General features: G+C 35.9%; 1 protein-coding gene and 1 long non-coding RNA gene across 7 annotated transcripts; both read right to left on the bottom strand.

Annotated features, from left to right (window-relative positions):
- Nucleotides 1–15538: 15538 nt before the first annotated feature.
- Nucleotides 15539–61221, bottom strand: LOC141491755 (uncharacterized). Of its 6 annotated transcripts, none has more exons than XR_012469751.1 (5): nt 60232–60403; nt 58620–58783; nt 55386–55415; nt 51227–51294; nt 15539–15770 (listed from the first exon to the last, which is right to left on the bottom strand). It is a non-coding gene; the product is annotated as an uncharacterized LOC141491755 (long non-coding RNA). The 6 variants fall into 6 exon arrangements; XR_012469752.1 differs by lacking the exon at nt 15539–15770 and adding an exon at nt 36609–36764; XR_012469750.1 differs by lacking the exons at nt 15539–15770; nt 60232–60403 and adding exons at nt 43322–43854; nt 61143–61221.
- Nucleotides 61222–77889: 16668 nt separating this feature from the next.
- Nucleotides 77890–118467, bottom strand: LOC141491139 (olfactomedin-4-like). The gene is made up of 6 exons (XM_074191768.1): nt 118297–118467; nt 116275–116433; nt 109758–109910; nt 97995–98207; nt 93924–94077; nt 77890–81035 (listed from the first exon to the last, which is right to left on the bottom strand). The coding sequence occupies exons 2-6, from the start codon at nt 116353–116355 to the stop codon at nt 80242–80244; spliced, it is 1395 nt and encodes a 464-aa protein (XP_074047869.1). The 5' UTR covers nt 116356–116433; nt 118297–118467; the 3' UTR covers nt 77890–80241.
- Between the last annotated feature and the right edge of the window lie 9508 nt (nt 118468–127975).

The following is a 127975-nucleotide window of genomic DNA, read 5'->3' as shown; positions in this document are numbered from 1 at the left end:
AATCTCCAACCTCCCTTACAGCTTTATTCCACTTTAGTCTCTTTCACATACCTCAATGGTAAGGAAAGGATTTATCCTTCAGGAAGTTCAAAAATGGCTGCAAGCATTGTTTTTGTTTGTGTGTTTTAGGTTTTTGCAAGGCAAATGGGGTTAAGTGGCTTGCCCAAGGCCACACAGCTAGATAATTATTAAATGTCTGAGACTGAATTTGAACCCAGGTACTCCTGACTCCAGGGCCAGTGCTTATCCACTATGCCACCTAGCAAGCCCCTGCAAGCATTGTTTATTCCAATTTTGAGATATAATACTATTTGTGTTTGTTTGTATAGTGGAACTATGTCTCATAAGGTTTTATCCATGGACCACATCTTCTAGAAGACCCTGAAGGTAAAGTATGCCATGAGTCATGAAAGTGATTTCCGAGAAGTCTTCTTACTCATGACAATTCACAGGCTAGATGTGAGTAGATATAGTTTTAACAAAAGCTAAGTGAAGAGATACAGGAAAGTGCCAGCTGGGAAGACAGAAGTATGTTGGACTACACTGGCCTTGAAGTACCATTCCCAGTGAAGGTAGAGCTTCAAGGACATATAAGTGCTTAAGCCCCAATGGAAGTGATGGTGTTAACCAACAATAGACTGAGTGAAAAAAGAACTCCGAGCTTCTAGCAAGGAAAGAAACAATGAATGGGAACTTATATGTTGCTTGCTAAACATTTTGTTCTCCAGATATTCATTGTTTTCTCAAGAAAACATTATGGAAATTTAATATTCTAGTATTCATTCTGACAAAAGTAACGAAACATTGGTTACTCAAATTATTAGGTTGTGGGGAAATGACCATTCTATCTTACTTAGGATTGATAAGGAAGACAAGTTTGGATATGGTCTGATTTGACTCCAGAAGATTGAAATTCAAATAGATCCCAGGAAAGATGGATAGGATGCTATGATACCATGGTAAAATGCCTTCAAGAATAAAATTCACATGGCACAAAAATAAGTTATTTTACTTACAAATAAATGGAGATTCTTAATAAAAGTAATTTGACTCTGAAAAGAACTAATTGGTCAATTCTCATTTTTTTAAAAGACATGGACAAAGGTGGCTAGGTGGGGCTGGATACAGAGCATTGCCCTAGAGTAAGGGAGGATCTGAGTTAAAATCCAATCTGATATTTACACTCTTAATGTCACTTAACTCCAATTGTCTCCTCTCCCTTATCCCCTCCTCCAAAAAAAAAACACCTGAAAAAAAACATGGAGGGGAAAGAGAAGGTTACTGAGTATTTATGAGCATTTACTATGTGAAAGACACTGTGATAAGTACTGGGAATATAAGTGAAGTAGAAACACAATCCTTGCCCTCAGAGAGTATATATTCTAATGAGGGAAGGAAGACAAAACATCCCCAAATTTGCTGGTCAGGGTGGAAGAAGATGATGGTAATAACAGGGAGCATTGTAGAAAGAGTCAAGAGAGACAGGAATGCAACCTGAAGAGAAATGAAGAGGTATTTGGCCTAGTCATCTCCCCCTAAAATGGAGATTTTTGGGAAAAATTAGCCAATGAGAGAGAGAGAGAGAGAGAGAGAGAGACTACAGAAAGTTACCATATTTCCCAATGTGTAATGACCTTCCCATGATAAGACTATTGCAATGATCTAGTAAATCAATCAACAAACATACTAAGTACCCACATAAGAAATGCAAGATGCTGTCCTAGGTTTTAAGACTATAATGGCACTGAATGAATACAATCTACTTACTAGCACTCACCATATTTCCCCATGTATAAGATACACCTTAATTTTGGGGCCCAGAATTTGAAAAAAAAAAGTAATACATATAGTTATTGAACTCAAGTTTTTATTCATCATGAAATTCAAGGACCTACTGCTCATAGCTTTCTGGCAACTTTTGGGCAAGTCTGGTGCATGGACTCATACTCAGTCCATTCCCCTTCATGAACCTGAAGCACCCATTGTGTCCTCCTTGGAAACTGGCAACTTCTTTTTCATCAACAATTCTTCTGGCCTCCTTCTGAACCATCTTTGTGAACACAGGAATTCCAATGGCCCTTTACTATTTCATCCATCTCTTCAATACCTCTCTAATTCAGGCTATTTGGATGACTTGCCTCTCATGGCCTTCTTCTGCCATGGTGTTTTCAGTGGGGTTTCTTCTTCCTGCAGCCAGTCTCTGATTGTTTTTCTCAGTTGGAGGAGGATCCATTCAGTTTTTTAAAAATTTTATTTATTTGTTTGTTTTTATCCATTTGTACATGCATATTTCCTAGTTACAAAGTTCCCTCCACCCTCCTTCCCACCTCCCTCCCCTCAGCAAGGAACAGTCAGCAGGGAAGTTAGCATTTTATATCATATTTCGCAATTTTACTTTTGCAAACTGGATCACTTTCAAATTGATTTCAGGCACTATATGAAAATATTTTCTGAGCCATTTGTGGGGAGAATAGTGGCAAAACATAAACTAATATACCTGTAACAAATGTAAAACAATGGGTACAAAGACAACAAGCATGGAAAAAGTGGGAAATGCAAGTTAAAAAATCTACAACCACTGTATGAGACACTCCCAGTTTTTAGACCCCAAATTTTTTTGAAAAAACGTGCTTCTTAAACATGGGGAAATATGATACTTACTTTTCCAAGTCAGCACTGCCTGAAATCTTTCTTCTAGTTTTTGGCTTCTTTATTTGGTTGGATGTTTGCTTGACTAGCTGTTTGATTAGTTATTTGATTGGTTCTTGGCTTGGTTGATTTTTTACAAATAGACAATAAAGCATAAGGCCAAGTCTCAATAATTAGAAACATTGTCATGAATATTACTCAGGAAGTATAGGTTGAAATTTAATGACATGCAAGATCATGGATTTTCATGGACATTTCCAGCAGCATGTATATTAAAGTAATCACTTCTAAAATTAAGTATATTATTTTTTCACAATAATCCTAAATACACAAGCACACAAGTATTTCTCTAAATTGTATATAATTAGGTAAGATAATGTCTTTTTGGTCCTCTATTAAAAGGAAGCAAGCTGACCAAAAAAATGAGATTCTGCCTTTGATGTTGATCCAAAAAAAAAAAGATCTGGGGCTGATGGTGGGTGTTTTCTGGTGCTTCTATACCTTCTACTCTGCCCTTCACCATAACTCTTAGAAAGAGGAAAAAAGCAGCAAAGGAGGAAAGAATGCATCTTCTCTATTTCTTTACATCATGTCCAAGGGCAGTCATGTAACCCAAAATTACCTTTCCTCCATTTAAAGTCTCCAGCTTTCCTCTTCAGCTACCCCCAGGGACTAGAGGCATCTGCTATCCAAGCTCTATGTCAGATGGTCTAATGATTATTTTACAGGAACAGGTAAGTTTTAGATCAAGAAAACCACCTAGTAACATGAAATTCACAATTTTGGGGTGTGAGTTTTTCATGTCTCAAGTATTCTTTGTACTTCCCTCCTCCCCACTCCCAAAGAGGGCATTTCCTTTTCCCATGTAGAAAACTACTAGGGGACTCAGAATGCTGACCCTCAAATATTTCCAACTGGGCTTTGGCATCTCTGAATGCTTACAGCGTGGCACTTAGACCCATAATATATTCAACCTGATTACTCAGCCTACCCACAGAACATGCCATCTTCCACCAAACCCGGATTTCAACTCCCTCTATACTTGCTCCTTAAATCATCTAATCTCTCATTGTTCTTGGCAACTCTAAAATTATAAATTGCACAGAAGATGCCAAATCTGCTTTAGTAAAGTGAGTTTCCACCACCTGGATTTCTTATACTAATGAAATCACTCTTGTAAATACAGTCCCTATTCCTATCCATCTTGATAGATTAATGACAACAGAAATTTCAGACAGAATCTAAATCCCCCCACATACCCACCCCTTTATGAACTATATTCTGTTTCTATTTTATTCTAGTTTTATTTATTTATGTCTTATCTCTTCTACTAGATTCCAAGCTACATGAGGGAAGGAGCCTAGTACCATACTTTGTATCTCTCAGTGCCCCAGCAAAACCTTGAACATAATAAGTACTTAGTAAATTTTATTACATAGCTATTTAGTTTGTATCTTTTGGTACTATTCTAAGCCACTTTTGTGCTGCTAAGAGGAAAATAAGTATTGCTTTGTGGTTCCTATTAATATTTTCTAAATAGCAAGGGAAAATGGAAAATCTTGATAATAAGCTTAGTTGTCTTTAGTTTTAAAGTCTCTTACATGCTTTAGGGAAAGTACACTGTTTTACCCTTGTCCTCATTTTTACCACAAGGGCCTGCTAAATATCCTAGTACCTAAAATGTCATAACTGACAATTTCTCTTTCCATCTTCCAATTTATGAAACCCAGTTTTCTTTTTATAGTGATGACGCTTAATGTTTGAGGAGAATGCTGTGTCATCATATTCATTGTTTAACCTTGATTTTCAATGATTTTCATTCCGGAATTACTTGACATTCTTAGCCTCAAAGGCAATTTGGGAGGGTTTTTCATCCTTAAAGAAAAAAAAAACTAATTGACCATTCTACTGTTGCCAAAACAAAACCATTTAAAAGTATCTGCATGCACTATTTCTGTTTGATATTTGACTTAAAACTTTGTTAGTATGTCATCCATTAATGCAAAGCATATTACTTTAATAGACACCATTAAAGGTTTTCATTGTATCTTTTAAAATGAAGTTGGCCAGTTTAACAGCAGCTTTTTCAGGATACGGAATTTTTGTGCTGTTCCATAGAATGTTAATCAAGTCCTTTACCTAGACAAAGCAACCGGTAAGGTCAAAGAGGTTAATGGTAGATGGCCACTTTTAACAATTGCAAACCCAGTCTGCTTTTTAATAAGCACCGTAGTCTAAGGTTGTAGCCACCTGATTCAGTCCTATTCAAATGGAATCCATTTCTTTCATAAAATTGAATAGGCAGCATGCCTCCTCCCAACCCAGTCTCAAATATCAGTAGATCTTTATTAACAATATCCTATTGCAGAATAGGATCTCCATCTATCCTGCTGGCTGTTCTTCTATCCCTGCTTTGTTTACTTCTCTGGCTTAAAGCATTGATAGTCTCTTTGAAATATATAAATGTTACTGGAGGTGAAGCAATACTTCCAATCCATTCTGCACCACTCCTAAAGCTCATGAAGATTTTCTGAACCACATCTTGCGGCTTTTGCCAATACTACACTTCTTGACTTCTCAGATGCATGTCATTCTGTTGATCAATTCTTCCTATTCAAATCTTTCATTGACTTCTGCAACATCACCCTCTTTTCTTTTCAACTCTAAAATTACCCATTTTCTGTCTCCTACACCAACTTTTTATCCATTTCCCAATACCTCAAGATGAGTGTTCCCCAAAGTTCTGCCTTTGATACCACAATCTCTATACTGTCTACTTTGATATTATCATTCACTCCCATGATTTCTACTATACTTAATCACTGGTGATTTCCAATGCTTCTAGTTGTGAAACCAGAAGAAAATCACTTCATATTTCTAGGATTAATTTTTTTCACCTGTAAAATGGGAATAACAATGTCACTTACTTAATTAGATTATGAACAAAGCATATAAAAAATGGGAGCCATTATTGCCCCCCCCCCAAGGAGGAGTAATGCTTCATGTTCCAGTACCATTATTCATATTGCCCCACCATTGTAACTTTGAGAATGCAAATAACAAAGTGCTAGGCAATATACTTATTTTAAAAATAAGGCAGAAAGTAGCTACAATAATTGATATAGCACAGCTTTTATCATCTTCCATTCTACATTCATGATTGTTGACAAATTCTATTGCAAATACTACACCACTCTAAGTATCTTACTTATTGATTCTCTTAAAATCACAATTCTCCAAGTTTAGAACATTCTATAGATAATCAAGCTAACTTATTTTCAAATAAGACAAATTGCTATAGCAGTTTCTAGAGTTCCCTTGGGGATTTTGAATAGAATATTTTTAATGTCCTTTTTTCTTTAAAAATTTGCATTCCATATCCTTGAGTGTTTTGAATGAATGAATTGGCATGCTAGAGTACCATTGTAATCTCTCTCAGCCCAAGTAAGAGAGTTATAATGTCAGAACTATTTTACAGATAATGTCGAGCATGCATTTGCTAATCTCTGTAAGAGCTTTATGCCTGGATATTATATCCCAGAGCTGACATTAGAAGCTACTTGTTTAATTTCTGTGACACATGGAGATACAGTCTCACTGACTAGGTTCTTTTCTTAGGTCAGTGCAAATGTCAAATTTGGTCCCGTCAAAGACAACATCAGAGAGCTTATTCACTCCACATATAAAGTGATTCTGCTTTATGTCATCTAAGAGTTCCTCAGAATTGCAGTGTTGAGACAGATGGTACAGTTCTGTAATGTAATGTAATGCCCTAATCAGAATGTTTATTTCTTTTGAAGAAGTTTTATCTTTGAAAAATGACTGTCTTAACAGGCTTTGTACTTAGTAGGGTTTATAAGGAGTGGTGAAAATGGAGGAAGAGTCTTTCTGGGATCCTTTATTTATATTGGGAATTCGGTCTTCAGAGGATATTTAAGTAAGAGTCTGCCAAGTCTGAGACCAAAAAGAGACCATGAATCATATAGAGATAGCATGGAAATTTAGATGTATGTGGACATAATTTCAGGGACCTGAACTAAGTTGATTCTAATTAAGGAAAATTCAGAGAATTAAAAAAAAAGGGATTAAATTTAGACACAAGTACATCATTTATAAATGGTGTTCAGATGGCAACTCTGAAATCCACTGTCATCCATTTTGTATGCTTATTTAGTTACCTGTTGTCTATCCTCAAGGGTTAATTAGATGGTAAATATTTGAGAGCATACAATCAGTTCTCAAAAAAAGGCTGGATATACATCTAAATTTTATTTGCATTACTAACAATTTAATTAACACTTTTCTTAAGGCTACATAATCATTTGCTAGTTTCTGGAAATTTTAAAATTGTCTACAGTCTACCCCTGTCTAATTTTTTTAAATTTATTTTTGGGGGAGTGTTTGTAAGGCAATGGGGTTAAGTGACTTGCCCAAGGTCACACAATTAGGTAATTATTAAATGTCTGAGGTCCAGATTTGAACTCATGTCCTCCTGACTCCAGGGTTGATGTTCTATCCACTGTGCCACCTAGCTGCCCCTACCCCCTGACTAATCTTACATCAAATTACTTGTCCCTCCCTGTCTGATACTCTATGATCCTCCATATCCTTTGATGACTGTGTTGGAGCCCAGATAAACAGATGGACCTGATGAGAGATATACTCTGAATCACCTCCCAAGTTTGTCATCTACTTTAGTCCATGGAAAGAATATCCAGAGATGTTCTAAAAGCAAATATTTGAGTACCATATAGTGTTTGGGGCACATTTTCACTCAAGATCCTCTATTTTGTTTGTTCCCAGACTGGAGCAAGTGCTTTACAAAACAACCCCAGGTTAACAGCAAAATGTCCTAAAATAGCCATTTTCATCACCAGTCGGCTGAAGTCCAAGGTGGAAGCCATTTTCAGCTATTTCCAAGACCACTTGAGAAAGGAGTTTCACTGCCTATGGCTGTCCAGCTTTAATAGGATACCATCCACACAGAGAGAGAATTAATGCTATGGTCACTTATTTCACTTATTAATAGTAGGAAAGGGCTGAAAAGACCTTCAACATGACAACTTTATTACTACAAAAATAGCTTCAGAATTACACACAAGTATAGAAACATAAAAGGCACAAAAATACTAAGGAATACAAAGGGAATAATAACTGATCCTATATCTATTTGTTCTTACAACAATTGCCCATGTCTAAAATGCACTTTCCCTTCTCTCTCCCTAAGAGATAGGGACTATTTTTAAATCCTCATCTTTTCTCAAAATTCATCTAAGGTATCTATCATATTCTTCTTAAAGTCTTCCCTGATAGAACCCTCCAGTTAAGCGAGATCTCTCTCTAGACAAATCTTCCTAAAACATTATCTAAATCTCTCTTTTGCCTATATCACATTTCATCTTACAGCATACTTATTTCTAACTATACCATATTCCCTCATGAACACAGATTCCCTTGGGAGTCTGCTTAAACCCATGATTCTCTTCTAATAATAATATTTTACATGCATAAAAGTGAAATACACAGGATTTCCAAGGAAATCATTTACATTTGTGATCAAGATGTAATTTTTTTTCCATCCAAATTCACAGATTTCTTGAAATCTTGAAATCTGCTGAGAATCTATGGTTCCCAAGCTAAGAACACCTACTCCAGTAGTTTTTAAGCTTCAGAAAGGGAAGGAGAGAGACAGGAATTGTGTTGGTTTTTAATCTTTGTATCACAAACACAACTAAATAGGATTGCATTTTCCCAAATGTTTAACCTTAGAGCAAAGGCATATATAGAGAAAAATTTTTCAGACTTCATTTTTATAAGACTATATAGTTGTAGAATTAGGGTAATTGCATCGGGTGAAAATGGCATTAAGGAGAAGGAAGAATGGTTACTGGTTTTAGAATCTGAACCTGAGTCTAACTGAATTTTGGTGACTGAAACCAATTGACAAGTAATGCCTTAGACTAGCTGAACCAAATTCTGTGGAGATGTGGAATGAGAAGACAAAGTGTAGATGTTGGCAAGAGCAGTTTTCATGAAACAATAGCATTTGAGTCTTAGAAGAACTTCTTACTCAAACTCATTAACAGAGGGGAGCAGGGAACATTAATAAGGTTTAAAAAAAAAGGAAATATTTACCTAGCTGTGTGACCCTGGGCAAGTCACTCTTAACCCCATTGCCTTAGATGAATTAAAAAAAGGAAATAGTTCTCAGGAAAGAATGCTGAATTTGGGAGGTAGAGGTTGTCATTGTTATTGTTCAATTAATGTCTGAACTTTGTGGCTGCATTTGGATTTTCTACATAGACATACTGAAGCCATTTGCCATTTCTTCCCCAGATCATTTTATGGAGGAAGAAACTGAGACATTCAGGGTTAAGGTGCCTTGCCCAAGGTCACACAGTCAGTACCTATCTGAGGTTAGATTTAAACTCAGATCTTCTGACTTCAGGTCAGAGTCTTTCCACTGTACCACCTAGCTGAGTTGAAAGCATTTATGTGACCTTGGGCACATCACTTAATTTCTCTGGTACTCAGTTTCTTCATCTATAAAATGCTAAAGGGTGACCTTGGTGACCTTCAAAATCTCTAGGGGCCTTATATATCTATGACCTTGGTTTATGAGATTTATTTCCTTGTTGCTTTAACACTTATATAACTAATAATTAAATGAATGATGGATTCAATGCTTACTTCTGTCTAGATCCTATATCTTCATCTATATGACTTTTATAAGTTCCCATTTTTTAAACTGGGGTTAGTCAGAAGAATCAGATAAGGTAAATTTTATTGAAAAATCCTTTTTCCCTTAATATTTAAATCTTAATTCTTACAACTGCATAGATGACTAGAATATCAACAGTCAGTACTTAGTGCAAAATCTTGCACATTTCAGATACCTAATCAAAAATTGTTGACTTTTAATTGAATTAACTTCAACATTGCAACAGCTGCTAATCTTTTTCTCACATACCATTCAGGTTACTAAGCTAGGAGTGGGTGAACAGGAAGAGAACCAGGTGCTTCCAACTCTCTGGACTTCAACCATGACTCAGTTACCTAGTCACTCTGGAACTTCCATTGTAATCTTGGTACTTCTCTCAATACAACATTTTTTTTTACCATACTAGGGTCCTTCCATTATGGTCATGATGCATCCCATTCATGGTTGTGCTTCTGTCTCCCCAAGACTTCCCAGACAAGCTTTCTCCCCTCACCCAGTGCTTTTCAGCTCTCTTTTATATACTGTTTCACTATTAAAATGTTAGTTTCTTAGTCTACTTTGTCAAAGATAACACAAAGCATGACTTCAGTTTGTTGCTCCTCCTGATTTCCCACTATGAGTTTCATGTTCTTTCAATCACTTTGCCTCTCTATGCTTTGAACTATTATAAGTATTTAAGAGAAATAGGACCATAGTTGTTTCAATTGTTCAGTCGTTTCAATTGTATCTAACTCTTTATGACTACATTTGGCATTTTCTTGGCAAAAGAAACAGAAGTGGTTTACCATTCTTTTTCTAGTTCATTTTCCAGAACTGGGGATCCAGGATCACACAGCTAGTAATTACCTAAGACTGGATTTGAATTCATCTTCACACTCCAGATTTTAGCACTCCTATCCACTGAACATCTAGTTGCCACAAAAGAAACCTTAGAGGTGCTTTAGTTGAGTACTCTAAATTTTTACTAATGAGAAAACTGAGTCTTCAATAAGTTAAGAGACTTGCTCAGAATCATATGATAATCAGTGGCAGAACAAGAATTGAAGTCCTCAAATTTTAGAGGCAAAGCGCTTTCAGTCATACTATATTCCCTCACTCCAAGTTCCCTGCTGCATCAGTTTGGCAACAGGCCGGAAGATGAAACATAGAACAAAGACGATCAGGGATCGGGTCACAGATAAGACAATGTGATATGGCGGGGCGGGGGGGGGGGTGGCATTCCTGGCTTTAGATTCAAGAAGACATAGGTTTAAGCCTAAGATAGTCCTTACTGCGGGCAAAGATAAACCTCCTACTGGTTTCTTGAGTTTGGGATACTGAGTTACTATGGGCTAACCAAACATCGTTCCCTGAGTATAGCACCGATTATGGTAAGCCCCCAACAGATGAGGCCACTAGGTTATCTAAAATAGGATGAAATGGAGTAAGTCCATTACTTATGAGAAGTAGGATCAAAAGGGTCCTTGAACTTTCACCCTGGATTAGATAGGTGGCCCAATATCAAACAGAATAACCACCATAATGATAGTTAATGACGATGATGGTAATAATAATAATTAATAATAATAATAATAATAATAATAATAATAATAATAATAATGCCAACAACAACAACTTGGATTTGGATTCTGACTTTTATGCTGGTGAGCTTCATGACCTTTGGTAAATTCTTGGAGCCCCTGTTTCCTCCCTGGCTCACAAGGTTGTTGTGGGGGTAGTGCTTTCCCTAAATCATAAATGGCTGCAAAAATGTGAATGTTCTGGGATGCTCTATTAGACCATGCCTCCCTTGCCTGAATTGATGGCACCACTTCTGCCAACTGAGCAATGTGCAGCAAGTACACAGATTCCTCCTTGACCTTAACAGAGAACTCTGCCTAGAGATTAAAAAAAACCACCTGAAAAATAAGTGGAGAAGAAATGGTGGCATTTTTCTTGGACTAGCTTTCCGGACATTTGAATTTATTGTCCTATATAGACTTACTCCAAACAAAAAGAGAATTACTAGTATATAGGGAGCTTTGTGGTACCACAAGTGGTCAGTGACCAAAAGAAAATTCATACTTCTGTGTTATTGCTTAAGAATGATGAACCCCTTTTCTGCTTCTCCTCTAAACTCCCAGAATCAATGATAAAGAATTGTAAAGAGGAAAAAAATACCCAATGCCCTTTGAAACAGTAGTGAGAGGGAGTAAGGCGGGTAATTAACTAACAGACTTTCAGATGGTTAAATAAGACTGAAGAATTCATTTAAGCCAATGTTCTGGATGCAAGTGGGAAATAGGAATCAGCAGATAACTCCAGACTTTGGAGGAATTCTGCCAAGAAGTACAGCTGTGCTTTTTGTCAGTTGTAGTTTGAACAGCAATGCCACAAACTGCTAAGGGTGGTAAAGAGGGAGGTCATATGAACTCAAAAAAGATGAGCCTTCAAGAATATAAAAATGTAATAAAATGATTATTCTCACATTGACGCGTTTACAGTGAAATCTGATGTCAAGATTTATGATTTCAATGGTATAGATCAGAAGTATCAAAATCATTTTATAACAGGATCCACCATACATAGGGATCTCTGTATGCTACATACTGACGTAGAAAGTCCCACATGTTTATTACACATTTTTTCATTTGTTTTATTATACATTTGTTTTCATCAGAGCATTAAAATCAGATAAGAATTATATTTTAATCTGGTTCTGGCTTCACTGGGGAGTATTATAAGCCCTGTTTGACATGTCTAGTGTACAGAACTCCTGTTGAAAAAAATTAATTCTATGAAATGCAAATCCATAACCTTGCTGCAATTTTAATTTTCAATGAATTTCCTAGAGTACTGGAGATTGAATAACTTGCCTTGGTTTACATATAATTATGTATCAGGAGCAGGACTTGAATTCATATCTTCTTGACTCCAAAAACTAACTCTCTTTCGATCATATTATGCTTCCTCAGAGATAGCTTTAGCTTTATAGATTAAATAGGTAGATTTTGATATGCATAATATATAGATCTATTTATCCAGTACAAAGGGAATGAAAGAATTCTAACTCCCATAAAGAAAGGTGTAAATAGAATCTTTTCTAATCAATCTTCTAAAGTAAAGTATGTGAATGTTTTTCTAGTCTACTGATTGATACATAATTCAAGTGTATTGACTTGTATATAATTAACAAACCTCTTTAATTAATCTACTGATTGGAAATGTCATCAATTTCATTCATGTTAATTTTTAATTCAAATATCATTATGAGTATTATGTTCAAGTAATTCATTTATTTAATCATAAAATTGACTCATGTTTTCAACATTAATAAATCATAAAATAGCTATTTTTTTCTTTTTAGAGAATGCTATAGATATCAGTGTGAAGTGATTTTTTTTAGTATTAAATTAAATGGTTCAAGGAATTTCTTCTGTCCTTTAAACTTTCTATTTGTATACACAGATGATTGGAGAAGATATATTGGCAGAAATTGAGGAAAGGTTTCTACACATTGGGGTAAATTCCTCCAGCAGTCCTTTTTTGAATGTTTATCATAAGCATTGAAATATGAAATGGCCAAGAATCCTGTAAAATTAAGGTTCTTTGGAAGGGAAAGGGGAAAGAATAAGTATTTATAAAAGATAAAGTGTAATTGAGCACTATATACTACATGCTTTATAGATATTTGATTTATAATAAGTATAGAGGAAAATAGAAATAGCAGTTATCCAGGATGGGCATATAGATGAGATATGGATATGAGATCTTGAGAAAGATATAAATATCTTCAGAGATTTCAGAAATCCTGAGTTCTAGTAAGGGCTCTACCAGGAACACGATGTGATTTCAGAAAATTATTTTTCTGGATCTCAGTTTCTTCATTTCTGAAAGGAATTCATTGGACTTTATCATCTTTAAGACCCCTTCCAGTTAATTATGTTCTGAATCTATCACCTTAAGAATTTTGCTTTTTGATAGCATTCCTGAATCTATGAATGAAAGTTCCTTAGCTTTTAGAAAAGTTACTTTATTCTTGAAGGCTCATCTTTATTTGCAGTTGGTTTCCTCAGATCTTGGCAAGGAAACACACTTCCTAAAATGCCTTCAATACTTCAATGACCATGAGATCTCATTATTACCTCTAACAATGTAGTTTACAATGTGTCCATACTTCCATAACTCTTATTCATATCTCCTATAAATATTCCACAGGGGATCCATCCAATACACTTCCTCTGATACTCTTGACATTGCTTAGATATCAACAGAACATGCATATTTTCTCTTGGTTATCTCTAGTTTTTGTTATATGAATGACTGGTGACATCCTTTATACTCTTCTCCTTTACAGTTCTATGTTTTTAATATTGTTTAAGCTATTCTTGATCACCATATACCTCTCCATTTTCATTAAGTAACCCATATTCATAACATATCAGTGGAGAATACATTTCATGATTTGCAGCTGTATAACATCACCAAAAAATTTATCATATGGGCTTTTATTTCAAAGAGAAACTTTGGTTCATTAATAGGCCATACAGATCATTTTCCTCTTTCCATTTCAACAGTTTTATGGATTGTCAATCTAATTCTGAATCATAGGACAATAAGGCATATTTAATCCACTTATTTTTCCTGGGTGAAAAACTTAAGTCAAACATTTTTCAGTGATTAAGTAAGGAGTCAGGATGATTTGCAGTATTCTAGAACTTGATATCATCAGTACAGAATCATGTGCAAACACTATCTCAATATTTAAGGCATTCTTTCTTCCATATGGGTTCTGTGTTAGACATCTACCATGAGAACAAAGATCTCATTTGTATAATATTGTTCCTATTATTCCTCTTTTGATGTAAATAAACAAAGTATCATCAAGAAATTTATCTATTTTGTTAACATTTTCAAGGTATCTTGTATGATAATACTTAAATGGGAGACACCTTGAAAGAAAAGAGTTACTAAACTAGCATTTTGTTCTACCACTGTGGTGTTCAATAATTTTTGTGCCACTGGACTCTTTGGAAGTTTGGTGAAGCATAAGGATAGACCTCAAAAATGTGTTTGCAATCAAATAGCCAGTATACATCAGAGGCAAATATTGAACCCAGGTCTTCTTAAATCTTAGACTAGTGCTTTGGCCTCTACATCAAGTTGTCTAGGTGTATATTGTGTATTGGACAACATATATATATATATATAATATATATATATATATATATATATATGTATATATGTATGTATGTATGCATGTATATATGTTTAATTTGCAAAAATCTAATTGTCATCTTCTTATAGCTTCACCAAAGATTTCCTCAATGAATATAGATTTTGAAGGGATGACAAAGTATGTTTATGTGACAATAATCATTGATATTTCTCATGCCTTTGTTTTTGGTAAAATAATATCTGATTTTTCTAAACATTTGGTTGTTTCTTCTCTTACAGACAGTTTAAAAATTGTCACCTCTAACACAGAGTTTCTCTTTATGTAGCACAACTGTTTTTTTCCATCATTTTTTATTATATTTATGCTTCTTTGGAAGTACATTGGGAATTTGGATGTTAAGGTCCTAAGATGATTGCTCCAATGCTACTAAAACAGTCCATATTTTGGCACAGTAGATTGACAGATAAACAAATATTTTCTATTTTTCTTTTCATTCTCTTCATGTTTCTTCCTTAAATGCTCTTGAGCTAATTGATTCTTTCACCAAGCTTTATATAAACATTTTTCCCTCCACTGTTTCTCTTTGTTTTATCCCACTAAGATAACAATCATCCTCCTTCCTCTCTTGAAAGATTTTTACAAATGAGGTTTATATTCTAGGTATATATTCCTTTTGTTGCTATTTTTCCTGGTCAGTGTTTTCTGGATGATGTCACTTCTAGATTCTTTTGATTTCCCAGATGTGGTCACTGTTTTATTTCATTTACATTTCCCTAGAAAATGACAATAGTCTGTTGATGTCTGATCCATTTTCCATTTTTGCCATTCATAACCTTCTTTGATTGGAGTTGCTGCAATTGTGTGCCAAGCCTTCTCCATTTTTAGTATTTCTTTGAATTTGGTACTTTTTAATCTTTTCCCTAGTGAATCAGTTCTTTAATTTAAGCAGGATCTCCTATGTCAGTCATTCCTTATTATAACATAAAGCAATTTCTTTTTTATTATTTGGTGCTTATTATGCACAGTAACTCAAATATTCTTCTTGAATAAGTACTCATTGTAGATAGAGTTGTCTTTTAGTCTACAAGTTTTGTCCTCTCATTTCTATTTCTGAAAAGTATTTTTGAATATATTTTTCACCATCATCTCCTATGTCCTTTTTGCATTGAAGTCACCAATGTGTTGGATCACTTTGAATGATCTTAACAAATTCTTCATAAAATTTCTCTACCTCTTTATCTTCTGCAGAAACATAAGTCAAAATAACATCTATTATGAATTTTTTTCACACATGATTGTCATAGAGATAGGAACTGGATCTATATGTGATTTCATTGTTACAAGGAATTCCTGGATAAAGAAACTCCTTAAAATGTATGTTGGTAACCTTCTCTACAACTTATAGTCTTTGAACATTGAGAGCTTAAATGACTTACCCAGAGTCAAAAATCCATTAATTGTCAGGCATATTTTGAACCAAGTTCTTCCTGGCTCTGAGGCTGCCTCCACTACTCCACACTGCTCTCTCTTATTGTTTTATCACAAACATCAAAAGATAAGATAACCAAATGCCCTATGAAATAATGTTTATCATTGTTTTTGGAGTTTGTGATAAAGTCATCTTTACCAATTTCTTGACTGGTCTCTTTAAAAAGCATTTAGGAGTCATCTTTCTATTTTGTTTCAACTTCTATTTATATTCTGGCTTAATTTGTGATGAGAATGTCAGCATTAATATGATTCAATTCCTCTAGGAGTATATGTAATCATAGTCTACTGAATGAAAATCACACATTTAAAGTACCAACAGCTAAATTAATGTTTATAGACAGTCTAAAGTGATTGTTAATGCCCTCTAGCCACTCTTTCTGACACTCTGCCACCAGCATAGGATTCAGGGCCATTTTGTATTTTTTCTTTTTTCATAAGTTGTTATAGCAACTAATAATTCATAACAAAGAATTCATCATTGAGTGGTCAGCCTACTAGAGCTTACATTCCATTGGCATAGGTTTTGAAAACCCAGAACCACAGTTCCACACCAAAAGAGTCTTTGGAATAGACATTTATAAAGATTTCATAAGAACAGCTACTGTAAAACCACTCAAATGACATTTACCAGAATTGAAAATTTGTAAATGGGTTCTGATTGCAATTTTTTTCAATCTATAGTGAGCCAGGATGAACAAATTCCTTAATTGCAAAGCATTGACCCATAGGAAATTAATTAACTCTTGAGTGCACTTAGGTTACTGATTAGTAATTATTTGCACACCTATACGATGTCCAGGCATCCTGACTTTCCATATATTCATTTAAGCATTTTATCTCAGAAAAAATGTTTTATCACTTGGTTTATCACAGGCCTTAGGTTGAATTCTATATTAAGAAACTAAAATAGTGCTTTATACATATTAGGTGTCAGTAATTATTTTTAATGAATTGACAATTTTTTTTTCAAGAGAAGAAAGCTTAGCCATAATATAGTCATTGCCCTTCATTGTCATAGCTATTTTGCAGGTGGCTGAACTGGAACAGGCACCTACCTTGAGGATAGAATCTATAACTTCTATCTCCAAGTGTGTTATAGTGAAAATACCAGATGTGAAGTCTAAGGATCTGAGTTTAAACACTGACCCTGCTATCTGTTTATCTCTACAGTCTTTATCATGTTTATTTACCTCTCTGGACCTTGATTTCCTTATAAGTAAAATTCAAGGATTTTCTAGATGAGCTCAAAAGATTTTTTGTACCTCAAGATATTTTATCCTAAATTAGAAGGGAGGTAGATAGAGAATTACCTCCTCTTTTCCTTCCTCTATCTTTTCATTGGCTTGAAATTCAGAAAATAAAGTTTACCCTTTAGCCAATTGTTACTCTGCGGACCCCATGAATTGTTTCAGGTCCAATTGTTTAAATCAAACAAAATGATGTGTTAACATCACTAAGATAATTCAGATTCTAGGAAAAGTAATTATTTTCAGGTTCATTGAATCATCAGTGTGAAAACTATTGGGTTCCTGACTCCTTTGCTCTCCTTAGCAATATCATAATTATCAATTGATATTCCATTACCTTCTATTCATTTTTCATGATGGTATTTCAATTGTTTACTATTCAGCTCGAGTCACACCAAAGAGGGTGACGATATGTAATGTGGTTGCCTTAAGCAGGTAGCTTTCTATTGTTAACAAGGTTGAACTCCTTTTTGATTCCTCTTTGATTCAAAGTTTCAACACTGCCCATTCACCCACATTCCTAGTAACCTTCAGAGGTATAGAACTGGAAATAAAGCAGATATAATTTTTTCCTCCAATATTTGAGTAGTTCTGAGGAACAGAACATGGAAAGAAAGAAATTAGATGATATAAGTAGAGCTGAAAGAGGTGAACCTAAGGACACATAGATCTTATATTTCTCTCCCTTCCCACATTTCTCTTTCTTCCCGGCAAGCTGAAAGGGTAATAGTTGGCAATAGCATAAATCTACTCTCCCTGGTTCTAAAAAAAGAACTTTGGTACCAGTTTTTCCTCATTCCTAGTATGTTCTCCCTCCTCACCTCCCACCTCTTGGAAAATCTGGTTTCCTCCAAGATATAACTCAAGTACCTTCTGCAAGAGATCTTTCCTAGTCTGCCCAGAGAATAGTGCCCTCTTCAACTTGAATCTGATTTTAATGTACCTGTATAGATCTTTCTATGGATCCTAGGCAATCCTTTCTCCATATCCTAACTGTACACATCTTTGTCTGTATCCTACAAGTTGCCTTCCTCATTAGAATTTTAAACTACTTGAGATCAAAGCTTAGCACAAGTAAATACTGATTGATCCAGTTCTGAAGGATGTTTGTGTACCTCTGCCTTTATAGTTGCTCTTAAAAATTATATATTTTTATTTATAATAGTTGTTTTTCATGATTTTTCATATTTGTACTAAGCTAAAAATTTCCCTGGAACTTCATAGCTTGCAAGTGCATATTAATCATCTCTTCATCTCTTCAGCACATTTTTTCTCCAGTGAAGTTCAGCCAGTGGGACACTTGGTGGCTTTTAGATCCCAAAAATGACTGACTGGGAAATGAAAGAAGAGAGATAAGTTGTACTCTTAAATCACGTTATTGATTAACTATGTTGTTTTCACTAGAGATACCCTAGTAAATTCAGAGAGAGAGAGAGAGAGAGAGAGAGAGAGAGAGAGAGAGAGAGAGAGAGAATATCTTCTCAAATAGCCACTTTATTTACCTTTAAGGTAAAAAGGCAGTTTCACTGATGTGGTCATTTCCTCAGTCAATTCATAGCACAACCACTCCAGATTTTAGCAAATAAATGTTCACAAGCAGTTCTTATAGGCATTTCTACTTCCTATTAGATCACATTGAGAACTTTCATGTCAAGGTCCAAATGCTGCTGATGAAGAAATGTTCTTTACAGCAATCTGAAGTAAATTTCAGCAGTTAACAACAGCCGGCCAATTTAGGTGGGTGCATCTTCAGAAGACAGTCCAATGATTCATCCTAAAGTCTGTTACAGCCATTCCATTGGTAAGACCTCTTAGAATATGTGCTCTGTTCAGTACAATCTTTAGAAACTTAGGGTCACCTCCATGCTATTATTGGAAAAAGTGTTTAGGGAAGACCTAGGGAAATCATGAAAGTAATAATAGCCAATTTCAAGGTAATAAAAGTCAAATCTAGTTTTGTGGGACATTTCCTATTCAAAGTGGTAAAAAAAATGATAGTTTTAGGTCTTGACCCATGATTATATGGAGTGGGACTTGAACCCTGATCTTTTGATTATGAAACCACCTCTCTCTTTATTCATTATCCTTTACTGTCCCTCGTCTAATTTTTTAGTATAGTGAAAATGTCACAGTTTTTCTGGACTTGAGGCATAAAAAGGAACTGGGAAAACACTTTTTCTGGACAAAGTTGATCTCATTCTGTCTGGCACATTGTTTTCATGATGATGATAGCTTCCTTTAACTTCACTGTGGAGACTATAGTTTATTTCTTTCAGCTCTAAATGTCTACTTATGACCATAAATGAGATTCTTGCTGAGGAGATGATGGCTTTTCCCCTCTCCCTAATGTCTGAGCTATGCTTTTGAAAAGCCTGGTGAGATCTTAGACAAGGCTAGGCAAGAGCAGAGACGCCTCATTGTCACTGCTGCTTAAAATAAATCCTGTTAATACATTTAAAGGACTGTGGGTTAAATATTTACCTTTTGAACCCTATCCTGAGGAAATAGTCTCTTGAAGCTTTGGGGTAATCTTTCCACAAATTGTCAAACTCAAAAACTCAGTTGCTTCTTAATGGAGATTTTTAACTGCACTATTGATTATAGTGCAGATAGGAACCATTCAGAGTCTTATCTTCATATGATTTAATTGACACCAAGAGGTATTTTAATTGAAATGTTAGACTTCCTCAGTAGAACTATCCCTTGGTTTTTTTGCAAGGCAATCTAGGTTTTATGCTTTTAATCGCCATCTGTTGTTCAATAAATGTCAAATTGCTCCTAATGGTCTCTCTAAGCATAGACTTGGGTTGTTGTTGTCGAGTTGTTTTTTTTTTATTTGCTTTTGTACTCTGTGTTCGTTATGGGCAAATGAGTTCTTCCCATATAAGACCCTCATTTCTCATGGTGACTCAGTTCAGTTAGAACGGAAAAGTGATTAGAAACAAAAAGACGGAGAAACGTTTTTTTTTTGTGGGTGTTTCTTTTTTAATTCTTCCAGGCAGCAGTGAGATTTAGAAAGTCTATAAAAATCTCAGCAGTACTGGTGATTTCAGTCCCACTCAAAGCATAAAAGGGAATAGAGACCTCCAGAAAGTCAGTAACAGTCATTTGGTTTTTCTGATCGTATTAGAAGCTGACAGATGAAAGAAAGCTAACCAACAAACCCACTGATACAGTCAGGTTCAAAGAGTGCTAGTGAGATCTTGACTTCAGGAGCTAAAAAGGATTGTCCTTTTTACCCACTGAGCATTTTGCTGGGGTAAGAGAGCAGCAATGAAGAAATCCATTACCCTCAGGACCCCAGGTGAATTCAGAACTGAATAGTCAAGAGCTAGAGGTGGGAGAAACAGTATATAATATTATATATATATATATATATATATGTAAAATGATTTTCATCTCTCCCTCCCTCCTCAGTGATGTCTCAGTACTTGGTTTTTATCACTGCTTTGCATTGTTTTAATTTATGAATACTATCAATTCCCCTACAAGAATGGAAGTTCTTTGTGGACAGAGACTCTATCATTCTTTATGCATAAAAGATGCTCAATGAATATTCCATTGAATCAAATTGAATTTCCAGTAGCAAGGGTGAAGCAAAAGAAATTGATTCTTGGGGAGCCATATTGTGACCACCCAAAAAGCTCCCTTTTTACTTCCTGACTCTGAACTTCATGAATGAAAGGTCACCTGCCAAGCTAAATCACTTGAATGGTATTGTTTTCCTGTAAAATGCTATAGGGTTTTTTTTTCCACAAGAACTATATTGTCTGTCACTAGGAAAAAAAGGAGATTTACCTTATAGATATTTATATGAGACAGGCAGCCAGATTTTCAACACACAAAAAAGGCATGTTTGATTGCTTGAATACAAGTCTGAAATATTCTTGAAGGTCTGGGAGAAGTATTTTCCAAGAGGTAATTAGAATTGGTTGAAATACAGTGCTATAAATGGTGGACTGGCACGGTTTTACAAGAAACAGATCATAACTCAACATCTTAATGACTTTTTCTTTGGAGAAGGTCAGCAAGGCTATTAACAAGGGAGGTGGGCTTGCAGAGTTGCCTGTCCCAGATGGTAACTGAACTTTGAGCAAAGTATCTCAGTGTTGTCCAGCCAGAATTCTGAATCTAATTATGTGAACTGGCTATGTTTTCTCATGAGCTAAGAGCTGAGAGGAGCTAAAATAGGTCTGCAAGTTCCTGGATGTCCTTTTGTAATAGATTCATAGAATCTCACTGCTAGAAGGATTTCTGAGACTACCTATATCTGATTGTGCATCCTCTCATCCCTTTTTCAATTTTCTTGACAGGTAATCACATAGCCTCTGTTTAAAGACCTGCAGTAATGGAGAACTCATTACCTACCAGGGCAGATTTTGGACAGCTCTAATTATGAGAACTTTTTTCCCTTTATATCCAGTCTAAATCTGCTTTTCGGCAGTTTCTACCCACTGCTCCCTTCTGCCCTCCAGGATTATATAACATAAGTCTGAGACCTCTTCTCAGACCTGTCAAGTCCTTCAAATATTTGAACATAGTAATTACATCACACCGACGTTTTTTTTCTTTTCCAAGTTAATTCCTCCCCCCTTTTCGTTCCCTCCAGCAATAGTAACCAAAAGCTTTAGGAAAATATATACTAATAAATTCATTTTTCTCCTAAGTCCTTTGTCCAAGGCAAACAAGAATGAATCCCCTTATTAATGTGTATATGCAAGAACTGATCTATTTGTAAAGATTAAAAACTGTGCCCAAATATAAAGAAAGGTCCAACTCTGGGTTTCTTCAAAACAAGTTATTGTTAGCATCTTTACTTTCCCCCTTAATGAGTTAATCAACAAATTTAAAAGTAACAAAATTAAACTTCAGGTGCTATCTAATTTCTTTCTATGTTCTCTTCTATCCCTTTCTCCAATATCCTCCAAGAACCCAGTGTCTTCAAACTTCTCTGACTGTTCAGTCTTATTCTGTACATAAATGTGCCCTTTCCCAAAATACTTTATGCTTCTCAATTATCTCTCAGTTCTTTCCACTCTAGTTCCATCAAAACTCCCATTTCTTGCTCTAAATAGCTATTGATTAGAAAAGTACAGATTAAAACAACTCTGACGTTCTATCTCACACCTATCAATTGGCTAATAAAACAAACAAGGAAAATGATGAATGTTGGAGGGATGTGGAAATGCTGGGAAACCAGTGCATTGTTGTGAACTGATCCAACCATTCTGAAGAGCAGTTTGGAACTATACCCAAAGGGCTATAAAAATGTGCATGCCCTTTGACACAGCAATACTACTACTACCACTACATCTGTACCCCACACAAGAAAGAATAGAAAAAGAAAAATAACCTATTTGTACAGAAATATTTATGTCAGCTCTTTTTGGTGGTGGGTTAAAAATTGGAAATCAGAGGGATGCCCATTAATCAGAGAATATCCAAAATTGCTGTGGTATATGATTGTAAGAGAATATTCTTTTTTTAAATTTATTTTTATTAAAGATATTATTTGAGTTTTACAATTCCCCCCATCTTACTTCCCTCCCTCCACCCCACCCCACTGAAAGCAATCTGTCAGTCTTTACTTTGTTTCCATGTTGTACATTGATCCAAACTAAACGTGATGAGAGAGAAATCATATCTTTAAGGAAGAGACAAAAAGTCTAAGAGATAACAAGATCAGACAATAGGATATCTGGTTTTCCCCCTTAAATTAAAGGGAATAGTCCTTGAACTTTGTTCAAACTCCCCGGCTCTTTATCTGGATACAGATGGCATCTCTCCTTTGCCAACAGCCCCAAATCCCTCCAGGCTTCCCTGAAATCCCATCCCTCCTGGTTTCTAATAGAACAATAGCGTTTCATGACATACATAAACCACAGTTTGCTAAGCCATTCCCCAGTTGAACAACATTTTATTTGATTTCCAATTCTTTGCCACTACAAACAGGGCTGCTATGAATATTTTCGTACAAGTGATGTTTTTACCCTTTTTCATCATCTCTTCAGGGTATAGACCCAGTAGTTGTATTGCTGGGTCAAAGGGTATGCTCATTTTTTGTTGCCCTTTGGGCAATAGTTCCAAATTAAGAGAATATTATTTTGTTATAAGAAATGACAAGCAAGATGATTTCAGGAAAATCTGGAAAGATTTACATACTGATGCAATGTGGAGTGAACAGAACCAGGAGAATATTGTACATGGTAACAGCAATATTGTTTGTCATCAAGAATTGAATGACTTGGCTATTCTCAGCAATAAAATGTCCCAAGACAATCCCAAAGGACTAATGATGAAACATACTATCTGCCTCCAGAGAAAGAACTGATATTGTTTGAATACATACTAAAGCATGCTGTTTTTCAAGTTCTTTCTTTCATTCATTTTCTTTTATTTACATCTTCTTGTACAGAATGACAAATATAGACAATATTTTTACATGATTGTATTTGTATAACCCACATCTGATTTAGTATCTCAAGGAGGAAGTAAGACAGAGAATTATAGAATTTGGAACTCAACATTTTAGAAAAGACTAATGTTAAAAAATTTAACATGCAATTTGGGGGAAATATAATATATTAAATCATAAAAACAAATTCCCATTTCTTCAATACATTTTTGTGGGTTAGGGATACAGTATGATTTTTAAAATGCATGCAGAGCAAGTGACTTCCTCCTCTAATCTTTAAGGGGGTAGGGTATGGGTGTTGTGTATGCTAAATGAAGACTTTCAGGTAAGACAACTTTTAAGGAGTAGAAAGGAATTAGGAAAATTCATTCTACCTCCACCCTCTTCTATAATTCCCTGCTGGAAATTATCCCTCCTCACATATGAGCTTCCTAACCTGTAATTCTAAGGCAATTTAGAAGCAGAAAGGATTTATGACTGCCCTGGTTATGACTAACCCTAATCCTCTCCTGCCTCCACAAATTACCAAATATGTACTTATTTGTTTATATATAGAAAAGAATGTCCTTGAAGGTTTGGACTTTTTAAAAGGAATCTTATCCCTATTATTTATTTTTATCACCTAGCATAGTGCCCTCCACATAGGAACTATCGCTTTAATTTTTTTTTAAGTTAAGGGGAGCCAGAATGGGCACAAATGTTGCTTTAACCTTCCTATTTCTTGTGTTCCTCCAAGCTCATTCTGTCAAATAGATGATTCTAGAGTAAGAAACTGAGGAAGCATACGCATATTTGACCCCATAGTCAAGCTCCTTTCTTCTCTCTCTAGTATCAGCTTCTTATCTCTAAGTGCAATTCCAAGGAGAACCAGATTTAAAGATGTTAAATAAACAAAATAAAATAAACAAACAGACTAGTATCTCTATTTAATTCAACAAACATCATTGAGCTTTTACCTTTTTGAAACTTACAATAAGAGGACATGACATATAGACTAGTGATGATAAAAAAAATAATCATCAGAAATATAGAGAAAAAGACAGAATTTTATGTTGAGAACAAGGTTGGGAGGGGGATCATTTGGGAGGAATAGTCATTACTGACTAGGAAAATCAGGAAGGTTTCATGAAAGTGATGGCATTTTAATTAAATTTCAAAGCAAAGATTCTTTTTGTGGGGTCCAGAAATTTGGAAGGGTGGGTGAGGTGCTTTAAAATGTACTTTTAAAATATTTATTTATGCATATTTAAATATATATATGGGTATATGTGTACATGTGTATATGTATGCATATATATACACTTAAAATTTCTCCCTATTACATATTAAAATATTTTCTTAATATTTCTTTTTTTTAAAGTTTTGAGTTCCAAATTCTATCTTTTCCTCCTTCCTCCCCTTCCTCAGGCAATTAGCAATCAAATATAGGATAGTTATATGCACTTATATAAAACATTTTGATATTAGCTATATTGTATAAGAAGGTTAGAATAAAAGAAAAAATGAAAGAAATAAAATGAATATCAGTTCTTTCTCTGGAGACAGATGGTATGCCTCACCATTATTTTATTTGGGATTGTTTTGGATTGTTGTATTGCTAAGACTATCTCATTCATTCACAATTCTTCACTGTACAATAATACTGTTACTTGGTAAAACATTCTCCTGGTTCAATTCCTTCACATTGCTTCAGTCCATGTTTTCTGGGTTTTTTTTAAATCAAATTGTTTGTCATTTTTATAGCAATTTGTGGGGGATTTTATTGTATTTTGGCAACTGTATTACAAGATAATTGATTCCCTTTATAATCACATGTATTTTATTTTGTATATTTAAAAGAATTCTCATAAGGAGTCTATAGGATTCTTCAAATTGTCTAAGGGATCCTTGTTGAAAAAAAGTTTAATAATTGCTGCTTTAAGGGATTGGTTAAAATTTATTATTATTATTATATTATTATTATTATTATTATAATTATTTTCCCCAACTACATGCAAAAATATAATTTTAACATTTATTTGAGGTACTTGAGGTACAAATTCTCTTCCTTTCTCCCACCCCATTCTTCCTCATTTAAAAAGCAAAGTTACTTGGTATGGATTTAAAATGTGTACTCATGAAAAACATTACTACAGTAGTCATGTTGTAAAATTAGATATAATCCCTCCCCCCATAAAGAAAAAAAGAGAAACTGCAAGGAAAATAAAGTGGGGAAAAAAGCATGCTTCAGTCTATTCAAACACTATCAGCTCTGCCTTTGGGATTCTTTATCGTAAGTCCTTCAGAGTTCTCTTAGGTCACAGCATTGCTGAGAAAAAAATAGGTAATTCAAAGCTGATCATCCTGCAATAATGCTGTTTCTTTGTATAAAGTACATTTCCTATCATATCTGTTCTTACATATATTTTTTACTGAGAGCATGCTGTTCATCATTTCCCATAAGAGAACAACATTTCATCTCAATCACATACCACAATTTGTTCAGTCATTCCTCAGTTGCTCAGCATTCCCTCAATCTCCAGCTCCCCGCCACCAGAAAAGGGCTGCTATCGATATCCCTATACATATAGATTCTTTTGTTCCCATATTTCATCTCTTCTAGAATATAGAACTAGCAACAGCACTGCTAGGTCAAAGTGTAGGGGCATTTCTTTTAGCCCTTTGGGTGTAGTTCCAAATTGCTCCTCAGAATTATTAAATCATTTCACAATTCCTCCAACAGTGCATCAACGTCTCAATTTCCCTACATCCCTTCCAACATTAGTCATTTTCTCCTTCTGTCCTATTAGCTAATTCAATAGGTATAAGGGTAGTATGTCAGAATCGTTCCAAATTGCACTTCTCCTCTCAATAATGAGTTAGGACATGTAAAAATATGTATATTTAAGTAACAATGATAACCTCATCTGAAAACTATTCATATCTTTTGGTCATTTATCAGTTAGGGTATGGTTCTTACTTTTAAAATTTGATTCAATTATCTATGTTTGTGAAATTTGATCTTTATCAGAGAAATTTGTGTTCAGTATTCCCCCCCACACAGTCATTGCTATCTGTATTTTCATCCATCCTATTCTCCCCACCCTCATTTATTTTATTGTCTCTCTTTCTCCTTCCACCCTACCCCTCCTCAAAGGTGTATTTACAGGGCAGCTAGGTGGTGCAGTGCATAGAGCACTAGAATTGGAATCAGGAGCACCTGAGTTCAAATTTGACCTCAGACACTTAATAATTACCTAACTGTATGACCTTGGACAAGTCACTTAACCCCATTGCCTTCAAAAAATTTAAAAAAGTGTATTGCATCTGACTACCCCCTCCCATTATGTTCCAACCTTCCATCACCTATACCCTGCTTCCCCTCCCACCCCACCCCCCACCACCACTTTCTTCCATCCCTTTCCTCTCCAATTTTCCTCTAGGATAAGATATATTTCTATTCTCAACTGAATATGCATGTTATTCCATCTCTGAGTCAATTCCCAATGAGAGTAAGGCTCACTCACTCCCCCACCATGTTCCCCCTCTTCTACTCCACTAAAAAAACTTTTTCTTGCTTCTTTTATGTGAAATAATTTACTCCATTCTACCTCTCCCTTTTATTTCTCCCAGTACATTCCTTTCTTCCTATTAACTCATCTTTTTAATATACTCTGCCTTCAAATTATACTTCCTCTTTGTGCTTTATCTGTGCATGCTCTTCTAATGTTCTAATATATGAGAGTTATCAATATCATCTTCCCATGCAGGAGTACAAGCAGTTCAACATCATTAGGTCCTTCATGGCTTGCCCTTCCCATACACCCTCTCTGTGTTTCACCCGAGTCCCATAATTGAAGATATAACTTTCTGTTCAGCTGTTGTTTCATCAGGAAATTTTGAAAGTTGCCCTGTTTCATTGAATATCTATCTTTTCCTCTTAAAGAGTATGTTCAGTTTTGCTGGATAGCTGATTTTCAGTTGTAATCCAAGATCTTTGCCTTCCAAAATACCATATTACAACTCCTACAACCCCTTAATGAAGACTCTGTTAAATCTTGTGCTAAATCCTGACTATAGTTTCATGGTATTTGAATTATTTCTTTCTGGCTGGCTTGCAATATTTTCTCCTTGACTTGGGAGTTTTGAAATTTGGTTATAATATTCTTGGCAGTTTTCATTTTGGGATCTTTCAGGAAGTGATCTGTGGATGCTTTTGATTTCTGTTTTACCTTCTGCTTCATGAATATCAAGGCCGTTTTCCTGAATAATTTCTTGAAAAATGATATCTAGGCTCATTTTTTGGTCATGACTTTCAGGTAGTCTAATAATTTTAAAATTATCTTTTTCCACATCTCTTTCCCAGGTGAGTTGTTTTTCCAATGAGACATTTCACATTTTCTTCTGGTTTTTCATTCTTTTTGTTTTGTTTTATTGTTTCTTAATTTCTCATCAGTTTTCCCCTTAGTTCTAGTCTATATTTTAAGGAATTATTTTCTTCAGAAAGCTTTTGTATCTCCTTTTCTATCAGGTAAATTCTGCTTTTGAAGGCATTCTTGTCCTCGTTGGCCTATTGGACAGGGTATTTGACCCTGTTTCTTCCAATTGACTGGTTTTTAAGATGCAATTTTCTTCAGTATTTTTTAGTAATCTCCTTCACTCATTTTTTCATGAATTTCCCACACCTCTCTCATTTTTCTTCCCAATTTTTGCTCCACTTCCCTTACTTGATTTTTAAAATCTTTCTGAGTTCTTCCATAGCCTGAGATCAATTCATATTTTTCTTAGAGGCTTTAGATACAGAAGCTTAGGCATTGTCATCTTCTTCTAAGTGTGTATTTTGATACTTTGATCAAAAGGGTCAAAGGATTTTGAAGCTTTGACCAAAGCAATTGTCTATGGTCAGATTTTTTTCTTCTGTTGTTTGCTCATTCCCCAATTTATGTCTTGAATTTTAACTCTTTGTTAAGGTGGGGCTCTGTTTCCAGGGTGGAAGGACACACTGTCCCAAGCTTTTGAGAGTTTTTGCAACTGTTTTCAGAAATACCTCCCAGGGACTTACAATTTGTTAATTCCTCCAAGGTCTTATGAGAGGTTCTAACTGCTCTTCTGGCCTGTGTCTGAGGGTACCACAAGCATTCTTTTCTGCCCTGGAACTATGAGGAGGGTCCTTGCTCTGCTGTGGTAGTAATCTGTTCTACTTCTGCTCTTTTTCCTGACTGTGGTCCTTGGATCTGAGTATGGCCAAAGCAACAGAGACCTATCTCAGGGATAATAAAGAGACTTCTGCAATCTGCCTCAATCTCCTGTCAGTGGACTGAGCACTCTAGAAGCAACTGCCTGGTTCCCAGGACTGGGTCTGCATTGAGGCTTGCCCTGGACTGGGCTCTGCCCTCACTTTTGTGCAGCAGTTATTTCGCTGACCTTCCAAACTGTCCTTGCAATCCCTGGGTTGAGATGTCTGGTAATCGCTACCACTGCTCTGGACCCAAGAGCCCTGTGATCTGTTCTTGGGAGGCTGGAGCTGATTCGCCCTGGCACCCAGGTTGTACTGCAGGCCCTTTCTAATCTGGGTATAAGAGACCCTTCCCGCAAATCTTCTAAGAAAATTGTTCCATTCAGTCTTTTTGTGGGTTTTGCCACTCTAGAATTTGAATAGAATTATTATTTAAAGGTATTTGTAGTAGTTTCAGGAAGGACTTGTGGGAATCCCTGCCTTTACTCAACCATCTTTGCTCCACCCCATGGGTTGAATTTCTAAGGTAATGCTGGAGGGAAAGGAGAGATTACAGACATTCCAGGCAAAGATGACAGTGTAAGGCAATGCAGTGGGAAGGCATAGAGACAGTGAGCAGTCCAATTTAGTTGTTCATTGTAAAGAGGAAGTTAAGATTACCTGGTTAAGGAGAAAACGATAAGGACATTGAACATATATGCATAGGCAATGGGGAGTCATGATTTTTGCACATTAAGGCCAGGGATAGAAAAATTATAGCTATCAATAAGTCAATCCCTGAACAAAATAGTGAATTCAAAACTCAAATTTAAGAAACATTAAATGTCAGCCATGTGCCAAAAACTATACATAGAATTGGAAATGCAAAAACAAAAGTAAATCAGTCACTCTCCTCATGGACTTTATATCCTAAAGGAAGTAAAAGAGAATAAGAGAAATTTGATTTTAAGATCTCCCATTTCAATTTATGGCTAATTGACAGGTAATTATTATGAGCCTCCCTAACGACTTTGAGTATCTAAATATCTGTCAGTTAATTTTTTATGATTGGTGTTTGACTCTAACACTATACTTAATAAGTCCATTTTCTATAGTTGTTCATGAAACATGGAATTTGTTCATGTCTTTAAGAAAAAAAGTTAGAATTCTGACTTGATCAACTGATGGATGAAGCTCCTCTCAGCAGTTCAGAGAACTAGGACAACCCAGGGAGACCTGTTATGGACAACATCATCTATATCCAGAGGGCTACTAAAAACACCCTAGAATCTAAATGTATAATATATTTACTTTTTTAAAAACTGCTCTTATATTTTTCTTTCCTACCCCATGTTTTTTCTCCTCCCTTATTCCTAATTCCTCATAAACAAAATGACTTATGTGTAAACCTATTAAACACAAATGTACATGTACAATTTTTACCAAGACTATTCATCACTAAGGGAAGCTGAGTGGGAAGGAAGAATGGTAGAAAAATGTGTAACTTATAAACATGCAAGTGAATGAATATTGAAAAACTGACATAGAATATAATTGGAAAAATAAATATAAATGAATAAATAAAAAGTTTGAGGTCAACATTAGAAGCCAAAACCCTCCAACCTTAAATTTAATAACTGAGCAATACATTTCCTGTGCAATACAGGATTTGTCTGAAAAAGGGTTGTATTCTGTGTCACCAGTCAAAAGGAAAAGGTTTACCTTAAAGTTGTTTACATGAAGTTAGTCATCAGTTTTCTAATACAGACATGATTGATCATCTAAACAGCGTAAAATAGTCTTTTAGGGGAAAATAACTAAATAGTAAAAAACAGCTTGTATGTCTATGATGTCTTAAGGTTTACAAAAATCCAGGATAATTGCTGCAAAAAGTAATATAATTACAACGTTATAGATCAGAAAACTGGTTCACTTCAATACTTGCCCAGTATCACACATTAACATATGTCAGATCCAGGATTTAAATCCTGGCATAGTGATTCCAAAATCAAGAGTCTTTCTATTCCATAGTACAGAAAAAATTTGAATAAGATATTTTTATACCCTTGGGCAAAATCTGACAATTATACTTCCATGCAGCTAAGGTTTTCTGGAGCTAGGTAGAACAGTTAATAGTGTTGGACTTAGGTCTGATTCTGTCTCAAAGACATACTAGATACATGATCTTGGACAAATAACTTCTGTCATGGCCTCAGTTTCTTCATCTGTAAAATAGGGATAATAATAATTTCTAAGTCATCATCTCATGCCTGGACTATTTCAATAGCCAGATTCAGTCACCCTAGTCTCTCCACAAGCCATTTTCCACCAAGCTTCCAAGGTACTTTTCCTGAAACACAAATGTAACCAACTTGTCTATCAAGTCAATCAATTCTAGAAGGTCCCTATGATGTCCAGGATCAAATATAAAATCTTGCTTTTAAAGCCCTTTCCAAGCTATTGCCTTCTTACATTTTTAACTTCTTGACACTTTTCTCTCTTTAACATAATCTATCCTTCACCAACATTAGCCTTTTTTCTCTTCCTCCCATACAACACTCCACTTACCCACTTCATGCCTTTTCCTAGCATTGCTATATGCCTGCAATGCTCTTCCTCCTCCTGGTTTCTCTGACTTCCTTCTAGACTAGAATAAAGCCCCAACTTCTGCAAGAGCCTTTCCTAGCTCCCCTCCAAGTTTCTGTTAGTGCCTTTCTTCATATTATTACCACTGCATTCTCTCTTTCTATATATCCATCTATCTAATTTTTCATATGTACATAATTGTATGTTGTCTTCTGCATTTGAATGTGATGAGAGAAACTTTTCATCATTTTCTATGTCCCAAATGTATATCACATAGTAGATACTTAATAAATGACTATTGAAAGGAGAGAAACAAATTTATACAATGTGTAGTGCTTTGTAATTATTAAAGCTCTATGTGAATGGTGAGTACTCACTGTATTGCATTACAATATGAATTATTACAAATTATATACTTTAAGTAAGAGTACTCTGGAAAGTAGAATTCTCTAGCATTAAATGGAATAGAATTTATGAAAAAAAATGATTTTAAAATATCTCTCATTTCAAGTTGTGCCTTAAGCAGGCAGCCATTTTGCCTACCCCAGTCACAGTCATGGATGTGTGAAGGTCCTTACAATTGTTTGACTTTCAGAGGCATAAATGAGGGTGCCTTTATGTATAACTAATCAAGGGATTCCTTCCCCTGCCCCAGCCTTGAAAACATGATTCTTCAGTTCTACTCATTTCCTATGTCAGCTGAAATTAGTTTATTTTCTGGTGATAGTTAACACTGGAAATGCATCCTTTGAACTGTGGAAGCTGCTATAGTTAGGGATGAAGTTGTAAAACCAGAGCAACAATTTGCTACTTCTGTTTCGAAGTCATTCACAGTGAGCAGACCCATGGACTCTGCAAGAGTCTTTCTAGCCCTCCTGCAGTTAGGGCTTCCAAAGGTGAAAGCTCCCAGTAAACTGTGATTAAAAAGAAACCAACTGAATAATTGCCTAATTACCTGCTATATTTAGCAAGGCAGTGAGCTCCAATGCTACCTGGCATTTCTGCCCTGAAGCTTTCCTCAGCCCCTCAGGACATCTCAAGTGCCATAACTCATAGTACTATTTGTACCAAATGCTGGGAGCTTGGCTATAGGGCCAAATATATGTATGTGTCTCTTATAATAAGGGGAGGTTGCTGGGGGGGAAATTAGATTTAAGTTATAATAAAAGGGTTGTCCAAGTTCTTTCAAGAGCCTCCTAATGGGTCTGGCTTCCTTCATCTAGTCTCTCATCTCTCCAATTCCTTCTCTAAACAACTGTCCCAGAGTTATTCCTAAAGCTCCATGTCACTCCCCTATTGCAAAAAAAAAAACTATTACCCCTAAGATCAAGTATCAATTCCCATGTTCATCATTTAAAACCCTTCACAACCCAGCTCTAACCTGCCTTCCCAGACGTATTTTACATTATTTCCTATTATCACATAATTTCCAATTCAAATTTTTCTTTCTCCTCCCCACACAGTGATCCATTCCATTTTCTGTGCCTTTGTAACAGGCTTCATCCCCATGACTGAAATGGATTCCTTCCTCAACTCCACCTCTTTGAATTCACTATTAGAATATACTGTATTTCCTCATGTATAAGATGCACCTTTTTTGAAAAATTTGGGGTCTAAAAACTGGGAGCATCTTATACAGCAGTTGTAGCTTTTATTTTTACTTGCATTTACTACCTTTTCAGCGCTTGTTCTCTTTGCACTCATTGTTTCGCCTTTATTATTGGTATATAAGTTTATGTTTTACCACGTTCTGCCCAGAAATGACTCAGAAAATATCTTTGTACAGTACTGAATTCAAGCTCAAAGTGATCCAGTTTGTAAAAGTGAATGGAATTCATGCCGCTGAATGTCAGATTGGTCTCTCTCCAACTGAGAAAACAATCCCTGACTGGCCACGGGAAGAAGAGACCCTACTGAAAATGCCAGGCCAGAAGAAGGCCATGAAAGGCAAGTCAGCCAAATGGCCTGATCTAGAGAGGGAACTGAAGAGATGGATTGAAGAGCAAAGGGCTATTGGAATTCCTGAGTCCACAAAAATGGTTCAGCAGGAAGCCAGAAGAAATGCTGATGAAAAAGAAGTGACTGTTTTCAAAGGAGAATATAATAGGTGCTTCAGGTTCATGAAAGGGAATGAACTAAGCATGCATCCACACACCAGACTTGCCCAAAAGATCCCAAAAAGGTATGAGCAGTAGGTCCTTGAATTTTATGATGAATAAAACTTGAGTTCAAAACCTTTTTGTAATAATTTTTTTTTTCAAATTTTGGGCCCCCAAATTAAGGTGCATCTTATACATTACCATAAGTGCCAGTAAGGATATTATTTCATGCAGTGCATTCATAGTCTTAGAACATAGGACAGCACCTTGCATTTCTTATAGTGGGTACTTAGTATTTGTTGATTGATTTACTGGATCATTGCAAGTTATAACTTTTTTATAATAAGATTTATTGTTTTCCTCTGTCTAATCTGTTCTTCTCTACTCCATCCTTTATCTTGGTATCAAAGTAATCTCCCTAATAGGTTAGAGTTAATTGTTTTCCTTCTCTGATGGATTCTAGTTAAGATTCTGTATGTTAAAAAAAAACTATATTGGAAGTTAATTTTAAAATTGAGTGACAGCATGGTATAGAGGATAGAGTCATTCTCAATGAGGAAGACCTGGATTCAGCTTCCTTTTCTGATTGTATGACATACTGACTGTAAGATTCCCTAGGCAAATCATTTAAATTCTCATCACCCCAGGCAACTAAGACTATCAAATTGCAGATCTGAGTACCTTAAACAAATTCTTTAGGAAAAGTTCTCTTAAACCAGTGAAATTATGTGTTATGTTAACAAGGGTCCAAAACATTAGGGTACCTTCCTGTAGGAAATATATCCCTGACCAAGTCCAGATATATATCAGATATAATGCACTCAAAGTTACATTCAAAAATGGGTAATGAGGGGTGGCTAGTTGGTGCAGTGGAGTCAGGAGGATCTGAGTTCAAATATGACCTCAGACACTTAATAATTACCTAGCTGTGTAACCTTGGGCAAGCCACTTAACCCCACTGCCTTGCAAAAAAATAAATAAATAAAAATGAATACTGGAAAGAGCAATTAAACTCAAAGGCTCTCCCTCCATCTGAGGAAGATGTGCCCACTCACAACAAAACTTACCAGGGGGGGTCAGTGAAGTACTCAGGAAGTCAGTTCTTTTATTTTTCTGTCACTCTTGAGAATGGGTTGTCTTTGTCTCTTGTTGTAGTCTAGAAGCCCCTAGATAGTGGAATGAGTAGAGCATTGGACCAGGAGTCAGGAATACCTGAATTCAAATCAAGCCTTAAGCATCACCTATCATGTGACCCGAGGCAAATCACTTAACTTCTGTCTGTCTCAGTTTTCTCAAATGTAAAACGGGGATTAAAAAAAAGCATCTATCTTCCAGGGTTGTTCTAAAGATCAAGTAAGATATTTATAAAACATTTAGTACAATGTCTGCTACATAAAGTTAATATTCCTCATTCAGGAAAACAATCACCTCTTAGTTCAATCAGCCTCTTAGTTCCAGCTGTTTTCTTAAGGCATTCATTTAGTTGCATCTCTGACACCATCGCCCCATTGATACACCAACAAGTATGAGGGGAGGGAATTTGTTTTTCTACAGGATATAAACAACCTTCATCTCTCAAATATGATATAGTGACTATAAGAAAAGGATAGATATCAACTTGCCCAAAAGGTCAACATCACTTCTCTATGTTTCTCCCTCTGCAACATCACCCATGTCTACATTTTTCTCCCTCATCCTCCCAGTACTGGAGACTCATGAGTAGAATTCACTGTTTTATACTTACTTAGATGGGTTGCAAAATGGGAGAAGTAACAACTGAGCTATCTACAAGTGATGTAGGTTGCCTTTTCAGGGACTTGAATTCTTCTTACTAGAAGTCTTCAAGGAAAGGTTAATGTTAATGACTATTTGTGAGATTTGGGGTGGAGTATTCTTATTCAAACAGTTGAAGTACATTGTCACTAAGGTCACTTTAATTTCTATCTCTTCTACATAGATTTTTTACTATAAAATATAAAGAGCTAGAGAAAAATAGTTAAGTAGGTCTTCCTTTCTTCAGGTTAAAATTATATTAATTTGGCATTCTCTAAAAGTTTTTCAATATCCTGATTGCCTTCCTTTGGATTATCTTCAGTCTCTTAATGCCCTTCCTAAAATATGGATTCCAAACCTGAGCACAAACCTTCAGTTGTGGTAAATTACACTATCATATCCATTCCGTAGTCTCAGACATGTTGTCTTTTCTTATGTAGCCTAAAAATTTGCTTTTGGAGATTTTGATATCCTAATTCTAACTAATGAGGAGCTTGTAGCTCCAAAAAGCCTGAAATATTTTTGTATGAACTTTTTGCCTACCATACCTTTCTAGTCTTATACTTATGAAGTTGATTGTTTAACCTCTGAGTAAGACTTTTCATTTATTCCTCTTCAATTTTCTTATTGCCTTTGGTCCAATTTAATCTTTCAAACAAGATTTTTTTGAATATTGGTTCTTTCATTCAATATGTTAGTGATCTCTCTCAGTTTTAAATCATCCACAGACTTGCTTTGTCTTCTATGCCCTTATCTAAGTTTTGATTAAAGTGCCATATGGCTAAGACACCCTTCTGGAAACTGAGTTGACATCAAAGCATTAATTTTTAATCTTTGATTAAGGCTATTCAACTGGATATGAATTCATTTGCTTGTATTTTCATTTAGTCCATCTCTCCCAATATTTTCAATATTAATTCCATGAGTCTTTGCTAAAAATCTAGCAAAGAATTTTATCTCTATAGAATTCCCCTGAATTAGAACCTGTCATATCCTAGTGTACCTCTGACATAAAGGGTTTCAACTTCCTCAATGCCTTCTCATAAATGTCAACTGTCCCCACTCAAAGGAACTGTTATGATTCCTGTCAAATGAGCACCATTTTAAGGAGTAATTATTTCTTGCGTTACAGAGAACTCTGAAATTATCTCTGCCCAAGCCCAGCAATACTAAAAAAAGGATAAATGAAAAAAAAGTTTAGAATCTGTGTATCCTGTTCTGTAGGAACAATGTATTCCAATACAAAATTCTTCAGTTTCTTGAAAAACTTCTTGATTGATTCAGCCCTGAACTGGTCATGAGTTTTCACTGTGCCTACCAGCTTGCTTCTCTTCAACTCTGGTTACCTGCAGACTGCAGACTCCAAGCTTGCCCAACCAAGTGAAAGGGTGATATAATGCTCTTTAGAAATACAACTAAAACTTCTGGTACCTAGATGGTAGAGAAGGAAATGAACCATTTTAAGTCCAGCAAATTCCTCACCAAACAACTTGCTTCAGAATTGATCTAGAAGTATGAAATGGAAGAGAGGGGACTGAAGAAAAGGAGGAGCTATTAAGGAAGGCAGTGTTCATAATTTAAACATTTGTGGAGAGGGAAAGGGGGGGAATAAATAAGAATAAGTGAAGAATAAATAAGGGAAAAATGGAGGGTTGGGAAATACAATTAATTATCATAATTATAAATATGAATGGGATGGACTTATTTATAAAAAAGAAACAGGTAGCATAATAAATTAAAAACCAGAATCTTACAATTTGTTTATAAGAAGCACATTTGAAGCAGATAGATATAGACAGGATAAACGTAAGGGGATGGAGAAAAATCTATTATGCTTTATCTAAAGCAAAAGAAGTGAGGGCAGCAATCATGATTTCAAAAAAACAAAAACAAAAATAGATCTAATTGAAAGAAAGAAATAAACTATAATTGACTGAAAAAGTATCATAGTCAATGAAATATTATCAATACTAAACACATATGCACCAAATGGTATAATATCAAATTTTTCAGAGTTGAATGAATTACAGAAGAAAATTAATAATATAGCTATACTAATGGGGGGACCTCAACGTTTCCTCTCTAAACAAAAAACAAACAAGAGGTTAAAGCTGTGAATAAAATTCTTGAAAAGTTAGAAATGTTAGATCTCCAGAGAAAATTGAATAGGACATAAAAATCTCAAAACTGAATGCAGAAAAAGCAGAAATAGAAAACCCATCCTTATCAGATATAATGCACTCAAAGTTGCATTCAAAAATGGATAATGAGGGGTGGCTAGTTGGTGCAGTGGAGTCAGGAGGATCTGAGTTCAAATCTGACCTCAGTCACTTAATAATTACCTAGCTGTGTAACCTTGGGCAAGCCACTTAACCCCACTGCCTTGCAAAAAATAAAATAAATAAATAAAAATGAATACTGGAAAGAGCAATTAAAATTAATTGAAAATTAAATAATCTAATTCTAAAAACAAGTAAAAAACGCAAAGAAACAAAAAATAGAAACAATCAATTTCATTAAAGTAAATTACAATGAGACAACATACCAAAATTTATGCAAGGAAATTTATTGGGAGAAAATTTATATCTTTAATTGCATATAGCAAGAAAAATAGAGAAAAAGCAGATCAATTAATTAGGCATGAAACTAAAAAAAACTAGAAAAAAGAATAAATTCAAAATTTGCAACTAAACACCAATTCTATTGGTGTTTATTATATTATTATATTATATTGGTGCAACTAAACACCAATTATATTGGTAAACACTAAATTAGAAATCCTGAAAATCAAAGGAGAGATAAATAAAATTAAAAATAATAAAATCATTGAACTAATAAATAAAGCTAGAAGCTGACTGCAATAAAAAAGCCCCAAATAGATAAAGTATTGGTTTATTTGATTTAAACAAGAAGAAAAATAAATGACATATCAAAAATGAGAGGTATGAATTCATACCAACAAAGATGAAATTAAGGCAATTATTAGATGCTATTTTACCCAATTATATGAAAATAAATTTTACAATCAAAATGAAATGGATCAATATCTACAAAAATATAAATCACCCAGATTTGTGGGAGAAATAAAATATTTAAATGGCTCACTTAGAAAAAAAATTGAACAAACCATCAATGAACTTGAAAGAAAAAATTCCCAGGATTGAGTTGATTCAAAAGCAAATTCTACCATGCATTTCTACTAGTAAAAATAATTAATCTCAAAATTATATAAACCATTTGGAAAAATGGACAAAGGAGTCCTTCCAAATACCATACAATTATGGTGTTGATACCCAAACAGGAAAAAGATTATAGACCAATTTTCCTAGTGAATGATGAAAAAACTTTTAAATAAACTAACAAAGAACTTACATCAATATGTCTCAAGGTTCTTACATGATAACCAGGTGAAATTTATTCCAGGAATGCAGTGTTGGTGCAATATTAAGAAATTAGCATATTTTAGCATAATTGCATATTAGTATAATTGGCCTTATCAATGAACAACAGAACAATCAACAACAAAAATCATATGATTATCTCAATAGAAGTAGAAAAAAATCTTTGACAAAAATAGCAACCATTCCTATTAAAAACACTAGATATCATAGGAATAAATGAAATTTACCTTAAAAAGTTAAGTAATATCTATCTAAAACCATTAGCAAGCATTATGTGTAATGGGGCTAAGTTGCAAGCCTTCCCAGTACAATCAGGAGTGAAGTAAGGATGCTTATCACCTCTATTATTAAATATTGTATGAAAAATGTTAGCTATAACAATCAGATAAGAACAAGAAATTAAAGGAATTACAATAGGCAATGAAAAATAAAACTATATCTCTTTCTGATGATATGCTGTTATACTTAAAAAAATCCTAGAGAATCAACTGAAAAACTACTTGAAATTATTAACAAGTTTAGCAAAGTTTCAGGATACAAAATTAACTTACATAAATTATCAGCGTTTCTATATATTACCAACAAAATCTAGTAGCAAGAAATGGAAAGAGAAATTCCATCTAAAATAACTGTAGATAGACAATATGAAATACTTAGGAATCTACCTGCCAAGACAAACTCAATAACTATAAGAACACAACTCTAAGATATTTTTTTCACACAATTAAAGTCATATCCTATCAACTGGAAAAATATTAATTATTCATGGATATGTCAAACATAATGAAAATTCTTATTTATTTATTCCATGCTATGCCAATTAAACTGTCAAAAAATTAACTTATAGAGCTAGAAAAAAAATAACAAAAATTTTCTGGAAGAACAGAAGTTCAAGAATATCAAGAAAATCAATGAAAGAAATGTGAAAGAAGATGGTCTAGCCATACCAGATATCAAACTGTATTATAAAGTGGTAGTTATCAAAACAATCCATTACTGACTAAGCAATAGAGTGGAGAATCAATTGAATAGATTAGGTACAAATTATCTTATAGCAAATAACCATCTATAATAATCTGATATATGATAAACCCAAATTCATTATTTGACCCAAAAAATGGAACAAAAATTCATTAATTGGCAAGAACTGCTGGAAAATTGGAAAACAGTATGGCAGAAACTAGGTACAAGCCAACCTCTCACATCTTATGGCAAGATAAGGTCAAAATGGGCACAAGATTTAGATATAAAGCAGTACCATAAGCAAATTAAATCTGTCAGATTTATGGATAAGGGAAGAATTTGGGACCAAGAAAGATATAGAGAGCATTACAAAATATATTATAGATAATTTTTATTATATAAAATTTACAAGTTTTTGCACAAACAAATCCAATGCAACCAAAATTATAAGGAACACAGAAAACTGGAGGGGGGAGAATTTTTCAACAAGTGTTTCTGACAAAGGTCTCATTTCTCAAATATATAGAGAAATGAGTCAAATTCATAAAATTGAAAGATATTCCCCAATTGAAAAATGGTTAAAGGATATGAACAGGCCATTTTTGGGGGGAGAAGAAATCAAAGCTATCTCTAGTCATATTTTGAAAAATTCTGAATCACTATTTGTTTGCTTTTTTCTAAATCACTGTTAATCAAGAAAGGCAAATTAAAACAACTCTAAGGTACCATCTCACACCTCTCAGAGTGGCTAATATAAGAAAAAAGGAAAATCTTAAATGATAGCATTGGGAAAACTCAGACATTAATACACTTGTGAGTTGATCCTACCATGCTAGAGAACAATTTGGAACTATGCCCAAAGGGCTACAAAACTGTGCATACCCCTTGATTTAGCAATACCACTATATTCCCAGAGACATCCCAAAAAAGGGGAAATGACCTGTTTTTATAGCAATATTTATAACAGCTCTTTTGTAGTAACTAGCAACTAGAAATTGAAAGGATACTCATCAATTGGAGAATGGCTAAACAAACCATGTTATATTGTTATAATGGAACATTATTATGTTATAATGGAATATTATTTTGCTATAAGAAATGACCAGAAGAATGATTTCAGAAAAACCTGGAAAGACTTAAATGAACTGATGCACATTGAACTGAACAGACCCAGGAGAATGCTGTATACAGCAACAGTAACATTGCTCAATGAAGAATTTTTAATGATTTAGCTATTCTCCACAATACAATGATCCAGGACAATCCCAATGATGCTATCTTCAGATAAAGAACTGATATTAATTGAATATTGACTAAAGCATACTATTTTTCACTTTCTTTTTTTCTCTTTTATTGAAATATTCTTGTAAAAATGACTTAAATGGAAATGTTTTACATAACTGTACATATATAATTTATATTTGTTTACTTACTGTCTGGGGGGAAGGCACAAAAGAAGGAAGGGATGAAATTTGGAACTCAAAGTAATATTAGCATTAAAATATTAGAAAAAGAAATCTATCTAAGTAACTTCTGTTTATTAGGAAAAGACTAGATCCCTAAAGAGGCTCTTTAGCAGCTAAGTGGCACAATAAATAAAGCATCAGGAAGAGTGATTTTCGTGAGTTCAAATCTAATCTCAGATGCTTATTAGTTTTGTGACCTTGGGCAAGTCACTTAACTCTGTTTACCTCAATTTCCTCATCTATCAAATGAACTGAAGAAGAAAATGACAAACCACTCCAGTATGTTTGCCAAGAAAATCCCAAATGGGGTCATGAGAAGTAAAACAGGACTGAAAGAATTGATCAACAACAATAGAATCCTAAATCAAAACTGTATTGAGAATTCTGGGTCTTGTTTCCCATTTAAGTTATAAATTTGCAATATATTCCATTATATTGAAATCAGTTTGGTTCTTTCTGTTTCTGCCTTTCTGTTATCTCTAAGAGACATTTTTGTTTGCATCATGCAGAGAACAAATATAAAGCTCCTCATTTAGAGAAATGGAATCTATTGTCTATTGTAATTAGTAGTGAGGATTGTATCAACTAAACAGTAGCATTAAGCCCAAAGCACAGATATTATCATTACAGAGCATTTAGAAGACCTCTTAAAAGTTTTCACTGACACAGAAAATCAAGGCACGATTTTTTTTTACTTTAAACAGTAAAGGGTCATGCTTAATGACTTAGTGACTCATTCTTTCTCACTTCTACTAGCTGAAATCCTTTTTTAAGAAGTAATTTAGGTGTCACCTTTTTGAAGTCATGATATGATTTAATCTCATTTAAAGAATTCTGACCTGGACATAAGCCAAGCAACCATCTAGTCCAAGCTCCTTCTTTTAAAAATGAGAAAACTGTGGCCCCAGACAACTTAACTACCTTTTTTTTTTTAACCAAAGACACATAGTTAATACATAGCAGAGAAAGGTTTGGAAATTCTAGATTCATTGACTTAAAAGTCAGAGCTTATTCTGCTTCACCAATTTGCCTCTCCTTCAGAATGCTATCACATTCTATTTTTTATAGTACAATAGCTTATAAGTTCCTTGAGGACAAGAACTGTGTCATTTTTCATTTTAATATCAATGGTACCCTGAACAGTGACTTGAATATAAAAGGTACTAAATAAGTCATAGAATGCAACATTCTAGAATCTTATAAAAGAGTCAGTAACAACTGCTCTCTATTCCTCCTCTCAAATTTACACAAAATCTTTATAACATTATCCATGAATGGAGAGCATACTCAAGTGCCTAGAACTGGAAGTCCAATTAGGAGGCTGTTGCAACTATCCAAGCAAATGATGATGAGGGATTGAACTATGTTGGTGGTCATATGAATGGAGAGAAGAGAATATAGGCAACACTATCAAAAGACTTGACAACTGATTCAATTTGAAGTGTGAGAAAGATAGAAGAGTCAAAGGTGTCTCTGAGGTTATGAACTGAGTAATTGTATTTATGGTTATACCCTCTACAGAAATAGAGAAATATAGAGAAGATGAATTTGGGAGTGAGGAATGAGCAGGGAGACATGGAAATAATGAGCTCTGAAAGAACAACTCAGAAAGAATCATAGCTAGCAGAAATGATATTTCTCTCTCTCTCTCTCTCTCTCTCTCTCTCTCTCTCTCTCTCTCTCTCTCCCTCCTTCATTATCTGTCTCTGTCTCTGTTTCTGTCTGTGTCTCACACTTTCTCTCATTTTCTGAATATCTGTCTGTCTCTGTCCCTCTCTCACTTCCTCTCTCATTCTCTATATATCTCTCTCTGTCTCTCCCCCCACCCCCCTCTACTTTGATTATTCAGAGGAGTTCAATTCATTGTTTTATTGCCCATTGCCTTAAACAATCACTAGTAAAAGATAGCATAAGATTAACAGGTTTGTGAAGAAAGTTGGGCAATATCTGTGTCACTTCTTCTGGAGAAATGCAGTCACAGAGTATTAAAAAGAATAGTGCTTATAATGCAGGGATTTTATTAGCAATGGGACTTTGCCTATTTTAAAATGAGCTGTGAGAGAGAGAGAGAGAGAGAGAGAGTAGGTCAAAGTAATTGTGTTCCAAATCAAATAAGAAGAGACAACAGCTTTTTATTCTTGGCTTTTATTTTCTTTGTTTTGCTCCATATTTTGGCATTGTTTTAGTTATGGTTTATAAAATGAATGTACTTGGTTGTTTAAATAGATATTTGTTTTTTTGACAACACAGATGTGATATTTTACTGCAGATTTCTTAGATGTCCAAGCTTAAAACAATAGAAAAAACAAAAGGTAGTACTGCTATCCCAAGAAACAGTCACTGAATCACCTTGTGGTACTGGACAGAACTTGAAACTTTCTATATATCACAAGATACATCATAGCATTCAAGCAGGGCAAACATTGTCCCAGTTTTCAAAAAGGGAGAAAAATAGTTTCCAAATTATAGGTCAGTAATCCTTGGGAAAAAATTCCAAAACAGATCATAAACAGATGGTTATAGAACCCAAACTATTTTCCAGGCAAATTGATAGGATTTGATATTCCTTATACCTTTCAAGCAATTGTAAAATTATATTGGCTGTGATTCGTCAAGGAAGTCTGCATGCTTCTTTCTCATAATTTCATTAAGGATGACCTTGATAGTTGTATAAGTTGCACTCAGAAAAAGCTTAAAAAGAGAAGAAAGTAGGTATATAGGTAGGTAGTAATTAGTGTTTACTTAATTGCCTTTTTTTTTGGTAGTAATACCATCAACAGTCTTCTAGGGTTACTTGGTATGACAGAATAGTGGCATCCCAAGAATAGAAGTTAATGGATCATCAAAAGGGCTGAAAGGCAGTTATTTGACTATAGTATCTTACCAACCCAGTACCACACCCAAAAAAACAATAAAGATTTCATCAAAGAGATTAAAGGAAGTAGGCAGTTAAATAGTGAGTGCAAAGAACATTGGCTATAGAGAAATTTCATATTACTTTGGTACCTATAAAATATTGATAGATCTAGATGGTGATTTCTACCACTCTATGTAGACTCTGGCACAGTATGGAGATTATTAGATCTGGAATCAAGAAGAATTGGGTTCAAATCTTGCCTGAGGCACAAGTTGTTTGATCCTGGGAAAATACTTTAACCTTTATCTGAATCAATATCTTCATTTGTAAAATGAGGATAAAATGAGTCCATATTTGTAAAGCACTTTGGAAACATTAAAACATCATAAAAATGCTAGCCAGCAATTCTTTCAAAATGTTGAACACAGGCCAAGTTGTGGATGTCCTGCAATACACATTACAGAAAGGAGTTACTACATCAGTGAGATCACAAATCTATCCAAACCTTGACATATATAACACAGATAGATTTGGCATTTCCCCTCCAAGATTGTTTTTTATTGAACTAAGTAAAGGCAATATAGTGTAGTGGAAAGTTCACAAGAACTATTATCAGAAGAGCTGAATTTAAACGTTTTGACATTATGGATTGTATGACTTTGAGCTAGTCATTTACTCTCTCCTAATTTGAATAAAAGGATCTGCTAGTTTATTAATCTCTCTGAACCTCAGTTTCTTCATCTGTTAAGCAAGAAAAGCAACGATAAAAATATCTTCCCTTTTCTTCTCACAGTATTGTTGAGATGAACAAATGATATAATATAGACAAACATCTTTTATAAAGAGCTGTGGAACAGAAAAAGCAATGGATTTTAAGTCTGAGGATGAGAGTTCAAATTAAATTCTGCTTCTTCATTTGTGTGACCTTGGAAAATCTCCTCTGTACTTTCATTTCCTCAAGTGTAAAAAAGAGTTTTGGACTAGATGATCTTTAAGATCTCTTCAACCTCTAAATCTATTATCCTATAAGTTTATAGTTAAATATGAGATATCATATATGATTCTAATTATTCTAAATTGTGGTAGAAGAAAGGGAAAAAAAAGTAGTGAGTAGATTCCTTGGCTTTATTTCCATTAACCTGAATTAACTCCCTGGGGACCTTGGACAAGTCACTTCCTATTTCTATTTCATTTAGGCATTAGTGAGGCAGGTGGTGATCTTTTTCTTGCTCAATAGGGTGCTATAAGACTTTGTTTGGTTATTTAAGGAGCTTTTGCTATTGCTGGAGAAATGGGTTCTCTATGAGTGCCAAATGTCAATAGCACCATGAAAAGGAAATGCATACAAGGGCAGCCTAGAGGGTAGAAGGCGTGCTTACTGCAGACTAGTTTGGACTTCATAATTAAGCTTAAAGATCCAGAGATGAAAAAGGAAATAGAAAAAGAATGGAAGATAAGGGCTGCTGCTTTCTCTTATATATATATGTATATATATATATATATATATATATATATATGTATATATACATATATATATATATCTCCAGTTGCATTTTATTTGGATTTTTGATTTTCCCTGATGTACTGGGTAACTGCTACACTTGTACAACTTGGTGAGAATCCTAAGATGAGTAGAGAGCCAGATGACTCCTGAAAAGTCAAATTTTTGCTCTTTGCAGTGGAAAAAGGGATGGGAAAGAGGGCTTCAGAATACATCCTACCTCAGAGATATTGGGTGTTGCAATGAGTCAGCTTTTAAGCCTAAGACACAACCTTTTTAACCAGCCTGGAAAATAGCCACCAACCTTTTGACCTTCACCAAAGCCATCAGAAAAATTAAATAATTTGTTAAAGGGCACCAATAACCTGAAATGAGATATTTAATAAATGAAGGGGAAAACCAATATTTATAAACCTGGGTCATAGTCACTGAGAGGCTAACCAGAAGTACTCAAATTTCCAGAGGAACTAGGCAAAGCTTTACCACAAAGCTTGAAGAGATCCTGGAGGTCATTGAACACAACTCTCTCATTTTACAAGTGAGAAAACTAAAACTGAGAGAGATTACTTACCCATACATAGATAATAAAAAATAAAAATATCAATAAAATTATTTAAATGAGAAGATGGGACAAAATGATGTTTAGAATTTCTTCTAGCTCTAAAATCCTACTAACTGGAATGTATGTCCTTAGCTTGTCATATTGGTGGTAAGTGGTGATACCAAGATTCAAACCAAGAACCTCTGATTCTAGATGCACTGTACCATTCTTGTCTGTGAGATCTTTTTTGATGGGTTAAGCCCATCATTGTCCTAAATGAACAAGCCCTAGTCAGGAAGCTGGGATTCTGATAGTGAGGTGGAAAAAATAAATTGACTGCAAATCACTCTTAAAATTATGAAATACTTTTAAAACATGAAGGATGTGATTATTAATAATAATAATTTCAATCCATCAAACCTCATTTGCTTCTGGCTCCTTGTAAGATCTCATTTAAGCCAAGATGTGTCCAGCAGTTACAGCCATGATTGCATCTTAGCATGAAGAAGAATAATTCTCCCTTTTAATTTAGTTATTGTCTGTGACAGCTCCTTGAGGGCAGGGACTCTTGACTTTATCTTTCTTTCTTCAGCAAATTGACTTGTGCATAGTAGGCACTTAATATTTTTTAAGTGAAGAAAGATTCAATATTCTTCCTTCTTTAATCTAGCCCATCAAATGTGATATTTAATAAACATTAATAATTAATGCTGATTAATTCACACACTCTAGGAGCTCATTCAATATTGCTTTCAACTAACTGTTAGATTTGACATTCCTTGAATGTGATCCCTCACAGTCAGAGAATAGTATGAATTCATGATCAGAATAGGCTTCTAATGAAGACAAGATGCAGGGCAATGTGTGTTAGTGAAAAGAGTTGTACATTTGGAATAAGAACACTGGCTTCCAAATCTGGCTCTGTGAGACCTTGGACAAGCCAGATAATTTCTCTGTACCTCTGTACCTTAGTTCCCTTAACTAAGAAATGAGAGAATTTAACTCAATGGATCACTAGCTCTAAAGCCTATGATCCTAAGGCAATATGGTTATAAATGACCAGTCCATTCATTTATGTTTACAGATGCTCATAGAGCACTACTCTGAATGAATCATTGATTTCTAGAGTTCAGTAGAGGCAGCACTTTATGCCTTCTAACTTTTACATGACCCTTATGTACTTTTGACCTTTTTAATATCATCATTCACCAATTAATCACATCCTTTTATAATTAGTATAGTTTTAAGTTCCATCAAGCCAAGAATTATGTTAGAACCTTATCTTTATAGCCTTCTACACATTGTGGGTACTGAATTTTTAAAAATAAAAATTTAATTGTAAATATTTGAAAAGAAGTTATGAATAGGAATGACGATCCATACCTATAGCCTCTCCTATCAGGAGACTGAAACTTGGATTCAGGAAACCTGAGCTGCAATAGGACTAAAACTGAGTCGGCATCTACACAAAGTTTGACACAGTGTGAAGAGGACCTAGGAAGAGGTCAGGCGCCAGAAACTCAAGGGGGGTGAATCAGCCCAGGTCAAAATATAGCAAGTCAAAGCTTTTCAATGGCAGCTGCAAAGTTGGAGATACTCAATCTCTCTCTCTCTCTCTCTCTCTCTCTCTCTATATATATATATATATATATATATATATATATGTATGTATATATATATTTTATATATATGTATGTATATATATTCCCTATATATACCTAAGCATATATATGTACACATATATGTGCATATATGTGTATGTGAATATATATGTACACACACACACACACACACACACACACACATATATATATATATATATATATATATATATATACACAGAGAGAGAGAGAGAGAGAGAGAGAGAGAGAGAGAGAGAGAGAGAGAGACTCTCTTCTTTTGGCTGTATCTTTAAATAGGGTTGCTATCCAAGGACTGCAGTTATGCCAGAGATATAGTCCTGTATAGACAGTGAACAGTGGACGAAATTAGCTGAGCCCTGAATAGTCTTTTCAGGACCTGGAACTCTAAAGGTCAAACAAAAATGAACAAGGCACATATAAGAGGATATTTTAAATGCCCTCAGATTAAACCTTTTCAAAGATTCCTAATCAAGCCAGTTTCGTTTATATTTTTTTCATATGTAGGCTCAAGGAGAGGTGATGGGGAGACTAACCTTTGATTATCCAGAAATGCTAGAGACTCACTTCTGTTTAAAAAAAAAAAAGATCAAAATTCTTAGGACAATAAGCAAGATCATATAGAATAACGAATTGCTTCTTTCTGGATTTTTTCCCTTTCCATAAAATAGATAGCCTTGGGAAACAGGAATAGAAAGGGTGAGAATTTGTTGGTCTCCAAACCCAGGATTTCAGCATTATTTTAGATGAAAGGCTCAATGTCATTGTTATACAATCAGCAATTTCACCTTCAGGATGAAGATTTAAGAGATAGGAAAAGGAAGAGAAAACTGCATTCCATTATTTACAATTAGCTAATTAAGTATATTAAGCTGTATTAAGCAATTAGCACCCAAACTAGTCAATGAAGTTTACAAGTAGATTACAAACAAATAGGATTGTGTTATTTCCACATCAGAATTAAATGAAAACAAGAAAGAACTGTCCATTATTTCCTGGCAGCTCAGAATTATCCTCTTGTGGCTAAAAAAAATTATTCTCAAGGGTAAATATGCCTCCGAAATATCTTGGACTGTTGAGTTCTGAGAAGCAGGAATTTGGCCCATAGCATTATCTTCTCCCTCTGGGCACCGACTGGCACCCTAGTGTAAATGATTTCTTCAAACCCTGTGAACCCCTTCCTGACAGAATCTCTTGCTCAGATTAGAACTGTACAGGTCTTCCCTTAAAAATATTTATCAAAACAGAAATATTTTTAATCAGAACCATTTGAAATGGGTGTTAGGCTCAGAAGAGGGTGGAGCCCCTGGATGTGTTTTGAGTTCTGACCTGTGACAGAACAAATCCAGGCAAGTGTTTTCTCCTCAACACCTCTTCTTTCCCCTGTCAATGCACAGATGCACAGTAACCTGATCTCTCTCTCTCTCTCTCTCTCTCTCTCTCTCTCTCTCTCTCGCTCTCGCTCTCGCTCTCGCTCTCGCTCTCGCTCTCGCTCTCGCTCTCTCCCCATCAGCCTTTCTGACTGTCTCTGTCTCTCTCCAACTCTGTCTCTGTCTCTATTCATCCAGTCAGCCATCCATCTTTCTATCTAGCTATCTATCACCTCCCCCCAATATCTCTGTGTGTTTCTCTTTCTAAAGTGCTATCTAAAGGAAATCAACGGGTCAAAATATCAGGGATCTCTGAGTGAATTTGTGAAATTAGATTTGGAAGTTGTTTTCTGGACGTGGTTTTCCTCCACAAGATTTATGTAGGAGGTTGGCAGTACATCGCTTCTTTCTTCTCTCCACCAATTGTCATTCAGCTCACATTGTAGCATGCATGAGAGTCAAGGCCAAAACACAGAGGCACAATAGAAACAGGCCAAAACACAACCTTTTTTTTCCTAAGGAATAATCCTATTTTTTCTCACTTTACCCATGGGCTGGTACCTTCTAGGAAAGAATGTCCCCATTTATCATCTCCTTCCCCAAGTGACTCCTCTGCTCTAGTGTGCCTTGTTTTTATGGATTTGTATCTTATATGTCAACCTGCCTGGCTGATTGAGTCCCTTTAACAGAGATTGAGTTGGACTGTACTCTGTACTTATTGTGAATGGGTCTATCCCAAGTGAAGTACATCTTGCAGATAATTCCAGAAGCCCCACACAAGCTAGCCAGCCAATATTGATTTATCAGCTTTGTCAAATATACCCATGCTCAAAGACTGGTTCATCAAGGAAAGTCTGAAGAAATTCAGAACCACAGATCATTCTTATCATTGTGATCAACATTCTGTACTAAAACTTTATTTCTTTCAAACTTTGGGGGTTCTTAATTACCTAATTTCATACTGGCTCGGGGGCGGCTAGGTGGCACAGTGGATAGAGCGCTGGCCCTGGAGTCAGGAGTACCTGAGTTCAAATTTGGCCTTAGACACTTAATAATTACCTAGCCATGTGGCCTTGGGCAAGCCACTTAACCCCATTGCCTTGCAAAAACTAAAAAAAAAAAAAATACTGGCTCTTCCCTCTCTTTCTCTGTTGATCTCTGTCTCTGTCTTTGACTCTCTGTCACTCTCCTTGTTGTATGTATCTATATATAACATATTTAAATAGGTGTGATGTGTATGTATGACTCAGGTTTCTAAACCTATAGAACTTTACCTGTTAGTATGTGGGTAGCAAATGATACTTGTGTATGACCCTAGTTTGATAGAAAGAATGTAGATACAGGGGAAGCTTGGTGGCATAGTGGATAGAGTACTGGACCTAGAGTCAGATAGACCTGAGTTCAAATTCAACCTCAGCTACATACTGTGTGACCCTGGACAAGTTATTTAACCTTCTTTGCCTCAGTTTCCTTATCTGTAAATGACCTGAAGAAGTAAAAAGCAAACCACTCCAGGATCTTTGCCAAGAAGACCCCAAGTGGGATCATTAAGCATCAAACACCATTGAAAAGACTGAACAACAATACAACAAATGGGTGAAGGGGAGAGTTCTCATACCAACTTTGGAAAGGAGGAAATATTCTTTATTCCTTCTTCAGAAGAGAGTATTTGTGGTTCTAGACTATATTTGAGACTGATTTTAGAGAGAAGAAATAGAAAGACTTTTTTTTCAGACATGTCAAGAAAGTCAATCCCTCAACATATTCCTGATGTGCCTCAATAGAGACTTTAAAAAATTTCCCCTCGGGTCAGATCAAAGCCTCTCTCTCTTGCTTCATCAAATTTTCAACTCACTCCTAACCAAATATCTAATTCACTCCTGTTTTTCTTTCCTGGTATATTCTGTTCTGTAGAACTCTGATTTCTGTTTACTTCTTGCTTTCACAAATAGGTTTTCTTGTTTTTCACTATTTGTAATGGTCTTTTCTATAACCAGTGTTTGGTAAGGGCCAGGACAGTGGATGAATTTGAAGTACCATCCCAAGCTAGGGTATAGAAAAGGAAAATTTCCTCTTGTTCTTAATTAATCATGTCCCTAGACAGCAATATATACAGTGAGGCAGAGAAGATATCATTCAAGTCCAATAACTTACTCTTGGAGAAGAAAAAGATGGCTAGGTCCTTCCTTCTGCTTCCCTCAAGTCAGGAACTGAAGTCTCCCCTGGAAAGGGTTGTGTAGAATTCCATATATCAATGATGCTCTATATCTCAGTGAGATGCTTATCTATATATATGGGTATGAGATATATAAATATATACATATATATCAGTAATATAGAGATACAGTTATATCACTATCTCCCTCAGTCACCTATCTATGCAGACATGCTTTCAAAAACAATATATATCTTACATCTACACATACACATCCATATATATGTATATATATATATATATATATATATATATATATATATATATATATAGTACAGTAGAGTAATGAAAATCACATCTAAATCATGTCTTAGGCACTTGTTGACTGCAAATCTCTTAAATTCACTAAGCCTTAGTTTCCTTCTCTGTAAAATGAGCACAATTATTACACCAACCTCACAGGATTTCTGTGAGGATAATACAAGATATTATACTTAATGTGCTTAAAAACCTTAAAGTGCTATATAAATGTTAGAACAAATATATTCATATATGTATATGTGAACAGATTTTTGTGCATATTTATGCATAATACATATGCGCCTGTGTTTTACCAGATCCATATTTCATCAGTATTGGAAACTCCTTATGAGAAGTTATATCAATGAAGGGTGGCAAATAATTGTCTTAGAAAGTTTGGGGAACTTTCCCAGGATCACACAGCCAGTATGAATAGAAGATATATGAACTCAGTTCTTATTTCTGGGCTAATTCTTTATTGACTATAGCATACTGCCTTTCATCAACACAAGAATGGGGATTAGGATAGGGACTTAACCTGTGTGTGATTTCATTGGTATAAGGAAAATATCATGAGAAAGTATAAGCATTTTTTCCCATTTGCCTCCTAACTGGTTCCCCAAAATTACAACAAAGGGGAAAAGAAGAAGTGAAATATGGAAAAGGTAAGAGAAGAGAATAAAAAGAGATGGGGGAAAAGGAAAGCAAAGATGAGGAGGGGATGCTGAGAAGCAACGTGGAAGGTGAAAAGAAGTGGAACACCCATCTTAAAGGGAACCAAGAAATGGGAGCTGACATTGGAGATGGATGCCTGTCGATCAGAACAGATATCTCTAGTGTAGCCAAGTAGAGTAAAACCCTGTTTGCTTTAATGTTGTAGTTTGGAGGAGAATAGGTACGGTGGGGGTAGGGGTAGTACAGGGAATCTGAGACTGCTTAACAATTCAATTTCCTACTTATTTATTCATTTATGTTTGTAAGTACTTTGAACTTGAGCTATAACTTATTTTGAAGATTTGGTAACCATATCTGTGTGGCTAAAAATCTAGTGATGTAATTCAGAAAAAAATGACTTTGATGCTCCTAGAAGACTGAGCAGAAGAAAATAGTATTCTTCAAGCATAGAGTTAAGGAAGATGAGAAGCTAAGACACAATCCTAATTTTGTTGTTGAAGATGAAATGGGATAGAGCCAAATAGAAAGAAATACATTAGTCTTTTACTTGGGAAATGGGGTGGAGCAGGGCTTTTAAGTTTTAAAATGTGCATTTGCAATTCAATCCTATAAATTTCAGGTCTTGTATTTTATCTACACTGGTACCTTTACTAGACTCCACAGTTTTGTTTTCAGTGTTCTGGGACTGACTCAGTTGACCTTTTTGCTGGCATTCAGGATTTTAGGCATACCTTTCAAATTGTCCATACCTAATGTCAATCTCCAGCATTTATTAACTAGCATTTTTATCAACACTGTGATCAGGCACATGAAAAGTGCTCCAACATTACCTTAAAATATATATGATTAACACAGATGGATTCCAAAAGAGAATAGCAAATCAGAGCAAATAAGAATAATCAGAGCAAACTGGAGACTTCATTTTCTGTTTTCATAGAGGACTCTTTCTGGATTTTAATATTTGAAAAAAAAACTGCATCACAAATTCAGATGCAAATTTATTTCAATTATGTGTATAAAATTCTTTGTAAATGTTAAATGTTATACAAGTTGAAGTGAAGTATGAATTTAAGTTCATATTGGAAATATTTCCCTCTTGTAAATACTGACATCTTTTCCCTTTTTTTGGTTAAAGTTCTTATCACTGAAACTAAAAAACTCAGAGATGCATAATGTAAAATAATAATGAAAAGTTTTGATTTTTTGATTGTCTCATGAAAACATTGCACATTCTAGTGAAATAAAATAGATCTAGTTTTAAGTTTTGAGTATCTTTTTCTTCCTTCAAGATACATGATTTTGATATATTTATATATATTGCATTATAAATTCATTTTGTTTATAATACCATAAAAAGAAAAAGATTTATTATAAATAGATCTGTTGCTTACTTAAAATATTTTATTCCTGATATCCATTGCATAGAAAATAGAAAATAAATATAAAGCCTAAACTTATATATATGTATGCATGTATATGTGTATGCATAACTTATTTATACTGTATTTTTTATTTTTACATAAGAATAATTTATTAAAATTGTGAAACATTAAAATGTTTTATGAAAAAGATTTTTTAAAGGTCAAGGACTGGAGGGCTGTGATTGTAAATGAAAGGAAAGGACAAGCTCTATCCCACTCATATCAAAGTAGAGGAGAAATGAAATTTCAGGAGAGGCAAAGATGTAAGCAAGAATTCTGAAGAGAAGATTTAAGGATCTGTAGCAGGGCAGCTAGGTAGCACAGTGGATAAAGCACTGGCCCTGGAGTCAGGAGTACCTGGGTTCAAATCCGACCTCAGACACTTAATAATTACCCAACTGTGTGGCCTTGGGCAAGCCACTTAACCCCATTGCCTTGAAAAATCTTAAAAAAAAAAAAGGATCTGTAGCAGTTCCTGGAGATCAACTATAACCCCTGCCAAAACACTATGTGGGCATGATGGCTTTTGTATTAGAAAAACTTTAGCATTGCCAAAAGAGGGGCAACACAGTCAGGGGTGCCACCTATACTTGCTATAGTTTGTGGGTTCACACAGACACAAACTAGGACAATGTGATCCTGGCTAAGTGTAAGCCGTGCTGAGCCCAAGCCTTGCGGAGCCCATGGTACCGTGGAACAGAATGCCAAGAATTTTACATTCCCCTTATCTACTTTTCCTCACCCTCTCTTTCTCTCTCTAGGGAGATATGAATCTGCTTCATCAGTTCTTTTTTGATAAAGTCTTATTATTTGTTTTGTTATATTATCAAAGAAATTGATTTCCATAAGTCATCATGGCTATTGACTTTATTATTAGTTAGTGTGTGCCCTTGCTGGTTAAATATAACTGATAGCAACACTAATAAGTGGTATTAACAACAGGGGGTCATGATCAGCCATGATGGACTTGTTCATTTCAGCAGAACAATAATCAAAGATAATTTTAAAAGATTTGTGATGGAAAATACCATCCTTATCCAGAGAAGGGTCTGTGGAGTTTAAATGAAGACCAAAGTTTATTATCTTCAATTTTTTAAAGTTGTCTTATGTATTATGTCTTTGTTTCTCTCTAATGTTTTCTTTCTTTTTGGATCTGATTATTCTCTCACAACATGTTCAATATAATCTATGTTTAGCATAGTGATAAATTTAGAGCCTATATCAGATTGCTTTCTATCAGAGGGAGGGGGGGAGGGAGAGAGAAAAATTGTAAAACTCAAAACCTTACAAAAATGATTGGTAAAAATTACTGTTGCATGTAATTGGAAAAAACAAATATTTTTTAAAATGGAGAATATGTGATGACGTACCCAGAAAAAAAAAGATTTTTTTCAAGAATAATTAGAAGGAATATTACTAGAATTAGGGCTCAAAGATAGAGTGAACAAATTTAATCAATTCATTTTTTATAACTTCCCAAACACAGAGAAATACCAAGTGAATACTGTCCAAAAGAAAGCCCAAGCATAACTAAGCCTTAGAGAGTCCCTGTAGGGGAAGGACTGAAGCTAGTGCTACTGAGTTTAGTGGCTTCGGGTAGGGCTCTATGTTTTTGTTCTTCTAGTGAAATGAAGAAAATCTTCATCCTCATCTTATTCCCCATACCTGAGAGAATTGATTTAAGAGAAAGTCACTCCTGGAGGGAGGAATTAAGAACGTATGTTTATGCAGACAAGAAGTGACCAATTTTTTTTCTACTCACCAATCCTTCATCTTCCACTCTAACACACTGCTAAAATTAAAGAAGAAAAAGAGAAGGGTTATAAAGAAGAAAGAAGGAGAAAAAGAGGAGGGTGAAGAGGTATAGGGCAATAAAAAAAAAATACTGTTCTCACCTGCTTCAATGTGTTCTTAGCAGTACCTAATTTACTATAATGGTTTTTTATAAATATTAGCCTGGAAGACCAAGGAAGACATCAAATATTACAAAGAAAATAGAGATCAAAGATTTAGAGTTAAAAGAGGCCTTTGAAATCTACTTTTCATTTTGCTTCTTCTCCAATAAGACTAATTCTTGGAAAAACTGTGAAATTGGCAAAATTTGTCCTGCCTGTCTCCCCTTTCTGTGTCCTTTATCCCGAATATCATAGTACCCCATCCTTCATCTTCCACCTCAGAATCTCAGTATCTTCAAGACCTCCTCATTAACCCATTACCCAAGCAAAAGTTTTCAGGAAATGCTCTAAATAAACATTTGCACAGGGATATAACTGATCAGGTTTAAGTTAAAGAGAATTTGCATTTCAGCAGATTGGGAGTAAAGGGAGAATTCTACATCTGGACTGAATTTCCTACAGTGTGATTTACATATTGCAGCATTAAGAAGGGTGTTCATATCCCTGTTCCCAGGTGAAAAGTATTTTACCCTCCAAATTTTATTTTATGTAAAAATAAAAATAAAATTATGTAGTGAGTTAGATCTGGATCTGAATTCTCCCTCTGATATTTACTTCCTATAGGTCTACAGATGAGTCAAATCCCTATTTTGGATCTCAGTTTGCTTAACTCTAAAATGAAGAGATAATCTTTAAGGACCCTTCCAATCAAAATCCTGATTCTAATTTTTTTGAAGCCTAATGTTTACTTGCAAAAATAGTTTCCATAATTGACTGAATCTCAGAATTTTATAACTTCCAGGCTGATCAAAATCAACTGCTGAGACTGTGTGATTAAGTAGAGGCACCATCCAAACCGATGCAGTCAGAGAAGCTAGGGGAAATAGCAGCTTTGGGGGGGGGGGGATGTCCCTGTGGAAGGCTACATGTGCCTCAGAATCTCCTTTCTCCTATTGAAAAAGAATGAAATTTTGTTCCCTCCAGGCAATGATGCTAGTATGCAAACTCCCTGCACACACACACTCTTTTCTGCCTGGTTGAATTTGCAGCCAAACTGAATGGAGCTACAGCACCCAGAGAGAACTTCCAGAGGTACATCTTAATTGGGCATGAGAATTCCAGAGAACGCTAATGGCCATTTAAAACACTAGCACCATTAGCTGCTTTGCTGCAGAACTACCTACCAGATGTGTAACAACCATAGTTACTGGTTGGTTTGCAGCTGGTTGTACCTTCCCTGGCTGATGCCCCATTCATTTAAATGGCTGCTCCCCCATTTGCTGAAATGAGAGAACCACGTTAAAACCACAGGACATGATGTCTGCTGCCTGTGCTTAGCTAACTCAATAAATATTTAGGAGGAAGAGGGGGGCAGAGGTCAAACAACAAGATTCATTCAGTTTTATTAAAAACAACATTTAAAGAAAACAATCATCCTATTGCTACTGGAATATTTTTTTTCTACTGGGAGAGTGAAAGCTCTCTGCATGTTTTATTCAGCAGCAACTAAAGCAAATTAGATCTTTTGTTTCCTAACTTAATTCTATGTTCCCATGCTGCCAGAAGTCCTTTTCACCATAATAGTCCCAACTTTCGTTCATCAACTCCTGAGCCCACACTAGGTAATAAGTGCCATCAAAAAGAGGGCTGCATATTTCAATAGGGTTAAGTCACATTCCATGTTCATAGACCTAACTTAGACCATGATCTTGTGTGATCTGTGAGACACCAGGACATACAAGAAAGACAATTTAGTCTTACCTTAAAATCCTTTGTTCCTGCATAATAAGTGAATCATCATGATACAGTGGAAAGGGCACTGGTTTTGGAGTCAGAGGACCTCAGATCAAATACTACCTGTGTGGCACTTTTCTGAACTGTCACCTAATCATTTATAAAATGAGGGAATTGTACTCTATGGCCTCCAATGTCCCTTCTAGATTTATGAGCTCTATATTTAGCACAAATCTAGATTGGCTGTATAATAGCATTGATATTGTTGAGAAAGGATCTCCAGAGGTCACATAGTTCATCCCACTGCTTTGAAGAAGAACTTCAAATGATTCATCCTGGTAGAATTGGCTTTAGAGAGGAGAGGGAGGATGGGAACATGTTCATTGTAAGAAGGCTGGTCAAGGGAACAAGATCATAAAGGAACTACATCCCACAGAAGGCGAGTAATGGGCCTAATTTTAGAAATAGCTGCTTGGTGGTGGAACAAAAGTGCAAATTTAATATGGGCCTTGTGGAGTTCATGGTCCCTTCCCTGTTGCCAGGATGTATAACAGTAGCTCTCCAATAACAAGTTCTTTTTTTTTGGACTGTTCTAAAACAGCTGTTTTGTTTCCATGATTCTGAAGTCTATTCATACCAAACATGCTGCCAAGGCAGATGCAAGTCTTAGAGACAAGTGGCAGGTCCAGAGTTACAGATATGATGCCTGGCAACTTCACCAACAGCTCAAATAATGTCTTGTGTCAACCAAGCTGGTTGACATATTTCACTGTATGGAGGTTTCAGATATGTGCCTGCATTTCTGTTTCTGACAGGTCAGATTTCATCTTTATCTTCACTGAATGAACTACCTGAATGTCAATCTGCCTCTTTGTAGTGATGGCTTTCTCTGCTAAGCTATTGCTCTTGGCCAGAATCCTTCTAAACCCCTTCTGGGAATGACTTAATGATTTACAGACCATCCCCCTGTATTTTTTATGGATTTCCCTTCCTGCAGAACATATGTATATCAAGCAAATAACAAGCCCATGCTTAAGGCCAGTAGGGGAAAAAAACTTGAGCAAACAGATATACAGATATGATAGTCAAGCTAAACATAAAAGCCACAACCTAGGGATGATTCTTCTTTGAAATCCTGCTGTCTTTAGAGAGGCTATAACAGAGTACTTAGGAAAACCTAAATGACTATTAGGTATTTTAGACATATCTAGAGAATGAGATGTGATCTAGCCTTTGTTCCATATTTCACTAGGCCAGAAGGAAAAGGAATCAGTCTCAATTTTGCTGCAACCGTATTGGAGTCAGAAAAAAAGAAACTGGAGGTAAGAGTTAGGATAAAACATAAGGCTCTAGAGTGAATACTCTACCTTTTGAACTCTGTTCCACCCAAATGGTAGCTCTTTCAAAGAATCACTGTGCTAGGTGTTCTTATAGAAGGAAGATTTAAACCCTTGTCTTGAGGCCTGTGTATCGGAAAGTCAACTTACTGCTCTTCCTAAACTTTGGATTCCTCACTGATGAAATGAAGATTCTAAAAAAGAACAACAAAGGTAATAAATAGTGCTATTTATTCCCCATCCAAAAGAAAGTGAAGATATTAGGCACATTGAAGATATCTGTGATGAAAATATTAGAGGAAATCAGAGAGAATTTTGATTATAATTTTTCATAACCAACCACACCTTCATAGTCACAAGATCTGACTGAAATGTGAGGGTTCAAGTAATCTGTCTTTATTAGCTGATCTTATGTCTGTGTCTCCTTCCTTTTACAAAAATGTTCTTGCCTATTATTTGTTTTTCTCTCCCACCTTAGCTCCTGCTCTTTAGATATCCTTTTAAACATCTTAAATTTTTAGTTTTTCTCCTATAATTCTTTTACTCCTGTGACTTAAATCTTCACCCTATTTCAGGCATCCACAGACAAAAATCATACTTTCTCAACCTGACATACAATCTCAACAGACAGTCTCAACCTTATCCATTACTATGCCATCTCTGATCTCTGAAGCTTTCCCTTTCTAACTATGATCTCCCATTCTATCTTACTCGGTGTATCATTGATCCTAAATCTGTTCTTTGCTTTCAATATATTCTCTTTTCACTTCATCCCTCCCCATTCTCTCAATTTTTCACCCCTATTCTGGTCTCACTTCTCTCTTTTCACAGTCTAATACCTATTATTAGCATCTACCACCATCTTTGACTTTCTTGACCCCTTGTACAAACAGCTCAACCCTCAAGTCTGCATCATTCCCACTATCTGCTCTCTATTCAAACTGCCAAGCTGCCATATATTATGATGGAAGAAATCATACTTTCAAGCCAACTGAATCTTCTAGAAAATCATGCTATCAGATGTCAATTGATCTCTTACTACTTCTTGGGAATTTTCTTATTCCATGATTGAATCTGTATGCCATTTCCCTTGGTGGGATACAAATCTTTTCTCTTTTCTTCACTTCAAAGCTTCTAATACCACCCCAATCTCTCTCTCTCTCTCTCTCTCTCTCTCTCTCTCTCTCTCTCTCTCTCTCTCTCTCTTTTGGTCTCAGTATCTGTGTGTGTGTGTGTGTGTGTGTGTGTGTGTCTTTGTATCTCTGTCTCTTTGTCTGTCTCTGTCTCTGTTGTCTCTCTCACTTTCATTTCTTTCCTCCTTTCCTCAGATTAAGAATATACATTATGAAATCCCTTTATCTCTCCTATTCCATATCTTTCTACCAGCTCCTCCTCCATCAACAAATATTCCCATATTTTTAAAAACCTCACTTCTTAAAAAAAATCTTTACTACTTCTAATCAACTCATTATCATCCCACATCTCTACTCTCTTTAACTTCCATAGTCATAGGAGGAATATTCTATACTCACTGCCTCACTGTCTCACCACCCTCAACACATTTCATCCCTCTCTTCAAATAACCCCACTCAGCCAGACTAAAGCTGCTACTGATAATTTTTTAGGTATTAAATTCACTGACTTTTCTCATTCTTCATTTTCCTTTTTAGTTTAAACACTGTTGATTATTCCCTTTTCCTAAACATTGTCTTCTTCCTTTCTTGGCTTCTCTGACAATACTATCTTTTGGTTGTATCCATTGCTGGATTATAATCCATCTCCCAAATCTGAATTATGAACAGTATCTTGGGGACTTGAAACTTCTCCTTTTCTCGATATACACTCTTTCCTTGGTGATCTCACCTGTTTCTATGGATTCAAGGATCATCTGCAATTATGACTCTCAAATCCATGTATCTAGTCTAATGTATGACTCTCAAATCTATGTACATATCTATATCTATCTTCTCAACTTCAGTCTCTACATCATCAGTTGCCTGGAATTCCCCCCATGGTGATAGAGACTTGATAATGTGATTTCTTTGGCATATTGATAAAACTCCCTTTATAAATGCAGATTGGAACTGGTTTTGTGTCTTAAAATCTCAGGGAACTACCTAGCATATCTAGAGAGATTTGCTCAGAGTCTTAGAGCTAGTAAAAGTCAGATGGAGGACTTGAAACCAAACCATCCTGATTTCAAGGACAACCAAATTCACCTTGTCTGAAAGAAAGGTTATTTCTAAATCTATCCCTTTCTCAAACTATTTTGTTTACTAAGGACACTACCAGTCCTTAAGTTACCCAGCTTCATTACTATAGAGTCCATAAATATGACTCTTTCTTTCTATCTCACTATCCATATCCAAAATTACCCCATCTCCACAATATCTCTGGCATCAATCCCTTAATCTCTATTCTTTTGGTTAATCACCCTGGTTTTGATCTTTATTGTGTCCCATTTGTATTATTATGCTATTGTCTTAATCTGCCTCCATGTTTCCACTTTCTCTTCTCCCCATCCATCCTGAGCACAACTATCAGAATAATCACCTTAAAATACTGTTCTGACCACAATATCATGTTGCTTCCCTGATGCCTGTCCTTCATTCTCAACAAGATTATGACATCAGGGAGCTGTTGCCAAGACAGGCAAGTAAACTGAATTGAGTGATGAGGTGCTGTGCCAAGGCACCAGTTTCACTTCCTCCTCCAGAGTCATCTGGATCCAATAGTCAGATATGAACCAGGATGAGTGAAGATGGTCCTGCATGCAAGGAAAGTGACTTACCCAAGGTCACACAGCTAGCACGTTTCAAGTGTCTGAGGTCAGCTTTGAATTTTGATTTCAGGGTGGGTAGCCTTTATACCACCGAGATGCCCAGTCACTTTCCTTATTCAAACACCTTTAGGACTCCCTAGTGCCATAAAGATAAAGCAAAAACTCTTCAGGCTGGTATTTGCAAACTTCTACAATGTGGTTCCAATTCTTCTTTTCTAGCCTTATTCCATAAATTTAATATTTCAGGAGCAGCTAGGTGGCACAGAGCACCAGCCCTGGAGTCAGGAGGACCTGAGCTCAAATCCAGCCTCAGACACTTAATAATTACCTAGCTGTGTGACCTTGAGTAAGTCACTTAACCCCATTGCCTTGCAAAATAAAATTGATATTCCAGTCAATTACTTCTGGCTATTCCCTGAATGTGACTCTCTATATTCTTTGCAGCTCTAATATTCACACAGACTAACCATCATGGAGTGTACTCCCTCCTCTTTCTATCTCTTATAACTTGCTCTCTGTTCAAGGCTCAGTTCAGTTACTATTTTCTACAATTCTATCCCCATTCCCTAATTGTTAGTGTCCTCTCACTCTTCAGTTTATTTCATATAATACTGATTCCATTATGAAAGATCCTGCCTACTAGAATCTAAACTCTTTGAGGGAAAATACTTCTATTTTTCCTTTATATTCTGTTTCTAAAGATTAATAAACATTTATTTAATTGATGGAATTGAATATACTGCTATCTCAATTATTTCATAGATATAAAAATTGAAACCTCTTTCTAAAAGTTGTTTCATAATATACACTGACATTAAAGAAGATTTTTAAGAATCCTTGATCAAAGCAACCACAAAAATAACTTTAACAATCCTATGATTATCTGTTTAATAGGTGATATTTATGAAGCACTTTAATATTTACAAAATGATTTACATATATTATTTAATTTGATCAAGTATGTCTTAAAATAGGGATAAATTTCTTACCTAATGTTTTCCCTATTGCTACAGTGTAGACTCTCCTATGCAGACTCCCAACTGAATCCCTGCACAAGGTTAAGATTCCGTAGATGTTCCTATTTGCAGATGACTATTGTTGGCTACATCAAGCCCTGGAATCCTGGAGGTACACAAAGACATCTACTCTCCCCTCAAAAAATATTATTCTAGCAATACACACAAGAAAAATCAATGCTGTTTCAAATGTGACAAACAATTGGAGTCCATTGAGTATATCAGTACTTATATTTGGGCAGGCACTCCAGAAGACTAATGAATGGGCCCACAGGAATAGAAGAAAGTGTTGTTGGGGGACTGGATTACGTTTGGGAAATTGTCCCTAATTTTCAAGGATTCCACATAACTCACAGTCTATTTTCTGATACAAAGGTCTATCTTTTTAAAACCAACATTCTCCCAGAACAAACCTGTAAAACATGCAATCCTATCTTAGAAATTATAAATGACTAATTGTGCATCAGAGAATCATGAGCTATCACTTTAATAGCCACTTAATTGAACTCCTTGCTGTCAGCCTCTATTCTCTTCATCCCATCCCTCATCATAGACTGCCAGCAATGTCTCATACCCAGCACGTGATGTAAAAGTTAGCAAGGACATATCTGTCCAGGGAAGGAATTGCCCAAGGAGAGATAGAGACAATATATGAACTGAGTATTTCACTGACATCCATAAAAAAAATTAAAATTCTAAGGAAAAGTTTCTAGGTGGTCCTTGTGAGATAACTTATGGATCTAATTAATCAATTAAACCATACAAAATATATTCGCTAAATAACTATTGTGTGTCAAACATTGTATTATTAGGTTCTGGGGATATAATCACAAAAAAACAATGAGCTTATACTTTGGGGGTAGATATGGAAAACATACACTGAGAAGTAAATTAAAATAAGAACAAACTAAAAACAAGATAATTTTGAGACTGAAGAAATACTAGCAGGTATAAGGAACAGGACAGGTCTCATTATGAGACAGCTTGATGAAGTACTGAATTGAGTTTTGAAATTCCAAAAGACAAATGTAAGAAAGAAGAACAATTCAGGAAGGAGGTCCTACAAAAACATAAATATAAATGACAGAATGGCTTACAAACAGAACAGTTTGTCTGGTTCAAAGGATGCATGGAAAGGAAGAGTATGGATTAGGGAGAAAATTTGGTGTAGGAAAAAGCAATGGCATTGACATTCATTTACTTCCTTTGTGAAAGAGACTTGAAGCTAATTAGAAAGCCATTGGAACAGTCCAAGCAAGGGACAACTGAGGGATTAAACTAGAGTGATGACCTTCTGCTGGAGAGAAGGGAATAACTATGAGAGATGCTGTAAGAGAAAGAATCAACTAGACTCAGTAACTGATTAAATCCATACACTGCAGGAAAGTGGAAAGTCAAGGATAACTGAGTTTGAGAAATTGAGTAACTGAAAAGATAATGAGGACCTCAATATAATTACAGAAGTTAAGAATAAAGGAGACTTTTGAAAGAAAGGCAGATAATTATGTCTTGGGCACATAAATTAGAAAAGTCTACCAAGATACATCCTAAAGAAAACTTTCAACATATGGGAACATGAGTAACAATTATATAAGATAAAACTTGAAGGAGTCAGAATTTGAAAGGAGGGAATATTCCTATTAAAGAGATCAAGTTAAGACATCTGTGGTGGCACAGTAGATAGAGAACAAAACTTAAAGTCAAGAAGGTCTGAGTTCAAATGTGACATTTACTAGATGTGTGAACTTGGGCAATTGTCTGCCTCAATTTCCAAACTACAAAATGGAAATAATAATAGCATCTACCTCCCAGGGTGGTTGCAAAGTTCAAATGAGGCAATATTTGTAAAGTGCCTAGAATGGTGCCTGGTTCATAACAGGCACTATAAAATATAATAACTAACACTAATATAGTACCTACTATGTACTTATGTCATTATTAAAATTAAAACTCAAATGATCGAGAATTGAAGCATAAAATGTGAATTCTAATACAGAAATAACAGTACATACTGTTTGTTACCCTGACCTACATAATTTCTCATTTTATAAGAAATAATAATAAGAAATTAGAAATAAGCAAAATCCATCACATTACTGCAAATCATTTATTGCAATACAACTCATTTGACTGATGGCTAAAGATACAAACCAGATGAGCTAAGATTGTTATTCCAATGTCAAGTTTTCATGAAACCAATTAGTGACACTGGGTAAGTCATATATAGGGCTTTGCAGTATAAGACCTCACAAGGAATGGGGAGGGGGTGGGGAAGGGAGAGGAGGCCTAGAGAATGAACCTTCAGGTTGTTGAAGACATTAGAGAGATATGTTTTCAGACTTTCTATGTTTATTCAAGAGGCCTCACCAGATTCCAGTGTTGGATAGCCTACTATGGAAAATTCTCATGCTGCCAGACCAGTAGGGAACATATCTAGGGATACAGAATGGCCATTATTCCAAGTTTTCTATCACCACCACTTCACTCCAAACAAGACATGAAACGCATATCACCCCCCACTAAAAATTCTCTAATTCATGTCAGTGTAGCTATTTGGCATTTAGAATTCAGGGGAGAATGGAGAAGGAATAACAAATTCAATTTAACATTGTTATTTATGAAGCTCCTACTAGGTGTAAGGACTGGCTACTGAGAATACAATTTTAAAATGCATACAACATGCATACAGTTAAGTAAATCCAAGCTAATCTTTGAGGAAGAGAACATGAACAATAAGGGGAAACATGAAATCTTTCTAGGAGCTAAAACTAGAAACAAAGACATAAAAGAAGGAAGGGACCCAAAGGGAGGAAGATGAGGTAGGAATGCATCCTAGGAATGGGAGACAGTCCATGCAAAGGCATAGAGATGGGACATAAAATTTCTAATTGAATAAAACCTTTGTCTCAGAGAAGAAATTAGACCTTGACATATTTGTGCCATTTGATCCCAGAAAGAATAAGCTTAAAAATGGAAGCAAAGGAAAAGATGTGATATTGTCTTCTCTGTAGTATGGAGTCCATAATTAGACAAAACTCCTGAGGCAAATTTAGCAATTGAATCAATAGAGGAAAGGAAGGTTATTATAGGATTAAAGAAAGGAGGGATTACAAGAAACAGTGGAGTGGATGATAATTTGTGCAATGGAAGAAGATTGACAGGAGAATTCTTGTGCACCTCCATGAGTGAGACTGGAAGATAAGCCACAGTATAACTGGGCTAGGGGGATCAGGATAACACACATACACACACACAAATAAACACATATGTACTTAATCACATATAAATATTTCCATCTTGGGACAGAGCATCTTTTTTTTTTTTATGTTAGCCCCTTCCTAGTTACAACTCTGTCAGAATTAAAGACTGGTATGCATGTTACCTGGGGAACTGCAGGTCTCAATGATCTCCAGGGTGATTCAAACCTAATGATTCCTTCTAAAAATGAAATGAAATTAACCTTGCACTCTGGTTCCCAACAATTCAACTGCAACAAAACAACATATGAGAGGTGTCGGGAGACAATATGACCAAACTAAAATGCTGGACTTGGATTGAGGAAGACTAGGTTCAAATTCCCTCTCATATATATAACTGAACTGTGTGAGCCTTAGGCAAGTTACTTAATGGAGCCCAGTGCACTCATCTATAAAATGAGTATATTAATAGCAGCTATCTCAGAAAGGATAAAATGAGATAATATATGCAAAAGTATTTCACAACCATTGAAGTACTAGATTAATATCAGTTATTGTGATTATCACAACTAGAGATGGAGATCTCTTAGTCAGCAAGCTTTTATTATGTGCCTACTGTATGACAGACATCATCATAGCAAGGGGGATAGAAGGAAAAGTGAACATAGTCCTTGCTTTTCAGGAGCTTGTAATGGAGGAGAGTAAATGCAAACAGTTAAGTGCATGCAAAATATATACAAAGTATATACGAAGGAGTTCTCTGAAGGAAGACATTAGCATTCAGATGGCCCTTTCTGCTAAGAAATTCTCTCCAAAAGCAACTAACTGGTGCTAAAAATCCAATGAAGAAGAGCTTCTTCAATGATCCTTCAGACACATGGCTACTGCTGCAGTTCTTTGTGTGGGTGTGTGAGTAAATGCATGAGGGGGTGGAATTTATCATCTCTCTTTGTCACCATTCGCCTATTCTTCTTAGATCAGATTGAGTTCTTAGTGGAAAAATTGTTTTAATTTCAGATTAAAACCAGCATCACAGTTTTTACCCTGGATTTCATAAAATGTTTATCTTTACATCAGTGACCTTTGAAGTCTATCCTCCATGTACCTATTTCTCATCACTGGAAAACTAGAGGCAAACCTTGCTTCCCATCATTAAATACTCTGGTTAATGTCTGCCTCAAAGTCCTTGGCACAGATACAGAAGGAAGTTGAGATAAGAATATTGGGTCATTATTTTTTTAGCATTTCCCTCTAGCTTTTTCTTATCTCTCTAGCTATATGTCATCTATCTCCTTTGTATATTATCTATTCTAAATTCATGTCTTCTCCTATTACTTATGACCTCCTGGAATGTCCTTACATCCTGACTAGTGTTTAGGGAAAAGTCATGTGGCTTCTGACCCATGTTAATGACTCTAATTGGAAGAAGACCAAAAGTCACACAAATACAGCAGAGGACTTAAAATAATTAATCTACTCATGCAAATGAGGACATGTGGCTACATTCTAAAAGAATAAAAACAGTCCTATAAGATATTCAGTTGCAGGAAAATGAAAATATTATTGAAAAATTAAAATAAAAATTTGACTAAAACATTTAAACCATTGAAATTATCTAATACAAAATTCAAGCTCAATTAATCAATTAGAATGATTTTATAGAGAGCCTTCTTTGTGCTAGACTGTGTGCTAGGGACCAGGAAATACAAAGACCAAATGCAAAGGTCCCTACCCTCAAAGAGCTGATATCCTTTTGGAAAAGAGGCCATATACACATGTAATAGATATTTGGTAAAATGGGAGACGAGTTCATTCATTTAATTATTTAAAATATTTACTCTACAATGTGCAAAGCATCATGCTAAGCATTTGGGGAAATGGAAAATTTAAAGATACAATTCCTGCCCTCATTTTAGTAGAGGGACAATATGGAGTCAGCAGCCATGCACATCATAAATGATACATGCATTAGAAAATTACATACAAAATACTAAGACCCAAAGTCATTACAAAGAAACGATCAGGAAAAGATTCATGGAGGAATAGGCTTTAATGCTTAGATAAGAAGAGGGAATGGAGAAGAATTTAGCAAAGAAATAAAGACACAACAGGTTTTGAAAATGTAGTAGAACAGCTAGGAATAGAGTAAAAAAAAACCTACTACTCATCAAGAGTAGTTACAGGAAATAAAAGTTACATTTGGAAATGTTGGACCATGATTGGTTCTTAAAGGTTTAAAATGGTAGACAAATGAGTTTGAACTGCATTTGAGAAGCAATAAAGATTTCTGAAGAGAAGCGTTGCATAACCAGATCTATGTATAGGAAAGATTCTGGGAGGAGTATGGAGAAGAAATTAAAATGGGATGTGAGTGGAATTAGTAAGATTCTTCAGAAGGCTATTACACAGTTTAGGGATTGATAATAAGGGACTTTTCCAAAGAACAGATGTTCATCTTTCATTTCAAAGAGGACCAATAGCATCATGGAGTGATGTCTTGATTTATACATGAAATGGATTTAAGTGAGACTAAGTTGCACAAATCATCAACTTTCCTTTCTCTTCCAAAGTCATTAAAGTTCAATGACAAGACAAAAGTCAAGATGATCAGTCATGGCCCAGGACACAGTAGATGGCCTTGGCATGTTCAATGTCTGACCTAGTTCTAAACTTTCCACAATTCCTGCTTCAGTCACCTTCATGGCCTTTAGAGCAAATTTTTCTCCTCTGCCCATTTCAGTTTTTATATACTTGGGGTAGACCCCAGCCACAACTTGATGTCAGGTTTGAGACCTGTCAATTGCCCTTAATCTGGTTTAGCCCACCTATTTTTTCTAACCCACCTATTTTTTTGTACTTTTAGGAGTATGGCCATTGTACATGCTACAGCTTTTTGGAGTCATAGAGCAAGTTAGGTGATAGATAGACACCAGATGTGGATAAGCAACCCTAGAAAGGACTCTGCATGTCCTCACATTAGAGGTGCTATTCTTGCACAAACATTCATCTTCTCATTGGAAGCAATAGTGGGATTCAGTCTCCTGCATGTCTGAGCAGCCTTTTAGGGATTATATTAATCATCATCTTGTTTGAGGAAGAGACTTTAAAAGGTGTCCTAAAAATTGTCTGCTAACCCAATCCTGGTCTGATTACTGTGGCAGGTGGGGATCCCACCCTATGGCCAAAACACACAAAAAATGTACAAAAACTTCTTCAAAAATGATTTCACTCAGGAAGGAGTATTTGCACATTCATAGACAATACAAAATCCAGCAGATCTGAAATATAAAGTTTTTACAGCAAGATATCTTAGGAGGAATCACATCCAAATAGTAGCCCTGAGTGAAATAAGACTAGAAAATGAAGACTAGTGTACTGAAAATGGAGTTAGATACATGGGGTCTTCCCCTTTTCTGGGGTGACCACAGTGAAGGGTAATGCTGTGAAGAAGAGTAGGTTTTTCAGTCAAAACTAACTAGAGAACAAGTAATAGCAAAAAGAAAAATAAGAAAGGATACCTTCAAGGTTTCTCTCCACCCTCTTTGGGTGATCTCATTAAGTCCTATGGATTAAATCATAATCCCAGTGAAAAGATATTTAGAAATCCAAACAACTATTTTTCTTTCTCTATAGCAGGTGCCATGGAGCATTAAGAGCTTGGTTAGATATCAAAGATGCCAAGGTCATTCACTGAATCTTGAGCCATCACCAGTCTCTTTGACTCTGTTCTGTTACTGGACTGTGATGACTCTCAAGGAGTGTACGAGGCCAATGACTTCATGCAACTCTGTCTCACTTAAATCCAATATCACAAATAAAAAGATATTGGCCATATCATTTTACCAGGCACAATGCCTGGAACTTAGTAGGTGCTTAATAAATGCTTATTGACTGACAGAAAATCTTACATTACCAATTAGACATCTTCAGTTGAATGAACTGTAGGCATCTCAAGTTCGACATTTATAAAATAGAATTAATTCTCAATCCTTCCCCCCTCAAATAATCCCTCCCCCAAACTTCCTAATACACATTGAAGGAACTATCATCCTAGACATTCAAATTCATAATCTTGTAGTCTTTTATGACTTTTCCTTTCTCCCTCACGCAACCTCCCCATATACAAGTAATGAACACTCAAATTCTATATATAGATACACTTAAACTCTAACTCCCTTTCTCTACTTACATAACTACCTCACTGGTCCAGATGCTTAACACCTCCTACCTGAATTAAATAGACTTCCTTTGAGAATATCTTCCATCACTTCTATATTTTATATTTTCTGGGTATATGGTCATTTCTATGTTGTCTCCCCTCTTGCAAAGTGAACTCCTTGAGAGCCATGATAGCATCTCTGACTTTCTTTGTATTTCCAGCTCTTAGCCTAGTGCCTAACCCATTAATAAATGCATAACAAATTATCATTTACTGATTCCTAGTTTCCAGCCTTTCCCTCTAACTAGTTCATCCTCACACAGCTGACAAAATAATCTTGTTAAAACCCAAATCTCAACAAGTCACTCCCCTACCCAATAACTTTCAGTTTTCCTCATGCAAAAATGCAAATTTCTCAGGTTTAAATGGAAAGTTCTTCAAAATCTGGATCCAATCTAACTTCCCACATTTATTTCACATTGACCCTCTTTAAGTACTCTACATTCCAGCCAAACTAACCAGGTAGGTCAGTTTTCTTGAACCTTACATTATAACTTTACCTGCTTTATTTCTACTTCTTAGAATACTGAATTTCATTCAAAATTCAGCTTATGGGGGGCTAGGTGGCACAGTGGATAGAGCACTTGAGTTCAAATTCAGCCTCAGACACTTGATAATCACCTAGCTGTGTGACCTTGGGCAAGCCACTTGACCCTATTGCCTTGCAAAAAAAAAAACCTAATTTTTTTTTAAATTCAGCTTATGCCTTATATCCTACTGGTGATGGGAAGGGAATAAGCATTGGTTAAATAGAGTACCAGGGAATCTACAAATATTATATCATTTAATCCTCATGAAAACCATAGGATGTATGTGGTATTATTATCTCCATTTTTAAAGTTGAGGAAAATGAAGCAGGTAGAGGTTAAGTGACATCCACAGGGTCAAACAGCTAATGAAACAGCTGAGACTGGCCTTTACAATTCTTTCTAGTTGTCAGTATACTCTGTCCTGAAATTACATTATATTTACATATCTTTTTTTAACCGATCCCTAACAGTTAAGTTCTTTGAGGGCAGGGACTATTTTTTCTATTGACTTTTTATTCCTAGTGCCCTATATAGAAAAGATTCAATAATTATTTGTTAGACTAAATGTTGCAGAGTTGGACACAACAGGAATTAGTAATTGATTCTGAGAAATAATTGGATGCTCCCCAAAGAACAAGTGGTCAAAGGCTATGAGTCAGTAATTCTCAGAAGATGAATTGAAAATCTTAAGAATCATATGAAAGATTGTTCCAACTCACTGAAAAGAGAAATGCAAATTAAAACAACTCTGAAGTTTTGCCTCACACCTAGCAAATTGGAAAAAATAACAAAAGATGAAAAGAGTTTGCATTGGATAGGCTATAGGAAACCAGGAAAACTAAGACAGTATCAGTGGAACTGTGAATTGGTCTAACCATTCTGAAAAACAATTTGGAATTGTGCAGAGAAAGGCAATTAAAATATCCATATTCAATCATCACTACTATACATGCTCAAGGAGTTCAAAGGCAGAAAGAACTGTCCCAATTATACCATAGTATTCATTGCAACATATTTCGTGATATAAACGATCTACAAACAAAATGGTACCTATTATTTAGTAAATGGGTGGACACACTGTGGTAATATGTATACAGGGTGAAAGATATGTTCAGGGAAGACTAGTACCTCTGGTGTGGCTTCAGAGCTCTTTTCAGGATTGCTTTCCACCTTTGATGTCCTGATCCACCTGTGGCTCACCTTTCTGTGACTCTAAGAAGTTGAAACAGCCACATCCCTGTAATGTAGATAGGCTAAATTAAGTTGAGAGTAACAGAGGGGTCTCAAACCTACTGATGAATTGTGGGGGGTGAATACCCCAAATCTGTGAAGACTTCCTTTGGTAGAACAGATAGAAGTGAACAATTTGTTGCAATGGTAATTAAGGTAGCTGAAGTAGGTGCTGTGAAGCACTTAGAGCTTGATTAGACATCAAAGAATCAAGGTCATCCACTGCATCTCAAGTCATCACCAGTCTCCTTGACTGTGTTCTACCACTGGACTATGATGACTCTGGAGGAGTGTATGAAGCCAATGACTACATGAAACTCTCACTTAAATCCAACATATACACAAACACATATCAGCCATATCATTTTACCATTTTACCCAACTGAAAGTCCTGTGAATAGGCAAGTGATGAAGCAGCAGGTAAAGATACACTGAGAGCTGTAGCCACAGGTGGACTAGGCAATAGGTTCAGCTTCTCACTGGAAGCAATAGTGGGATTCAGTCTCCTGCGTGTCTCAGAAGCCTTTTTAGGGATTATATTAATCATCATCTTGTTTGAGGAAGAGACTTTAAAAGGTGTCCTAAAATTGTCTGCTAACCTAATCCTGGTCTGATTACTGTGGCAGGTGGGGATCCCACCCTATGGCCAAAACACACAAAAAATGTACAAAAACTTCTTCACAAATGATTTCACTCAGGAAGGAGTATGTGCATATTCATAGACAATACAAAATCCAGCAGATCTGAAATATAAAGTTCTTGCAGCAAGATATCTTGGGAGGAATCACATCCAAATAGTAGCCCTGAGTGAAATAAGACTAGAAAATGAAGACTAGTGTACTAAAATTGGAGTTAAATACATGGAGTCTTCCCCTTTTTCTGGGGTGACCACAGTGAAGGGGAATGCTGTGAAGATGAGTAGGTTTTCCAGTCAAAACTAATCTAATCAACAAACTTTAATCCCTTTCAAAAGAAGTGAACTACAGGCTCATGACACTGGGATTGTCAACTGCAAAAAAATGTCATGCCACCATCATCAGTACCTATGCTCCCACCATGATGAACCCTGATGAAATCAAAGAAAAGTTTTATTAAGACCTAGAGCCCTTATCATCTATCCACCATAAGAGGACAAGCTTATAATTCTGGGTAATTTTAATGCTAGAGTAGGATCAGATTACCAGACATGGCAGGGAGTCCTTGAAAGAAATGGAGTTGGAAACAGATTTGTACATCTCAATTCTTTCTCATCACCATTGCTGTCTTGCTTTTATTTAACTGCAATAAAAATTCATATATGCACCCTTGTAGCAAACATTGGCATTTAATAGACTATATTATTGTAAGGAGAAGAGACAGAAAGGATATAAGAGAGAGAAGAAAGACAATGTGTAGCCCAGAGCACTAGGCTGATCATTGACATATCCTCTGCAAGCTATCTGCTTTCCACAAAAGCAGTGGTCCCAGGGAAAAATTACTACCAGAAGAATTAATGGTAGTTAATTAATTAAAACACATCTCTGATCTGTTAAGAACTGTTGTGTGTGGGATACCTTCATCACCTGGTGCTCTTGAGCAGAACATTTTTTTTTACTAAATTCCACAGGAGTGGGAGTGGATTAGGGACTGGTGAGGATATTTAAGTATTTGGTTCAGTAAATGGAGACCTTGGAGACCTTGATGTACAAAGGGAGAACTTTACTGCCTTGTCTCCCACCCCTCCAATGGGGAAAGGACAAGGGAGTCCAGAAAGAGACTCAACATATGACATCCAACCAGAGACTCAACACTGACCCAGAACAGTTTGTCACTAACTTGGAGGGAAAGGTAGAGCTAAAACACAGTTGGCAATAGTGGAGCAGAAAAGAAATGGGAAGTTTTCAGAAATTTGGTGCACAGCACTGCATTTGTTCATCTGGGTTCGAAGACTTGCAATGAAAATGTTGGGGGAAATTCAGAAGCTGGTACATGAAAAATGAGAACTCCTCTGGGTTTACTGGCAAGATTGTCCATTAATTTTTAAGAAGGCAGCATTTAAGTCCATCAAAAGTAAAGTATAAATAAGTTTTAGAGAGAAGCAGAATTCTTGTACAGTAAGAAGGCAGATGAATTCAAGTTTGATGCAGATAATAACAATCTAAAGCACTTTTATGAATCCAAAGCACTTTTATGATGCCCACAGATTATTTATGGTCATAAAAATATTTCTATCTCAACTATTTGGTATTGAGGATACATTCATTTATTGGCGATAAAGACAAGATCCTGGAGAAATGGGCTGAACACTTCTATAGCATTCTCTTCAGATCATCATCAATCAATACTGAATATGCTGACCATTTATTTCAGGTTGAAGTCAATCCCTTCCTAGCTGAAGTCCCAATTGAAGAAGAACTTTTGGATGCCATTAGGCTCCTTTTATATAGCAAAGTACCTGGTACTGATTCTGTTCCAATTGAGATTTACAGAGTCTATTGCTCTTATAAAAGTTGGCTGAAATTTTCTTGTTGTATGGCAAGAGGAGGTTATTATCCTACAGGAGTTCAAGGTTGCTTCCCTTTGTCCATCTCTATAAAGATAAAGGAAATAGATTTCCCTTTGACAGCTGCAAGAGGGTCTTTTTTTCAGTCCCAAGATTCTTGACAGAGTCCTCCTTAATAGGCCAATCCTTCACCTGGAAGATGGTCACCTCCCTGAGAGACAGTGTGGCTTCAGAAAGGACCAAGAAATGATTGATATGGTGTTTGCTGCCGATAACTCCAGAAGAAACACCAGGACCAGAACAGAGGTATGTATACAAAGTTTATAGACCTGACCAAGGCCGTTGATACTATCAGTCTCAAGGATTTATGGAAAATTATGTCAAAACCTGATATTTCAACAAGTTTATCAGTATTGTTCATCAATTTCAGTGTCATGCTTGCCTGGGTTTTGGACAATGAATGATGTTCTCATGCTTTTCAAATCACCAGTGGAGTGAAACAAGGCTATATACTTGCTTCCATTCTTTTCAGCATAAGGTTTTCAGCCATATTATCAAATGCTTTCAAAGAGGATGAACATGGCATCAAAATCACTTACCACATTGATGGTAAATTCATCAATTTGAAGATGCTACAAGCCAAGACAAGGAATTGATGGATGGTGCATAATTTTTTGTTTGCAGATGATTGTGCATGCAATGTAGCCTATGAAACTGAGATGCTTGTACTAATTTTGGCCTCATAATTAACATTAAGAAAACATAGGTGTAGAGCGGCTAGGTGGCATAGTGGATAAAGCACCTGCCTTGGAGTCAGGAGTACCTGGGTTCAAATCCAGTCTCAGACACTTAATAACTACCTAGCTGTGTGGCCTTGGGCAAGCCACTTAACCCCATTTGCCTTGCAAAAACCTAAAAAAAATGTTTTTATGGTCACCCTTCATTTTTAGATTACATTTTATCTGAACATATCGCCCCATCCTATCCATTGGTTAGTTGACTGTTCATATGGACTAGATGTGCCCGACCTCTGGTAAAGTATTCCAAATTTGTAATGCTCTTATAAGCCACAGTCAGACTTATCATAACTTAATTCTAACATGGTGATGTCATTTTGATCCTCTTTGTAAATGAAGAACAGTCAACTAACCAATATGTCAATAATGGATTATTGAACTGTAAAAATGAAGAAAAATATATACAGTTGTGTGTATATATGAAAAGACTTGACATAAGTACAATGGATAAAATCACAATGACTGTAACCATACAAATAAAAATGACTGTTGAAAACTATCTTTACATGTAATTGGAAACACAAATTAATTAAATATTTACAGAAAAATAAATTTAATAATAAAATTAAGACAACTGTGACACTATGACCCTGTATAATTAGTGGCTATTTTGCTTGAAATAGTTTTTAGAAGCATCTAGTCTATGGAATCCAACCCAGAGAAGAAGGACCCCAGGTACAAAGTATATGAGATAGGGAAATATTTAACGAAGAATGAGGCTTTAGCTTGTCCTTAGCTTGAGGTAAGGAAATAGGATATTAGGGTTTAGAACCAGAGTGGAAAATAAGTCTAGGAACAACATAGATTCAGTGAATAAAACCTTTGCCTTAAAGTCCCTGGTTCTATTGTCTGATTATAGTTTAGAATCAGAGTTCTTAGCATTATTGTATATTTTAGGCCTCTTTGGTAGTCTGGTGAATCTTATTGATCCATTCTCTGAAAAAAAATTTAAATGTATAAAATATATAGATTACAAAGGAAGTCAATTAAATTGCAATTCAGTTATCAATGTATTAGAAGGGGAAAATAAGTTTTTGAACCCCAAACTAAGAATCCTGGGACCCTGAAGTGATAATTTAAAAATATAGGTCAATCAGAAATGAAGATGATGGAGGGAAGGAGGCTGAGAACTTCCAGAAGTTATAATAACAAATATTAAATAATAAATACTTGTTGACTTGTATAGAGAAAGGTAAAAGGGCTTCAACCCAAAGGGGAGATAGATTGAGGGCCAGATGAGAAATCATGTTTTCTGTTAATGTTTTTTTTATGAGTAATTTATGGAACAAGAGCATTATAGTCACAAGTCTAAGGTCAAATAGACTAGGGGGAAAAAGGGGTACCATTCATTGTTTTAGGACAAAATGACAGAAGCCCATAGAAAACTTGTCAGCAATGTGAGCTAAAAATAACTACCAAAGACCCTAAGATCCCACGTCCATATCTAAAGAAAGATTGGGGAAAGTAACCAGTCATTAAACACAGGCTCTGGCAGATTTTAAATAGCCAAGACATTGCTATAAGTGTTTACCTTCTAGAGGAGAGGTAGTATGGCATAATTGACAAGACACTGGACATAGTCAGGAAAAACCAGATTTGATGACCACCTAAGATAGATACTAGCAATTCTGGGAAAATCTTAGTTTCCGTGTCATAAAAGGGGGGAAATAACGAGACGCAAGGGGCATAAGATAGAGATAGCCAGCAGTCAGAAGACCCAACATCTGACACATATTGCCTGTGTAACTGAAGTCAATTCACTTAACCCTACTGTGCCTTCAGGCAACTAAGTTCATGTTATCAGAGCAGGTTACCATCTACATTAACAGAGGAAGTTTCCTATCAATGAAATCAGAGGTGTCGTGCAAAAGAAAAAAATTACTATTATTCACTTCAAGTATTTTTGTGACCATAGATGAAATGATATATTCAAGGCACTTTTCAAACTGTAACAAAAGACATAAAGGTTGCTCTAGCATATCCAATATATATAGTCAATTCTTGTCCTCCATCAACTTCCAAAATGACTTTCCTAAAGTTTGCCTGACCACGTGACACTCTTCACACCCACCCCTACTCAATAGCCTTTAGTGGCTCCCTATTACCTCCAGGATCAAATATCAAAACTTGTTTGGCAATTATATACATTCACCACTTGACCCTTTTCCTTCTTTCCATTCTTTGTATACTCCATTCCCCTTAATACATTCTATTATCCAGTGACAACTAATCTCCTTGTTATTCCTCCATCTTCCAACTCCATGCTTTTTTGGAGTCTGTCCCTCATGCCTGGAATGTTCTCCTTCTTCCTGGTTTCCCTGGATTCTTTCTTTCCCACTGAGGTTACTTTCCATCTTCATTGTATATATATCTTGTAGGTACAATTTAGTTTTACATATTGTCTACTCCATTAAAATGGGAGTTCTTTGAGGGGAAATACCATGTTCTTCCCTTTATCTATAGCTTTAATGTTTAACACAGTACTTAGAATATACTGAGTTAATAAATATTTGTTGATTAACTAAATAAAAAATACTGAAAGTTAGAACTGAACTAAATTAAGAACAAGACGCACAGAAGAAGAGTCAAGTAAGGCCACATTCTCTGTAGTTGGCATATTGAGTCATCTTTCAGCCTCCTATATATTGTCAATCATACTCTTTTTAAAAAAAGGGTTGCTACCCTCCTTTCACATAGCAGGTGTTAATACTTTCCCCAAATGCTTGGTAATTACTTTTTAAATACTAAGGATTTCTTAGGGGTAAGGAAAGGGAGGAGAAGTTCAGAAAAACTCTGCCTGTTTCTTCTGAAGTGTCAGCTGGTTACTGGGAACCTAGTTCAAAGAGGGAAAGTGATTGATATTGTGAAACCTAAAGGGGGCTTTCAGTAAGCTCAGTCTTGGAACTTGCTGGTACTATAAAGTAATACCATCACTTAGTAGAGGGTAGCAGGAAGGTATGGGTGACCTCTTACCTCCCCACAATCCTGATGTTCAAAAATTTTCAAAACTGCATTTTTAATCATTTATTAAAAGAAACCTGAAGAATTATTGTCACATGCTAAGTCATCAGAGATAAATGGACAGATACAATATAAAAATACAACTATATGTGTGTGAATATACATATATATTTTATATGTATATATATACATATATATATGTATATATATATACAGTTCTGTATATCTTTTAGGTATCTCATTGATTGAAGAGTTATATACCACCTCTTTCCCCCATAACTTTTCCCATAAAACAAATATAAAATAAAAAAACAAGGAAAACCCATTTTAAAGCATTTTACATGTAAAATGGTTCACATTTAAATCCTCAAATACATTTCAAGTACATTATCACAATCGAAACTCATAGAAACAAAGTAGGCTACTATTATCATCAACCCTACGCCACCTTATGTCAGTCACACCATCACCCATGTGCCTATACACCTGGAACAAGTAAAAGTTTATGAAGAGCAAAAAATTTAATTGTATTCTTTTTATGTCTTGTGCCACAGAAAACAAAACAGAATGAGCTAGTGACTCTTTAGTTCTTATATTCAAAGCCGTCTTATAGGCAAAGAAAAGAGATAGGTGACTAGCATTAACCTCATTTTATTAATTGAGAATCAGGTCATATAAGAGTCAAGTGACTTGTCTGTAAATGAGACAAGGACTGGAACTGGACCTGTGATTACATTAGCATAAGGAACTTCCAGATGAAGAAAATTCTTTTACCAAGGCAGGTAAGTACCTTGTCTGTAACTTAAAGTCATAGAAAGTATCTAGAGTGATGAGAGATCAAGTGATTTGGTCTCAGTCACACAGAGAGGCAGAATATGGACTTAAATCTTATTGGTTCCAAGGTCAGAGCTGTACCCACTACAACAAACCACCTCTCACCTTCAAATAGCCAGGATTATTTCCAGCATTCTGTGTGACCTCCATAAATGCCTTTCCCTAAGAAGCTCAAAACAGTTTGTTGTTACAATACAGGGCATTGTCCCAGGTTCTATAGGGAATGACAAATGTCCCTCAAGAAGCTCACAGTTTTTGCATCCCAACATTTCTGTGAAACTTTTAGGAGGTTTCAGAATTATTCTGGAGAAGCAGGAGAAACAGTGTCTCCTGGCAGTGAGGGTCCCAAAACATAAAGAGCAGAGCATCTATCAAATACTCTTCTTTTTTGAGGCAATCAGGGTTAAGTCATTTACCAGGGTCATACAACTAGTATCTGAGATCAGGTTTTAATTCAGGTCTTTCTGACTGTGGAGTCAATACTCTATTCACTGTTCCACCTTGTTGCCCCATATCAGACACTCTTTAAGGAAATCCACCTTACTAAGGTCTAGAATTAAATTCTTTCTACTATAGAAGTTGAGTGGCTTCCTAGGTAACCCTACAAATCAAAGATGGAGTAAGAGAATTTAACCTAAATCTCTAGCACCGTATGTCTGCTTTTATTTAACCACATCACCTGTAACACTAAAGTGTTCTCAAAAGGAGGTGCACCACTTCATTCTTGGATAGTAGAGTAAAGGTGGATCCTTTCCCTAACAAGCACACCTCTTCAGTTTGTATCATTATTGCTTTTATTATCAGACATATACACAGAAAAATCTTGGCTTCAGCATGTTCCAAGATCCCTAGCATTCTGACTAAAGCACCCCAATGGGGAAGAAATAAGGTATGTATATTGAATAAAGGTATAAATGACTCTGAGTCTTTTCTTTCTTTCTCAATGTCAAAATGAAAAAAAGGTCTCTCGGGCCTGACTAGAATAAGCTATAGCTATGGAAGTAGAAGCATTGATATCATGCACCATTGATGGACATGACGTAAGTGTTATGAGTGTTTCATCCTTCAGAAATTCAATCTCTTGAATTAGTTAAAGCCTTTGCTAGGATTTATAGATTCATCTTTCCTTAGCTGTGCCAAGGAGATACAAGAAACATTTATATACAAAACACAGTTCAGTGGAGCACCCCCCAATATAGGGTTTTTGCAAATTTCACAATTGTTCATGTTCTCTATCTCTTGAAAATATTGTTGATTGCCTTGTATATATTTTATCTTTACTTATTTATGAATGTGTTGAAATCCTTTCAATAGAATATAAGCTCCTTGGGGACAAGGACTATTGATTTTCATCTTTTTTTTTACAACCAGCAACTAGCACAGTCTTTGATATACTTAACAAATACTTACTGAATTATAATAAGAATAAGATTCTACTACTATTCCAACCCCTAAAAATCTCTTAAGATGCAAAAATAATACAAATGTAATTAAGAAAACTCAACTTGGACTATAAGAGCATAAGCTACAGAGACATGGAAGCATTTCACTTTTTTAAGAAAAACTCCACTTAACTCTTTCCCTCCTATGTATCAAGGTCATTACTATTCCTTCTGAAAGAAAAGATCATAATTCAGGAGGTAACCATCATTGTAGACATATAGTTTTTGATCAAGGGGGTGGTAGTTGACACTCTGTATTCTCTCTAACATTTTATCCATGATGATGCTCAGTCTGCCCTCTACACCAGTGTTTGTATCATAATAGTAAAAAATCTCTTCCTTGATGGTATTCACAGGTCGAATGGCATATAGAACCCCACATACAATGAATGCGTTGGTGACAGCTGGCTTATACTGACGGGTTTGCCAAGTTTGTAGAACCTCAAGTGATGTGTCATTGAGTTTACTTATCACAATGTTACCAGTACTGGCTTCAGTTGCATAGATAACCCACAGTCCACTTTCATCCACAGCAAAGTCCATATCTTGCCAGTTGACACCGGCATAGGAAAAGCGGTTGTTATAGGTGGCATCGGGAAGAGTCCGTCTCAATGCAAGTGTGTTGGATTTTAAATCAAGTTTGCCAATGTCACGTGTTGTATAATAGTTGAAGTACATGAAGTTGTTGTAAACGACCATACCACTTCCATCTCCATTCTTGTATGTATATTGCAGACTATTTCGGTAGACCAGCAAGTCATCCATTGTGTTGTAAAGTCGATAAGTCTGTAGGTACCTATCTGAGTATAAGGGTGCCACCCAGTAGAGAGTTTTGTTTGGATCCTCTGGGCTGTAATCTTTTCCCCAGGCTCCATACCTATAGGAACTCCCTAGCCAATTTAGTTGAACAACAAGAGGTTTGCTGATGTTTGCCACACCGCCATGACCACAGCTTCCTATATCCAGGGAGAAAATAAAATGAATATTTTTAGAACTGAAGAAATAGAAGATCCAGATGTCATAAAATTCAAACAACCAAAAGAAGTCATAAATGATCTCCTCTAGAGACTTAATAATAGTGGGTCTAGAAGACAGACAAAAATCTCAGTTCTGTTTCAGCTTCTGAGGCTGACTTCCTACCACCCTTAAGCAAATTACTTAATCTTCCTTTAAATTAGTCTTCTGTGTTAGAAACAGGAGTAAAGACTAAACCTATAATTTATGCAAATAGGAAACTCTACCAAGTTTTAGAGCGCTGGGAAGTTAAATGACTTGCTCAAAATCATATCATGTGTAAGAAATAGGACTTGAACCCAGGTCTTCCTAGCATTGTTAAATTCTCTATGCTGAGCTGCCTCTGCATCGTTATGTAAATGGAGATCATTCAGATAGCTTTCCCAATGTTCTTTATTTCTTTAGAAGGTATTGTGCAACCCTTCTTCTGGGGGTATTTATGTTTGTTTGTTTGTTTGTTTGTAAATATAGGAACTAAGGCAGGAAAACATGCTAACTTGATATGATAGAGTACTTTACATACAGACAGGAAAACCTGGGTCCAAAGCCCTGCTCTGCCACTTAGCAGCTCTGTGATTATGGTCAAATCACTTAAAGAAGAGGAAGAAGAGGGCAAGAAGTATTTATTGACCAACTATCTGCTAGCTAAGCACTGTGCTAAGCACTTTATGTTCTTGGGATTTTTTTGTTTTGTTTTCTTTTTAGTTTTTGCAAGGCAATGGGGTTAAGTAGCTTGCCCAAGGCCATGCAGCTAGGTAATTATTAAGTGTCTGAGGTCAGATTTGAACTCAGGTCCTCCTGACTCCAGGGCCGGTGCTCTCTCTATTCACTGTGCCACCTAACTTCCCCCTGTGCTAAGCATTTTAAAGAAATTTTCTCATTTAGTTCTCAGAACCCTAAGAAGTAGTTGCCATTATTATCCCCATTTTACATTTGGGGAAATTGAGTCAAACAGAGGTTAAATGATATGCCTAGGGTCACACCTCTAGGAACAATCTGAGGCTGGATTAGAACTCGGGTGTTTCTAATTCTATCTGCCTCAAACTCACTACTCAATCTCAATGTTCTATCTATAAAAGACAAATACTGTTCACATCATGAACACTTTGAAACACTTTGAAAACCTAAAAGCTCAATGCAAATGTGACCCAATCCAAAAGAAAAATCCGGCAGTGAGAGTGTTGTCACCACTACTTTCCAAATTCCCATCCTGTCCCAAATAAGCTGTCAACTAATACTTAATAAGGTGTTTACTAATGACAATTTAAGGTTCCTCTCCATTCAGGAAGTATTACCCCCTAATGAGGGATCTTAAAAATTGAGGAAATTTAAGCTTTAATTCTGGCTTTTCTGGTACCCTTGAATAGTCAATGGAAAAGAGATATATTTACAAGAGCTAGCATTCACATAGTTCTTTAAAGTCTAAAACCATGCTATCTCTATTATATCATACTTGAGGTCCCCAATAATTCTATGAAGTAGTAAGGGTGACTATTATTGGTTCTATTTCACAGATTAGGAAATTGAGACTACTCAGAACAGAAACATGAAAGAGATACGACTGACACATAACAAGTGAATGTCAGAAAAAAGATTTGAACTCAGGTCCAGCACCTTAGCTATTATGTCACACTTCTCCTATTTTACTACAAGGCAGCCTGACATATCTTTCAAAGAGCTCCTGACATAACCACTGACTATATATTTTGGAAGGTCACCTTGCCATGAAAGAACCATGCTGCTCTTTTTGTTCCATTCTGACCCTGACAAAATGTATACACTACAGAAGACCCCCAAATCACTGATATAGCCAATCCATCGGAAAAATACCCTATCTGTAACATGAATAAATGATTCAAGATAGGTATCTGGCCCTCCTCATAGCTCTCATTCTGTAATGACTGTCAATCCAAATAGTTCATGAGCTATAAAGAGAACAGAGTTCTGCCACTATTTTTGAAATAACATTCCAAGTAGTTTACTACCCAATTTCTGAAAACCATTTCAGACTTTCTCTTAGAAAGAAAGGGGGGAAAACACCTAGTGAGGTGGCTTATCACAAAACACAGCAAATTCAATTTCAAAAACATTTTAGGTCATTCACCCTCTCTCTCTCTCTCTCTCTCTCTCTCTCTCTCTCTCTCTCTCTCTCTCTCTGTCTCTCTGTCTGTCTCTGTCTCTTTGTTTCTGTCTCTCTGTCTCTCTGTCTCTCTCTCTGTCTCTGGCTCTGTCTCTGTTTCTCTCTCTCTCTCCCTCCCTCCTTCTCTCTCTCTCTCTCTCTCTCTCTCTCTCTCTCTCTCTCTCTCTCTCTCTCTCTCTCTCTCTCTCTCTCTCTCTCTCTCTCTCTCTCTCCCCAAGCTGTTCAGAGTAAAGCAGGCGGGGGATAGAAGGGAAAAGAGCCAGAGTTACTCATTGTACATTGGCTTAAGTGCATGGGTAAGATCAGTGAAGCTTACCAAGTCCATAAGGAGAGTGGGAGCCAAGAGCAGAGATCCAATGACTTGCCTAAGATTAGTATTGTGTGGAGAAAAAAATCCAAGCTTTTGTCTCCGAATTACTGCCACTTACTGCAACAGAGGACAGTCCCACATTCTTGGTTTCTCAAGGACTGCTCAAAGGTGAAACTATTACAAGAAATCTTTCCTTTATTTTTCAAATGTGGCTGCATTTTTGTTTCAGAATTAAGTATGTGTCCCTTAAATGTTCCCATAAATCTGCAACTGGGTGAGAAAATCTACCAACCATTACAGCAGGTAGAGAAATGAAACCACTCTGTACCCAACCTCAAATAATTTTGCATATCATTAAGCTGAACACAGTCATGGGTTTATTTTAATAATGCATGTCCCATTTCATAAATAAAAAAGTGTGTTCAGCCAAGAGACTGCTTTCCACCAAAGAAATAATAAATAAAATTATAAATTATTATTTCTTCCCCTAAAAGTGATCTCTCAGATGAATGCTTGTTTGCTTTTGTTTATGAAACAATGCATGAATTATTAAAATAAAGTTAGCTGTGTGTTCAGTTTAATGATAACAGAAACTGTGTTAAGATTCCATGTGCTATAAACTGAGTTTCTTATTTGAAATTTTTTCCAGAGTATTTATTTATTTATTAAATTATGCTATACTGTGTAGTAGTGAGCAAGGGTTACTTTTTCTCTTCACCTGATCAAAAGAATTCACAATTATTTACTCAGCACCCAATTTTCCTGATGCAAACTTGGAAAGGAAATAAGGAACTATCCCAAATAAGTAAGTACCATGTCCTTTTTATAAAAAGTATATTAAGACATTCCTTATTCAGGCTCTCAGGTAATTCAGCTTTTATATGCCCAAATTCTAAACCGTGGCAGGCACAGTGTGTTTTTTGTTGGAAAACCACAACTAGTTTGGAAAGATTTCTCATTCTAAAATGAAGACATTTCACAAACAAGTCTCATACATGTATTATAATCACATACATGTAATATTCATTCACTTATTCAAGAGAATTTGTTAAGTAGCTATTATTTGTCAAACACTCTGTTAGGCCCTGGAGGAACAAAAAAAAGTAAGGGGACCCCTCAAGGAGCATACATTCTATATGGGGGGGGGGGGAGAATAATATCTAAGTTTCCATGAAGACAGTAAACGTAATTCAAATAAACATAATAGAAATTTAAGTTTCCAGAAACATAAATACAAAATCTCTACCAAGTAGATACAAAGTAATGTTAAGGAGATAGGGCACCAGTAACTGAGACAACATAGTTTTTTCATACTTACAATGTTCCTATGAGATGGACAGGATAGGAGGTTTTAACCTCCATGTATTTTATGAAGAAATTAAAATTTCCATAGGTAAATCACTTCCCCAAGGTTACACAGACCCAGAGATTAGACTAAAACCTTGTTCTCTGGTCTGGTGGTCTTTTTCACCACATTATAGTTATTTCTTAACTGACCTGGTATTATTGTCTTCTTCTTTAACCTACTTATTCCTCTATTCTCTTCTTTCATCACTTCTTCAATCTGACACAAGAATTGTGCCCTTGATTATACCTATAGTGGAGAGATGGAGAGTAGCTGCCTCACTGAGGACTCAACTGGTTATTTCCAGTTAGGTAACATAGCTCCCTCCTTCCTTTTTCCCTTCTTTTATTCCCTCTCTCCCTCCCTTTCTCCTTTCCTGCTCTATTCTCCCTCTCTCCTCTCTCTCCATCCACACAGAGAATGATACTTTTACTGTATAGGTGTTCTGCTCAAAGGAATATAAATTTTGATCTCTAAAACTCACATGATATCTTGGGTTTTATGGATGAGATTTCTTTCCTAAGATCAATAACTTAAATCTAAATAATTCTGATTCTCATTGATTGACCAAGCCTTAATTACTGAATGGCCATTGCCTCAAACTGAACCTGGGAAAAATTTTAGCTTAAAAAAAAAAAACCAAAGTCTCACAATGCATCGGGATCATTTCCAGTACTCTTGATCTACATCTTGCCCTTGGACCCAAACGTCAGAGGAGAAAATGAGACTGGTAATTTTGCATAGACCTCCCTCATTTGAATCCAATTCACTTGCATGTCACAGCATCACCTTCCTAATGTCACATGGTCCTCTTTGACAACAAAGGGCAAAAAATAACAATAACCCTAGTCTATGGTGAACAATAGAGGAGTTAGCCTACACTGCAGAAAGATCAATAATGATGAATAAGAGGAAGGAAGACCATATAGACCATACCAGATTGTCCTTGTCTTCTCAAAGAAATAATAGAAAACCCCAGGTCTGCTTTCCCAACTCAGATTTATTTTCACTTCCAACCTCACCCTCTACTCAGAGCTGCAGAAACATTTGTTCTCATTGCTCTGGATATTCGCACAAGCTTCAGTCAATTGTTTCTTTAATTCCAAAGTCTTAAAAACATCATTCCTCCTTCCTTCCTATTTCTCATTCCAACCCTCTTGACTTGTTCCACATTACCCTTCCTGTTTGAACAGAGGTCCATTCCTTTCTCATCTGTTATTCAACATCTGTCTCGAAGAAATGACCAACTTTGCATTGTTCCAATACAACAAAAAGAAACATTTGGCACCAACAAAAGCAAGTAGTCTTTGTAGGGGATCAGATAGGGTATCGAAGAACTAGCTCTCTGTTGGATCTAGATTGCTTGTGGCATAGTAGATAAGAATGCTGGACCTGGGTCAGGAAAACCTGAATTTGAATCTGGCCATAGATGTTTCCTAGTTTTGTGTAACTTTGGGCAAGGATAGTAACTTCTGCCTGCCTTAATTTCTTTAAGTATAAAGTGGGAATTTGGAATTTATATCACCTACTTCCCAGGGTTGTTGTAAAGATCCAATGGGATAATATTTATAAAGCATTTTAGAAATCTTAAAATGCTAAATAAATACTAGCTATTATTATTATTATTATTATTACTTTTTTCTCAAAAAGCAGCTATAAATACTTTCAAATTCACTCCCTAGCCTAGTTTTGTACAGTGGAAAGAATCTTTCTGTAGCGTCTGAAGCCAAGACTATGAATTTCTGACTTGTCTTACCTCGAGCAAATTGCCAACCTTAGTCTTGTTACCAGTTAAATAAGGGAATTGAACCAGGTGTTCTTTGGGATCCTCTCCAAACCTAAATCCTAATGATCCTTATGAACTCTGAGAAACTTTGGGAGAAATTCTTGTCTTCGATACAAGCAAAGGAAAATGAAAATTTTCTTCCCTATCCATTAGGAACAATTGAGAGACTAGTTCCATCCAGTCACCTGCATGACATAACATTGGATTTGGAATTAGAAGACCTGGGTTTGTATGTCTTATTTTCCTAATTTATTTCTTGTTACTTATGTGATCTTAGACAAGTCATTTAAATTCAAGAGGCCTTGATATCTTCATTTAGATACCTTCTGATATCTTATAAGATACCTTCTGGCTCTTAATAATCTTAATTCATAGGAGCAGTCATCTTGGTAGTTATGGTTAAGTTGTTTGGGGGTTTTGTTTTGGTTTTTTTTTTTTTGCATTTCTGAATTTGCTGGGCAGCTCCTCAGTACTCTTTAAATGAACTTGGGAAACCATAATTCAGAAATGATTCAAGCAAACTCCACTGTGACTATTTTAAAAGTGCTGTGGTTAATGGCATTTTCTAAAATGCCATTTTTAGATATCTTCAAAAAAGTATGCTCTAATCTTAGATCTACGATTAATGCTATAAGCTATTAATGCCATATAATACTAATACTATCCAGACCTCATAATAATCTCCCAAGGGCAGGTCACTTAACCTTATCTGAGTAAGAGGAGAATACTATTGACTTAGGATATCAACAAAATTTAATGGTCATAGCTATCAAATTCCAGCTAAAGGCTTAAAGAAATAGGACAGTTGAGTACACAGCTTCAGGCTGAATCCTTCACTAGTTTCTGAAAAATGCATTATTTCCCTTTCGCAGATTAACTTTACCTGTGTATCAATCAATCAGTATTCATTAAGTACCTCTAAAGTGTCTAACGCTGTGTTAAACATAGAATCATATAAAGATTTTGAGTTTAAAGAGACCTTAAAGGTCATTTCATTTACACATACTCCTCACAAATAAGCAAATCAACTTGCTGAGAAGTGACCTGTTATTCAAAGCCAAATCTTCTGATATTAAATCCAACACTCTCTCCACTAGATCACATTGCTTTCCCATGACCGAAATCTATCTCTAGAGCTTCTAATCTAGTCTCGCCTGGATGTAGTTACTTAGATGCAGCAATAGGAAGATATAGTCAGTTGGTTTTTTTGGGCAGGCAGAGAATTAATGGGGATAAGGCCAATTATCTTGGTTCAGAGGCTTCTGTGAAATGGAGCAGAAAAGAAGGATGCTGTTTGCAGCAAAAATAAATGATAGTATGCTTGGTATGATGCTGGAAATATATTGACTGAGTCTGAGTTCTGGATGGGACAAGAGCTGGAAATTTGTAGCTGCAGGGGAGGAAAAATGGAGCCCAGAATTCTTTTATAGCTGACACTTGCGAATAGGTTTCCTTACTTGGTTTCAGCTCTGCAGTGAAAAGTCAGACAGGCCAAATTTTAGAGTCCCATAATCGAGAGTAACTTTAATTAAAGTCTCCACAGGCTCACAACTTTGTGGTGCCTGGGGATTTTCCAAGCTCTCTCAATTCTGCATTATCAAGCAAACCAAACAGAAAGAGAGTGAGAGAAAGAAATTGATTTAAAAACATGACAAAAAGTCAGTTTAATATAAACATCATAAATATAATATGAACAAAACCTGGAGAGTAGCCAAGTGACTTGGCAGTAATTCAGGTCCATTCAAGGTTGTTGGGAAAGTGAAAGAAAATCTGGGATCAATTTGCTCAAACAACCCAGCTCAGCTTGGGGTGTCATACAAAGACTATGTGTGGGGACCCAAGAGAGAGCTCTTAAAAAACCTAATTGAGAAACTGACCGTGCTTTATTTCCTGCCTGACTATTAAGGAATACTTCTGGCTTCCTTTGATTCTTGAGTCACTAGCTCTTGATGACCTAGGGAAATAAGGAGTTGGTATGAGCCACTGAAGGGAGTCAGAAGACCTGATTTCTGATCCCTTCCTTGACTGTAATTAGCTGTGTAACCTTGAGCAAGTCACTCAGTCTCTCTGAATCTCAGCTTTCTTACTACAAAAAGAGACAAGTAGACTAAATTGTCTCTGAGGTTCACACAAACTCTAAAATGTTCTAAGTCTAAGGTTTTCTTAATAACTTCAAATGCTAAAATAATCTTTTCACTGGGGAGTTTTCCTGAAGTTAAGAGAGGGAAAAAATACCTTAGCATTTCCAAAAGCAAAGATCAATTCCTCTATTCACAGACTTGAATTTATCCCCATGGAAACCATAAGGAAATGTGAGGCATAAGTCTGTGCTGTAACTACTGGTAGACAAATATATGTATTTGGAGTCAAAGAATCTGGGCCTGAATTCAAGCTCTGCTCTTTTTAATGGACTAATTAAGCAACAAGCATCTATTACACATCTCATATATGCTGGGTGCCAAATGTGGGCAAGACACTTCATCATTCTGTGTCTCACTTTCCTCTTCCTGACAATGATAGAATGGAGACTATATGATATCAAGGTCCTTTCCAGTGCTATAGGCTATCGTCCGATGATCTTAATTAAAAGACAAGGGCATTTTACCTCCCTAACTAGGAAAAAATGTATCCTCAGTTTATTCCATAATTGAGGAAAAAAGACATTCTCCAATTCTCCCACTGCTGCATCACATCATGGTATCTAACCAGCTGTTAGAGGGGTTGGGAGCGATGTTAAGTGATGGTTCTACTTTGTAAAAAACTGAAAGGATTGTAACAATTGTAACTTTTTAGGTGACATCCTATAGAAGGCAGACACCTGGACATGTAGCACAAAGCAAGGGCTTTGAAAGAAAACTGACTGTAGGCAGTAGAAATCAATAAATATGGAAAGCACTGAGAAAGTCAATGCTATGATCCTGGCTGCTGTCAGATACTGCTTCCCTCTGTCATGGATATAGCTAGAAAGGATTGGTGACAGTGCTGCTAGCTCACACCATTTATTTAGCTTTAGAGGCTGCTTTGAGTGCACTGGAATCTTAGTCTGATTCACGGAAGGCTTTTTCATTTTATTCACTAGCTCAACAATTATAGACATATTTCTTTAAGCATAGACCAGATCTCATTCTTTCTCGTCACAAAAATTTCCAGTACTTTTCTACTAGCTACTAAACAAACTTCAAACCCCTTTGACTAGATAACTGTGGAACCATGTCTGTCACTTAAATGGTCCGAGCCTCAGTTTTCTTATCTATAAAATGGGGGTGATAACTTCCATTACAAATCCTCCTGAAAGCAAGATGGTTTAGAGGCTAGAGTCAAGCCTCAGAATCAAGATCTATGCTTAAGTTCCACCTCAAGCATTTCCAGTTTCTGTGATTTGGGGCAAGTCCACTCAATCTCTCAATTCTCTGGGTAGCTTTCTAACACTCCAATTGTGGAGAAGGTACAAACCTATATTGGGAGAGCAATTTTGCTCACCCAGGAGATCCATACAACAATCAAATACCAATCTAGTTCCTAACCCTATCACTCCATTGGGAGGGTCAAATGATAACATGTATGTAAACTCACTGTCAAACCTCAAGTAGTATATCTATGTCAGTTTTTGCTATTTCTTTCTATTGGCCAGTTGACAGCTCTGTTTCCCAGTTCTTCCTGTACTAGCCAACTTCGAGAACCTTTACCAAGGCACGTTTCCATACCTGCCTTGAGATTGTCCTCTTTACTAGTTGAATTTCCAATTTAAATCCATGGAGCCTTTCCTAATTCCCTTGGTGGCCAACAACCTCTTCTTTCTGGGAACTAGGCCAGCACTTTGTTTTGTCCTTTCTCTGATACATTTACAGCATTTTCTCTTGTATGTGCATTCACACTGTGTTTCCTTACCATGTAAACTTCAAGTCAGGGATCTCTTTATTTTACGGTGCTTTTCATATAATTGGTGCTCAATAAATGCATTGTTAATAAAATAAACTTTTAAATACCTACTCTTTGCCTAGTATTCTCTGTCCAGGGTCCTCTGAGATTTACAAAAACCAAAAGACTAGTTTCTGTCCTCCAAGAATGCATTTTTAAAAAATTAAAAGGTAAGATTTATAGCTATAATCCAAAATAGTAACAATCCAAGTTACCAAATAGTATGTGTTTTATGTGGAGTACAAAACCCCCCAAAACTCTAGGAATTCAGAAGGGTCAGAGAGTATTTCAGACTGGGGGTGATCATGAGAGTGATTGGATTTATGCTGAGTTTTGAAGGATAATTAGGATTTCAACAAGCAGAAATACAAGGGGAGGATATTCCAAGTGAGCAATTTAGTTCAGTTCATACTAACTGAATTTAAACCAGCATTTAAAAAAAATCTAATAAAAATGAAATCCAGATGGATCAAAAATAGTGATTTCCTAAAGTCTTGGTGGTGGATTTGAGGGATTGTTGTGGCTCAGGAAGCTGAACTGATATCATGTCCATCAGGACATAATTAACCCAGTAAGGAAGCTATTGCTTAGTCTCAGGAATGAATAACAGAATTCCAGTCCAAGTTAAAAGGGAAATTAGAAGCCATATAGTCTAACCTGGACCTAAACAAGTCATTACCTCAACAACATTCTGACAAGAGATCATCCAGCTTCTTCTTGAAGAACTCTAATGCTAGGGATCTTATTGTCCATGGAGGCAGCTCATTCCTTTAATTTTTAACAGCTCTACTTGTTGTGTTTTTTTCCTTGCTACATTAGAGTCTCTTTGCAACTTCTTCCCATTACTCCCATTTCTCCCTTCTGGGGATGAGGAGCTTAATCTCTCTTCCAGGTGACAATCCTTCAAACATTTGAAGTCAGTAATTATGCCCTTTTACCCCATCCCTCAAAATTTTCTCTTCTCTCAGCTATGTTCAGTTCCTTCAATTGTTCCTCACCAGGCATTGTCTATAATCCCCTCATCATTCTGGTTGTCCTTTCTGGACTTGTTCAAACTATCAATGACATTTCTTAGAGTGGTTCCTGAAACCTAAAGCAATACTACAAATGTAGTCTGATGAGGGCCAGTCTTTCCTTGCTTTCTTTATGATTACTGTCAATTATTTGTTACTAAATTCTTCTGATGATGTTTCTGTATGCTATTCTTTTATTCTTTGAAGGAATTTATTAAATGTATTCCTGTAGTCCTGGTATGTGGTCATAGGATGGTTAAAATCAGAGTGAGAGTGGGAATGGGAAAAGATGCTAAAATTGGACACAGAGTTTTGAAGGCAATAACAGAAAAAGAATAGAAGGGTATTGGTGATCAGGTAAAACAAATCTCTGAACCCAAGGAACAAGTTAGACTCAGAGACCAAGAATGTCATGAGTCTCAGAGATATGAAATTGAACTTAGAGCTCATCAGAGTTTATAATATGATAAAGTAAAAGAGTCTTAATTTCAACTAAAGGTCGCTTGGCTCAGCTTTGAGAAGTTGATGCCTAAGAAGCTAATTTAGTTCTCACTGCCTACAGCTTAGAATAACATCCTTAATAAGGATGCTTAGAATTAGGCAACATTTTAGACCTAAATTTTTAATTCCATGGTGATTCCTTTTCTAGCCATCCTTATCTATCTGTTTTTATCTCTGGATATTCTTCAATCTCCCAGCATCAATGTCAATATGGATTCACTTTTTTTTATCCAATGCAAGAGCCAAGCATAAACTGGGATATATGCTTCCTAACTGATCTCTCAGCTTCCAAATTCTACCCTTTCCAATCCAACCTCCATTCAGCTGCCAGAAAATTTCCCCAAAGCATAAATTTGAACATGTCATTCCCCTGCTCAAAATCCTTCAATGCTTCCATATTGTCTTATTTTGTTTGGACCCAGAAGACAATGGCTAGATACTGCGAAGAGGCAAATAGATGTTTAGTGTAAGGAAAAAAAAAATTTTAATTAGAACTATCTAATGCAAATTAAGCATCTTTTCTCAATTGTTATTCTTTTTCATTGCTATTTTTTCCTTTTGATCTCTTTCTTCTTCCACAACTGAGACTAATATGGATATATGTTCTACATTATAGCATATGTGTAAACTATATCAAACTACCTATCATTTTCAGAAGAAGGGAAGGGAGGGAGGGAAGGAAACAAATGAATAAATCAAAATCTCATAAAAATAAATGCAAAAATTTTTACTATATGAAATTTCACTAAATGAAAATGAAAACAATTTCACTATATGAAATTATTTAAATATTATAAAAATAAATTAGAGATATACAAAAGGTAACCTTGAACCTTGGGAGGCAGAAATTCTTCTTACCTTGAGGTTTTTAAGCAAAGGATAGATGACCACTTATGGTGAGATTTTTTTTTTAGTGGATTATTTAGAATTGGTGCTATCAGATCCTTTCCAGGTCTGAAATTCTGTGGTTCTTGGATAAAATACAGATTCTTCAGTCTGGCATATAAGTCTCTCCATTTGACTCCACTTTACCTTTCTAGTTAATTCTATATTATTCCATATTTACACACATGTTCCAGTAAACCTGAATTCTTACATGTTGCTCAAACTCGGTATCCTATCTCCTACCTCCAAGAATGCATCTAATCCATCTGCAGTACCCAGAATATACTCCCTCCTCATCTCTGTTTCTAAAATTTCTTAACTTACTCCAAGTTTCAGTCCAGTTGCCACCTCTTTCTTTAAGTTTTCCTAGGTGTTAGTACTATTTCCCAATAAACTTCTATTTATTTGTCTCTAGATGTGCTATATCTCCCCTTACCCAACAGAATATAAAGTCTCAGAGGACAAAAACTATTGTATTATCTTTCTAGCCCCAGTAAGGAGCATAGTGCCTTTCACACTGCAAAAGGAGCTTAATAAATGTGTGTTGTATCAAACTGTAGAAAATAAAACCAAACCAATGTGTTGGCACCTTTTACAGAAGAACCCTCAGGTGTGTATTATGTAGAACTATGTGAAAAGGAGATTTAAAATAATGAGAATAAATCCCTGTAGGAAACACTGGAGGAAGGTGAAATCCTATCCCTCTTTGACTTCAGCAATCCACTTTCTTATAACAAGAATGCAATTCAACAAGGTTTTTGAGTACTTTAGCAGAGCTAGAATCATATATTCATAATATATAGATACATATGTATGTATGTATGTATGTATATAGAGAGCCTTCTTGGTTCTTAAATATCAAAAACCTCCACATTCTCCCCTATTTCCATCCTCTTTGACCCTGATCAAGTGGTAAATCAAAGAATGCTTACCAGGTGGGATAACCGGTTCTGTATTGTTTTGACCTCTAAACTCTTCACACTCTTTGAGTTTATTCTTCAGGGTCACAATTTCCCGACGGATTGCAAGAATATTGTTTTTGTCAAGTGACTCCAACTCCTGCACCAGGAGAGTCATATTCCTGATCTGAGGAAATAAAAATTCAGAGTGACTTTATATTATTGGGCAATTTCTTTCATAAACATTCGGAGGATGAATTTGTCATTTAGTGAAACATTGCCAGAGAATACACCAGAGGGCTTGTGAATGGTTTCATTTGGAAGAATACATTTTATGGGTTAGCGTGAATGCCTGTCAGATTTCAGGCAGATGTGTGTGACAAGAAGAAAATGGCAAAGATTTTAACAGCTTTAATAATAGACTGCAGCCTCTTTCAGAACATCTACACATGTCCATTAAAGTTCATTTCTAATAACATGTCCCTGTAAATTCGTGCTTATTCATTCGTTCTTATAATTATGTTTCTAATGAATGTTAAGGTCCTCTGAACACTTCAAGTTCAAAAATGTATACTAAGAATTATGAATTTTTTCCATTGGTAATGCTTTTATTAGTGTATTTGTTAATATCCATTATTAGACTATGATATAATAAGGTAGTCTGTATTCAAAGACCAGAAATGGCTTCCCCAAAATGAACTCTCCAGGTATTATTTTGAAGGTGCTGGACAATGGTGGAGTGAAAAGTTACAAAAGGATCCAAAGGACAAAACCTTAATTTAAAAATAGTCCCAGATTTAGCTATCCTATGTTTTACCTCTCAAGCAAACATCGCCCAACAAACAAAAGAGTTCCTAGGCAAGGTTATAGATATTTGAGTCAAGATTAGAGAAAGCCTTCATGTGTTTGATTTGGCATGAGACTGAATAGTCTAAATATAGTTGGGACGTTTCCATTCTAAAAAAGGTAAAAGACTAATTTTATTCTGAAACCCTGTTGAAACTATCACAATGGCAACAACAATGATATCATTAATAATCAAAGACAATTGCTAATATCCATAGTTTTACAATCTTTATGTATCTTTACATATGTTCTCTCCTTCAGTTCACATAACAAACTGTGCTGTTGTTTTTAAGATAGATAGTATTAAACCTATTTTGCAGATGAGAAAACTGTGACTCAGAAAGGCTGCAGTCCAATTATTTTCCCATCACCCCATCAATTGATGTTTGATTCATGTGATCAACCTCACATTCAATTTAAATAGGCAAAAAACTTTCAAAGTCAGGATTCATGTAGTCAGTCTATTCAATAGGGATACAAGTCTTTTTTTCTTAAATTGAGTGAGAACTTGTGGAATCATATGGACTAACCAATGAATTATGAATAGGAAATAATATAGACAGGAAGTACATGGGACCTAACCTGGCTCAGGGTAGCAATGTTGGCAGAAAGTATGAAATACATTCAAGCAGAATTGAGTAAGAACAGGAAAGAGATTTGGCAACAAAGCAAGAACAACATGTAAATGAAGTGAAGAATTGGACATGATGTTCAAGAACATGTTAAAAGAACTATCCTTTCCTCGGTGGGTGTTCATTGATCAGTTCATTTATTTATTGGACAAATTTTGGTAGAGATGCTACTAGGTAGCATCAATTAAGATCAATTAAGACATGAATTAAGACATCCTTTGGAAGCATAAAAGAATAAGAGTTCACTTCCAGGTAGAATATCTACAAACATTCCTAGAGGATATGGTATTTGTTCTGCATCTTGAAGGAAGGGATGGGGGGGGGGGGGGAGAAAACCAGGACAGTATCATTTAGGACCAAATGGTATAGGCAACTTAAATGAAGATCTGGTTAATTGTGCAATAATTTTTCTGACACACCATGCAAGAATATACCTGAAATAATGTGCTCTCTCACTATATATGTATATAATATATGTGTGTGTGTGTGTGTGTGTGTGTGTACTCACTGCCCACAGAATATGCACTTTATTGTTTTTTAGGTTTTTGCAATGCAATAGGGTTAAATGACTTGCCCAAGGTCACACAGCTAGGTAATTATTAAGTGTCTGAGGCCGGATTTGAACTCAGGTACTCCTGATTCCAGGGCCAGTGCTCTATCCACTGCACCACTGAGCTGCCCCGAGAATATGCACTTTAAATTATTTTTTCTAATGGAAGTGAGATCAGTCTGCTTCATAGATAATCACACATATACGCAAAGTGGTTAACTCCTAACTTCTGTTAATGCTATAGTCCCTGACCATGGAATAGGTCAAAAGTACATGAGGTAGGAAAATGAACAATCTATTTTGAACCATTTGACTTACTTTTAAATTCCATTCCTGCTACTTACTCTCTGAGTGACCAAGAGCAAATTGCCTCACTTCTTTAAATCTGTTTCCTCATTTGTAAAATGAAAGGGTTGAAATAGGAGTCTTTTTCAGTTCTAAATTCCTATGGTTCAAGGGAAAGTAGTAAGGATGGGGTTATGCAGAATGCAATGCAAAGATGAGGTGTAGGTAGGGTTCCTTATTGAAAATTATCAAATAAAGGCAAGAAGATGAACTGAAGTGGTAAAAAGCAGTGGTCTTCCCTAATCGACAGCTTTTGTTCTATTCCATCACTTTGTTTATATGCCAAGAAAAAAGGAGAAAGAGGTGAGTCTCAGGACTTTAGTCTCCGGTGGGATTTGGGGTGATTCAGGTTCACAATTATGAATTTAATAGGAAGAAGCTGACCCAAGTCAGTTGTTTGCTACCAGCATCTGACAAAACAATCAAAAGAATAGATTTTCTCTTAGTCTAGGAAATTCTGCTGGATTTTTAAAACCACCCAGCTAGGGAATTGTCTTGGCCATGTCCTAAAAGACTTCCAGTCTACCACTATGAAAAGAGGCTTTCTAAGCCATTGCATTTCAGTAGATGGAAGCAGATGGTCTTGGACAGATAAAGTTTAGCATGGCAGAGAAAATTACAAGACTAGTCAAGATGTCCAGCAGATACAATGAGAAATACAATGATAAAAAGAGATGTGATCCCCAACAAAAATAACATTGCACCCAATGAGAATGGAGATATAATAATACACAGAAGAGAGCAGTCCGATGACATTAACTAAGAAAAATCAGTCTCTAAGCAGGGTTTGGAGGGATATTACCCCAGTTACCCTGACCCTACACATTCCAACTTGCATACTCTTCAAGCATGTACCATAACCATTCAGATTCTTTTTGTGTTCATGAGCTTCTAGACATGTATGTCCTTCACAAATGTACCTTCAGAATGGTAGTAACCCTTACCTAATCTGTGTTGGCATATATGTAACATATATAATGCATATATGTTATAACATATAGTGTGCATATGTGACATACACATTATATGTTGTAACATAGAATATATATGGATTGAGGATTCTGATATTTTGTTGGTTATCTTATTTGAACAAATATCTTTTTCATGAATGAGAAAATTTTACTTTTATTGACAAGTAAAATTAAAATAAATTTAAGGAGAGTGTCTCAAATTTGGTATAGTTTTCAGGGAGGCCCATGAAGCTAAGTCAGGTGCTATACAGGGATTGAGTATGCCAAACTTAGTCTCATTGATACTATGTTCTAAGCCAGGGCTGTCCAACTTTACTTTTAAAAGTTTTTATTAAAACAATAGACAATATACTTTGATTTGCCATTTTAGTGAGAGTTCTGCAGTAGTTTGGCTTTAACCCATAGGCAAGCCACATGCAGCCTGCAGGCCACATTTTGGACAGCCCTATTCTAAAGAACATAGTTATGTGGTCTCCAATGAGTGAAATAAAAAGTACTCAATCATATAACACTCATTACAACAGGACCCTTACCACTAAGTATTATAATTCTATGTCTTTACTAATCCTGGTTTTCAAAGAAAACTCAAAATGTAATTCTTGATAAGGTATTTGATCAGGTTTCCTTGGCAAGATATCAAAAGAAATAACTACCAATTGTGCAAATATGTAGCTGTGGTACAAGGGGAAAAAAATCACATTTCTTTTTTTTTTGTTTGTTTCAGCAAATATAATTCAAATGACAATAATGAATCACTTACCTCTACCTCCAGTTGGTCAATAATGACATTGCTTCCAACAAAACTGGATTTCAATTCTGTGATCAGTTTTTGCATCTCACTCACTTCTAATTTAATCAACTCAAAGTCCAGTTTATTGTAAGAAATGCTGCTTTCTTCCATGACCTGAATTTTGATGGTCAGATTTTGGAGCCTCTGTTCATAAATCTGCATCATTTTGGTATACTCCTTGACCTGAGGGATGAAAAAGAATTCAGATCAATGAAATGTGATTCCAAATACCTTAGTCTTTCTGGATGAGATAAGGCTCTCATCAATTAGCCAACAAATCTAGAGGTGATTTTTCTATAAAGAAGTTAAATAAAAGCATGTGTTTGTACATTTCAATCAGTCCACCAACTGGACTGATTGGGAAGAGTGATCTTTCATTTCATGCTTGATAAACATACATCTCCAGTGATGCATGAAGACATATATTTCTCAAACAATAAATAAGAACACCAAGGAAGCTAGTGATTGGTAAACACTATCCTCATTCTTCATTCTGATGTTGTTTATCCTTCATTCTCAAAGAGGACCATGACATCAGAAAGGGAATGCCACAATTTGCAAACGAATTGGATTTAAATGACTAAAGGTAGTACAGGGTCAGGAGCCTCACTTTCTGCTCCAGGGCCATGTAGGTCCAGTGGCAATATATAGATCAGGACAACTGGAGATGACCCCAGATGCAATGGGAAATGTTTTAAGCTTAGGTCTTTCCCAGGTCTCAGTTCAACTGAGACAACATCCATTCAGTGATTAAGACTAGGTAAGAAATGAGGTAAGGAATGGCTTCTTTTACCTAATCAGTTCTAAGGCCAGGGAAAATAGGGTGATGCAATTTTAATTGTGGGGTGCTCTACAGAGGTCAATCTTGAGAACCTAGATTTTTTTGACAATGCTTTAAAACAGCCATCTAGGTCTTGGATACTCTTGACCAAAGAGCTAGCCATGGACTTCTCTATAGTTAGACTGGCACTCAGCCATAATTTAGTCTATTAGAAGTATTTCTAATTTAATAGGATCTACCAGAGCTTACAGTCTTCTGACATAGACTTGGAAAATCCAAGGTCACTTCTACACCATGACAAACCATTTCAGTAGCACTTGTGAAAAACGTTGAAAAAGCATATACAAGCATTGTGTAGTATGATAAAGCACAAAGGGAATTGTAACTGAACAAGTAGATTGAGCACTTAAGCCATCCTACCCCAGCCCATCTCAATAAGAACATAGTTATTTCTATGCTACTGAGGTCTAAAGGAAGCACTAACTTAACATGCACTATATAAGTGTGTGTACAACAGCAAAACTGCACATTTCATTAAATGCACCTACATTTATTCCAAGAACTGATTATTGCAATCAGACCTTCAAATTACACATTTGTTGCATATATTTGAATGTCTGATCATTAAGTTAAAATATTTCCCAAAATTCCCTCAGTGTATTTAGTATGTAATTGGAATCTCCAAATGGATATTTCAATAAACACAGTTGGTAGTTCTTTCTGTGCATGATCTCTCAAGGAAACATCAGGGTTTTTAAAAGAACTTGCTTATTAAAAGTTGCTGGTTTTACCTTTTTTTTGCCCTTCTGCTTTAGTGACACATCGAGGGTAGGCTACATTAATGTCATAAAGCAAGGTCACAGGGTCTAGACTAACTCAATGTCAGATGCTCCCACCACCACCAAATCAACTGCCCAAGTATAACTGACTAGAAAATAGTTAACATAAAATATACACTTTTTAATGATGCAAGATTAATATGAACAATATAGATTTTATTTATTTGTTGTTCAGTCATTTCAGTAATGTCTGACTCTTCCTGATCCCATTTGGGGTTTTCTTGGCAAAATTGTTGAAGTGATTTGTCATTCCCTTTTCCAGCTCATTTTACAGACCAGGAACTAAGTTGAATGACTTGCTCAGAATCACATAGCCAATAAGAGTTTGAAGCTGTATTTGAATTCAGCAAGATGAGTCTTCCTGACTCAAGGCTAGACAATACCATAGCATCACCTCTCTGTCCCATTTTTTAATTAATATGACCATGATAACATGATAGTGTATGAGAATCTTTTTTTTGAAAATAGTGATTATAACCTTTTAGGAACAGAGGGATAGGCCTGTGATATCAATGACATAGAGAACTCCTAGTGAGGAAACTTCCTCCACTAGTACAGATTAGCACCCTCCCTGAAATTTGCAGTCTTAGAGAATCATCTATGACCAAGGTTTATTGACTTGTCCAGGGTTATAAAGCCTGAATATGCCATGGGCAGGACACTTAAACTCACGTTTCTTTGGCACTGCAGCTAAGTTTATCTACCATGCCATGCTGCCTCTTGCAATGCTACCTACGATTCTATATGGCACTACATACATTGTGGGAAGAACTTTGAGATCTGTCTGATGCTTTCTGAGTTACTGGAACTCTAGAGGAAAGGACAAAGGAGAAGAGCCATTAATAACTGGATAAATGAAGTAGGAGAAATAGGGCCACCATGCTTGGACCTTGATCAAATAACATTTGAAATAGTGTTCAATTCTTTGCACTACATTTTAGGAAAGACTGACAGACCAGAGAGCATCACATTAAAGGAAGTGTGAGTAAGATATTGAAATGTCTGGAAACTAGTACATACAAGAATTGGTTGGAAGAACTAGTTATACTTAGTTTCAAGAAGAGAAGACAGCCTCAAGAAGAGGATAGTAATAATAGTATTCAAAGACTTAACAGGTTTCCATTCAAAAAAGAATTAAACTTGTCCTCTTTGATTTCAAAGGGAAGAACCAAAGAAGAATTGGTAGAAATTACAGACTGAGCAATAATATTAAGCCCAATATAAGAAAAATTACTAAACATTTAAAGTTAACTAAAAATGGAATGCGATGTTTCAAAGGGATTGAGTTTATCCATCACTTGGAATTCTCCAAGCAAAGGCTGAACATTCATTTGTCAGAAACACTATAGAACAAGGATTCTTAGTGTAGCATCCATGTCATTTTTTAAGACAGCCACTTTCAGTATAATTTCCTTTTTAATCCTAAGTATTTTATTGTACACATTTAGAATTAGTTTTCTGCAAAGTGATCTGTAGGTTTCACCAGACTTCCAAAATGGTTCATGATTTGAAAAAGGCTGTTTCAGGTAGGAGTTGGACTAAATAATCACCATGGTCTCTTCTAAATCTTAGATTCTTAGATTTCTAGCCCAAAGGCAGTCTTGTGTCTCTGTCATTTCAGCCCTCACAATTAAATCAGCCATGTAAATTTGACTAGACTCATAGACCACAAACTGGAAAGAACCTAGGCTACAGGCAAATTAGGCAGGGAATAAAAGTGGAAAATGCAGCCTCTAACACTGCTAGTATATTTCTCCAGGCTACTGATGCTCACTGTCATCACATATCTCATCGTTGAATTTGACAAACCTAAGCAACAATGGTGACATTTAGGTGGGTACATGGATTTTAAAAAAAAATTGCCTGAAACCTCTTAAGATTCTATCAGAAGCATATACATATCTACAAGATTACTGAGTTTCTGTTTCCATGAAAACCGGGAACTGACTTGCATATTGTCAGAAATAGTGAGCCAAAACTTTGCAGGAATTCAAGTTTTGGAAATGAATCTGCTTATTGGCTTTTGGTCTTGTTAGCTCTTGGAACACATGAAATATTTCTCAGCTTTCCTTGAACATTTTGGTGACTCGGTGCAGCTGTTGTTCTGTAAAAGAGGAAGCTAGTTCCCATATCTGTTCAATGAAATGTAGCTCTTGCAGAATCTATTGGAGACAAAACACTACCTTTGTACCAAGATTTCCACTAGAAAGTAGAAGAGTTTTACCTTTGCTTGCCAGAAAAGGAAGGAAATCTATAGTTTCATTTCAGAAAATGGATTAAATCCTAAATGGAAATAACTTTTAAAAAATTGACCTTCAGTCTAGTTCCTGAAGGTGACATTTAACTCAGTGATGTTTTGATCAGACTAACAGGCTTAAGTCAATAGGAGTTCTGGGAGGAGGAAGTGGGTTCCTTGGCTGGGCAAAATTATTTTACATATGCTCTTTCTCTGTGATTTAAATGGGGTGTCCTCATAAGTCCTCTGCATCATGCTAACAGTTTGTGAAAGAGATATAGAAACTGCCATTAGCATCCAGGGTTTGGATATTGCTGTTCAATCTTCATTCTTGAAGAGAACCAATGACATCAGCAGGGTGATGTCTTGTCTTGCAAGTGAATTGAATTTAAGTGAGACAAGGCTGTGGAAAGTCATCAGTCTCATTCTGTCCTCCAAAGTCATCAGTGTTCAGTGGCAAGACATACACAGGATGGCTGACAATGGCCCCTGATGCAATGAAAGACCTTGACCTTTTTAAGCCAAGGTTCCCAAGTTTCAGTTTGTCTGAGGAAATATTCATTCAATAATTAAAGTCTAAGTGGTGTTTGTCTTTCCTTTTCCAAGAGATTCAATGACCACAGAAGTGTGATACCTTGATTTGCAAGTGAATTGAATTAAAGTGAAGCAGAGTGGTGCAAAGTTCTCAGCCTCATTTTCTCCTCTAGAGTCATCAGATACAGGTAAAGACTATTGATGAGGGCCCTTTGGATGGAGCAGTCTCAAAGTATTGCTCAACTAATGCAAGTATGGTGCCAAATCCAAATTAGTCACTAAAAAAATAGCTGACATCCTACAGACCCTCTCACTCACTAAAATCCTGTCATTAACGTTTTACATGACCCAACTATTTTGGGGGAGGCACAAAGAACATTGACTGGGAATCAGGAGACCTGGGTTTGAATACTGACTCTTACTTATCAGGATTTGTGCCTTCACCTGCAAAAGTGGAAAGGGTATTATCTTTAGATTTAAAAGACCCAGCTTCAAGTCCTGATGCTGATATTTAACACCTCTGTGAATCTGAACAAATTTCTTAAGAGTCTCTAGGCATCACTTTCCTCTTTTATAAAATGAGGGGAAAGTGGATTCTAACTTCCTTTTCAAATCTAAATCTGTGGATCCATAGATTTAAACCTAGAAGAAAAGGAATTTTAGAGGTCATCCAATCCAAACCCTTGACAAGGAGAGTCAAGAGAGTCAGAGAAGTTAAATACTTGCCCTGGGTCACACAGATGACCTAGGCAGGATTGGAACACAGGCCTTCCTTATAATAAATCTCATATTCAACCATTGTATTACATTGATTATCTATAATCCAGTTCTGTTATCTCTATGATTCTGTTTGAGATTCAGGTCAATAGCATGCCCCTCAGGGCTTCCCTTTATTTATGTTATATCCTCCCTACCCTGTTAATGGACTCTAAGAATGGAAACTAATTTCTTCTTCTCCTTACTAGGACTGTGGCCTTGTTCTATTTCTATAATTAGCATGCTGTTGTCTATTGAGCTAAAAAGCTTGTCTTGTTTGTATTTCTATATCCTTCTCTAAACCAAGGATTCCTATGGATTTTTAAATAGATTCATTTTTTTGTTATCTTAATCAGTTAAGTCAATTAGATCAACCAAGCAAAAGTTGGATTTGGTTGTTAAAAACTATATAGACATCAGATCCACTGTTTTTTTTAAATTTATTCATTCCTGTATCACCAATTATCTACTCAACAGCTCTAGCTGAATGTTCTAAAAGCATCTGAAATTCAACATATCTAAAATGGAACATTTTCCCCCAAAACCTACTGTTCATCCATACTCCCTTCCTTCCCTTGGGTCTACTATCTTTTTTCCAATCACCAAAGTTCATTATCTTGAAGTAATCATATGCTTTTCCCTCTCCCATATCTAACAAATATACTAATCCCTTCTAATATAATCTCATTATTTGCATCTGTTTCCTTTCTCTCCACACACTTAGATGCCACAGTAGTTCAGTCATTTATCACCTCTTATGGACTATTGTAATAGCTTCTATTTTGGTCTCTCTGTTTTCATCTTTCCTCTTTCCTACCTTTCTTCTACCCAGGAGCCAAAATTATTTTAAAATAGATCTGATATCCCTTTTCTCAATAAATTGATGACTCCCTATTGTCTCTTAGAATACAAATTCCTCAGCTTTATTTATAGACCTTTCCAGTCTGCTTCTTTTTTATTATTCCAGACATAGTTCATAATACTTCCCTTCATTCACTCTAGATTCCAGTCAAACTGATCCATTTTTCCACAGAATATAAGTTTCTTGAGGGCAGAGCCTGCTATTAATTTGGTCTTTGTACCTCCAGGAAATAATACAGCACCTTAAATTTAGTACCACTTCATGAATGCATCAAAGCTTCTACTCAAGAGAAAATGAGAAAAAATATCCCTTTCCTTCTTTTGCAAAGTCAGGAGAATAGGAATTTAGATGTGATGTGTGTGAGACTTGTCTGATATTAGTTAGTTCCTCCCAAAGTGCTTTTTTTCTTTTTCTTTCTTTTTTTCTCTTTTTTTGCTATAAGAGATGAATTGCTGATTAGGAGGTGATCTATTCAAATGGAAAGTTATTTAAAAATAAAAAATTTTTAAAAATTAAAAATTGAATAAAAGAAAAACGTATACAACCGATCAGATAAAGATCAGCATATAATCTTCTCTTTATAAGTAACATTTATATATATATTTTAAGATTTATAAAGTACTTTACATATATTAAATAAACATTGCAAAATTTACATATATAAACAATCCTCATAACAATGTGAAGTGAGTGCTATTATTATCCTTATATTATAGATGAGGAAACTGAGGCAGATATAGGTTCAAGTCTAGATTCCAACATTTTCCAACCTTGTGATCTCAGACAAATCTTTTAACTTAGCAGTGCTCTGGGCACCTTCTAAGATTCCTGTTAACAGGATGCTTGCCAATATACTTTAGTAGAAGGGACAAAAACAAAAATAAAAAAATCCCTGCCTCCTCTCCCTTGCTGGTGATCCTAAAGTAGTGAATGTATTCTATTCAATATACATTTGTTTAGTAGAAAGGAGCCAAGAATATGGTGTCAAAGGACACTGGGCTAGAATGTTGGTCTTCTACTAAGTGATATGTGTGACCTCAGAGAAGTAATTTTAACTTTCTGTGACTCAGTGTTCTAATATATAAAGTGAAGAAATTGAACTATATGATCAAAAAGTTATCTATAGGGGCAGCTAGGTGGTGCAGTGGATAAAGCACCGGCCTTGGAGTCAGGAGTACCTGGGTTCAAATCTGGTCTCAGACACTTAATAATTACCTAGCTGTGTGGCCTTGGGCAAGCCACTTAACCCCATTTGCCTTGCAAAATACTAAAAAAAAGTTATCTATTATATTTAAATCTATGATCTTATAATCTTATAAAGCCACTACTACTTGCAAGAAAGGAAGGAAGCAAGCAAGCAAGGAAGGAAGGAAGAAGGAAAAAAGAGAAAGGAAGGATGGAAGGAAGGAAGAGAAAGAGAAAGGAAGGAAGAATCAAGGGAGAAAGAAACGAAGAAACAAAATATTTATATTTTATTCAGAGAAATACAACATGACCATATAAATATATAATATACATATATATGTATATTATATGTGAAATACCCCCCAAAAAATTAAGACAGAGTAAAGACCAGGATAGGACATCATATAAATCAGTCATAGAAAGGATAAGGGAAACATACTGAAAAGAAGTCAGTCTGGGAGCTAAGCTTTATTTATTTTTATTTTTATTTTTATTTTTTGCAAGGCAATGGGGTTAAGTGGCTTGCCCAAGGCCATACAGCTAGGTAATTATTATGTGTCTGAGGCCGGATTTGAACTCAGGTATTCCTGACTTCAGGGCCGGTGCTCTATCCACTGCACCACCTAGCCACCCTGGATCTAGGATTTAAATAAAACTAAGGAGATGAAAAAAATCCAGGCAAAGTTGTGCACAGAGCCCAATCCACCCCCAGCACATCTTGGGGCAAGGATGACCACTGGCCCTGCCCCTGAGGGAAAGAGAAAGGGCCAATGATAATGAGCCCCCTTCCAGGGTATGTCTGTACTCCTGGACACACCTAGTCCACAAAATCTACTTGGAAGGTTCTAGGCATAAGGAACAACTGGAACATTGGGAATACTCATTAGGGGGCAGAGTAACAAGTCTGAGGAACAAGTGGTTGTCAGGATTGACTGAAACATTGTTCATGAAGAAGAGGATGGAATCAAAGTCTGGAAAGGGAGGTTAGAGACAGATTATGCAAGACTATAAACTAGGCTAAGGAGTTTGCATTCAGTAAATTTGATGGCACTATTGATAAACCATGTGTCTGCTTGAGACTAAAAGTAATTTGTCAATGACTTTTGATAAAGAAGGCTAATACAGCGGAAATAGCATTGTACTAGGAGTCGAGAAATCTAAATTTCTCTTTTTAGCTGAGTCAGTAAATTGTCATGAAGCTTTGATCAGGACATTTAAATTCTGAGATATGATTTACTAATCTGTAAAATGGATTGGATAGCCCAGTGGATAGAGCACTAACCTGAAGTCAGAAAGACTTGAGTTCAGATCTAGCCCCAACCATTTATTAACTGTGATTTAACCTCTTTTTGTCTCAGTTTGCTCATCTATAAATTGGAAATAATAATGGCATCTACCTTCCAGGGCTGCTGTAAGGGTCAAATGAGATAATAATTGTAAAGTGCTTAAAATTGTAACTGTAGCTATTATCATCATCATCGTTAGTATTACTAACTGTATGATCCTAGGTAAGTCGCTTAATCTTTTTTTGCCTTCATTTTATCATCTATAAAATAAGAATAAGAATAATAATATTTATCTCCCCGAATGGGGCAGTTAGATAGCTTGGTGGATAGAACAGAAGACCTGGAGTCAAAAAGACCTGAGTTCAAATTCAACCTCAGAGGCTTACTTTTTGATCCTGGGCAAGTCACTAAACTTCTTCTTGCCTTAATACATTGAGGGAAGAAAGCAAAAACAAGAAATCGTTCCAGTAATCCTTGCCAATAAAACATCATAGATACAACTGAATAGCACCACCTCCCAGGGTTTTTGTGATTATCAAATGAGATAATATTTATAATGTAACAGGCACAAAATAGGTGCTTAATTAATAAATTTTCTTTCCTTCTAGTGCACAATTGTAAGTTATGATTATTATCGTAGCACAGCAGATGTATCTCTTTTTAGCCACCTACTTGCCTGGACACCCAGAAGTATGGTTCCATCAGGATCCACTGAAGAATTTTTCTCCCAGTCCACGACTGGTGTTCAAACCTGAGAGTTTTCCCACCTACTTTACTTTGCTTCCCTGCCAATTATTAACAAGGCAGCTGTTGCCTGCCCCGACTTACAGATTGGGAATTAAATGTCCCATATTCACGGATCTGCCAAGTTACACATTCCCCCTTAAGCAGCATACAGATTTCAAACTGTCCTTCACATTCCTGCCGGCAAGTGAAGACATGTAAATCATTAGCTTCCCTTATTTCAAAGCAAATGATTTTAACTGAAAAGATCTCTACCTAGGATTCTCCTCCACTTGTTATGTTTTTATGCATAACTTCTTATCTACTCTTGATTATGCTAGAATAGGGTTATGAATATTAATGGATAGAATTTATAATTTAGTGCTGTGCCTTTCCTGCTGATTAATTCAAGGACATTTTATTTCTTAAGAAGCTTGGCTCCTGGAGCAGTCAAACACATTTCGTGGACACCTCATTTAAACTTGGAATATTTATCTAGCAATTCGAGTTGAAAGCAGGGTCTCATCCTCACAATAATTTTATTTTAAAGGATAACTATGTTTGAAATTGAGGCAGTTGAGCTTAAAATTGCCAGGAAAACTTATTTTGAATCTTGCAATAAAACCACCAGATGGTCATAAATTAATAGTTGGATAAAATGGCAATACAAAATGTAAGCATCTTATTGCTGAGTCTTCACTGATGATGTATATGGAAGCCTTTTCTAATTGGCTTTTAAACTTGGCCAAGATGATGGGAGATGCCAAAATTGCCTTCTCTGTCATTTTTACATCAGTTGACTTCAAATTATCTTTTGCCTTATTCCTTTTTGGATTTCTTCCTTCAATCTCTTCTATGCTCAGCTAATCAGAGAAGAATATGCTATGCCTGAAGCACAATTCAGAGCAGTCACTGAGACTAAGAGGGTTCCATTGGTCAATGGGGCAAATCGGTGGTTCAAATTCCCAATGCAGTGTTCTCTAACTTCCTCCAAGAGCTTGGCTTATCTGGTCTAATGCACCAGTGCTTTCACTAAACAATTTATGGCTAGAAACCAATACTAGAGAAAAGGGAAAGAAAGGTAGGGATGAGAAGAGAAAAGAAGGAAAAGAAATGACACAGAGAGAACAAAAGAAGATTGAGCTTGGAGTAAAAGGAGGAAATTGAGAATAAAAGAAAATAAGGAAGGGACATGAAGACAAATTGGAAAAGAAATGAGAAAGAAGGCAGAAAGAGAAGAAAAAGAGAGGAGAAATTAAGGAGGAAGGAAAGGAAGAAAAAAGATTGGAGAAAAGTTAAAGAAAAGATGGGATGGAGAAAACATAATGAAACAGAGAAGAAAGAGGAGAATTGTAAAAGAAAAAAATTAAATGAAATAAGAGAAAAAAGTACAAACTCAATTCAGTAAAGAAAAATATAAACATAATAATGAAGGATGAAGAAGGAAACATAATCCTGAAAAAGAACCATAATACCCCCTTGAAATAGATGCACCAAGTGATTTTACAAAGTGAACATTTATGCAACACATCTAGTTTCTGTTTTCTTTATAGACCTACTGTCCACTAATGTCACTCTCCAGTGCTTCATCAGAGCATAGAGGTGACTCTGTGTTCTTGAAGGCTTCCAAACAGAGCATAAGCTCTGCCAAATCCTACAGCAGAAAAAAAATCTAGTACAGTACTGTTTATCTGTAATCTGTAGCCTTGAGTCTATGAACCCATTTTGGGGTGAAAAAAATTATGGGAATAACTGAAGATATCTAGCTTCTTTAGAAAAGAAAAGACTTGTGAGAAAGTGGGGGAAGGGAACATGATTGCTGTCCTCGAGTATTTGAAGGACTGTGTTTCAAAGGAGGGATTAGATTAGTTCTATTGATTCACAGAGGATAGAACCAGAAGCACTGGGTAGACATTGGGTAAAAAAAGTTAGCTGAAGAGCAGAAAAAAACTTCCTAAGAATTTGTTATCCAAAAGTGAAATGGGCCACTTTCAAAAGTGATGGGTTTCCCTTCCTTAAAGATCTTCAAGAAGAGGCTAGATAACCAGTTGTCGTTTGACTTTTATGTATGGTTCCTTTTATGTTCATGTATGTTCTTTCCACATATGGATTGGAATAAATGACCACTGAGGTCCTCAATTGTGTGATTCTCAGAAGGATAACAAAGTTCATCAGTAGGATCACTATTCCATTGGATCAAAAAAATTTTAACCACAGCAACTCACAAAAACTGTCTAAGATGGGAAGGAGCTTTCAGTTTGCATCAATAGAATCAATATCCACGGTGAAATCACAAATCCTTCAAGTATTAAAAACTATTGACCTGCATTTCTCATCCTATAAAAGCAAAACTGAGAACCTAATAGACATTCTGCATACCCACTCTATATATGTCATAAACATGGCCCCATGTTCTCACCTGGATATAAGAAGAAAATATTTCATTATAAAATATGTAGAACATTGCCCAGGTTTATTTATTTTAGCATAAGGAATAAATACTACCTTGGGATGTGGGAAAGGATACTTACTTTAGTCAGTTCTTTCTCAAATTTCTCTGTGAGAACATGAACTGTAATTTCCAAGTTTTCCACCTTCTGAACAGGAAAGGATGTGTCTGGCAGTTCCACTGAGCATGTGCAGATTCCACGGTCATCCATAGAACCATTAAAATTGGTGAACATCTAGAAAAAAAGATTCAGCACATACAGCTCAGAAAAGCTGACACTATCAAACTGAATGACAGATCCTCATTTATGAATAGAGTATTCAGACAAGTGAAGTTAAATACATAAATGAGTAGGATTAGAAAAGAATGTAACAGCTACTTCATTTTCACAGGTGAGAGCTAGATATTGACATAAGCAATGAACCAAAATTAAGGGTTAGAGAATTTTTTTAAGGAAAATCAATAGTTTGTACTAAAAGAGTGGCATTGTATTTATATAAAGAAATGAATTTGCAGGTAGAGGACTTGAGATCCCTCAAGTCAGATTTCTTGAGGGTCCTTGAAAGTGACACCTGCCTCTGTTACTGACCCCCCCCCCCAAGACAAGTTACATCATCCCTCAAGATCTGGGTTTTCTCCCTTATCAAATGACAGATGTCACTTAAATGCCCTACTATTCTAAATTCCATGGTCCTTATGAACTCTGGGGAACACTGGAGAAAATCTTCCTCCTCTACCCAGAGAAGGAAAACCAGGATGCTTCTTTCCCATCCAGTAGTCACAGCTGACCCAGATAGATTAGCTCAGTCACCATTATGGTGTAGACAAGAGGAAATAACAGTAGATTTGGATTTGAATCTGCTATTTACCAGTTGAGGGACTGGATAAGTCATTTAACTTCTCTGGAATTCCATGTCCTCATCAGTAAAAATGGGAATATTGTTCTAAATAACCTCCAAAGTTTCTTCAAGTTTAAATTCTATGATCCCATGATCAAATTCTGCCATAAACTCCCCCCATCTAATTGAATAAAGCTCTTTCTTCTTCTCTTAGTAAAATTATTCTCCAACCAGTCCGTAACTACCTTGGCAAGGAAGAAAGAGTTTCTAATATTTAGTCCCAATCCCATTAGCTACAAGTTCCCCGGAGCTCCCATACTTCTAATTATATTTGCTTCTCAAATAGAAAATGCAAATATACAGGGTAGCTACATGACTACCTCTTGGTTGTCTGATCCCCAAATTCCAGGGACAGTGAAATGTGGATGTCTTTGATAAGCCAGGCAAGTAAGTTGAAGAGCTATATAAGAGGGTGCTTTTCCAAGGCCAGTTTAAACTCCTCAGTGTTTAAAAAGAAGGGGAAAAACATATCTTCCTCTATTATAGAACTGAATATAACTTGCACAGATCTGGAAGTCAGAATTCATGAATTTTTAAGGTCAATTATACAACTAACTTGCTATATGATCTCAAACAAGTCATTTCTTTGGGTCCCAATTTCTTCATCTGTCAAATAAGAAACACACTGAGTGTTTGTCAATAGTCCTAGTGGTCTGACACACTGAATTCTTTTTCTTTATATCCTTTGGAAATATGGGAATTGTATATCCTTCTTCACACTCTACCAGCTCTACCCCTACCTTTTTGGTTTTCACACTTTGCAATGAAATACAGAGGGGGAGAATACAGAGTAGGTTTTCATCTCCTACACACCTGGAAAAATGCTCAGCTAGCACCCCTCCTAAAAGGATGGACAACTGAGTCAGCCATGTATCCATAGGAAAGAAATGGTGTCTAAGTTTGAGGGGAACCTGTTTACAGAAAACTAATTTAAATATATATATATATGTATGTATATATATACATATATATATATAGTTTCCTTAAGATATCTAGGTTCAGTTAATTGCAACTGCATATTTTTCAATGACAGCTCTTCTTTTGCCACTTTTTTGTCCTCTTTTGTGCCCCAATTAACATTTTGACTGCTATCACTAACATGATTATGAACCACACAGTCCTAGAAATTCTACTTCTGACTTGAGCATTCCTTGACCTTTGCAATGATATCACCTGCCTGAGTCATCAGGAACTTCTGCTATGAGTTCAGGGCTCAAGTCATGGGATATTGGCCTGAAACAGCTATTTTTGAGTCTGAACAGCAGTGAACTGCAAAGTTTGAAGGGACTTGCGCCCCACAGCTCAAGTCTCGGGAGGTCATCTGGCTGCTGCTGTGATTACACGCTCTGTGTATTCTATTTCCACCACCCACTGAGACTCCTGAACAAGCCAGAACTAGATGACCCTATAAACTAGACTTAGTCTATCAGGGGCCTCTGGGCCAATTCAGCTTCCCAGAAATTGCAAAGACTCTTTAAAAAATTCTCCATGTTTCTGAGGCAAGCATAGCACAAAATGGTATTTAGATCCATTGTACTTTAGTTTAGCTAAAAGTGTAACATTGGACTCAGTCTCCATTCTATGACCACTATAATAGGGTGTAGGCATTGAAAGAAAAGCAGATTTCTCCTGGGGGAAGGACCAGGCAAGATGGGCTCCTGGTGAGAAGCATCTTCCCCATCCCATCCATGGAAGAGTGGGTCTGCTCCATGTGACTCAATTCATAGGATCCTCATCCAGGCAGGATCTTATAATCCTAAAAAATTAGAAACTTGGCAGACAAGCCATAACCTCTTGGAACCAGCATTGTATTATCTGTCTAAACTTGAAAGAAATACTCAAGTTCAAAGACATTAATACTTTAGCTATGGGGAGTAACATGGCAAGAGATTTTTGAAGAAATTACATCATTATAATAATTCCCTAAAAAAATAAAAGAAGGGGGAAAAAAGACAATTTCAGATATAGTTTGACCAGGGGAGGTTAATTAACTGAGCAATAAGGTGTTAGACTGTACTTCCCCTTCTCTGGGAAGTTCTTTCAACTCAAGAAACTGTGGACATCAAGAAGACTCAAGACAAACATCTAGAAACTACTAATGACTATACTCTCGAAGCAGACCTGAAAGGCATGCAAATGGGACGTTTACCTAGCACCTCTTGCCTAGTATAGTCAGCTTGCCAGCTTCTATCTTTGGGCTTGTCATCGGTCCATCATTCTGGGCTGACTACAAAGTGGCCCATAAATTTGATCCGTGTCTCCCAGGAGATATATTGCGGCCCTTCAAGTTCAAAGCTTATGATGCTAATGGTAATCACTTGCTCTGTGTCTAGTGCATAAAACTTACTTGAATGGAAAAACTGAACTAAAAGTTGAAAGAATGTTCTCCTTTCCCTCTGCATTTGGAAAGACAGGTGATTTGCCCCTTTCCCAAGGGCAAAAGGGAGATTGGGGACAGTGCATTACAAAATGGTGGCATTACCTACTGCCAAATTACACCAATAGAGCAGACAGTATGGTACAGAGGAAAGAGCCCAAGTTCTGGAGATGGAAGACATGAATTTATATCCTACTTTAGATGTTTATCTAATCTGTGTGACCTTGGACAAGTCCCTTCACCTCCCTCAGGATCATTTTTCTCATCTCTAAAATCAGAGGGTTTGATTAGGTAACCCCAGGGATCCCTTCCAGATGTACATCTATGATCCTGTGCATTGAATTCCTATTCCATCTACATCAATGGCTGAATTAAATAAAGCATTTAACCTCTCTGTATCTGTTTCCCCATGTACAAAATAAAGACAGTAATAGCTGCCCTAATTCTGTAGGATGAGCTCCAGGGAATATAAATTACCTTGAACTCCCTAAGAGATGGTCCTAAGATACATTTTTTTTTCAGCTTTCAAACTACTGGTATTGAATAACTGAATGAATAAATAAATAAATGGAAGAATATATGGATGTATAGAGACATTGGATATCTTAAAAGTCTAGGGAGTATTATGTTTGACAACACCTGCCAAGTAAACTTTAAAAGCAAAATGTTTACTATTATTTTCAAAGGGCTCATCAGACTTGAAAGTGCAAGAGAAATTATAAGAACTCAGTCTAACGTCTTAGGAAAAATTAGTTTATAATAGGCCGACATCTATTCTTAACAAAGAATAGGTGGAGAATGCCCAAAGATAACATAGATTTAAAAGTTGTTTTATCTAGTAGGAATAGTTTTCAGTTTGATGACAGGATCATGTATCAGGAGTCTGATACTGATTTATCAGAGAGAGATAAGTAAACTAGAAAGAAAATTAAAAACTCAAAGCACGATGGACCTGCAATTTCTTATCTACATTCAAATCATTATCTCCTTGACATCTCCACAGCAACCAATCAGCATTTTGGATTCCTCTGCATCCTGACCCACTTCTATCTAGCTAAGGGAGCCGACTCAAGTCTGACCCAAATGGTGATATCTGATTGGCTGATGAAGAGGGCTGATGAATGATTCATGTTCACTTTCCCCTACAGGAGAAAAAAACAGCAATGAATGCTAATCATATCCAAAAATATTTTAAGGACATGTATTAAAGAAGAGCTCAGATCAGAGCTTGGGCTACTAGGAATTATTGCCTTGTTTATTATGCTTGCACTTCTAACCTTTATGCTTGGTAAAGAAAATGGTCCTTTAAAAAAATAACCACTACCATTCTTGTATATACTCCCTAGGGAAAAAAAAAAGATGTACTAAGAGATCTTGATTCCTTCCAAACCATGGTTTATTAATACCAATATTTTAGTAATAATTAATATACAAAGAATTTCATTTATTTCTTCATTTCTATGAGTTTGTAATCTAACCTGGACTCTTAATCTTTTGTATGTCTTGGACCCAGCATGAAAAAGCTTTTGGATTCCCTTCTCAGAATAATATTTTTCCTTGCATAAAATAAAATCAATTATATTGAAATATAGTTATCAGAACATTTTTAAAACAAGTTCAGGGATCTCAAGTTAAGAACCAATTATCTTCTCAGAAAACAGCATATATTGTTTTAACATCATTGAATTTGGATGTCAGAAGAAATGAGTTCTAAATCTGGCTCTGCTATTTGCTACCTGTCTGATTTTTAAATGTCATTTCATTCCTCTAAACTTTAATTATCATGTCTGTAAAATAAGAAAGCTGGGCTAAAAGATTTCTAAGATCCTTTCCAATTCTAAGTCCCAAGATGTTGGGGATGGAAAGCTGCTATTGACCCACTAGCTAGTCTCTATCACATTCTACCCCCAGTAAGATCCATATAAGATAGACATGAGCAACTGTCCTTAACCTATAAAAAGTACTTGAAGAGAAAAATTATTGCTATTACATTGATAAAGTTAATTTTTTATGTTCCATTAGAAATGTAACAAAGAATCAGATATGGGAACAATAAGATCACCTACTATATTTATCCATTAAATTCTCCCTCTTAAGATAAGACTCAGGTATATGAAAATTGTCTTAAAGAATATACAGATTATGTTTATTCTGTTTGGCCCCAGGAGGCAGTAACAGGAGCTGGAAGTTGCAAAGAGGACAATATGGGCTGAATGTTAGGGAAAACCTCCTAATAATTGGAGATTTACAAAAGGGAAATGGGCAGCCTGGAGATGGGACAGGATCCCCCTCTGTGGAGATCTTTAGAGGAGAGGTTGGATGAGCACACATTAGCTCTCTCTGTGAGTCTGATGGCATAGGAAGTTCTGAAATCTGTGATTGTGTGATTCCTCTCCAAGTTCAATGATTTTTAAGCAATGGGCACTTCAGGAGATGGACCAGCACAGAACAATCCAGGACTCATGGAGAGTTCAAGTTGGTAAGGAAGTTTTTATTCTTGTCCTTCATCTTTTCTTTCCCGCCACCTTACTTTATCCCTCAAAGGAAAACTAGGATCTCCCTGTATCCCATTGCACTACCCAGTCCTCTAGGAAAGTTTTAATTGTAATTTTACAAAGTTTTACAGTTTACAAAGTTTTAAATGCAACTAATGCTATGGAAACTGATAAAGGATTGGATTTCAATCAAAATATGCTTTCAGAAATACATCATCTAATTATTTAGGATGGCTCCAGAGTTAGCAGATGAGAGACTCTCTGTGCCTCAGTTTCCTTCTTTGTACAAATGGAAATAATGATACTTATAGTACTTACCTTCATGAGGTTCTTTTCAGGTTCAAAAGAGAATGATAGTTGTGAATTTTAAAGCACAATATCAATATCAATTAATAGTAGTAGTAGTAGTAGTAGTAGTAGTAGTAGTAGCAGTAGTAGCAATTAATGATAGTTTCATTAACAGGAAAACAAATGTTAGTGAAGAGAAGATGTTATCTTGCATAACAAGGGTGATAGTATTCTACTTAATTCTACTTTGAGGGCATTTTAAAGGGGTCCCTGATGCTTTCCACTGGGGTCACTCTTGAACAGGACCTAAGACATGGAATAAATACCCCTTAGGGTAGTATTTCTGTGCTAGCTGTGTTAGTGAGGACAAATCATGATTCTTTTATGGAGGCTGCATGATAAGCAAAAAGTCAAAATTATTTTTGCAATCCCATAAGACAAGGTAATTGTGAACTATTATTTAGAAACTAAGAGAACAGAAAGGAAAGAAATTAAAATGGATGAGAAGACTGATGGTAAGGATTCAAGGATTCTTCTTACCTCAGAGAGTAGCTTCCCAGTGGTGGGAGTAGTCTGCAGGTGCAGGAAGGCTAGCAGGAGAGCTAGGCCTTTGGTCTTCATCTTGCCTTCTTTGCTGTATTAGGCAATGTTCAGGAAGAAGTCTGTGGAGTCTTTTTATAGTATTCAATGGGAATTTCCCTAAGAGAGAAATTCCTCTGATCATGTGATTTATGGTCACTTCTCAAAGAATGGCACACACACACACACACACACACACACACACACACACTCACACAAGGATATGTATGACTCATGGTCCCACTTCTTAAATTAGTAGTATTGCACACACCATACCAGAACCAGTTATCTCCAGTTATCTCAATATTTACAGTTTCTTGGAAAATGCAATATATGATATCCAGACCTGTACTTTGGGGAAAAAAAGACTGGATCAAAACAGTTCCTATAAGTAAGGACCCACTTAAGGTCACATGAAGGAAAGACAACTATCCATCTTTTCTATTCTAGTATTTTGTCTCATTGACAGTCATCTGTTATAAACGAAGTATAGAAACACAATAAGGTTCACCAGTCAGTAGGTGCCCCAGGTGCCCTATGCCAACCATTTTCAAATGACTAAACTCACATGAATATCCATATAATCTTTTCCCTGTTGGAAGATATAAAGAGAAAGAGCATCCCAGGCATGGTAAATAGCCAATTCAAAAGCTCAGAGATGGATGATGAGAGATGGACAATGAAACCCAAATGGCTAGATCATATGGAAGGGAGTAAAATGTAAGAAATCTGTAAGATAAGATGAAAGCAGGATGCAAAGATCTGTTAAATGTCAAATAGAGGTGCTTATGTTTATGCTTATAGAGGGACTAGGGAGCTATGGGAGTGTACTGAGTAAGAGGATAGTATAATCAGATCTGAGCTTTTGGTCATATTGGCAGCTATGAAGTAAAGGCCAGCCCGCAAAGTACTTTATACACATCATATGAGTTTCACAATCACACTATTGAGGTGAATGCTATCATTACTTTCATATTATAGATGAGAAAAGCTAAAACTAAGTGACCAGAGCAAATTCTTTGAGGTGTCCAAATAGTACTAAGGATAAAATTGCCTCTTCAGACCAATGGATGGATATATTTTCAAAAGAACTAGAAAGAAGAAATCTGTCCTCCCTTTCCTGAGTTCCAATGCTCATCTCCACAGTCTTATTAGTACCCTTCTCCCATTTCAGCAGGCCCTACTTTTAGGCATCTCTCTGTTCATACCCTTCCTTTGCAATACCTTCCTTGTACCAATAGAATATCACACTTATAAACTGATTGTTGTTCAGTAGTTTTAGTTGTATTTTACTCTTCATTACCCTATTTGGGGTTTTCTTGGAAAAGATATTGAAGGTGTTTGACATTTATTTCTTCATTTCATTTCTTATAGGTGAGGAACTGTGCAAGTGACTTGCCCAGGGTCACACAGTAAGTGTCTGAGGCTAGATTTGAACTCAGGAAAATGAGTCTTCCTAATTCCAAACTTGATATTCTACCCATTCCACCATCTAGCTGCACTATTTATCTATAGATGGAGTTAAAGTTTACAAAAGGCTTAACAGCTATACAATATAGTTAGATAAGGAAACTGAGGTTAACAGGGTTAAGTAATAAAAGAAAAATACAATTAGGAGGTAGGAGAGACCTAGTCATGGTTATATTATTTACTAGATAAAGGATTCCAGAAAAATTCCATTCATCTTCCAGGGCATCAGTTTGTTTCCTTAATAAAACTAAAGTTATCTTATCTGCTGAAGATGAGGAGATGATAGCTTGAACTTCCTTTCAACTCTAAGATTCAGGAATATATAATTCCTTTTTAAGTAAATGGAGAGAACAACCCTGGGCCTCCCCATATATTGCCTGCTATATGAAGGAGATTGCTGATCACATAGAGTCCTACTCCGAGTGAAAGTATTATATCCTGAATTTGTTTCACTTATTAAGGTTGGGGAATAAGTGCTCCCTAAGTATGGTTAGGAATATCTGGTCCACTTACCAATGAAATCCTCCTCTTTATCTCTAGTTCCTTCCACCATTCCTCATATGATATGGACTCCAGTATCTTCATTTTCCTTGTTATCCTTCTCTGGAGATGAATTTTCCTCTTATCAATGCCTTCTTAAAAGATGGGACCCAAAACAAAATATATAATTGTGAATAGAGTTGGAACAAATCAAAATAAAGACGGATGACCGATTCCTTATTCTTGAATGCTATAACTCACCTAATGCTGTCAAAAGTTGTATTTGAGTTTTGGGTTTGTTTTTTTCCATTGCACATTTTGAGGATGCTTTAAACGCATATTGAACTTATACTAAAACCTCTATATTTTTATGAGGTGAGTTTCATAATTACCACATCTCTTCCATTTTATGCATGTGATATTGATTTTTTCAGCTTTATTCCTATTAAATTTCACTTTATTAGATTTAACCTAGTGTAATAGATTTCTTTGACTTTTCCAGGTCTCAATTTCCTCCTCAGTAAAATGGGGATGATTCTTTAAAGCTTCAGAGACTGACCCCATAGGGTGATTGTTATTCTCAAATGTTTGGTGAATGTAAAGTGTAAAAATGTAAAGAGGGTTAAGACCGAGGTGCTGAATATAAATGTCAGCTACTATCAAGGAAGGAAATGGATAGGAATAATGACACCTAAAAGGGTTTTTGGGAAGGAGAACACTTTGTTATCCATTAAATTAATTTTATACATTAAAGCACTAAGATTCAATGCATTGTTTTTATGAATAGTGGAGTAGTTCATTCACCCTTTCTCTTCTCTATCCCTCTATCCACAGACCACAGACATACACACACACACACACACACACACACACACACACACACACACACACACACACACTACAGTACTATTCTAGTCTAGACAGAATGATCCTCCCATTAGGTTTAATGGTAGTCTTCTCTCCTGTTTTTCTTTACAAACTTGAGAATAACACTCTAATTTATTCAGTAGCCATAGAAGCATGAGAGCAGTGGTGATGCCTGGATAATGAGATTATTAATAATAATGGTTTGATCAGTCCCTCTGCAAATACCTTTGTTCTGAAGAAACAACAGATCTGCTAGTTATTACCTGACTCGGAGATGGGAGAAAGAACTCAGAGATGGAAATCAGAAAGTGTATGATTTATAAAATATATTCAGAAACTGTGTTCTCTCCAGTGTTAAGGCTCACATTGAGTAATGGGATATTCCACACTTGCATCTTATGGGGAGGATTTTGTTTTCATACCATTTTTTTAAATGGGAATATCCCAAAATTTCATTTTACAAACTATTGCAACATATAGGGAAATAGTTTTTGCCTCATATCAAGTGTGATCCCTGAAGTGTTGACACAACCAAAAGGAACTACATCCTTGTACTTTTGAAAGAAATATGTAAATGTGTTTGGAAAATCTAGGTTTGATGTCATCCTCTCTTCAATTTAGTTCTGCCCCCCAAAACTTCTACTCCATATGTCATCAAGCTAGATATACATTTGTAAAATATGATTCAATTAAACATTTATCAAGTATCTACTATGTAGCAGGCACACACTGGTTGCTGGGGACATAACAATGTAAAATTATGTAGATCCAAGAAACTTATAGAGTAATGAGGGGGCAGGGAGAATATAACATGTATTTGAATAAATGTGATACAAGATAGAGCATAAAGGGATATGGCTTATCCTATAGATATCTAATTTTAAAAAGAAACTCCCCAAATCTGTTGCACTGTTCCCTCTTCAGAAGCAACCTAACTTTTGCATTACTACTATAGGATTATATGATAAAAAAAAATTTAGAGTTGGAAAATCCTTAGAAGGGAGAAAGGAAAAGGAAAGGAATAAGTATATATTAGGTGCCTCCTACATTCAGGCGCTATGTTAGAGCTTTACAAATTTTATCACATTTGATCTTCACAACAATCCTAAGAGATAGGTAGCATTAATAAGCCCATTTTACAGTTGAGGAAACTGAGTTAAGTAGCGGTTACGTGATTTGCCCAGTATTAGTTAAGTAAATTTCTGGAGTTGGAAACTCGGATCTTTCTGATTCCAGGACTTCTGCTCTATTCACTGTACCACCTAGTTATCTAGGAAAGTTTTGTATTCTATTGCTTGGGCAAGGTCCTTAACCCCTTTAAGTTTGTTTACTTATCTATAAAAGAAGGGTATATCTGTGTCATTATTCATGAGATCATGAACATAATAATCATATCAGCATAAACACATAGACATATGCCTTTGTTTTATTTTTTACCCTTCATAATATAACAAACTCACTTTTAAAATTATTTTATTTTTAAGTAAATCTTTTTTCCTTCTATAGCAAAGCCATTAATATTGGTCTACTCCCTAGGGTTATTAAGAGAATAGCTAATAGAAATAATTGGAAGTCATTGTCCAAATGGGGGGGAAGCCATAAAAAATACTTATTTTTAAGAAATGGAATTTCTTAAATGTGGAATTTAATTTCTTTAATGTGGAATTGCTGCTCAGTGGTTCAAACCAATGATCCACCCAAGCATAGAGAAGTGCCTATTGGCATTTTCTATGCCCTTAGAGGTCAGGACAAACCTTCCAGGATAATGAAATAGTTTCAGCTTCAACTAAAGTATGTCTTTTTGACAAAAAGTTCAACAGCATAGACAGCACAGGCTTATCTCTAGTCATAGGTATTGCCAATAGCCAAAGACCAATGCTACCAATATAATCTATGTGGTAAAGACCTGAGTGGTAAGGTGGGAGAGCAAAAGATTTGATGAGTAGCTTATTTTTCAGTGGATAAGTGAATTAATTCTTTTAGTGAACCATTTTTACTTAATTTTAGAGGCAAACAGACTAATTCCAAAATATTCATCTCCATAGGGTTGTCCATGATAGAAGGCTAGACCTTGGGAAGTTGGTCCATAATGAAGAGCAGAGAGCTGAAACTCATCATTACCCTTTAAGTCAAAGAAATAAGGATATATAGAATCATCTTAGTATCCACACAAGAAATTAAAAAATAGTCAAAAGCAACAGAGTATCCAGAGGAGTTTATCCCATAAATATTGAGTGGTTATACAACAGGAATTATGGGAATGACAACTGGACCATATGAATTAAAGATTAAGTTCCTTAAGTCCAGGTACTGAAAATATATAAAACTCAATGAAATGATTAACTGGACATGGAATTGATATGGTGAGATGTAATGAGCTACCCCTCCTTGGAGGTCTTCAAGCAGAGCTTGCTTCCTTTTATATGTTATCTTCCCAATTAGATTCTAAGTTCCTTGAAGTTAAGGACTGTCTTCTACCTTCATTGTATTCCTAGTCCTAGGGAAGCTAGGTGGTAGAGTGGATAGATTCAGTGCTTTAGATTCAGGAGGATGGGGGTTTGAATCCAACCTCAGACACTTACCACTTACTAGCTGTGTGACCTTGGACAACTCACTTAATCCTGATTGCCTTATATACTGGGCCATCTCTAGCCATCTTGATTTCATATCTGGCCATGGACCCAGATGGCTCTGGAGGAAAAAAGTGAGATTGATGACTTAGCACAGCACCCCCTCAATCAAATTCAATTCATGTGCTTTTCATGACATCACCTCCCTGGATGTCACGGTCTTCTTCAAAGATGAAGCAGGGGCACCTAGGTGATGCAGTGGATAAAGCACAAGCCCTGGAATCAGGAGGGTGAGTTCAAATTTGACTTCATACATTTAATATTTACCTAGCTGTGTGACCTTGGGCAAGTCACTTAACCCCATTGTCTTACAAAAATAAAATAAAATAAAAACAAAAATGAAGAAAAAAACATTATTCCTAGTGTTTTGGACAATGCTTAGTATATAGAAGGTCCTTAATGAATGTTTATTGATTGATAACTCTTTGTTAAGTAAGTCAACTGGCAGGAATCCTACTCTACTTTGAACTAGATGACCACCAAAGAGGCTTTCCACCATGAAATTCAGTGTTGCTCTGGGGAGTATATGTTTGCACTGGCACTGGATCTCATTAGATGAGAAAATGAAAGCATCCATCGAGGTTACACATGTTCTGCCTGATCTCAAATGCAACACAGTCTCCAGATCTCAGATGATCAGGAATTTGAAAAGTTCTTCAAATAATGGATACTCTGACTGTTGAATTCCCCATAATCATTTCTCCAAAAGTCCAGTAAAAAAACGATAGGAAAAGTTCTTTCCAATGTCCTTTGAATAAAGGAGCATTATGATTGAGTATTAAATCGTAAGGGATTACTTTTTCTTCCTTATTGCAGAGAGGAAATGTCAAATTAATCCCAGGTGGGTCACTTTTATTATGTTATCAGTAGATTACTAAACAAGGAATTTCCAAGAAGAAAAAATATTTCCTTATTCATTGACTTTTGAACTGAACAAATACTGATATAATCTTAAGATTTTATAATACTACAATACTACAATTTTATAATACTACAATACTACAATTTTATAATACTACAATACTACAATTTTATAATACTACAATACTACAATTTTATAATACTACAATACTACAATCTTAAACAAAAGGTTATTTTGTCCATCAAAAACCCAATCTGTTTCCAGTTCACATTGTTCTTTTATTTTATTTTAAAGGGTGGAGGAGGAAGGAACATTGGGGCACCATATTTAAGGTGAAAAGAACTGGGACTAAGGTGTGACATTCATGCTGTGTGGTGATGGACTTGGGGGCAGAGGACTTGAATATAAATTCTTGCCCTTTTACTTACAACCTAGAGAACTAAGTGACTTCACATCTGTGAGCCTCCATTTCCTCAACTGTGGGATGGAAATAATATTACCTGCATTATATAATTTGTAGGATTCCCATGAAAAAAGCATATCATCAACTCTAAGGCTATAACATTAGTAGCATGACCATTATTGTTTATTTTTATGTATCTATGATCTCCTAGACTTGAAGACTCCCTTCACTAATGCAAATTGCAACCCATTCATGTCTTCTCATCCTGTGTGATTATGGATGGAGTGATTATGGAACTAGAGTCAGAAAGATCTGAGTTCAAATCCAACTTGGGATATTTATGAGTTATCTGAAGGCGTCATTTAACCACTGTCTACCTCAGTTTCCTCATCTGTAAAATGGGGATAATCCTAGCACCTACTTCCCAGGATTGGTGTGAGGATAAAATGAAATAATATTTATAAAGTATTTTGCAAACCTTAAAGTATTACAAAAATGTTAACTATTGTTGTTAGTCTCCAATGTATGACAGAATTTATTCTAAGGATTTTTATGTTTTGTGGGTACTAGTACAGTATCTGGGTTCTCTGAGGCCAACACAAAATTCCACTCTGGTATCTCATTATGGTTGAGATAAACCTGAGCTTTTGAAGGCTCTAGAGAAGCTAGAAGAACTTGTATCAGTGACAGAATTTATGTGCCTGGCTAATTTGACCACAAAAATCCATGAAACTCACAACTACCACTATTGCTGCCACTGCCACCACCACCGCCAATATCATCATCTATTGTGCCATCAATATATCAGCCTCAACATCACAAAAACCTGGATTAAATCCTATTACTAGCTCATACTGGCTGAGGGACTAAGCAAGAACCTTGTCCTGTGCACATCCAAAGGCACTAAATTACTAGTATGTGTGTCTTGGTAAAAGGAGATAACACCCTGGAAGTTTCCCTCCCCAATGCAGTTAATTCTCTAGGGCAAAAAGAAAGATCATTATTGTTTAGTATTTTGTAGTAACACTACTATTGTAACTTCAGTTGCACTTGCCATATGTGGCTTTTGTAAGATGTAGACATGGTTTGCTGCTGCTTATCCTTCGGGGTGGGGGTACAGGAAACCAGAAGGGTAGCCTTGAAACAACTTGTGGGGAGGAAGAGACAGAGAGACAGAAAGACAGAGAAAGAGAGAGAGAGAGAGAGAGAGAGAGAGAGAGAGAGAGAGAGAGAGAGAGAGAGAGAGAGAGAGAACACCTTGAAGAAATAGTCAAAGTTGCCAACACTAGAAATTATTCAGGGTGAGGTAAGATTCTGTATTTTCACTGAAAACTAAAGCCTAATCAGTTTATGAAATTTAAATGTTTGAGGTATGCCAAGAATAATATTCTGAGAATTTAGGGAGATATAAAAAATGCATTACAAAAAAAGAAACTGTACTTTCCCTCAAGAAGCTTATTGTCTTGTTGAGGAGACAGGACATAAAGGATCAGAAGAGCTGAAGCTGGAAGAAATTTAGAGATTACTGTCTTTTCATTTTACGGATAATAAATAAAATCATTCACCCCAAAGCACATAGCAACACAGGATTCCAATCAAAGTTCTTTAACTCCAAACAATATCTTATAGATGCAAAACAAATTAAGACCAATAGAACTTTTGAGCCTGGATGGAAATGAACCAAGTTCAAATCAATCAAACAATCACTGTATAAACATTTATTAAGTCCTATTTTTGTGCCCAGTGCTGGAGATACAAAAAGAAGCAAAAGGCAGCCCCTGCCCTACTTGTGATGGAAAATGCCATCCACATCCAAAGAAAGAACTATGGAGTCTGAATGCAGACCTAAGCATACTATTTTCCATTTTAAAATTTTGTTTTATCCTTTATGGGGGGGGGGGGGGTTTGCCCTCTCATGATTTTTTGTTCCCTTTGTTCTGATTCTTCTTTCATAACATGACATATGGAAATATGTGTAATATAATTGCAGCTATATAACCTATATCATATCAAGGAAGGGGAAAGGAAGGGAGGGAGGCTGGAACAAAAATGGAAAACTTAAAACTTTGCAAGAAAAGGAATGTTGAAAACTATCTTTTCATGTAGTTGGAATAATAAATAAATTTATATATATGAATATATTATTCCAATATTATTCATATATATATGTATATGTGTGAGTGAGTTGAGTATGTGTGTGTGTGTGTGTGTGTGTGTGTGTGTGTGTGTGTGTGTGTGAGTATAGGCTAGGCAATGGGGTTAAGTGACTTGCCCAAGGTCATACAGCTAGGTAATTATTAAGCATCTGAGGGTGGATTTGAACTCAAGCCCTCCTGACTCCAGGACTGATGCTCTATCCATTGCACCAACTAGCTGCCCCCACATCAGGTTTTCCTAGAGAGCATCCTGTATTATTTCTTATGGCAGAAGAGCATTCTATCATAATAAATACCACAGTTTGCACTCTATCCACTGCACCACCTAGCCACCCTAATAAATTTATATATTCAAAAAAAGACAGTCCCTGATCTAAAGGAACTCACAATGTAATAATGGACTGTGTAACTGTGCAACTGTGTAAAAACAAACTATGTAATACTCCTGACTCACTTTTTAGCAAGAAAATCATGGACTAACCTCCCCAAAGCTTGTTTTCTCATCTGTAAAATGGAGGTAACACTTGTACTATCTACTTTACCTCACAGGTTAATATTAAACCTAAAAGCACACATCAAATATAATTTACATAGCAGTTTATTTTGCTTAATTTAATTTTTGTTGTTGTTGTTGTTATAAAGGGAGTTTCACTAAGTAAAGAAAGGGGAATATCTTCAGAAATTACTATAATGTAAAAACACACCATAAACAAATGGGTTTTTAATTAAAAACCTTAAAGTTCTATGAAAACATGAGTTCTTGCTATTTTAATAGCAATTCTAAAAATCTGTTTCGTATTTTGCCTTCCTTTCTCCCCTAACTCAACTTCTGGACAAGAAATTTCAGGCCTATCATATTTTCCCTTTTATTAGATTTGCCTCCAAGTCTGTTCCCATTGTAAAAAAACATCCTAATTCCTTATTCTCTTTCGCTTGATGTACTGAGCAAACTATACATTGTGAATGGGGGTCAAGAAGGCCAATGGCTCATTTGGCCCCAGGAGACCTAATTCTATTTCCAACTCTGATGTTGGGCCCTCAGGCTCCATGAATATACCAAGATCTTTTTTCAACTGATTTTCCACTGACTCTACATAAGGCTCCACATATCTACAAGGACAGAAAGGGAAGATCTCCCAAGACCCTTGGGGAGACTAGGACTACGAGAAAACTGCACAGGAGAAATGTGCTAGGGAATATCTAAAAAGTGAATTTTTACAAAAGTTGCAGAGATCTGGAATCTGAAATCCTAACACTGTCCCTCATTAGTTAAACTATTTTGGACAAGTCATTTAACCTCTCTGGGCCTCAGTTTTATCACTAATGAAAAATAAGGCAGTTGGGTTTAGATGAGCTTTAAGGTTCATTCAACTCTAAATCGTATGAAGACTCATAAAGCTTAGAGAAGGAGTTTGGTGTCCAGTCTTTTCAGGCACAATCCAGAAGTTTCTGGCTCCATCCAGTACCCATCCACCTCTAGAACTGTTTAGAATGTAGTTCAATTCAACCAGTACTTATTTGAGTACAGAGGGCTAGGGTGGAAATATATAGCATACACACATTCCAGTTCAGCCTGACCTAGGAGACCTGAATACAAATCCTGTCTCTTACACTTACTAGCTATAAGAAAAAAAATTGTACATATACCAGAAAAGTCTGTGGGTTAAAGGGGAAAAAACAGATTTATCTAAGTGAGATTTTAAGTTCTGAAAGGTTTAGTAGGTAGGTAGGTAGGTGGGTGGGTGGGTAGTTAAGTAGGTCATTGTCCTCCATGTTCAAAGAAGGCCATAAATACATGATGACATGACACACAGATAATATTTCTTATAGTGAGGGAGTTGCGCTAACACCCTTCTCACAACCTTTTCCAGAACCATTTCACCCCTTGACCTGATTTGATAGAAAACAGGGCTTCTAGTGATGTCTGGATGCTGCCAAAGTCCTTGGTTTATGGATATGGTTACCTCCCATGTCAGTGAGGCACCGCAGCACTCCAGCAAAAGTTGGGCATAACTCCAGTAAGGTGATTTTTTTTTTGGCAACAACAGAGTATAGCTAACCTGTCTCTCAATGCCTAATCATCAGCATGGAAAAATTTACAGTTTTTGACAATGTGATCTCTCAATGGTCTAATAACCATCAGTAAGGTGATAGATGTGTTCTACTCAACTCTATAATCATACGCCCCCCAAAACTCAAAGACTTTGGTTTCCCAGAAACTGCCTGAGGGGGTCATAGGAATAACTCATTGAATCTCAATATTTATGATTAGAATTAGGAGAGTATCTGACCATCTTCATCTGATCATCTGGCTTTTGTTCTTGATTAGTGAAAATACTGTCAAATGCTTTCATTCTGATCCATCTTGCTCTGGTCCAGGAACCATGTCTAGCAACCCTATAGGAATATCCCCATCCATCCCTCTTAATCATGGTCCCAGTTCTGAAAATCAACAAAATAAAACCAGAGTCCTATTCCATTATTTCTAGCTGGGGTACCCAGGTAATTCAGGATTGCTTGAAACTCTCCAATTTTTTTCAAAGTAAAAATTTTGGACTCTGTGGGACCCTCACGAGAATCAAGGAGGCACTGAGTGGCAGGGGCTGGGACAGGTGGCTTACCTCACAGCGGACCACCAACTCAGTCCTAGGATCTAAACTTACAAGCTTTTAAATAGAAGTTCCACTAGTGGATATGGAATTATCTCAACTTCTAGCATCAGATTTTCCCTCCAATGGGTCCTCATTAAAGGATTTAAAATGTACTCATTCTAATTACAAGACCTTTAAAGAGT

The sequence above is a fragment of the Macrotis lagotis genome, chromosome 6 (assembly GCF_037893015.1).
Source record: "Macrotis lagotis isolate mMagLag1 chromosome 6, bilby.v1.9.chrom.fasta, whole genome shotgun sequence".
NCBI classification, from domain to species: Eukaryota; Metazoa; Chordata; class Mammalia; order Peramelemorphia; family Peramelidae; genus Macrotis; species Macrotis lagotis.
This window is presented reverse-complemented; position numbering and strand designations above follow the sequence as displayed.

Excerpts from the sequence above, each read along its gene's own strand:
- LOC141491139 (XM_074191768.1), bottom strand. The coding sequence starts at position 116,355 with ATGAAGACCAAAGGCCTAGCTCTCCTGCTAGCCTTCCTGCACCTGCAG. Across the intron at positions 98,208-109,757 it reads TTGAGAAAGAACTGACTAAA|GTCAAGGAGTATACCAAAAT; the intron begins GTAAGTATCCTT and ends TTCATCCCTCAG. Across the intron at positions 94,078-97,994 it reads TTGACCAACTGGAGGTAGAG|ATCAGGAATATGACTCTCCT; the intron begins GTAAGTGATTCA and ends TTATTTCCTCAG.